Genomic DNA, 144,179 nt, shown 5'->3' on the forward strand with positions numbered 1-144,179 from the left:
GGCCGACAAGAGGTTCGTGAACTTACACCACTTATTGCCCAAACTGCCTGTTTCTGAGCCAAAAATATCATTTTAGAATAGGAAGAGTTGCCCCAAAATATAATACCATACAACATAAACAAATGAAAATAAGCAAAGTAGACTAATTTTCGCATCAAACGATCACTCACTTCTGATATGATTCGAATAGTAAAACTGGCAGCTTTTAAGTCTTTGAACAAGATCCTGAATGTAGGCTTTCCACGACAGTTTACTATCGATCTGAAAAGCTAGAAATTTGAACTGTTCCGCTTCACTAATCATATGCCCACTCTGTGAAATTAAAATGTCAAGTTTTGTTGAACTGTGTGTCAGAAACTGTAAAAACTGAGTCTTACTGTGATTAAGCATTAGTTTATTTTCTACAAGCCATGAACACACGTCATGAACCGGGCCAATGTTGCACACAACATCCTTTACTACCAAGCAAGTGTCGTCAGCAAACAGAAATATTTTGGAGTTACTCGTAATACTAGAGGGCAAGTCATTTATATAAATAAGGAACAGGAGCGGCCCCAACACTGATCCCTGGAGCACCCCCCACTTGACTGCACCCCACTCAGGCCCCACATTACAGCCATTCTCAACATTGTGAATAACAACCTTTTGCTGTCTGTTGCCAAAGTAAGAGGTGAACCAATTGTGAGCTACTCCCCGTATTCCACAATGGGCCAACTTCTGGAGCAATATTTTGGAGGACTTCGAGAATATAGCACTGAGGAGTTTGGCTTTGCAACTAATGTGCTTCTGGAGATATGTAGATGATACCTTTTCGTCTGGCCACATGGATGTGATGCTCTTAATAGATTTTTGGACCACTTCAATTGTCTTCATCCCCGCATTAAATTTACCATGGAGGTTGGAAGTGATGGGTTGCTTCCATTTTTAGATGTTATGGTTCATAAAAACCAGATGGTACTTTCGGCCATAGTGTTCACTGAAAGCTGACGCACACAGATCAGTATCTGCATTCTAAGATTTGTCATCCACCACACCAACGCAGTGGCGTCCTTAGGACTTTGGCATGCAGAGCATATGCCATTGCTGATGCAGACAGCTTAACCCAAGAACTTGCACATTTGATGGCTGTTTTTATGGAAAATGGATACTGTGAGAAGCAGATTCATTGGGCTATGGGGACCATCACTGGAGGTGCATGAAGAGGAACATAGATCAGTGGCCTTTATGCCTTTTGCTGGAGACACATCATTTAAAACAGTAAGAATTTTAATGAATTTTAACATTAAGAGGGTGTTCCATCCACGTTCTAAGGTTAGGGCACTACTCAGCTCTGTGAAAGCTGATTTGGGGCTTAGGAAACCTGAGGTATACAAAATTCCGTGTCAATGTGGAAAGGCTTACATCAGCCCCACCTGCCCAGTCTTGGAGGGCAGCAACTGTGATGGTCGGTGCATGCAACGTGTACGTTACAGTGGCCTATATAGGACGTCGATTTGCAGCCTGGCGTCAGTTCTCAGTGGGACTCTTCAACAGAAGCAGCAGTGTACTGAAGATGGCGACCAGTTAGATCACCAAGATATCGAATCAAGTTGATTTTATGATCTGACAGCAAACTCAAAGAAACTTTCAACATTTCGTCAGCACCATTGAAGAAGTAGTCTGACCACTTTCACAGGATTCAGCTGAAGAAACCAGACTTGAAAGCGGTACTGTTCTAGTGCTTCAGGAAGTCTGCAAGGAAAAGATATATACTCTCTGAGTTCTGATGCATATAGGAAGATTTATTAAGATCCTATCAGCCAGGTAACAATAAGGAATGAAGCCTTACTGAATGCTTCATTGTTGACAAAGGAAGTTATAAGAAGTTTACAAATCACATGTCAGTGGCTGGTGATCTTGTTAATTTCTTCTGAGAGGAAACATTTTATTCACGACACATCGAGTGACATCTGATGTTCGTTTTTAGTGTCACAAGTGCAGGTTCCTACAGAAGGCAAACATATAGTTTCACCTTTACGCATGTGCCTGCATCCCACAGATCAAACAGAATCTTCAGAGGGCATGGATTTCCAGTTTTAATGACAAATCTTTCACGTGCAAACTGTCCAGTATGTCTACAGTGCTCAGGTAGAGTTTCCTAATCTCCATAATGAGGTTTCAAAAGTACTACAATATTTTGATTGACATAATTTTATGAAACTAAATAAGTCATGATTACATGGCAACTTGAGTGTGAATCTCTGTGAAACTGTCTGCAACCGTCCATGTGTCAACAGTCTGTACCAGAAAAAAATTATATTATGTGTTCAGTGCACTAAAAATAAATAAATAATACTGAAAATTTGTTATGTTTGTGATCTATATTGTTGAGAAATGCAAAATATAAAACCACATTGTATGCACTGTTTTCCCCTCTTCCTCGTCCTCATGCTCAGACCGTGTGGCATGGCAGTAGGGGAAACGTGAAGCAAGGCTAAGTGCTTTAGCACTCGGGCCCAGACATGTCCTGTGAGTTGAAATCTCGTCCACCCCTCCTCTATATGATCTTTTCTCAATGTATGTGAAGTTATATGCTACAAGATCAACAGCAGCATCTGCCATTATTAGAAGGATTCTCAAACATTACACACCAACAGTTGGCAGACCTGTCACATTCCTCACAGACAATGCATTGAGTTTTACGAGCAAGAAAAGAATTTACAAAACAATAGTATTAAGCACATTTTGATATCCTGATATCACCCTGAAAGTAACCCTGTAGTAGACACTCAGAGAATTCAACTGATTTATAAGAACTTACATCAGTACGCAACACACACAATGGATAGAATTTATTGAATCATTTGAAAATACTATAAATAATTTATCTATTTACACCACACCACACACACCTTCAGAACTACTGAATGACAATTAAGAAACCAACAAATTGACAAACCTGTTGTCACACCTGCCTACAGGAGATCCTGCACTAGAGGAAAAGGTAAGAAGTATGCTCCTTGCAAACAACGCTCATGCAAAAACAAGAAAGAACACATATGACAAAAGGTTAGGTCATGTGAAAAAATACTTAGTTGGAGAAACAGTACTACTCAAATCTCATTCAAAATCTTCTGCATTACATGAAAGAAATAGTAAATGGAAATTATTACGCTACTGGCCATTAAAATTGCTACACCAAGAAGAAATGCAGATGATAAACAGGTATTCATTGGACATATATATTAAACTAGAACTGACATGTGATTACATTTTCACGCAATTTGGGTGCATAGATCCTGAGAAATCAGTACCCAGAACAACCACCTCTGGCCGTAATAACGGCCTTGATACACCTGGGCATTGAGTCAAACAGAGCTTGGATGGCATGTACAGGCATAGCTGCCCATGCAGCTTCAACATGATACCACAGTTCATCAAGAGTAGTGACTGGCATATTATGACGAGCTAGTTGCTCGGCCACCATTGACCAGACGTTTTCAATTCGTGAGAGATCTGGAGAATGTGCTGGCCAGGGCAGCAGTCGAACATTTTCTGTATCCAGGAAGGCTTGTACAGGACCTGCAACATGCAATCGTGCATTATCCTGCTGAACTGTAGGGTTTCGCAGGGATCGAATGAAGGGTAGTGCCACAGGTCGTACACATCTGAAACATAACGTCCACTGTTTAAAGTGCCATCAATGCGAACAAGAGGTGAGCGAGACGTGTAACCAATGATACCACCACGTCGGATGATAGGCCAGTACGGTGATGATGGGAATACATGCTTCCAATGTGCGTTCACTGCAATGTCACCACACACGGATGCAACCATCATGATGCTGTAAACAGAATCTGGATTCATCTGAAAAAAATTACGTTTTGTCATTCGTGCACCCAGGTTCGTTGTCGAGTACACCATCGCGGGCGCTCCTGTTTGTGATGCAGCGTCAAGGGTAACTGCAGCCATGGTCTCCGAGCTGATAGTCCATGCTGCTGCAAACGTCGTCAAACTGTTCGTGCAGATGGTTGTTGTCTTGCATATAACCCGCAATTGCAATAGGCCTCAAACCGACCTTTATCAGAGTCGGAAACGTGATGGTATGCATTTCTCCTCCTTACACCAGGCAACACCAGTCAACTGCTGTTTGTGTATGAGTAATCGGTTGGAAACTTTCCTCATGCCAGCATGTTGTAGGTGTCACCACCGGCGCCAACCTTGTGTGAATGCTCTGAAAAGCTAATCATTTACATATCACAGCATCTTATTCCTGTCGGTTAAATTTCGCATCTGCAGCACGTCATCTTCATGGTGTAACAATTTTAATGGCCAGTAGTGTATATGCAGAAACTATAAAATAGCCAACACACCACACAGAGGTAGCTATTGCTTAGCCTTTCCTAAATCTGGTAGAATTAAAGGACTTTACTGTCACCAGAATGTGAAAAAATATCTACATGTGTAATAGCATTAAATTTGTTCTCTGAACAGAGAAAGCATTAAAAGTACTAATTTTTTTGCTAGTGATGTGTACAAGAACTGAGTTAAACAGAACAGGAAACCTATGCTTTTATGCAGTACTATGCATTTTACATTAATCACAAATATGTAAGTAAAGTACAGGAAATTTAAGATAATCTTGCAGTAATATTTCCAAATTTTAAGTATACTGATTACTGTCTTTACTGAACAAATTACCATAGGATCAGAGGTTGTGTGGATTATTATATAACACACAACACTGAGGTTACATAAGTCATGGAATACCTCCTCATATCATGTCAGGGCTCCTTTAGCTCATCAAAGCACAGCAACTCGACATAGCATGGACCCCACAAGTCATTGAAAGTACCCTGCAGAAATATTCAGTCATACTGTTTATATAGCCATCCATAATTGCTTAAGTGTTGCCGGTGCAGGATTTTGTGCATGAACTGTTAATTATGTCCCAGAAATGTTTTATGAGATTCATATCATACAATCTGGGTGGCCACAACATTCACTTGAATTGTCCAGAATGGTCTTCAAACCCATCACGAACAATTGTGTGTTGGTGACATGTTGCACTTTCATCCATAAAAATTCCATCTTTTTTGGGAACATTAAGTCTATGAATGGCTGCACATGGTCTCCAAGTAGCTGAACATGATCATTTCCAGTCAACGGTCAGTTCATTTGGACCAGAGGACCCAGTCTATTCCACATAAACACAGCCCACACAGACTCATCTGACGAGGTCACAGCTTTCCAGTCATCTAGGCTCCAACTGATATGATCACAAGCCCAGGAGAGGCACTGTAGGTGATGACGTGCTGTTAGTAAAGGCACTGATGTCAGTCATCTGCTGCCGTAGCCCATGAATGCCAAATTTCACCACACTGTCCTAGTGGATATGTTTGTTGTACATCCCACAATGACTTCTGTGGTTATTTCATGCAGGGTTGCTTGTCCGTTAGCAATGACAACTCTACGCAAACACACTGCTCTCGGTCGTTGAGTGAAGGCCATCAATCACTGCACTGGCCATGCTGAGAGATAATGCCTATGATTTGGTATTCTCGATACACTCTTGACACTGTGAATCCTGGAATGTTGAATTCCCTTACAATTTCAGAAATGGAAAGTCCATGTGTCTAGTTCCAACTACCATTCATGTTCAAAGTCTGTCAACTTCCATCACGCAGACATCATCACTTTGGAAACCTTTCCACATGAATCATCAGAGTACAAAAGACAGCTTCATAAATGCACTGCCCTTTTACACCACGTGTACGTGATACTACCACCATATGTATGTCTGCATATTGCTATCCCATGATTTTTCTCACCTCTGAGTTTAGCTGTAAAGGAAATTACTTTACAATTCACCTTGCTACGGGTAGTGTGTACTGAAAGGTAGCATGATCAGAAATCTAAGATGAGAAGCACTGAAATGTAAAATCAGAAAATGTATTTATGAAGAGACTCTTGTTTTCCTTAGACAACATCTGATACATAATTTTCATTTTCTTAAATGACTATTACCTCATTACTAGTGGACAGTTATTATGAGCATTTGTTTATATTAATCTTTAAGTCCCCCCATGAACCACGGACCTTGCCGTTGGTGGGGAGGCTTGCGTGCCTCAATGATACAGATAGCCATACCGTAGGTGCAACCACAACGGAGAGGTATCTGTTGAGAGGCCAGACAAACGTGTGGTTCCTGAAGAGGGGCAGCAGCCTTTTCAGTAGTTGCAGGGGCAACAGTCTGGATGAATGACTGATCTGGCCCTGTAACACTAACCAAAATGGCCTTGCTGTTGTGGTACTGCGAATGGCTGAAAGCAAGGAGAAACTACAGCCGTAAATTTTTCCCGAGGGCATGCAGCTTTACTGTATGATTAAATGATGATGGCGTCCTTTTAGGTAAAATATTCTGGAGGTAAAATAGTCCCCCATTCGGATCTCCGGGCGGGGACTACTCAAGAGGGTGTCGTTATCAGGAGAAAGAAAACTGGCATTCTATGGGTCGGAGCATGGAATGTCAGATCCCTTAAACGGGCACGTAGGTTAGAAAATTTAAAAAGGGAAATGGATAGGTTAAAGTTAGATATAGTGGGAATTAGTGAAGTTTGGTGGCAGGAGGAACAAGACTTTTGGTCAGGTGACTACAGGGTTATAAATACAAAATCAAATAGGGGTAATGCAGGATTAGGTTTAATAATGAATAAAAAAATAGGAGTGCGGGTAAGCTACTACAAACAGCATAGTGAACGCATTATTGTGGCCAAGATAGACACGAAGCCAGAACCTACTACAGTAGTACAAGTTTATATGCCAACTAGCTCTGCAGATGATGAAGAAATTGATGAAATGTATGATGAGATAAAAGAAATTATTCAGGTAGTGAAGGGAGACAAAAATTTAATAGTCATGGGTGACTGGAATTCGAGAGTAGGAAAATGGAGAGAAGGAAACATAGTAGGTGAATATTGATTGGGACTAAGAAATGAAAGAGGAAGCCGCCTGGTAGAATTTTGCACAGAGAATAACTTAGCCATAGCTAACATTTGGTTCAAGAATCATGAAAGAAGGTTGTATACATGGAAGAACCCGGAGATACTAAAAGGTTTCAGATAGATTATATAATGGTAAGACAGAGTTTTAGGAATCAGATTTTAAATTGTAAGACATTTCCAGGGGCAGATGTGGACTCTGACCACAATCTATTGGTTATGAACTGTAGATTAAAACTGAAGAAACTGCAAAAAGGTGGGAATTTAAGGAGATGGGACCTGGATAAACTGAAAGAAACAGAGGTTGTACAGAGTTTCAGGGAGAGCATAAGGGAACAATTGACAGGAATGGGGGAAAGAAATACAGTAGAAGAAGAATGGGTAGCTTTGAGGAATGAAATAGTGAAGGCAGCAGAGGATCAAGTAGGTAAAAAGACGAGGTCTAGTAGAAATCCTCAGGTAACAGAAGAGATACTGAATTTAACTGATGAAAGGAGAAAATACAAAAATGCAGTAAGTGAAGCAGGCAAAAAGGAATACAAACATCTCAAAAATGAGATCGACAGGAAGTGCAAAATGGCTAAGCAGGGATGGCTAGAGGACAAATGTAAGGATGTAGAGGCTTATCTCACGAGGGGTAAGATAGATACTGCCAACAGGAAAATTAAAGAGACCTTTGGAGAAAAGAGAACCTCTTGCATGAATATCAAGAGCTCAGATGGAAACCCAGTTCTAAGCAAAGAAGGGGAAGCAGAAAGGTGGAAGGAGTATATAGAGGGTCTATACAGGGGTGATGTTCTTGAGGACAATATTATGGAAATGGAAGAGGAGGTAGATGAAGATGAAATGGGAGATATGATACTGCATGAAGAGTTAGACAGAGCACTGAAAGACCTAAGTCGAAACAAGGCCCCGGCAGTAGACAACATTCTATTAGAACTACTGACAGCCCTGGGAGAGCCAGTCCTGACAAAACTCTACCATCTGGTGAGCAAGATGTATGAGACAGGTGAAATACCCTCAGACTTCAAAAAGAATATAATAATTCCAATCCCAAAGAAAGCAGGTGTTGACAGATGTGAAAATTACCGAACTACCAGTTTAATAAGTCACAGCTGCAAAATACTAACGTGAATTCTTTAAAGACGAATGGAAAAACTAGTAGTAGCTGGCCTTGGAGAAGATCAGATTGGGTTCCGTAGAAATGTTGGAACACGTGAGGCAATACTGACCCTACGACTTATCTTAGAAGCTAGATTAAGGAAAGGCAAACCTACGTTTCTAGCACTTGTAGACTTAGAGAAAGCTTTTGACAATGTTGACTGGAATACTCTCTTTCAAATTCTGAAGGTGGCAGGGGTAAAATACAGGGAGCGAAAGGCTATTCACAATTTGTACATAAATCAGATGGCAGTTATAAGAGTTGAGGGACACGAAAGGGAAGCAGTGGTTGGGAAGGGAGTGAGACAGGGTTGTAGCCTCTCCCTGGTGCTATTCAATCTGTATATTGAGCAAGCAGTAAAGGAAACAAAAGAAAAGTCGGAATAGGTATTAAAATCCATGGAGATGAAATAAAAACTTTGAGGTTCGCCGATGACATTGTAATTCTGTCAGAGACAGCAAAGGACTTGGAAGAGCAGTTGGGGAATGGACCGTGTCTTGAAAGGAGGGTATAAGATGAACATCAACAAAATCAAAACGAGGATAATGGAATGTAGTCTAATTAAGTTGGGTGATGCTGGGGGAATTAGATTAGGAAATGAGACACTTAAATTAGTAAAGGAGTGTTGCTATTTGGGGAGCAAAATAACTGATGATGATCGAAGTAGAGAGGATATAAAATATAGACTGGCAATGGCAAGGAAAGCGTTTCTGAAGAAGAGAAAATTGTTAACATCGAATATAGATTTAAGTGTCAGGAAGTCGTTTCTGAAAGTATTTGTATGGAAGTGAAGCATGGACGATAAATAGTTTAGACAAGAAGAGAATAGAAGCTTTCGAAATGTGGTGCTACAGAAGAATGCTGAAGATTAGATGGATAGATCACATAACTAATGATGAGGTATTGAATAGAACTGGGGAGAAGAGGAGTTTGTGGCACAACTTGAGTAGAAGGAGGGATCGGTTGGTAGGACATGTTCTGAGGCACCAAGGGATTACCAATTTAGTACTGGAGGGCAGCATGGAGGGTAGAAATCGTAGAGGGAGACCAAGAGATGAATACACTAAGCAGATTCAGAAGGATGTAGGTTGCAGTAGGTACTGGGAGATGAAGAAGCTTGCACAGGATAGAGTAGCATGGAGAGCTGCATCAAACCAGTCTCAGGACTGAAGACCACAACAACAGCAACAATCTCTAAGTTCTTTTATGCAAAGAAAAGACCAGTTAACCATGGTCCTGAACCGATTAAAATCAAAATGTAGTCTCAAGATGAGTACTGAAAGAAAGATGGAAGTATTTATCTTGGAATTAAAAGTGTAGACTGCTAAGTTTTACTCATTTATGTTCCTGGACATATACCCTAGATCCTGATCTGATTACAGTCAAAATGAGCTCTTAAGAGGAGTGCTGAAAATGAAATGCATATATTTCTGTAGGAATTAATAGCTAAAGTGCAGTTGTGCTAAGTTTTACTAATTTATGTTCATGAGGTGAAATCCTTGAGTGTACATGAGGCACCGATTTGTTAGTTTTAAGTCTATAAGTATTTGTAAATAATAAGTGATGGACAAATATTTCAATGAGAAGTTGTATGTATGTATGTTAAGACACAGTACTCTTTTGTCTGAGCTATTCTTTATTTCCGGTTTGCTTTACTTGTATTTTCACACGTATGCATGTCCTTGCTCTGCTTTCTGCAGATGGTTCTAATTTTGTGACATACGTAATGCCTGTTTCCCAAACTTCAAAAAAAGTAGTGAGCCCACATAGTAGAAAATTTTAAAATAGGTCGAAATTTAAATTGTGATAGCATCAGCATAAGATCGAAAGAAATGCCTCCCACAGATGAAACTATTAAAATCCTAATGGTAAACTGCTGAAGCATTGACAACAAACCATCTGAGTTTGAAGTGCTCATGAAAAGCAATGAAGCTCACATAATACTAGGTAAAGACAGCTGGTTGAAACCTGAAAATGATGATAGCAGTGAAATTTTTGGGCAAAATTTAAGTGCATTCCAAAACGACAGGCAAATGGGAAATGGAAGTGGGTGTATTTGTCACAATAGACAAGAAGAAACTCAAATTCATGAGATGGAAATTGAAGCTGCGTGTGACATTGTTTGGGCAAGGCTAAGAATAAGGGGTGGGCATAATATGTTAACTGCATCCTTCTATCGCCCACCAGATTCGTATTCTGGTGTAACTGAAAACTTTAGAGAGAATCTTAGTTCACTTGTGCATGAGTTCCCCAATCATACTGTAATCATCAGTGGAGAATTTAGTCATCCAACAATTAATTGGGAAAATTACAATTTGTTAGTGGTGGCATGATAAGACATTCCGTGAAAGAGTATGAAATGTCTTCCCTGAAAACTACGTAAAACAGATAGTTAGGAACCCCACTCATGATGGAAATATATTGGATCTAATGGGAACAAATAGACCTGACTTCTTTGAGAATGTCTACACTGAAACTGGTATCAGTGATCAGTACAAAGGACAGCTAAAAAAAGCATAAAAATAAATGTGTTCTGTAAACTAGATAAAAAACCAGTAGTGTCATATCTTAGAAAGTGACCTTAAACTTTCAACACAGAGCAAGAGCATGTGCAGGGACTATGGCTCAAGTTTAGAAGAATAGTTGACCATACACTGGACAGATAGGTACCGAATAGAACAGTTCATAATGGGAGGATCTTTCATGGTATATAGTCAATGTAAATAAACTTCTAAAGAAACAGAGATTACTGCATAATACATGCAAAACAAAGTGTAGGGCTATAATAGAGAGATGCTGAATGAAACACATTTGGCTGTCAAAAGAGTAATGCATGATGCCTTCAATCAATGCAGTAGCAGAATATTGTCAAATGACATTTCACAAAATCAAAAGAAATTCTGGTCTTATGTAAAGGCTGTTAGTGGCACCAAAGTTAGTGTCCAGTCCCTAGCAAATGAGACAGGAACTGAAATTGAGGGTACCAAAGCAAAAGCTGAAATGCTTACCTCAGTTTCCAATTGTTCCTTTACAAAGGAGAACTCAGGGGAATTGCTCCAATTTAATCCTTGTACCACTGGAAAGATGAATGAAATAAGCAATAATCATTAGTGTCAGTGGTGTTGACAAACAGCTGAAATCATTAAAATTGAACAAAACTCCAGAGCCTGATGGAACACTTGTCAGATTGTATACTGATCAGGTCACACCCATCTACAAGATGGGTAGTAGAAGTGATCCACAAAACTACCATCTAATATCTTCGACATCAGTTTGTTGTAGACTCTTAGAACATATTTTGAGCTCAAACATAATGAGGTATCTTGAACAGAATGACCTCCTCAATGCCAAACAGCATGGATTCCAAGAAGCTCCACTTTTCTCACTGACATACTAAAAGCTTTGGATCAAGGTACTCAGGTAGACACAGTATTTCTTGATTTCAGAAAAGCATTTGACTCAGTAACATATCTACACTTACTGTCAAAAGTACAATTGTATGGTGTATTAAGCAAAATTTGTTCCTGGATTAAGGACTTTTTAGGTAGGGAGGACACAGCATTTTATCTTGGATGGAGAGTCATCATCAGATGCAGAACTAACTGCAGGTGTGCCCCAGGCAAGTGTGTTGGGACTCTTGCTGTTCATGTTGTATATTAATGACCTTGCAGACAATGTTAATAGTAACATCAAACTTTTTGCAGATGATGCAGTTATCTATAGTGGTGTACTATCTGGAAGAAGCTGCATAAATATTCAGTCAGATCTCAAAAACATTTCAAAGTGGTGCAAAGACTGGTAACTTGCTTTAAATGTCCCGAAATGTAAAACTGTGCACTTCACAAAACAAAGAAACATAGTGTCCTATGCATATAATATTAATAAGCCACAGTTAGTCTGTAAACTCATACAAACAGTAGAGTGTAGCAATTATTAGGGATATGAAATGCATCCATCACACAGACTCAGTCTTGGGTAAAGGAGGTAGCAGATTTCAGATTCTTGGCAGAGTACTGGGAAATGCAGTCAGTCTACAAAGAAGACTGCTTACATATCACTTGTGTGACCTATTCCAGAATATTGGATAAGCTTGTGGGACCCATACCAAGTAGGACTAGCAGGAGATATTGAACATATACAGAGAAAGGCAGCATGAATGGTCACAGGTCTGTTTGATCTGCGAGGGAGTGTCACTGAGATGAACTGGCAGACTCTTCTCTATTCTGAGAAAGTCTACTGACAAAGTTTCAACAGCCAGATTTAAGTCATGACTCTAGGAAAACACTATAACTGCCTACACATCACTTCCGTTGTGAGGATAATATTACAATAATTACTCCATGCACAGAGTCACTGAAACAATCATTGTTCCTGGACTCCATGTGTGAATGGAACGGACAATGCCCTAATAATTGATACAGTGGGACATACCCTCTGTCATGAACCTCACAGTAATTTGCAGTTTGTAGACGTAGATGTAAATAACAAAGCTTGAATTAAATCTCTTGAATTAAATTACAACGAAGTTTTAGAGTGTTTAAAGAACTGTTAAGTGTAAGTGACTGAGAGGAGAAGCCAACACAAGAAATAACCTATGAGTGAAATCCTGTGTTCCGTGAGCATTACCGTGTGTAACCAGTACATTTCACCAGTGCACGTACTTGAAAGGAAGGTGAACACTGCTTACCTGGATGTGATCCCCTGTGAGAATCTGCCTGGTTGCTGTTTAATGCGTGGAACAGGGATGTCCTTGGTAGGTCCTACAAGGCAGTCCATATGGATGAGATCACGCGAACATGTTATCCAGTTTGCTCCAGCACTGACAGACTGTTTGCTGCACCCACGTGACACGGACATCACAACAATCCCAGTTGTACAATCCACACCTGATTGTTGTGGGCAACTGTTGCATGCATGGGGTCATTACAAAAATTTAAATGCTCTGAACAAAACAAGCACAGAATATAAACTCACTGTAGATATGGACTGCATGTGATGTAAATCTTCATGACCTGTTAAATCATCCAGGCTGTGAGATTATAGGAAACCCACCTTCCAGATTGAAATGAGCAGATCTCTTAGGATCTCTTAGGATTTATTAAAATGTATATAAATATTTGTACATATCTATTCTCAAATTTAACAATGAAATTCGCCTGACAGCTGTGTAATCCAGAAGTTGTTTAATTTTATTTTCGCTACCAGTTTCAGCAATTCATTATTCCATCTACAGGCCCCATATGCACCTCTCAAAAATAATCAATATTAGCAACTGTATGTCGTCATTTGTACCACAAGTGCCTCTTTCAAAGACTTGACTGCAACTGCAGTAAAATATTTAAAGAAAGTACCTGAGGTATGAATTCACTACATCTATTCTCAATTGCACAGTTGTTTGGCGAATTTCACTGTTAACTATTTGACCAGCCATTGTCCCATGACTACAGTGGATCAAGAGAGACTATCTGTTCTCATGCTGTTCTCCCATGATGTTCTAAAATGGAAATTCTGTATCCTTGTATTTCAAAAATTTTACTTCAGCACAACCGTTATGAGTTGTGCAAAGGTTATGCTGATTCTGTTGTATAATTTTTTCATGGTACCAGCCTTTGTGGAAGATTTGACGACTACCTGAATGACATCCTGGTTGAGTTGTGACATCCTCTGTCATTTCCTGTCATCTGACTTCCTTGGGCACATTATTTACCTTTCACAAATTAGTGATAAAACAGACTGTGTCAGTTGTTTTCATGTACTTGAATACTGCCCTGCCAGAAGAAATGGCAAAATGACACTTTACTTAAACCAAAGAAAGAAAACATTTTCTTACATATACCACCATCCTTTATTTTCGCCAGTGAAGTAAGTGTATTCATTAAGTCATGTATATGATCTAATGTGTTATGTATTATGTGGATTCAAATAAATAAGAAGTTAAAAGTGACATTGTGCATTTACAACAAACTGTTAATACAAGGTGCTATCGAAAATTTTCGGGACTGGTGCTGCCATCTGTTGAAAACCTTACCTTTGGACTAATGTCACCATCACCCTCGAAGTAGTTCCCATCCGCACGTACACATCAGTCCCAGCGCTTCTGCCACTAGTCAAATGTTTTCTGGAAGTCCTGTTCTTTGAGGGTGTTTATCACCGCCAGCGATGCTTCTTGAATCCTCTCTAGAGTGACAAACCGACAGCCTTTCCATTTGAGTTTCAGTTTTGGGAATAGCGCGAAGTCGCAAGGTGCCAAATCTGGTGAGTACGGTGGGTGGGGTACAACTGTCATGTTTTTTGCCAAAAAGGTCCTGGTGAGCAAGGACGTGTGACAGGGCGCATTTTCATGATGCAGCAGCCAGTTCCCTTTGCGCCAAAGTTTGGGCCATCGCTGGTGCACATTTTCATGGAGCCATCACAAAACATCACAGTAGTATGTCGAATTCACTGTTTGGTTGGGTGGGACAAATTCTATGTGCACAATTCCCTTGGTATCAAAGAAAACGATGATCATGCTCTTCACTTTGCTCTTCACCTGTCCTGCTTTTTTGTGTCTTGGAGAGCCTGTGCTCTTCCCACTGGGACAATTGTTGCTTTGTCTCTGGGTCATAACCGTAAATCCAGCTCTCAACACTGGTGATAACCCGTGACAAGAAGGTTGGATCAATAGATGCGGTATAACAAAGGTCAGTGTACACTTCAACACGCTGTGCCTTCTGATCGGCAGTCAAGATCCTTGGCACAAATTTTGCGGCAACATGATGCATGCCCAATTCATCAGTCAACATACATTGACATGTCCCATAACCAATACTCACTTCATCTGCAAGGTCTTGAATGGTTTGACGTTGATCCACACAAACCAATTGTTGAAGTTTGGCAACATGTCTGGTGTTGCGCAGCTAATGGGCCTTCCAGTGTGAGCATCGTCTTTGACGTCTGTACGGTTGGCCCTGCAACGAGCATGCCACTCAAACACACGCATACAGCTCATGCTCTGTCCTCCAAACACTTGTTGAATCATTGCAAGGGTCTCAGTAGCACTTTCCTGAGATTTGCACAGAATTTGATACACACATGCTGTTCTGTTCACAGATCCATCATAAAATCATCACACACCAAACACAGAGTATTATGGAAATCACTGTAGACATGCAACACATACTCCAGCCTGAATGTCACTCCACACACTGACTCATCAGATATGCAGCTCTCGTCACCTAGCGGTGCAAGATCTACTATTCCTACTTTCCAGATGGCAGCACCAGTTCCGAAAATTTTGGATTCCACATGTTAAATAGTGACTTATTGAATGGCATTGTGAAGTTAGTGGTGTAAAACTGTGCCAATGCCATTCAAGGTAGGTGCGTAATACAATATTTAACTTTATCCTCACAGCTTCCCATTCTCAAAGATATACTGGATTGCATAGGAATTCATCCTCTGACTGTTTTTCACTCTTGATTTTACTATATATATATATATATATATATATATATATATATATATATATATATATATATATTTTGTGGTTTTTATATATAATTTTGCCCACTTGGAATGTTTCCTTCATATATATATATATATATATATATATATATATATATATATATATATATATAATTGTGTGTCTATCGACCTGCCAGCGCTTTTGTTCGGTAAGTCACCTCATCTTTGTTTTTACATATATATATATATATATATATATATATATAATGGAAGGAAACATTCCACGTGGGCAAAATTATATATAAAAACAAAGATGAGGTGACTTACCGAACAAAAGCGCTGGCAGGTCGATAGATACACAAACAAACACAAACATACACACAAAATTCAAGCTTTCGCAACAAACTGTTGCCTCATCAGGAAAGAGGGAAGGAGAGGGGAAGACGAAAGGAAGTGGGTTTTAAGGGAGAGGGTAAGGAGTCATTCCAATCCCGGGAGCGGAAAGACTTACCTTAGGGGGAAAAAAGGACAGGTATACACTAGCACACACGCACATATCCATCCACACATACAGACACAAGCAGTCTGTGCTGTGTGTGCTAGTGTATACCTGTCCTTTTTTCCCCCTATGGTAAGTCTTTCCGCTCCCGGGATTGGAATGACTCCTTACCCTCTCCCTTAAAACCCACTTCCTTTCGTCTTCCCCTCTCCTTCCCTCTTTCCTGATGAGGCAACAGTTTGTTGCGAAAGCTTGAATTTTGTGTGTATGTTTGTGTTTGTTTGTGTATCTATTGACCTGCCAGCACTTTTGTTCGGTAAGTCACCTCATCTTTGTTTTTTATATATATATATATATATATATATATATATATATATATATATATATATATATATATATATATATATATATATATATATATATATATATTAAAAAAAAAGGACAAATGCTGGTGCCTCACCACCATTTTTTACTCTCTTGCTTCCTAGCCTTCCTCCTGAGCAAATGGGCCAAAAGGTGGTGTTGTGGACTAATGTATTGACTGAGTCAAATTATACAGATGGGTTTCAGAAAATTGACAAGTCAGTATTAATGGAACAAAATGACATACCATTACAATTCTTGCATGGCGGAGAGGTAATATGTTCAAAGTGACCCCCATAGCAGCCAAACAACGTTGTTGCCACTGAACTGTTGACCAAACTACGGCCATCAGTGTTGCCAGTGTAATAGCTGCACCAGACTCCTCAATGGTTTCTCATACCTTGTTCAGTGTGGCTGGCTTCTGTTGATAAACTTGATTTGTCAAGGTCCCCCATAGGTAGAAGTCAGGAAGTGTAAGGTATGGAGACCATGGTGGGTACCCAACAGCTCCTCTTCGACCTATCCATCGTCCAGACAGATTTTCATCCAAATAATGACGCAGAGTGCCATCTTGTTGTAGATAAAATCTTTCATTTACAAACACCTCTCAGTTGGCAGGAAAAATTAATGTCTGCAGCACATGAAGATACACATCACCAGGTATGGTACCTTCAAAGAAGAAAGGGCCAATCAAAGCACATGATAATGACCACACCATACATTAACACCACACATTAACATAGAATGAGATTTTCACTCTGCAGTGGAGTGTGCGTTGATATGAAACTTCCTGGCAGATTAAAACTGTGTGCCGGACCGAGACTCGAACTCGGGACCTTTGCCTTTCGCGGGCAAGTGCTCTACCAACTGAGCTACCCAAGCACGACTCATGCCCCGTCCTCCAGCTTTACTTCTGCCTTGGAAGGTAGGAGACGAGATACTGGCAGAAGTAAAGCTGGAGGACGGGGCGTGAGTCATGCTTGGGTAGCTCAGTTGGTAGAGCACTTGCCCGCGAAGGCAAAGGTCCCGAGTTCGAGTCTCGGTCCGGCCCACAGTTTTAATCTGCCAGGAAGTTTCACACACTAACATGTTTGTCCACATTAATGTGAGGATTTTCTGGAGTCCAGTACATGCAGTTGCCGCAGTTTATAGTATCATTTAGCTTGAATTGTGTCTTGTCTGACCACATAACCATGACTGCAAACCGTTCATCCTCACAAAGCATGCCTTCAAATCACTCTCAGTACTCCATCTTTCGATCTTTGTTCACAATCAGATACAAATGTTGAAATTTTTACAGTACTTTGCTATCATATAGGTGTACAAACTGTGCAAAAATAGTATTTTTATATTCAGTCCCACCTGAGATAACTAACCCTAAACTTTACAAAAAATGAAAATTTTCAAATTTCGAAAATTCATAAAAAATTAAGGAAACATTTGTACGTGTTCTTGCTCTATATAAGGCTAGTATTGTATGATATCTAACTATAGGAAAAAAGTAGACTCTCAGAAAGCACTCCTTGTTTGTTATTTTTGGGCCTAAAAAGTGGATTTTTGAAAATTTGGATACCAAACTCTGGAGGTCATTTTGACTGGTTACTTCTGAATTTAGGGTATTTTGTGTAATAGACAATGTTGTAGAAGACACTTTTCTAAATACAGCCATGTCAATTGCAATTTTGTAACTTAACCCAGTGCAGAGATATTCAAATTTTCGCTAATGTCTCCAGACTGAAAAATCATCATGCGCCTACAAATACCAATGGCCACCATCCAGTAAAGGTGCAGGATAAATTATTTTAAAAAACTCTTTTGAACTTCTCAAATATAGGGAAATCACATATAAAAAATTAAAATATTTAAAAATGGTCGAGCAACCATCCCTGGACCACTTCACAGGGATTGACCCAGCTGTAGGCTCCTCCACATCCTGGATGAGCCTCCCCCCCCCCCCCCCCCCCCCCCCCCCTCCTCCAGACAGACATACAGACTGCATAAACAATGCAAACATGTTATAACATGCCACTCACTCTGCAGTGAGTGAGGCTTCCCCGTGTTGGGTACGCTTTGAAGTTGCCTCGGCCACAGAGCCCGTGGGTGAAACAATCAATACCTGAAGAGCTCTATGCGATGCTCCTCTTTCTCTGCCACTGCCACACCTAGAGGCAGCAGCCTGCAGACAGCCAACCATGGCCAAGTGGTGTGTATTCTGTACGCAGAATGAATGCTCTCTATCGATCATACTTTTAAAATACGAATGAAAACAATGGCTAAAAAAAGAAAAAATGAAACTGAGACATGTGGTCTACCAATAAAAACTAACCCTGATGTCTTTTAGAGAGCACTGTACGCAATACTAATAATCAGTGTCAAAGGATGAAAAGTGTACACTGCTATGAACACTAGCTCATGGCTAAAAAAGAAAAAAAGAAACTGAGACATGTGGTCTACCAAAAAAACTAACTCTAATGTCTAAAAACACAGATGATGTGACTTACCGAACGAAAGTGCTGGCAGGTCGATAGACACACAAACAAACACAAACATACACACGAAATTCAAGCTTTTGCAACAAACTGTTGCCTCATCTGGAAAGAGGGAAGGAGAGGGAAAGACGAAAGGATGTGGGTTTTAAGGGAGAGGGTAAGGAGTCATTCCAATCCCGGGAGCGGAAAGACTTACCTTAGGGGGAAAAAAGGACAGGTATACACTCGCACACACACACACACACACACACACACACACACACACACACACACACACATATCCATCCGCACATACACAGACACAAGCAGACATTTTTGAAAAACCTTTCACCTGACTCCATCAACCTCCTGACCCCACCGACACCCCGCACCCCTACCTTCTACCTTCTTCCTAAAATTCACAAACCCAGTCATCCTGGCCGTCCCATTCTAGCTGGCTACCAAGCCCCCACAGAACGTATCTCTGCCTACATAGATCAACACCTTCAACCCATTACATGCAGTCTCCCATCCTTCATCAAAGACACCAACCACTTTCTCGAACGCCTGGAATCCTTACCCAATGTGTTACCCCCGGAAACCATCCTTGTAACCATTGATGCCACTTCCTTATACACAAATATTCCGCACGTCCAGGGCCTCGCTGCGATGGAGCACTTCCTTTCACGCCGATCACCTGCCACCCTATCAAAAACGTCTTTCCTCATTACCTTAGCCAGCTTCATCCTGACCCACAACTTCTTCACTTTCGAAGGCCAGACATACCAACAATTAAAGGGAACAGCCATGGTCACCAGGATGGCCCCCTCGTACACCAACCTATTCATGGGTCGCTTAGAGGAAGCCTTCTTGGTTACCCAGGCCTGCCAACCCAAAGTTTGGTACAGATTTATTGATGACATCTTCATGATCTGGACTCACAGTGAAGAAGAACTCCAGAATTTCCTCTCCAACCTCAACTCCTTTGGTTCCATCAGATTCACCTGGTCCTACTCCAAATGCCATGCCACTTTCCTTGACGTTGACCTCCACCTGTCCAATGGCCAGCTTCACACGTCCGTCCACATCAAACCCACCAACAAGCAACAGTACCTCCATTATGACAGCTGCCACCCATTCCACATCAAACGGTCCCTTCCCTACAGCCTAGGTCTTCGTGGCAAACGAATCTGCTCCAGTCCGGAATCCCTGAAGCATTACACCAACAACCTGACAACAGCTTTCGCATCCCGCAACTACCCTTCTGACCTGGTACAGAAGCAAATAACCAGAGCCACTTCCTCATCTCCTCAAACCCAGAATCCCCCACAGAAGAACCACAAAAGTGCCCCACTTGTGATAGGGTACCTTCCGGGACTGGACCAGACTCTGAATGTGGCTCTCCAGCAGGGATACGACTTCCTCAAATCCTGCCCTGAAATGAGATCCATCCTTCATGAAATCCTCCCCACTCCACCAAGAATGTCTTTCCGCCGTCCACCTAACCTTCGTAACCTCTTAGTTCATCCTTATGAAATCCCCAAAGCACCTTCCCTACCCTCTAGCTCCTACCCTTGTAACCACCCCCGGTGTAAAACCTGTCCCATGCACCCTCCCACCACCACCTACTCCAGTCCTGTAACTCGGAAGGTGTACACGATCAAAGGCAGAGCCACGTGTGAAAGCACCCACGTGATTTACCAACTGACCTGCCTACACTGTGAAGCTTTCTATGTGGGAATGACCAGCAACAAACTGTCCATTCGCATGAATGGACACAGGCAGACAGTGTTTGTTTGTAATGAGGATCACCCTGTGGCTAAACATGCCTTGGTGCACGGCCAGCACATCTTGGCACAGTGTTACACCGTCCGGGTTATCTGGATGCTTCCCACTAACACCAACCTATCTGAACTCTGTAGATGGGAACTTACCCTTCAATATATCCTCTCTTCTCGTTACCCGCCAGGCCTCAATCTCCACTAATTTCAATTTGCCGCCGCTCATACCTCACCTGTCTTTCAACAACATCTTTGCCTCTGCACTTCTGCCTCGACTGACATCTCTGCTCAAACTCTTTGTCTTTAAATATGTCTGCTTGTGCCTGTATACGAGTGGATGGATGTGTGTGTGTGTGTGTGTGTGTGTGTGTGTGTGTGAGTGTATACCCGTCCTTTTTTCCCCCTAAGGTAAGTCTTTCCTCTCCCGGGATTGGAATGACTCCTTACCCTCTCCCTTAAAACCCACATCCTTTCGTCTTTCCCTCTCCTTCCCTCTTTCCTGATGAGGCAACAGTTTGTTGCAAAAGCTTGAATTTCATGTGTATGTTTGTGTGTCTATCGACCTGCCAGCTCTTTCAATATATATATATATATGGAATGTTTCCCTCTATTATATTGATATCATTAATTTGAACCCAACAATTACGTTTGTTATTGTCACTGTTGCATTTCGAAATCTTTTCTGTCTTCTTATTTTCTCTTTCTGTTTTTGCCAGTAGTTTCACTTTGTATTCACCTTCTCCTTTTTACCGTAATCTGCTGTACAATTTTATCCCGCCTATATATACTCAATAATACGTAACCCACTTCCAAACCATAACCAAAAAAATTTTTTTGCCACTTTCAACACTACCGCCGCTATAAAATCCACCATTTCTAGTTCACAAACAGTTCCTTTCACCTTTTAAACAACCATTTCGGCTGCTTCTAATAACTTTCGCTTTATTTCCATTTCCATTTTTCCCACATCACTGATAATTTTTAGCCGCTTCCCACAGGTTTTAACGTCATTATTTCTTCGTCAGACAATTGTTAGCCTCATTTTCATAATCTGCCACCACAAAACCACTCCTTTTAATATATTACACGCAGTTTTTTCGAAATTTTCCCAAATTTCTCCGTCCTCTAACGTGTTTTGGAGGCAACACAACCACCTAACCTTTGTGCACATCATTGTCTACCAACCCAAGTCCAACATAGCCCAGCTGTAACCAACACCTTTTCGTCTTTTTTCTCACCAGATCTCCAGTTACTTTCCAGTCCACCTTTATCCCTCCCCATATATTTTTATTTTCATTTTCATTTCAGCCTCATGTTACACTTTCCACCTTCTAATACCATGTCACCCTCACAACACCCCCACAACGACCCCATTAAGTTTTATTTACATTCCCTCCACAAACATGCCTTCGCCCTAGCCAGATTACGCTCCCATATTCTATTTTCTCAGGCTTGTCTGACATTTGGCATTACCCCCAAAGGCCTCACACTTAAAGTTCCCATCTCTGGCTGCAACCCTTCTTTCCATCAGTCCCTATACCAGTTCCAAACTGAACAATCCATTGCCCTCACCCACCTAATCCTTCACCTACACATCAACTCAGCCAATGAACACACCCGTCAACTCCTATCCTTAATAAAAGTCCTTAACCTTTCCTCTCCCACATCCACACCGGCTGTTCAGAGCATCCTCCTACAGGCCAACAGTAAATTAGAATAGCATGCCACCCTCCACCTCAAAAAACTATACAATCTCCTGGTTTCCCACCTCCGGAAAGGCAACTCACTCACCCTTCACAACCTTTCCAGCGAACCTCAACCTCCTCTCATTGCACACAAACCCAGTCTCTCCCATCTACTCAATCTCCCACTTCCAGCTCCACTCCCTCCAAAACCTCAAAATTCCAATCAACACAATCTGGAACCACAACACCCTAATTCATTAGTTAACCTTTCCTCCAAACCTCTCTCCCAATCCGAAACCTCTGTCCTATCCAAAGGCCTCACCTTCAGCCCCACTCCCAGATTCAACCAAACAGCCCTCGTCAAAGATTTCCTGTCCTACACTCATACTCTCTGCTGGAAATATCACTTTGCCACGAAGAAAAATGATCCTAATCCTACTCCTAATTATCCAACTCCCCAAGACACCATCCAAATTGAACCCTGCCTGGAACAGTTCCATCCTCTGTCGCAGCGGGACCCACCTCCTCTTCCTCAAAATCACCCTCTCCAAACCTTCCAGGAATTTCTGACTTCCAGCCTTGCATCTCAATCCTTCTTAAAAAACCTTAATCCTACTCCCAACATCACAACTGCTGAAGCCCAGGCAATCCATGATCTGAAGGCTGACCGATCCATCGTCATTCTTCCGGCGGACAAGGGTTCCACGACCGTGGTACTTGATCGTCGGGAGTATGTGGCTGAGGGACTGCGTCAGCTTTCAGACAACACGACATACAAAGTTTGCCAAGGTAACCCCATTCCCGATGTCCAGGCGGAGCTTCAAGGAATCCTCAGAACCTTATGCCCCCTGCAAAACCTTTCACCTGACTCCATCAACCTCCTGACCCCACCGACACCCCGCACCCCTACCTTCTACCTTCTTCCTAAAATCCACAAACCCAATCATCCCGGCCGCCCCATTGTAGCTGGCTACCAAGCCCCCACAGAACGTATCTCTGCCTACGTAGATCAACACCTTCAACCCATTACATACAGTCTCCCATCCTTCATCAAAGACACCAACCACTTTCTCGAACGCCTGGAATCCTTACCCAATGTGTTACCCCCGGAAACCATCCTTGTAACCATTGATGCCACTTCCTTATACACAAATATTCCACACGTCCAGGGCCTCGCTGCGATGGAGCATTTCCTTTCATGCCGATCACCTGCCACCCTACCTAAAACCTCTTTCCTCATCACCTTACCCAGCTTCATCCTGACCCACAACTTCTTCACTTTTGAAGGCCAGACATACCAACAATTAAAAGGAACAGCCATGGGGACCAGGATGGCCCCCTCGTACGCCAACCTATTCATGGGTCGCTTAGAGGAAGCCTTCTTGGTTACCCAGGCCTGCCAACCCAAAGTTTGGTACAGATTTATTGATGACATCTTCATGATCTGGACTCACAGTGAAGAAGAACTCCAGAATTTCCTCTCCAACCTCAACTCCTTTGGTTCCATCAGATTCACCTGGTCCTACTCCAAATGCCATGCCACTTTCCTTGACGTTGACCTCCACCTGTCCAATGGCCAGCTTCACACGTCCGTCCACATCAAACCCACCAACAAGCAACAGTACCTCCATTATGACAGCTGCCACCCATTCCACATCAAACGGTCCCTTCCCTACAGCCTAGGTCTTCGTGGCAAACGAATCTGCTCCAGTCCGGAATCCCTGAAGCATTACACCAACAACCTGACAACAGCTTTCGCATCCCGCAACTACCCTTCTGACCTGGTACAGAAGCAAATAACCAGAGCCACTTCCTCATCTCCTCAAACCCAGAATCCCCCACAGAAGAACCACAAAAGTGCCCCACTTGTGATAGGATACTTTCTGGGACTGGACCAGACTCTGAATGTGGCTCTCCAGCAGGGATACGACTTCCTCAAATCCTGCCCTGAAATGAGATCCATCCTTCATGAAATCCTCCCCACTCCACCAAGAGTGTCTTTCCGCTGTCCACCTAACCTTCGTAACCTGTTAGTTCATCCCTATGAAATCCCCAAACCACCTTCCCTACCCTCTGGCTCCTATCCTTGTAACCGCCCCCGGTGTAAAACCTGTCCCATGCACCCTCCTACCACCACCTACTCCAGTCCTGTAACCCGGAAGGTGTACACGATCAAAGGCAGATCCACATGTGAAAGCCCCCACGTGATTTACCAACTGACCTGCCTACACTGTGATGCATTCTATGTGGGAATGACCAGCAACAAACTGTCCATTCGCATGAATGGACACAGGCAGACAGTGTTTGTTGGTAATGAGGATCACCCTGTGGCACATCTTGGCACAGTGTTACACCGTCCGGGTTATCTGGATACTTCCCACCAACATCAACCTATCCGAACTCCGGAGATGGGAACTTGCTCTTCAATATATCCTCTCTTTCCGTTACCCACCAGGCCTCAATCTCCGCTAATTTCAATTTGCCGCCACTCACACCTCACCTGTCATTCAACATCATCTTTGCCTCTGCACTTCCACCTCGACTGACATCTCTGCCCAAACTCTTTGTCTTTAAATATGTCTGCTTGTGTTTGCACATGTGTGGATGGATATGTGTGTGTGTGCGAGTGTATACCCGTCCTTTTTTCCCCCTAAGGTAAGTCTTTCCGCTCCCGGGATTGGAATGACTCCTTACCCCCTCCCTTAAAACCCACTTCCTTTCGTCTTTCCCTCTCCTTCCCTCTTTCCTGATGAGGCAACAGTTTGTTGCGAAAGCTTGAATTTTGTGTGTATGTATGTGTCTGTGTTTCTATCGACCCTGTCCATCTGCGACTCAACACCTCCACTATATGGTGAATAGCAATCTATCCTTTTCATCATACTACCATGAATCGGATTTTGAGCATTACAAGACTTGAACTGGATATCACAAAACTAACGCAAACAAAACAATGTCAATTGTCACATTAAGTGGCTGTTACAAAACAAACAAAAAAGATTCTTAAAAAGTTCATGTGCATTTATTATGTGTGTTCTGTCAGATTTGAACCAGACATTATAAAATTACATAGTTCAAACAAAACAGCGTCAAATTTCACACTAACTTGAATGATTGTAACAAAACAAAATAAAATGTTCTTTATATGCCTTATGTGTACTACCTGTATTTATTTACCATTGATTAAATTATTAAATTTATTTACTTTCCAGAAAAAAGGAGGTGATCTTTCAATACACTGCCCAAAAACCAATGGTCGAAAAACACTGTTCTACAGAATTCTGATAGAACAAACTGTCTGGAAACCTTATCTGGATCCTAAAATTTGATTTCAGTAACTGACTTTCCAATTTTAGTGAATAGAGACAGTAGGATCCTAACCGATAGGCCTAATGTTTTCTTTGATGTAGCTCAAAACAAGAAAATAACAGTGTATCCAGTGACAAATACTCTCTCTGATCATGATGAACAATTAGTTAGGATAACTAAGATAGTGCATTACGGTATTAATACTCCTCAGTGGAAACAAATGTTTTTAAAAATAGTTTACAAGAAATGACCTGCGATAAAATTTGTAGTGAACCACATGCCGACATAAAATTTAATCTAATCCATGAAAACTTCATTTTATTATTTGAAAATAGCTTTCCACTTAACCTAAACAGAGATGACATTAAACTGTTAAGTAAAAAACCATGTTCATCAGAGAAACTGAAGTATACAGTGGGAGGAAACGGAAAATGTATCTGTTGGCAAGAACAAGTAGAAATCGTGCAGTAGTTGAACATGACAAAAACTACTCAAAATTACAAAAATAAGTTATTACAAACCAAGGAACATGCACATTATGTCAGAAATCAGAAATCCTGTCAACAGGCTATATTGAATGTAGTAAACCAAGGGACAGGACAAGCCACAGACTGGGATAATATCATTGCTGGATTAAATGGAAGGGCTATAAATGATAGGTCACAGGGAACAAATACATTCAATGATCATTTATTAATTATAGAAGAAAATATAGGGAAAAACATTTCAAGAGAAAAATCATTGCAGTTTGCTGATAAGGTAACTCTCATGAAATTCAATCATATTAATGTATCACCAACTTCTCCTTCTGAAATTGAAAAATTACATATTTTCACAAAAGTAAAAGCTCACCTAGATTTGATGGTGTTTCTAAGAGAGGTCTAATGATTTGTTCCCACACAATAAGCCCTGTCTTGCCTGTGTGATAAGTAACCAGTAGGACAGTTTATTATGGGAGAGATTCTTCATACAATATAATCACTGTAAACAAATGCCTAAAGAAATAGAGACTACTGCAAAACAGGAAAAAAAGATAGAGAGACGCTGAACAAAATGTGTTTGGCAGTCAAGAGAGCAATGCTTGAAGCCTTCAATGACTACGGTAGCAGAATATTATTCAATGATCTTACACAAAACCCACAGAAATTTTGGTCATATGTAAGGGCTGTAAGTGGTGATAAAGTTTGAGTCCAGTCACTCATGGATGAGACTGGAACTGTAGTTGAGAATAGCAAAGCAAAAGAAAGAAATGCTTGACTCCGTTTTCTAATGTTCTTTTACAAAGGAAAATTCAGGAGTAAACTGTTCCCAGCGGTTGGAAGAAACCACAGGTCACACATGTCTACAAGAAGGATAGCAGAATTTATCCACAAAACCACAGTCTAATATCCTTGATATCCATTTGTCGTAGAATGTTAGAACATATTCTGACCTCAAACACAATGAGGTATCTTGAACCGAACAGCCTTCTCCAAGCCAACTAGCATGGATTTCAAAAACATAGATCATATGAAAACAAACTTGCACTTTTCTCACATAACGCACTGAAAGCCGTGGATCAAGGCAGTCAGATAGATGCAACATTTCTCAGTTTCTGAAAAGCATTTGGCTCAGTGCCACACCTACTCTTATTATCAAAATAACTATTATATGGGGTATCAGAAGTAATACATGAATGGACTGAGGATTTTTTGATATGGAGGACACAACATATTTATTATCTTGGACAGGAAGTCATCAATGGATGTAGAAGTAACTCCTGGCATACTCAGGGAAGCATGTTGGGTCCCTTTCTGTTCTTGATGTATATTAATGATTTTGTGGACAATATTAAGAGTAACCTCAGGTTTTTTGCAGATGATGCAGTTATTTACAGTTGAATATACTCTGAGCAAAGCTGTACAAATATTCGGTCAGACACTAACAAGATTTCAGTGTGCAATGACAGGCAGCTTGCTTTGAATGTTCAAGAATGTAAAATTGTGCACTTCACAAAACAAAAAGCCACAGTATCCTATGCATATAATATTAAAGAGTTTGTAAACTCAAGCAAATACCTGGGTGTGACACTTATTATGGATTTGAAATGGAATGATCACAAAGGCTCAGCCGTCGATAAAGCAGGTAGCAGACTTCAGTTTATTGGAAGAATACTGCAAAATGAAATCAGTCTGCAACCTTGTACAACCCATCCTAGAATATTGTACATGTGTGTGGTATCCATACCAAATAGAACTGGCAGGGGATATCAAATGTTTGCAGAGAAATAAGTATTGTAGTAGTTCTGTTATCTGTTTATTACCTTCTAATTAAAAATGCATTTTTTACAAGGTGTACAACTTTGCTTCTGCAATTTTTTTCCCCCAAAATTTGAGGCTTTAGTGAAACAAATTGGTTACCCATGTATCATTCAAAGTATTTTCCATCGCTGGCCACTACTTTCTCCCATCTTACAGACAGTGTACAAATCCCGTGTCAAAAAAATTGTTCATCTTTTGAAGCAATCCACGAATCGATCCAATTTGTGACTTCTTCATGAGATCGGAAGTGTTGGTCAGCCAGGCCATGCGCCACTGATCTAAACAGGTGATAGTCAGAGGGAGCCATGTCTGGAGAATACGGCAGTTGGGGTAGGACTTCCCATTTTAACATTTCCAAGTACGTTTTAACCTCTTTTGCAACGTGAGGTCGAGCGTTGTCGTGCTGCAAAATCATTTTATTGTGCCTCTGGCTTTATTGTGGCCATTTCTCATTTAATGCTCTGCTCAAATGCATTAATTCCATTCGATAACGAGCACCTCTGATTGTTTCACTTGGTTTTAACACCTCACAGTTCACAACACCTAGCTGGTCCCACCAAATGCAGAGCATGATCTTGGAGCAGTGAATATTTGGTTTGGCTGTCAATGTGGAAGCATGGCTGGGATATCCCCATGATTTTTTTGCGTTTAGGGTTATCGTAATGAACCCATTTTTCATCCCCGGTCACAATGCGATGCCGAAATCCCTTCTGTTTTTGCCTCTGAAGCAACTGTTCACAAACCCACAAACACCATGCAACATCTCTTGGTTTCAGCTCACACGGGCCTTCTTTCTGAATCATGCCCAAAGCCTTGAGGCATTTTGAAATGGCTTGCTGTGTCACTCCCACTAATCGTTCCAATTCTTCTTGAGTTTGATGTGAGTCTTCACTCAGCAATGTCTCCAATTCTGCATCTTCGAAAACATTCTCTCTTCCATCACTAGACCTGTCTACAACGTTAAAATCACCGTTCTTGAAGTGCTGAAACCACTCACGACACATTCTTTCACTAATACCTTCCTTACCATACATACTTGAGAGCATTCTATGAGACTCAGCCGCTGTTTTCTTCATATTGAAACAAAAAAAAAAAAAAGTAACACCTCCCGCAAATGACAATAATTAGGCTCGTAAGCTGACATTTTCAGTCAAGAACAACTTTATGATGCAGACATAAATCGACTAATGTTTGATTGAGGTAATGTTGTCTGAGGTCCAAGCTAACTGCCTGACGTCTGCAATGTGTTTCTTTTGACCGCTACTTGCCATTGTGTCCACCTATTGGGAAACGGCGGAAGCAAAGTACACTTTGTAAATTTTAAATTCAGTGCATTAATGTGACCTTAATAAATGAAAGAAAGAAAGAAAGAAAGAAAGATCATCCCACTTGGGACCTGTGGAAGGTAAATTAGCTTATTTGTTTTAGTTGTAAATATTTATCATGTATTATCGTTTTTCTGACATTCTACATCCTGGAGGACCTCCTCACTACAGGTCAATTGGAATGAAAGTAAATCTAATCTAATCTAATGGTTACAGGTTTGTTTGATTTGTGGGGGAGAGTCACTGCAATACTGAAAGAAATGAAATGGCAGACTCTTGAGGATAAACACAAACTATTCCGAGAAAGTCTACTGACAGAGTATCAATAACCAGTTTTAAATTATGACTCTAGGAATACACTACAACTGCCCACTCCCATAGGGATCATGAGGATAGGATTAGATTAATTACGGCAAGCACAGAGGCATTTAAGCAATAATTTTTCCCAAGATCCATACAAGACAGGAATGGGAAAAAGCCCTAATAACTAGTACAATGGGACATACCCTCTGCCATGCACTTCACATTGGTTCAGAGTATCAATACAGACATAGAAATATGTAATGTGTCACTAACTCAAGGCATTCTTCCAGAGAGACTGGAACGTGCTGCTGTTAAATCCTTCTATAAGAAAGGCTATAGGACAGATGTCACTAGCTCTCAACATGTTTTACTACTGAGATCATTCCCTGTAGTCTAGAATAGTATCTCACTTGAATACAATAATATCCTCTTTCTATAAGAATGGCTATAGGGCAGATGTCACTAGCTCTCAACATGTTTTACTACTAACATCATTCCCTGTAGTCTAGAATAGCATCCCACTTGAATACAATAATATCCTCACTAAATCACAGATTGGATTTCACAAGACTTTCTATAGCATGCCATTTACACATTCACTCACCACATTTTATAAGCATTAAATAACAAAACCACTGTGGGTGGTATTTTCTGTGACCTACCGAATGCATTTGACTGTGTGAATCACAATATTTTCCTAGATAAACTGAGGTTTTATGAGACTGGTGGTATTGCCAACAATGTATAATGTCATATCTAATCAAAAGAACGTAGACAGTTCTACTTAGTAATTCAACCAATGTACTCAGGGGACATTCTTCTGGAGAGAAATCACACATGGATTTCTCCAGGACTCAAACTTAGGTCCACTATTGTTACTCATACATACTGTAACTGATCTTCCATTTTAAAATACAAGCAGAATTACTTCTTTTTGGGATGAGACTACTACTGTAATAAATCCCAGAACATGTACAGCAACAGAAGGAATGGTAGACAATGTTCTTAAAAGTATCATTGACTGGTTTTCTGTGAATGCCCTCACCTTCAATTTTAAAAGGCAACAACCCATTCAGTTCTGCACATCTAGAAGTGCTATTGTATTTTTTTTTTTAATATTGTATTGTTTTTACTGAGTTGTATTACACCGATGATAAGTGTAACACATGGTAAGGAATCAATAAATAGGATGGAAACTTTAAAATTCTTAGTCATCCATATTGCCAAGAATCGGAAAAGCACATTCTGAAGGTCCTAGTTCAGTTCAGAGGCATTTGCACTTAGAATCATTGCAAATCTTGAGGAGAGACAAATCCGTAAGTTGACATATTTTGCATACTTTAATTGAATAATGTCATATGTCATATTGTTCTGGGGTAACTTATCTTTAAGAAGGAAATCTTCCTTGCTCAAAAACTTGCTGTAAGAATAATATGTGGTGTTGCCCATGGTCATCTTTTACACATCTGTTTATGGAGTTAGGCATTTTTACTACTGCTTCACAGTAAATTTATTCTCCATAAAGTTTGTTGTAAACAATCCATTGCAGTTCAAAAGGAACAATTATGTACATAATTAGAACACCAGAAGGAAAAACGACATCCATTATTCCATATTAAGGTTGTATTTTTCACATAAAGGGATGCACAATGCTCCAACCAAAATTTTTGACTCATTAACCAGTGATACAAATTTCTGACAAAGAGTAAAGTAACATTTGAAAACAACCTGGATAAATTTCTACTTAACAACTCCTTCTATTCCACAGACTTTACAAAAAAAAGTGAATATAACAAGAATCATTCCACTTCACTATGATTTATCATGCAAACGAACCATGGGACATGAAACTACCTAACTAGTAATATGGACACAGCTAACCATCTCCATCTGAAAGACTAAGAAGTTCTCTGCAGTTGGTTGATATATGAGCCTGCCAGAGCTGCCCACCTGACCTCGACTGCAGTCGAGCAGTTCTCACTCGATCAGAGCTGAGGCAGTATTTGTAAGTGGCCTGTTGACTTTTGGATAGTCATCATAACACACATCCCCAGACATTGTTTCGATGTTAAAATGCAGCCTGTTGGTTGTACAGCATCTATACAGTCCTGCTAAAGGTCTACTTTGATGGATTACTTTCAGTCACTGTATGATCTATCATATATATCCAGCTGGGAAAGGGTAACTGGAGTGCATATCATTGACCATTTCCCATTAAGTAGTGTCACTGTGGGTAGGAGGCTGACTCCATGGCAATGATGAAGTGTGTACTCAGAAGGTATAATGCTACTGTGTACATGAGGTTCTCAGGAGTTTGACACTGAGTGGTGGTACTAATCACACATTTTTACTTGTCCCCCTGAGTGGAGGATGCTGGAAGGGGAAGCTTGTGATCGGCTCATAGCACATTGGCAGCTGAGACAAACCCTGTCTCTTTTTGCCAGAGCAGCTGGCTTACAGTAATAAAAGAAGTGGATGTGTAATAGGTTACTGCATCATGAAAGTCACTACAATGACCAGGTACAGCCCCTTCCCTCTCTTTTGTGAATGATATTAACAATCACCGTGAAGAACACAGCACATTAACTAAATCTTCATTAATGGACAAGTATACAATGTATAGTGCTATTTTTCTTTCATTTAATCTAAAATATGGCCTTATTTTCTAGAGGTTGATGCCACTGACCATTTCCCAATTATAGCATTCCAACCCACTAGCATACAGCTCCCTTTGAGCCTGAGACATTTTTATGGGGTTTGTACCAAACTCACAAACTAAGGTAGTGAAATCAAAACTCCTTTTCCGAAGCAAACAACATGTCACTATTATGCCCAAGGGTGGTAACTGAAAAGAATCAGAGTGCACAGTAACAGAATTGTGTGTGGTTACTAGTAGTTCCGTATCACCAAGCCAAATTGAAAAAAGACAAAATGGTAAGGATTTTAAAAATCTCAATAGCTATTGGAGGCAAAAGAACGAGAGAGCATAGATAACTGTTGGCTGAGAGACTTCAAGGAGTTGTGAAGCTGTGTGATAGTAAAGGGTTCTTCCCCACAAAATGGCACCATTGCACATGGTGTATGAGAGTCGTGTCTTAAGTGTAGACCTATCTGCTCAGTCTATGAGTATAAGTGACTCTCTCTCTCTCTCTCTCTCTCTCTCTCTCTCTCTCTGTGTGTGTGTGTGGGGGGGGGGGGGGGGGGGGGAGGGGGGCGCTCATCTGTGGTGTCATATTTGTGTTGTATGATGAAAGGAAGGGAGATGGTGAACCTCTGTGAGAGGAAATTGACAAATGAGTGAGTATTTTAGAGAAAAAGTGTTTTTATCAGTTTATATATATCTGTTATACTCAAAATCTCTTCTACATGCTATTCCCTGAGAGAAAAAATTACATTCTGTTGTCACTCACAAGCAACGTTGCAAGTACTACGAAGAGCAAATGTAAAAATTTCAAAAGAAATAGAATCATGGAAAGCATTACGGGGTTCAGCGATTATAAAACAGAAGCGTTGTAAAAACTGCTGATCTCAGAGCAACTACTCAGTGTTATTTGTGAGAAGGTGTCACAACTGAATGACACCATTATAATAAAAACTGATCTCACATAATGATGAACACTTGCAACAAGTTCAAGTCTTGAGCCATAACGGATCCCTTCCTCTGATAGGTACTGCAGTACCCGCTTTGCCACCAAAGCGGGCCTACTGAACAGGTTTATAAAGCTTCAACTGATCCGGGCCCTGCAATTGTGCTCAACACAGTGAAGCTGCTGGCAAAGCATCATCACATGTGTCTCATATTGATGTTGTTAAATTGCTGTTATGACAGAACAGTTATTTAATTCGCCTATTACGCAAAGCATAACTGGTAACACAGTAAGCTGCAGCGTAGTCCAAAGACTAGGTTAAGTCGAAGGTGATATTATTTGTTGTGGAAGAAACTATTACTGGTAAGGTAAACAAGGCTAAAATAATATTTTATTTTTTTTCTCGAGGTCGACATGGAATCATCTCACTGTTGTACCATTGTGTACGGAAAAACTCTCCTTGGAAAGAACAGCCGATACTCCGCCATCTTATATCCTAACATTTCAATGTTTCCTACATTCGTGGCGTTTCAATGGAAGATAGTTCAATCTAGGACTAGTTCGTGAGCATTTAATGCTACAACGGTAGCGTCGTGTATTCTTGGTTGGTTTTCCATAACTAACTATGCCACATCCAGGAAATTAAGGCTACTAAATAAAATAACAACGATAGAGTATCTGGTTAAATTCCGCACTCACCTAAAAACGGTCGCAAGCATGCGCGGGATGACTCCAGAAACTATTATCTTTCCTCTCCCAAGAAGAAGATTGTATTTCGCGCTCGTCAAGGTTTTATACAACAATGCATCATTTACAAACTCTGGTTGCGATGCGTTGTCGGAGGGACACACTTTCCATTACTCACAAACTAATTAATACTGCTCCAAGAATTAAAAGAGCTATAATAATCTGCATTATTAACTTGCACAGGTAATGAAATAATACGACAGATTGAATAAGTTTTAAAAAAGAAATTGTAATTTCCTGATAGAGTTAGTAATACAACAAGACTTTTTTTTTTTTTTTTTTTTTTTTTTTTTTTTTGGGTAGGGTTTAAGGGCGCTCAACTGCTGAGGTCATTAGCACCCAGTCACTGGTGTTAGAGCACATGGAATCTGCTAAAACTCAAGGGGATGGGGGGACACCAGAAGGACCTGACAGAGATGCAGATAAAATAAGTAAAAAGGTTAAATGTCTTTGGACAAGCCAGTTAAAGTTATAAAACGAAGAATACGAGCAGCTGCTCGAGCGTCATCAGCTAAAACATCCGGTAAAGTAGATGGCAGGGACAGGACAACACGAAATTGACTAAAACGGGGACACGACAATAAAACATGGCGCACTGTTAATGCCTGACCACAAGGGCACTGCGGGGCTGGGTCACCAGAGAGCAGGTAGCGGTGGCTAAACCGGCAATGCCCAATCCGCACCCTGGTCAGAAGGACCTCCTCGCGCCGAGATGGTCGGGAGGATGTTGTCCAAGCAGTTGGGAGCGGTTTTACTGCCCGGAGCTTGTTTCCTTGGAGGGATGACCAAGCATCCCACCACAACGACACAAGCCTTTTACATACATCCCCACGAACGTCAGATGACGGGACACAGTGGGAGGCTGGCCGAGGCAGGAGGACTGCAGCCTTGGCTGCAGCATCCGCAGCCTCATTCCCAGGCACTCCTACATGTCCGGGAACCCACAGAAAGCTGACAGAACCACCATGATCAGCGAAAGAATAGAGGGACTGCTGTATCCGTTGAATCAAGGGATGGACCGGATAGGGAGCTCCAAGGCCCTGAAGAGCACTGAGTGAGTCAGAGCAGAGTACGTACGATGAATGGCGGTGGCGGCAGGCATACTGAACGGCCTGATGGAGAGCAAAAAGCTCGGCCGTAAAGCTCGAACATTGGTCGAGGAGCCGGTATTTAAAGGTGGCGGCCCCGACGACAAAGGCACAGCCGACACCATCGTCAGTTTTGGAGCCATCGGTGTAAATAAAGGTGTGACCAGCAAGGCGAGCACGAAGTTCGACAAACCGTGAGCAATACACTGCAGCCGGAGTACCCTCCTTCGGGAGTGAGCTGAGGTCGAGAGAAACATGAACCGGAGCCTCGAGCCAAGGCGGTGTCGGGTTCTCACCCTCTCTGAACGTGGTAGGGAGGGCAAAATCCAATTGTCGAAGCAGGCGACGGAAGCGGACTCCGGGGGGGCAACAGGGCAGACACATACAACCCGTACTGACGGTCGAGAGAATCGGCGAAGAAGGACTTGTAAGAGGGGTGGTCGGGCATAGACAACAGCCGGCAGGCATACCGACACAGCAGTACATCGCGCCGGTAGGTCAATGGTAATTCGGCAGCTTCAGCATAAAGACTCTCGACAGGACTAGTGTAGAAGGCTCCGGTCGCAAGACGTATCCCCCGATGGTGGATGGAGTTGAGCCGGCGTAAGAGGGATGGCCGAGCGGACGAATAGACGAAGCTCCCATAATCCAGCTTCGACCGGACTATGGACCGATACAAGCGAAGCAGGACAGTGCGATCCGCTCCCCAAGATGAACCGCTAAGAACTCTTAGGACATTAAGGAAACGTGTACAACGGGCCGCCAAATAAGAGACATGTGGAGACCAACACAGTTTCCTGTCCAACATGAGCCCTAGAAACTTAATTGTGTCCACGAATGGGAGAACAACGGGACCGAGATGTAAGGATGGTGGAAGGAACGCTTTATATCGCCAAAAGTTGATACAAACTGTCTTCTCTTCAGAGAACCGGAAGCCATTTGCCACGCTCCATGAGTATAGGCTGTCTAGACAACGCTGAAGGCAGCGCTCCAGGAGGCATGTTCTCTGGGCACTGCAGTAGATCGCGAAGTCATCGACAAAGAGAGAGCCTGAGACATTAGGTGGAATGCAATCCATAATTGGATTGATCGCGATGGCAAAAAGGGCTACGCTCAAGACGGAGCCCTGAGGCACTCCGTTCTCCTGGAGGAAGACGTCGGACAATACGGAACCCACACGTACCCTAAACTTCCGATCCGTTAAAAAGGAATCAATAAAAAGGGGCAGGCGACCGCGTAGGCCCCACCTGTGCATAGTGCGGAGGATACCTCCTCTCCAACAGGTATCATAAGCCTTCTCCAAGTCGAAGAACACGGCTACCGTTTGGCGCCTTCGCAAAAAGTTGTTCATGATGAATGTCGACAAGGTCACAAGGTGGTCAACAGCGGAGCGGCGGCGACGAAAGCCGCATTGGACATTAGTAAGTAGTCGTCGAGATTCCAGAATCCAAACTAACCGAGCATTAACCGTGCGCTCCATCACCTTACAGACACAGCTGGTAAGAGAAATGGGGCAGTAACTAGAAGGAAGGTGTCTATCCTTCCCGGGTTTGGGTATAGGAACAACAACGGCGTCACGCCAACGCCTGGGGACTTGACCTTCGGTCCAGATGCGATTGTAGGTACGAAGAAGGAAGCTTTTGCCCGCCGGAGAAAGGTGTGCCAGCATCTGAACGTGAATGGCATCTGGCCCCGGAGCAGAGGATCGGGACAGTGCAAGCGCACGTTCGAGTTCCCGCATAGTAAAGGGGGCATTATAAGTTTCCAGATTCGGCGAGTGGAAGTAAGGTCGCCGAGCCTCTTCTGCCTCTTTCCTGGGAAGGAAGGCAGGGTGGTAATGGGCGGAGCTTGAAACCTCCGCGAAAAAGCGGCCAAAGGCGTTGGAGACAGCCACAGGATCAACAAGGACCTCATTACCTGAGGTCAGGCCAGGTACCGAGGAGTGGGCCTTAATGCCCGACAGCCGGCGCAGGCGACCCCAAACGACGGAAGAGGGAGTAAAACTGTTAAAGGAGCCGGTGAAAGAGGCCCAACAAGCTTTTTTGCTGTCTTTGATGATTCTACGGCATTGCGCTCGGAGTCGTTTGTATTCAATACAATTCGCCAACGTAGGATGGCGGCGAAAGGTGCGTAAAGCACGTCGTCGAGCACGGATAGCGTCCCTACATGCCTCGTTCCACCAGGGGACAGAAACGCGACGTGAAGAAGAAGTAGTACGAGGAATGGAACGTTCGGCAGCATTGATAATAACAGCCGTGAGGTATTCGACCTGACTGTCACAACTGGGAAAATCGTGGTCCGGAAAGGTCGCCAGGGAGGAGTAAAGTCCCCAGTCAGCTTTCAGTAAGTTCCAGCTTGAAGGACGTGGGGATGGGGTGTGGTGCAGGAGACGAACGACACAGGGGAAGTGGTCGCTCGAATAGGTGTCAGAAAGGACATACCACTCGAATCGACGGGCAAGAGTGGTAGAACAGATCGAGAGGTCCAAGTGGGAGTAGGTATGAGTAGAGTCCGAGAGGAAAGTCGGGGCGCCGGTATTGAGGCAGACAAGATTGAGACGGTTGAAGACATCCGCCAAGAGTGAGCCTCTTTGACAGGATGCAGGAGACCCCCAAAGGGGATGATGGGCATTGAAGTCGCCGAACAATAAGAACGGCGGGGGAAGCTGAACGATCAGGTGCATCATGTCAGCCCGACTAACGGCAGATGACGGTGGAGTGTAGATGGTACAAACTGAAAAGGCAAAAGCAGAAAGAGTAATGTGGACAGCTATTGCTTGGAGTGGGGTGGTCAATGGGATGGGATGGTAATAGACATCGTCCCGAACGAGCAACATGACCCCACCATGAGCTGGGATACCGTCCGCAGGGGTGAGGTCATACCGCTCCGAGGTATAGTGGGTAAAGGCAATACGGTCAGTCAGGCGCAACTTGGTTTCCTGGTGACCAAGGACGAGCGGACAGTGCAGGCGGAGGAGCAGTTGTAATTCCTCCCGATTAGATCGAACACATCTTATGTTCCAATGAAACAACGCAATCGCTAGTCAAAAGGTTGGGGGAACGAGACGGGGGAAGAGCTGGTCACCTCGACGGCCGCGGAGGGCCAGGTTGCGAGGGAACAACGCTACAACCGACGGAAGGCGGATCCGGTTCCATCGACTCGTCGCCAGCTGCGGCCGCTGTCCCTGATTGTGTAGGAGGGGCCGCATCATTTGCCGATGTAAGGCCGGCGGAGCGCCTGGCAGCAGAGCGTCCCGGCGAAACTGAGGACGGCCGGGAGGAGCGACTCACGGATGAAGCGTCAGATGAAACGCGCCGGGGTGGAGAGGGGGATAGATACTTCTTCTTGGAGGCCTTCTTGGAAGGCCAAGGAGGCACAGGGATGGTGGGCTGGACCCGAAGAAGGTCCTCACGTGCGGGCTCCGTTTTGGAACGCCGGACCTCGGAAGCTGGGGTCCGGAACGTTTCCCCAAGGGACGCCTGAGAAGAGGATCGCTTCTCAGGTGGCGAGGGGGGAGGAGGAGGAGGTAGGGTGGCCCCTGGGGCAGAGGGGGTGGGGGCCACGGGGGAGGAGGATTTGGAAGGGAGGGATTTGGGAGGCGTAGGCAGAGCCCCCTGATGGGCGGAGGAGGCGGAGGGGGGACAGGATAGGGGTGAGGATACCGCAGAAGGAGTGGACACAACTGAGGCAAACGAGGTGGTCAATGGCACGGGATGAAGGCGGTCATATTTCTTCCTGGCCTCAGAGTAAGAGAGCCGATCCAAAGTTTTGATTTCTTGTATCTTCTTCTCCTTCTGATAGGCGGGGCATTCTGAGGATCTAGGTGAGTGGACGCCAGGACAATTAATGCACCGAGGTGGTGGGGTGCATGTATGTTCCTCACGAAGAGGACGTCCACAATCGCCACAAAGGGGCTCAGCCTCACACCGTGACGACATGTGCCCAAAGCGCAGACACCTAAAACAGCACATAGGAGGCGGGACGTAAGGTCGCACGTCGCACCGGTAGCACATCACATTTACCTTCTCCGGGAGAACGTCCGCCTCGAAGGCGAGGATAAAGGCCCCGGTGTCAATGCGACGGTCTTTGGGGCCGCGCTGGACTCGCCGGACGAAATGCACGCCGCGGCGCTCCAGGTTGGCCCTGAGCTCCTCATCAGATTGTAGCAGGAGGTCACAATGAAAAATAACCCCCTGCGTCCTATTTAGTGCCAGATGTGGGACAATGGATACTGGGATGTCCCCTAGGCGGTCGCACACCTGGAGCGCCGCCGACTGTGTGGCGGAGGTGGTCTTGATAAGAACGGACCCGGATCGCATCTTGCTGAGAGCCTCGATTTCCCCGAAGACGTCCTCAATGTGCTGAACAAAGAACATGGGCTTGGAGGTTGCGAACGTCCCCCCATCGGTTCGAGAACAGACCAAATAGCGGGGGAAGTACTTCGCCCCAAGCCGGCGGGCCTGTCCCTCCTCCCATGGAGTGGCCAAGGGGGAAAGGGCAGGAGAACCAGAACTAGAAACGGTACCTTTTCTTTTGAAAGACTCGGCCGCAGAGCGACCTGATACGTGTTGACGTTTCATCTGCGAAACGTCCGCCCCGATACCACCCACTCCGACCAGGGGCTCTCCCCACGGGCGCCACCCAGCCGCAGCAAGGGCCACCTGGCAGGATGACCATTGCCGGGAGTCCTGATGCCCCAAGGAGACGGGCATCTACTCCTTGGCCAACGTGGGGAGGGTGCAGCTCAGGTATCGGCAGTACGATCCCTGTGTTGTCAGGGGGCTACAACCTAGAGGGTACATGACGACCCCACCACAACGGGCTGGCTACCGTGCTGGATTTCTGGTGCCATGGAAAGTCCATCATGATCGCTGGTGCAGATGGAGATGCACTATGGGCGTAACTTGAACAACCCATCAGGCGTTTAGGCCCAATTTGAGGAATAGTGGGTATGGTTACAACGCCGGTGCAATGCTGAGTGCCAAGGTCTTAGTGCACTTAGGACCAGTGGTACACCATGTAAGGTGTCCTTCCCCAAAAGGCTCGTACTTCTGTAGAATTTTGAAAAATGGAGGTCAAACCCCAAGGGGGACCATCACATAGAAGGCCGAAACGGTTGAAACTCCTTTTAGTCGCCTCTTACGACAGGCAGGAATACCTCGGGCCTATTCTTACCCCGGACCCGCAGGGGGATACAACAAGACAGAACCTGACATATTATATAATATCTCTGATTGTGTTTACAACAGGCGTCTAAAGCTAGCGAAATGAGGGATGCTCAACTACCAGACCTACCGATAGATGGCTCTAGCACGTGCCGGCAAGACGTTATATAATTGAGTGTCCAGCTGGCGGCTGAATTTGGCAAAAAAAACGAAGTGTCAAAACACGGATGAAAATGTTTTTCGTTCTGCGCCCTCATAAGTATTTTATATTGGATGTTCTAGATATCTACACATCAACATAATGAAGTGTTTCTAATCTAGCGAGAAAAATCAGTGACAGTTCTGCTATGAAATTCCTAAATTCGAGTGTGTTTTGAAAGTTTGACGAGCTGACCTATAAATTGTTTACTATTTTATGAGTGCTTTACTTATTTGCCCATTTTAAAACACTATTTAAGATTCAATGGAGGTCAACAAATTACCTTACTTGCCGAAACTTTTAACTACTGGTATAATTCGGAAAATCAAGTGTGGACAACAGTGAAGACGTCTCTTGAAAAAAAGTTGACATCGTTTGCTGAGGGGTATCTTTACTGACAACAGAAATTACAACTGAACTATTAAAGTATTACTTACATATAAACAGAAAAAATCGTTATTTTTTCTTTACCTGAAGTGATGCATAGCCGATCTGCATATATGCTGACACTGTAATTGCAACATGCACTTACGAATTTGGCTCTCCCTTTGATCAGTAATTTAAATGCCATGATTTTATTAACGCCTTTACATGACACGGTGTATTTAAACTGAGTGATATGGTAGAAGCACCAGTTTTTAACAGTGCTTCAGTCTTTGATACGAGACAAGAAATACATTTAAATGAGATAAACACAAAGGAACTTGTTGAAAATAACCTCGATCACAGCTGTTAATTTTAAGGTTGGCGTGTCTTAAAACTGTAATTTTCCAGTCTGACACCCAAACAATTTTAAAATTGAATTCAAAATATGTCAGTGAGCAAAATTAATTACACTTTGACTTAAAACGATAGAATTCTATTTTTGTGAATCTTGGTTCCAGTCTTTGACATGTTGTCAATCACTGGAATGAGTGGTTGTCAGTATACGGCCCAAGCAAAAAACAAACCTGAAAGTGAAAGCTGCAGAAGCTGGCCAGACAGGCACCCCAATGGCTGCTACAATCTGTGTGAGACAAGGGTGACATTATATTGCAAATTTATTGTAAAAAGTTCCATATTGTCTGAATTTGTCCTATACTGACAGGACAATCTAGTCCAGTCGACTTTCTTATCTGCAAAAGTACATTAGCCAATACCAGTGGCACAAAGGTAGTGCCACATTACAAACTATCTGGTAACAACAGAAGTATTGGTGGACAATGTACAGTAAATAATATGTAATAATCTGAGAAATTCAAAATTGGTTTGAAGAAATAGGACAGTATTTGGAAAGAGAGTAACATTTTGAAAATAACAAATGACGCAAGTAGAGTTCTCAGTTATGAAAGCTCGCTTAAATTTTTTCCCCCCTCTCTCTTTTCGATTATCAAGGAAAAATGTGATAACATAAAAGTGCAAGAAAGTTGTGTAGAATGTTGGAAATGATGAAAAAGAAAATCTCACTATGCTTCCTCCTCCATGTGAAGAGTATTCCTGTAATAATAGCTAATAGCATACCAAGAACATGAGGGTGTCGCAGTGGAGATTTGTTTTCTGGTACAGACACCTGATACAACTACTCCACAACAAAACGTACTTTCAGTAGGTGTGGTACCAGTGCACTCCCATAGGATAACAGAATATTATGTCCTCCAGGAATCACATTGGGTACACCAAATACAGCATAAACTGTACAGCAACTACAATGCTTTGTGAGCAAGTAATAACAGTCAGTATCTTTAATTTTAACATAACTCTTGACTCCCATAATTATCTGCTTATACGTGTGCTTGTACTACAGGTTATTGGTAAAGCAAATACTAATTGAACACGTCTTCGCACTTTTAATACTTAGCAGAAATTCTGAAAAAAGTAAATTGTTTTATTACTGTATCACCTCTATGGTGAATTAAGAGGTACTGACTGGTTTCTTTGAACATGTAATAGAAGCCTTCTTTTTTACCTGCTATTGATAAAGAGCCATTCCAAGTTCTGTACAGAACAATCTCTCGCATTTTTCATGAGGTTTGTTATTCTGTACACTAATATTTCTTCTTCTAAATGGTAAATAATGCATTCAGACAGTGCTGGTATTAAAGGTAATTCATGAAACAAATTATATTTAAGCCAGAAAATTAAAGGTTCCACATGGCACATGAAAAGTACCTTGCTACACACATGTATGTACAGATTCCAAAATGTCTGTGAATTTGAGTTACAAACTTTTTTAAATAGAAATATGAAGATCACAATACTTTGGGTCTGCAATAACTCAAACGTAAAATACTTTAGTTCCCTATGGGAAACTTTGTTCTTTACGTGACTCGTGCAACTGCTTTCACTCTTAATGGAAAACTAAATGGTTTATGTTAAAGTTAACTAGCAAAAAGTGTAACCATTGTTACATAATTTCTGTGAAGTAAGATTCCTTAATGTTATTTCCTTCCTTTGTCATCATAACTCGATAATTTCAGTTCCGTATGGGACATAAGAACTAACAAAATGAAATGCTTTTATTACTATGACCAAACAAAATCTTTTTAACATGTAGTACACAGTTCAAATCAGCAAAAAGTGTAACCGTATAATTAAGGTAAATGTTGATGAAAATTAGGCATGTAACATGAATACTGAAATTTCCTAGATTTCCACGTGTACCTGTAATCACTGTATTCTGTACTTTGTAGTGCTAGAAAGATAATTCTATATGATTATTTGCATTCTCTTCCCCCCCCCCCCCCTTACACAGGAAAATATAATAGAAAGACATCCTAACAAAATAAGGACAAAATTCAGAAAATTAGGTTTTGCCTGACTCAGGTCCCCTTATTCTAGAATGGTTATAAAGTAATAAGAATGCTTATGATCAACTGGAACATTGTGTTCATTATAGGAAGTATTAAAACAAGAATTAACAGAGTAACAATTTTATTGCTCTTATGTTGCAGAGTATCCACAAACATTACTGTTTGAAACATAGGGCCGCTGCAGACTTCATTAGATCACACCCATCCTGTGATTAAACTGTTTTCTTAAAGTGAAAAATTCAAGTTAACATAGTTATTGAGGGACAAATTTTCTCACACTGAAAGCCATCTGTCAAATAAGTCTCAGCACATTTTTTTTCATTAATTTCACAAAAATCACCCGTTTTTAATGCAAGTTCATATTTTGTAACACCAAACATCTTAAAATAAGCTTGTATAATAAACAATTATAATTTTGTTACAATATCTACACAGGATGTAAAGACTTAATTTTACTTCAATGTGATTCATCTTTTGAAGTTCATCATTACACAACAACAAATCTATGGACAAAATAGTTTTAAAAAATCTGTCAAAATGTCACACCCATCTGCATGGAATGACCCATTACATAATTTTTCCAATTTGAGCACTATACATGACTAAACAATAAGAGTTTATTTAACTTCTGCCTTATACTTGATTTGTTGTTTAAAATTTTCTCAGCAGGCTTTTTTTCCACTTGTTTTTAAGCGTATGCAGGAATATAGGGATGCAATCTTACAAACAAGTTGAGTCTGATGTAAGCCCTCAATCCTAATTTCATAACGGTAATCATGACCAAGAGCAGGAAATGGGTAATCTACAAATTTATTTTTAACACAATGCAAAATCTTGGCCTGTATATGTTTCTGTCACATATCCCCTGCAGTCACAAACATCTGAAACAGTTTCTGAGTATTCTACAACAGAGTACACGCAGTCACTTGTTTTAACCAGTTTTCCCCGTTTAACAAAATTTACAAATGCATTTTTATTGGCCATATTGGGAAAAGCATAGAGAGAATCACATTCTAATGCAGATTTAACTAGTGGTGGCTTCTGTATGTGAAGACAGTCTTTGCATGTGATCTGCCTTGAAAGGCGCAATGACACATACCCTGCAATATAATAGAGTATGTTTTACTTGTGAAATGAGAACTTAATTATCATCAAGAAGTGCACACCACTCCTCTACTTCATTTTCTGCAGCACTTTCATCACTTTCTACTACATGCTTTCTTGCATGAAAATCATAAACAGGTGGCAAACAACACACATTAAAATTTGAGCAATTCCCATTTATTGCAGTGACACTGTTACCCAAGAGCAACTTTCTCATGGCACATTTGAGCTGGTATGCATTTGGATTGTTGTTCCAACCACATCTGGACCGAATGCAGGGGAAAAAAAGCTCTATGTGGTCTTGTGACAGTTTATATGTTAGCAAATACTTCAAAGGAGATTCAACACGAAGCATACTTGTCAGAGCTATGTGCCTTACTGATTGCACATTGAAAATTATCCCAAAAGCAAAAATATTTCTTGCATGGAGCAGCAATGGAACACCAATGATTTTTAAGCTTTTGTTATAATTTTCAGTGCATCTGAAAATACCAACGTGTTGACTGGGTGTTGTGTGATGTCCTTACGTTGGTTAAGTTTAAGTAGTTCTAAGTTCTAGGGGACTGATGACCATAGATGTTAAGTTCCATAGTGCTCAGAGCCATTTGAACCTTTTTTTTAAATACCAAGCCAATAAGATTTGTTGTCAAGTCTCAGGGGGCTCTTATACCCTTTACCTAATGGATTTCTGGAGTTCAGAATATCAAAAATCACAGGCTGATCGGGCTGCCAAGGAGGCCTGCAGAGAGCAGGATGTGGTCCAGTGTCCTATCCCCTTGCAGTCAGTCATCGCTGCACTCCACAGGAAGTGCATGGAGTTGTGGGAGGACGAATGGCTGGCGGTGACGGCCAATAAACTGCGGTCGGTAAAGTCCACCACTCGGCCGTGGCGTTCCTCCTGCCGGTTGCTCAGGCGGGAAGAGGTGGTCCTCACGCGTCTGCGGATCGGGCACTGTCCTCTGGCGCATAGCTATTTATTACGGCGGGAGGATCCTCCGTTTTGTGACGCTTGTGGTGTGCACATCTCTGTCCGGCACATTTTAACGGACTGCATTTTGTACCGTGATGCACGGGCAGAAGCACAAATTGATGGGGATCTACCTTGTGTTTTAGCTAACGATGAGGCGTGTGTGTCTAGGGTTTTTAAGTTTTGTGATGTGTCTGGACTCTGGCCTAAACTTTTAGGCTGGAGGTTTTAGTGTGTTGCAGAGTGGCTGACTCCTCCCTTTTTTCCTTGTGGTCAGCCAGCCACTTCCATCTGCTCCATTGTTTTAGCTCCCTCTACCATTTTCTTCCTGTGTCGTCCATGTTTTCCTGCTGACGCCCTGCTTCATCCCACGTTTCAGTGTGGGTGAGCACATTTTTTCAATGATTGTTCCCCGTGTTCTATGTTCCATTTTATGTCAATGTTCTGAGGTTTTCTTTTTTCTTGACACCCGTCTCACTATGATGCTGCACGGGCGCTGAAGACCTTGCTGTCGTGCGCCCCCAAACACCTCTACTACTACTAATATAAAAAATCCTATCAATATTATACAAAAATTCTACTGTTGCCTAACTTCCTTTAATATTTGGATCACCAACCCCCCTCAAACACTCTATACTATCTGCCACACTAGAACTCAGTCTGTGGAGCTAATGAAACATTCATTTTTCTATTTACATAACTTATATGTTGTCCTGATAGTTTGTTGGCAAATGTCATACCTTCTTCTTGTTGTACCTTGTTCAATTGCTCAACGAAATGCCATCTAATAATGCCAGTTGGAGATGTTGTACCTTGTTCAATTGCTCAACGAAATGCCATCTAATAATGCCAGTTGGAGACTCAATAGCAGATACTTCTGCTAGAGCATTCTGGCAAACTTAATCATATGACATGACCAAGATACAATAAACATTGTAGCTCTTAAAATCACCCTTGGAAAAATTTAAAGTACAGCCAAGTGTACGTAAAGTGCTTATATTTACCTTCCAGCCATCACATGTAACACACCAAACCCTAATGCCAGAACTATGCAGCCTCTCTAAAGCGGATTTTATCAGTGTGGCCTGATTATTTGCCTGTACATCGTTGATAAAGAAATATGCAATCGGGCATATAAATTTGCCTTTAATAGCGACAAGCATGAAAACCAGAGCCTCAGGTGCCTCTATTACTTCTTTTGACTGAGGCACTTCTCCACCAAACTCTAAAAAACCTGTGTATTGCTTAGTTCCGTGGTCCCAAACTACTTGCTTCCTAAGTACCACACTGTCTACAATTAGACATGAATCGCTGAACTCGTCCCTTACAATTGGGTTCGAATCAACATACTTAAAAACATCTTTTAAGAAGCCAGTTTCACAGTCGACACTTGCCCCCCTTTTGGAAATCAATGATTTATGGGACAGAGGCATTAATTTTTGCAGGTATTCATATGCTGCTGGTGAATAAAAGTACACAGTCATCGCAAACATTTTCACATTTGTTGTGTATCTATTACCCTTTGACGAGAGAGAGTTGCCCACTAAATTGCACACTAATTCCACTTGTGTCCCTTTCTGATGATTGAGGAAGCTATGTAACTATTCAGGAAGATGCCCCTTCTCCTTCAATGAACTTATGATGTCATGCATGGAAAACACTTTCTTCTCTCTTCTTCGAAGTTTTTCACGGACACACTTCAGTTTACGTTTTAATTCGTGCACAATGTCTGAGAAAAAATTGCAAGTTTCGGTCGCTTGTCTTCCATTTCTACTTTCGGCTGTATACCACAATCAATTACTTGAGAACCAACCTCTGAAATAAAGAAATAATTTCGTTATAGGTATATGATTGAAATAACTCAAGGCTTGATGAAAAAATATTATAAGAAAACTTTGGGGGTGTGAAAACATCCTTATACTAACGATTTCGACACAATTCGTAGCTTCTGCATTGGATAAATGGGACATGCTTTCCACGGAAGAATTCTCATTGACAACATTCTCCACGCAATCAGTAGCTTCTGCAGAGGGCAAATCAAGCACGGATTCCAGGGCAGAACGCTAAAAACAAAAATATGGAACTGTATTACAACATTGCTTAGCCCTATGTAGCCCATTTGTGTCCGTACGAAATAAATTCACAAAAGTCAAAACCACACACATAGCAATGAAATTAATTAGCTACCTCAAATGGAGAAGCATCGTTCTCACTCAAAATCCTAACATGTCGTCGTGGCTGCTTATTTGGTGGCATCAAATGTGTCGGAAAGTCAAAAATTGATGGCACTGCTTCGGATCTGAGACGTTTCTTCCACGTTCCAGGGCTCACTACGTAATCATCTTGTGGGAAAAGGTTTCCGCAAAGAAAACTGCAAGACGTAGGTTTAAAATCTTTCCGCTTCACGGAAGTAATCCACTTCTTTAGCAGCTCTGGGTGCTTTAGAGGAAACCTGTTCAAAAACATCGAATTAGCAAACGCACTAAGTCTGTATTGTTGTCGTATTGTATCGGCAGTCTTATCACCTGTGAAATGGTAAGTCACTTTCCTTACTCCATCGCTTCGTACAATTGAAAGCGGAACAAGAAATCACCATTTCGATAATCCTTCATTCCTTATACACCGTTCAGACCGAGAGAAACTTCTTGGCAAATTCAAATATGGCGGGCAATACAGACGATAGTAATCAGCTGGTAGAGCCATCTATCGGTAGGTCCGGTAGTTGAGCAGCCCTCATTTCGCTAGCTTTAGACGCCTGTGTGTTTACACTGTTTACAGCACAGTCTAATATGTTTACATGAGTCTAATGTGTTTTTCAGTAAGAAGAAACAAGAATGGAAATGTTGAAGACAGCAGTTGTGTTTTTCACGTGTATGCATGTTTTTACCGCTGAATCGCACGCTGTAAGTAATGAAAAGTATGACCTGGGGCCTGTAGTTTGAGATTGGCAAGCAAAATCGAAGAACCTTAATAAAAGTCTTCCGGTTGTTATTATGTGGTATCACATTCCCGTAGAAACTCTTGAAAACTCATGACTGATAGACATAGATTATCCGTTTTCTAGAGAATATGACTGAAAACTCGACTTGTCTGAGTTTATGAAATGCTTTTTCACCCTCTTTAGGCTAAAAAATTAACACACACACAATCACAGGTGCTGTACTGAGTCAAATGCTTTTCTGAAATCAAGAAATACTGCATCTACCACGTTGTCTTGACCCTAAGCTTTCACTATGTCGTGAGAAAAGTGCAAGTTGGTTTTCATGTGATTGATGTTTTCGAAATCCACGTTGGGTGACATTGAGTAGGTCACTCTGTTCAAGATACATCATTATGTGTGAGCTCAGAATATGTTCTAAGAGTCTACAACAAATTGATGTCAATGATATTGGATGGTAGTCTTGTGTATCACTTCTACTACCCTTCTTTTAGAAGGGTGTGACGTGTTTTCTCCAAGAAGTGTGCACATTTATTTATTTTCTTCAAAGGATCTATGATATAGTTATAAGTGGGGCTCAATCAGCCACAAATTCAATATAGAATCTGACAGGGTTTCCATCAGGGCTTGGAGCTTTGTTCAGTTTTAATGATTTCAAATGTGGATCATTCCACGCAGTAAGGTAACATTTTCAGCCTAACCATCTTAGATTTCTTTCAAATTTGGTGCATTCAATGATCCAGATAAGAGATGGAAAAATACCAATTTGCAGGTTTATGTTACAACTGAGAAGAAAGTTATAAGTCTGTAAAGTTTCAAATTAGTGCTAAAATTACATGCATCCATCATAACATAAATGACTGTAATTCTGGTTCTAGTTCACTTACAGCAATGAAAATGATACCATTGGAAAACTAACGAAAAGACCTTTACATTGATATGATACATGGCAATTTTCTGAAATTTTCATACTAAAGGTCATTGACCTTGAATATCTCAAAACACCCCATCTTCAATTTTTTCGAAAAAAATATATTTAAATGCTCCAGTATATTTCTGTAAATATGGTAAATATCAAGATGGCACACTGAAGGCATCAAGCACAAAAAAAAACAGTACACTACCAAAATGAGGAAGGTAACACACATATATGAAACACAAATTATGATAAAGTACAATCCACAAGTAGTATTCTACAAAAATATGGTTTACATTGTTATAGTGGTATTATGAATTGTTTACATTATTTACATGACAGTTGTAATGAAAACGCAAAGAAACGTTATTAGATCTCTCCCCACAATTCATCATCATCATCTTGGACAGTTTCCAGCCACTGGCTGGGTCTGTCGGGAACACAAGCCTCTCCATCGTGTTCTGTCTTTCCACCATTCCCCCTCTTCCACCTTCGTCCAGTTCTCTCCTCTTCTCGTCACACATTCCTTCACTCCCTTCACCCATCTATCTCTTGGTCTTCCTCTGGGCCTCTTCCCCTCCAGTTGCAGATCAAACATCCTCTTTGGAATTCTTCCCTCATCCATTCTCTTCATGTGTCCATACCACTGCAGTCTTGATTTTTCTATCCTGTCCTGTACTGGTTCCTCCTTTAGTCTTTCCCTCACATACACATTTTGCAATCTGTCTCGTCTTGTTACACTCAACCTGCTCCTCTGGAACTTCATTTCACTAGCCTGTATTCTACTTTTGTCGCTTTTGTGCATTACCCATGTCTCACTTCCGTATGCCAATATGGGGACAAAGTAGGTTCGGTATATAATTCCCTTGGATTTCTGTGGCACCTCCTTGCTCCAAATAAGCCCCCTAATGCATTTGTAGAACTGCCCTGCTTTTCTGCACCTTTCATTTATTTCCATTGCGTTTCCCCCCTTACTGTCAATCATGCTTCCCAGGTACTTGAAGTTCTCTACCACTTGTAGTTTTTCCCCTCCACAAGTTATATCCACATTTGGCCTATTCTTCTTCCTTGTTGTGACAATTATTTCACTTTTCTTTGCAGAGAAATGCATTCCATATTGTGCTGCCGTTGCCTCCCATGCATCTAACTGCTCTTGCACCTCCTTCTCGCAATTTCCCCATAACATCAGGTCATCGGCAAAAAGCACTGCTTTCATTTTATGATCTCCAATTGCATCTGATACTTGCTGTAGGATTTCATCCATAACAATAATAAACAATAAAGGCGAAAGTGCACTTCCCTGTCGCAGCCCATTTTCCAGCTTGAACCATGCAGTACGTTCCCTCCCCACTTTCACACAACTCTCACTTCCCTCATACATTTTTCTGACTTTTCGTGTTATCTCTTCATCTATCCCTTTTGCGTTCAGCACATCCCTGAGCTTGTCCTTACAGATACTGTCATATGCCTTCTCAATATCTAAAAAGCCCATGATTAAGTCCTTCCCGTACTCATAGTGCCTTTCCTGCAGTTGCCTTACCGCAAATATGAGGTCCGGTGTTGATCTTCCCGGTCTGAAACCTCTTGCAGTCTACTTTCAATACTGCTTCTTATTCTCTTCTCCAGGATCTTTTCATAGATTTTTCCACAGTGACATAGCAGGGTGATTCCTCTGTAGTTCTCACATCTCCTTTTATCCCCTTTCTTGAAGATCGGGACTATAATTCCTTTCTTCCAATCCTCAGGAATTCTGTTCTCCTTCCACACCACCCTCAGCACTCTGTATAGCCACTGGGTTCCTACTTCTCCTGCTGCTCGTATCATATCCACTGTTACTTTGTCCCAACCTGGTGCCTTGCCCCCTTTCATCCTCTTTATGGCTTCTTCCACTTCATTCCAAGTTAGATCATCAATTTCCCCGCTATTGTAATCATCTGCTGCCTTAGGCTCTCCAACGCTGTTAGTTACCCGCTTGGCGGCATTCAACAGATCTTCAAAGTACTCCTTCCAAATCTTTTTGAGCTCATGCATTTCCTCCACAACTCTTCCATTATTATCCATGATCCTCAGGCACTCGCTTCTGTCGTTCCTCTTATTTCTTACCATGGTGTAAAGTACTTTTTTGTTCCCTTCACTGTCCTCTTCTAACATTCTTGTCCATTTTTCCATCCACTTCTTCTTCTCCGCCCTTACTATGGTCTGTGCCGCTTTCTTGCTTTCCTTATATTTTACCCTAGCTTCTTCCTCTGTTCGGGTCTGGAACCATTCTCTGAAGGCTTTGTTCTTTCGAAGTACTGCCTCTTTACATATGTTGTTCCACCATGGGGTTTCCTTACTTCTCCTCTTTGTGCTAGTTCTTCCGCACACAGTCTCAGTTGCCTCAACTAGAGCCCTCTTAAAATCTCCCCATTCTTCTTCCACTGTTCTCTGATCTTCCTTTGGCAGCTTCTTCCTGATCAGTGTCTGGTACTGGGTCCTCCGTTCATCCTCTTTCAGCATCCATGTCTTCAACCTTTTCTCCTGTATATCTGTTGCCCTCCCATCTTTTTTCTCTCTCAGGGTGGCTACCAACAGCCGATGGTCACTGTCTAAGGCCTCAGATGGAATGACCTTAACATCTGTGAGGCTGCTCATCATCTGCCTGTCCACTAGTACATAGTCTACTACTGAAGTTTGGGACCAGTCTCCACTGTACCAAGTTATTTTGTGGCTACTTCTCTTCTTGTACCAGGAATTTGTGATCGCCAGCCCATTCCTCTTGCAGAATTCCAGCAACAATTTTCCTTCTCTATTTCGGTTCCCCCAGCCCTCTGGTCCCATTATCTCCTCGAATCCTTTCCTGTCTGTGCCAACATGTGCATTGAGGTCCTCTATTATAATCTGATTACCTCCATTTAGCTGCTTTTGCAAGTCATCTTCAAATTCCTCCTTCTCCTTTTTTTGTACACCCCACCTGTGGGGCATATGCTTGGATGATTCCAATGCATTTTTCTTTCACTCGTACTCTGGCTTTTATCATTCGATCATTGATACCTTCCACCTCCTCCTGCAGACCCTCTCTGACCACTATTTCCACTCCATTTCTTCCCCTCTCACTCCCTATCCAGTACAGTTTACATCCTTTACTTAGTGGTTTTTCACCAACTCCTCTTCACCTAGTCTCAGCAAGTCCCAAGATGTCCAATTTCCTCCTTTCCATCATTTCTACAATTTCTTCTAACTTCCCAGTTAGAGTCCTTACGTTTAAGGTGCCCAGTCGTAAACCATCTCGTAATCCTTTTCCATTGCTTGGTCGGTTTCCTTTAAATCCGTTCCGTGATCCGAGGCATGTTCCCTTTTTAAAAGCAGTTGATTTATCCACTACTGGCCTGCTAGGCCTATCGCAGCTTCACCAGAGCCCCGTTAGCCGTCACGTTTCAGGGTTTTCTCCAACTAAATTGTTAATGTTCACCAGATCTGATGCAGGAGATTGTATGCCCTTCCAGTTTGTGTCACAGGATCCTCTCTTGTGATGATGTCACATTTTCTGATGACACAATGTCTGGTTTGGCAGGAAATACAAATGACGGAGATGGTCCATGTGGATGCAAGAAGTTGACCTTTACTTCATCTGTTTCTTCACATGTTTGTAAGACATATGTAACCCATCAATGACTGTCATACATACAGGCAAAAAATCCATGTATATTTGTTAACAGCATTTCATTGACCATAGCAGTCACTGACTCTTCTCTACTCACTGAAGAAGCAGAATATGTGTGTCTCTTTACTAAACCTTTGTTAACAGGTATTACACAATGAAGCTTATGGATACCTGGAATTGTCCTTGTATAAAGTTCTTTCTGTTTTTGTATTGGGTAGCCAATGCAAACACTCCAATGAAATCACCTGTTGACTTTGTCATAGCCTCTAGAACTACCCTGGTTGTAGTTAACCAACACTTATATGCAATTTTGACAATGCAGTTCTTACCAAGCAGACAATACAGATAATTGGATTGGATTGGATTGTTTGGGGGAAGAGACCAAACAGCGAGGTCATCAGTCTCATCAGATTAGGGAAGGATGGGGAAGGAAGTCAGCCATCCCCTTGCCAAGGAACTATCCCAGCATTTGTCTGGAGTGATTTAAGGAAATCATGGAAAACCTAAATTTGGATGGCCAGACGTGGAATTGAATTGTCGTCCTCCCGAATTCGAGCCCAGTGTGCTAACCACTGTGCTACCTCGCTTGGTGACCATACAGATAATCAGTTAGTCTTGTCACGCCTGGACAATAGGGACTTGAATCTAAGAAACATGCTGGTAGTGCAGGATTACATGTAACAAATGCCACACAGTGCTTCTATGATGGTAATGTGTATTCTTCACTCTTTGTTAGTGATTTAAGTTTACAGCCTTCAATCATTAACTTGAAATTCTGGTGCAAGACACACACACAAACAGCATGAGTTCCACTGGCATTGGCAGAAACACAGTACTTTCGCCGCAACTCACAAAATTTGGAGAATCCAATCCACACTGAACAGTTTTCTCACATAATGTCTTACCTAGCTCGGGATTTGGTGTCACTAATATACCATGTTCTGCTACTAACTGTTTTGCTCTCCATACCATGTAAGAAGAAGGTTGTATACATGGAAGAACCCTGGAGATACTAAAAGGTATCAGATAGATTATATAATGGTAAGACAGAGATTTAGGAACCAGGTTTTAAATTGTAAGACATTTCCAGGGGCAGATGTGGACTCTGACCACAATCTATTGGTTATGACCTGTAGATTAAAACTGAAGAAACTGCAAAATGGTGGGAATTTAAGGAGATGGGACCTGGATAAACTGAAAGAACCAGAGGTTGTACAGAGTTTCAGGGAGAGTATAAGGGAACAATTGACAGGAATGGGGGAAAGAAATACAGTAGAAGAAGAATGGGTGGCTTTGAGGGATGAAGTAGCGAAGGCAGCAGAGGATCAAGTAGGTAAAAAGACGAGGGCTAGGAGAAATCCTTGGGTAACAGAAGAAATATTGAATTTAATTGATGAAAGGAGAAAATATAAAAATGCAGTAAATGAAGCAGGCAAAAAGGAATACAAACGCCTCAAAAATGAGATCGACAGGAAGTGCAAAATGGCTAAGCAGGGATGGCTAGAGGACAAATGTAAGAATGTAGAGGCCTATCTCACTAGGGGTAAGATAGATACTGCCTACAGGAAAATTAAAGACACCTTTGGAGATAAGAGAACGACTTGTATGAATATCAAGAGCTCAGATGGAAACCCAGTTCTAAGCAAAGAAGGGAAAGCAGAAGGGTGGAAGGAGTATATAGAGGGTCTATACAAGGGCGATGTACTTGAGGACAATATTATGGAAATGGAAGAGGATGTAGATGAAGATGAAATGGGAGATATGATACTGCGTGAAGAGTTTGACAGAGCACTGAAAGACCTGAGTCGAAACCAGGCCCCCGGAGTTCCATTGGAACTACTGACGGCCTTGGGAGAGCCAGTCCTGACAAAACTCTACCATCTGGTGAGCAAGATGTATGAAACAGGCGAAATACCCTCAGACTTCAAGAAGAATATAATAATTCCAATCCCAAAGAAAGCAGGTGTTGACAGATGTGAAAATTACCGAACTATCAGTTTAATAAGTCACAGCTGCAAATTACTAACACTAATTCTTTACAAACGAATGGAAAAACTAGTAGAAGCCAACCTTAGGGAAGATCAGTTTGGGTTTCGTAGAAACACTGGAACACGTGAGGCAATACTGACCTTACGACTTATCTTAGAAGAAAGATTAAGGAAAGGCAAACCTACGTTTCTAGCATTTGTAGACTTAGAGAAAGCTTTTGACAATGTTGACTGGAATACTCTCTTTCAAATTCTAAAGGTGGCAGGGGTAAAATACAGGGAGCGAACCCCCCTGCGGGTTCGGGGGTTAGAATAGGCTCGCGGTATTCCTGCCTGTCGACTAAAAGGAGTCTCCAACGTTTCGGCCTTATGTGATGGTCCCCTCTCGGGTTTGACCTCCATCTTTCTAAATTTATCCAAAGAGCGAGCCAATTGGGGAAGGGCGCCTTACATGGTGCACTGTTTCCGTCGTGCAATTAGACCTTTAGCCGGATTTCTCGTCGTTGCAATGGTGTCCCACTCGTTTTCGATCTCTTGGGTGAGGATACGTCCCTGTGTGCGATTACCACGCTGCACTCTGCAGTGTTTCTTTTAACTGCGACGACGACCTTGGACATTTTTGCACCTAAGATCCAGCACGGTAGCCAGTCCGTTGTGGTGGGGCCTCCATGTACCCTCTTGGTTGTAGCCCCCTGACAACACAGGGATCGCTCTACTGATGCCTGCGCCGTTAACTCCCCACGTATGCCAAGGAGTAGATGCCCATCTCCCTGGGGCATCGGGACACCCGGCAACGGCCATCCTGCCAGGTGGCCTTTGCTGTGGCTGAGTGGCGCCCGTGGGGAGGGCCCTTGGTCGGAGTAGGTGGCATCAGGGCGGATGACCTGCAATGAAGCGTGGTACATCATCTCTCGCTGGCGGCCAGCCGCCAGCAGTCTCTAAGCGTTCTCAGGCTCAATTTAATGCTCAGAAGTACGATCCGAAAACGTTCCCCTCCCTGGCCACGCCGTGGGAAGAGCGTAAGTCTCAGGATGGAGGTAACAGTTATTCGCCCCGATCCTTAGTTTGCACGAGAGCTGATGGGGAGTCTTTTCTCTCCACAAAGCCTCAGTTCTTCGTCGAGCATTTAGAGGACAAGTTTGGGGAGGTGGAGGGCTTGTCTAAAATGCGCTCTGGGTCAGTACTGATACAAACGGCATCCTCCGCCCAGTCCCGCAGGTTACTTGCTTGTGACAAGTTGGGGGATGTTAACGTTACTATTACACCACATAAGAGTTTAAATATGGTCCAGGGTGTTATTTTCCATAGGGATCTCCTTTTGCAGTCTGATGACGAGCTGCGCGCCAACTTAGAACGTAGAGGTGTTCATTTCGTCCGGCGCGTTCATCGGGGTCCGAGGGACAATCAGGTTGCTACCGGTGCCTTCATCTTGGCCTTCGAGGGTGATACGTTACCGGAAAAGGTCAAGGTGATGGTCTACCGATGTGACGTCAAGCCCTATATCCCTCCCCCGATGCGGTGCTTCAAGTGCTGGAAGTTCGGCCATATGTCTTCCCACTGCACTTCCAGCCTCACATGTCGAGATTGCGGACGCCCATCTCATCCCAATACTCCATGTGCCCCGCCTCCCATCTGCGTCAACTGCGGGGAGCACCATTCACCTTGCTCGCCTGACTGCAAAGTCTTTCAGAAAGAGCGCAAAATCATGGAATATAAGACCCTGGACCGGCTGACCTATACTGAGGCCAAACGGAAATATGACAGACTCCATCCTGTGAGAATGACATTTTCTTATGCAGCTGCTACAACAACTGTGCTAGCTCCATCAGTTTCGAGACTTCCAGCCAGCTCGATAAGCAGTAAGACTCCTCCTGCCCCCTTGCCCGTGGGGGGCTCTACCCAACCGGTTGCTCCTGCACCACCTACCTCAGGAGCAACCTCCTCCCACCCGTCGGGGACGTCCGTCCCCGCTTCTCAGCCGGAGAAGCGTCTAACTTCTTCGGCTACTCTTGCCCATAAGAGTTCCCTTGGGACCCTCCCTTCCCAGGGTTCCACCAGCGGGAAGGATGACGGCCGCCAGTGGCATAAGTCCTCACCAGCGACCGGGCGTAGGGCTTCACGATCCTCCTCTGTCCCGGAGACTGAATCGGTGAAGCCTTCCCAGCCGGTGAAACCCAAGGTTCAGCGAGAGAAGTCCAAGAGAAAGACCTCTAAGGCCAAAGAACTTGCGGTGGCACCAACCCCACCGCACCTTTTGCGCTCTGCGTCTGAGGATGAAGTCGAGATTCTAGCGTCCGCTGAGGACCTTGATCTCGCTGGTCCCTCAGACGCCATGGATGCCTCTCGTACGGGTACTGAATCGGTGGCAGTGAGTGAACAAGCGGCGTAAATTGCCTTCCCAGTCCTTTCACGCCTTTCTCAGCCGTGGACAATATCATCCTCCAGTTCAACTGCGGCGGTTTTTTCCACCATCTAGCTGAGCTCCAACAACTTATCAGCCTTCACCCTTTCTTCTGCATTGCTCTGCAGGAAACTTGGTTTCCAGCAATGCGAACCCCCGCCCTCCGTGGCTATCGGGGCTATTATAAGAACCGGGCAGCATATGAAAGGGTGTCGGGTGGCGTCCGCCTCTATGTCCTTCACACTCTGCACAGCGAGTCTGTCCCTCTCCAAACACCTCTAGAGGCTGTCGCTGTTCGGGTGTGGACGCCACAGGCTGTTACCGTCTGCAGTCTGCAGTCTTTACCTTCCTCGCAGCATGTCCTGGCTGCGCTGATAGCCCAATTGCCGCCACCTTTCTTGCTATTGGGCGACTTCAACGCCCATAACCCTCTGTGGGGTGGGTCAGTGGCAACAGGTCGAGGCGCCATCGTTGAGCATTTATTGTCGCAGCTCGATCTCTCGATTTTAAATGATGGTGCCTTCACACACTTCAGTGTGGCGCATGGCACATGCTCCGCCATTGACCTTTCAATCTGTAGCCCTAGCCTCTTACCATCTGTCCAATGGAGTGTGCATGACGACCTGTGTGGTAGTGACCACTTTCCGATCTTTCTGTCACTACCACAGCGTCACTCTTCTGGGCGCCCTAGCAGATGGGCTATGAATAAGGCTGACTGGGACTTGTTCTCCTCCACTGCCGCTCTTCAGCCTCTCTCTAATGACGACATTGATGCGGTGGTTCAATCGGTCACCACCGGCATTGTTACTGCCGCCGAATCTGCCATTTCCCGCTCCTCTCGATCCCCTCGGCGGCGGACTGTGCCTTGGTGGTCGCCTGAGATCGCTGCAGCGATTACAGATCACCGGCGGGCGCTACAGCGTCACAATCGACATCCCTGCATTGAACACCTGATCACCTTCAAACGGCTGCGTGCGCGGGCCCGCCGCCTTATCCGCCAAAGCAAGCAGGAGTGCTGGGAGCGGTACGTGTCCACCATTGGCCTCCATGTCACTCCATCGCAGGTCTGGGCCAAGATTCGACGCGTCTACGGCTATCGGCCACCTGTCAGCGTCCCTGCGCTCTCACTGAATGGAGCAGTTTGTACTGACTCCGACGTCATTGCAAACCACTTAGCAGAGCATTTTGCTATGATTTCCGCTTCTGCGAATTACCCTAAGGCCTTCCGCTCCATTAAAGAGCGGATGGAACATCGGAGCCTTTCGTTTCGCACCCACCATCCAGAATCGTACAATGTTCCATTCAGTGAGTGGGAATTCCGCAGTGCCCTTGCCGCTTGTCCTGATACCGCTCCTGGACCAAATAGCATCCACTGCCAGATGCTGAAACACCTCTCAGTGGACTGCCAGCGACGGCTCCTCGACCTTTACAATCGTATTTGGGTCGAGGGTGAGTTTCCGTCGCAGTGGCGGGCAAGTATCGTTATCCCCATTCTGAAACCAGGCAAGAACCTTTTGGCGGTGGACAGCTACCGCCCCATTAGCCTCACCAAGGTTCTTTGCAAGCTTCTCGAACGGATGGTGAGCCGGCGCTTGTCTTGGGTACTGGAGTCTCGGGGCCTTCTGGCTCCATCTCAGGGTGGGTTCCGTAAAGGCCGCTCCGCCACCAACAATCTGGTGAGCCTGGAGTCGGCCATCCGTACTGCCTTTGCCCGCCGTCAGCACCTGGTCGCTGTCTTTTTCGACATGCAGAAGGCGTACGATACGACATGGCGTGATCACATCCTTTCTACGCTTCATGGATGGGGTCTTCGGGGCCCTCTGCTGATCTTTATCAGAAATTTTCTGTCGTATCGTACCTTCCACGTGCAAGTCGCAGCCTCATATAGTTCCACCCACGTCCAGGAGAACGGTGTGCCACAGGGTTCTGTTTTAAGTGTCTGCCTGTTTTTAATAGCCATTAACGGGCTCACTGCGGCCGTGGGAAATTCTGTCTCTGCTTCCCTGTATGCTGACGACTTCTGCCTTTATTACAGCTCTACTGGCATTGCAGCTGTTGAACGTCAGCTACAGGGTGCTATCCGCAAGGCGCAGTCTTGGGCTGTAGCTCATGGGTTCCAGTTTTCGGCAGCCAAGACCTGCGTAATGCATTTCTGCCGGCGACGCACTGTCCACCCGGAGCCGCGGCTTTATGTTGCCGGCGAACTTCTTTCAGTGGTGGAATCACACAGGTTTTTGGGGGTGGTTTTCGATGCCCGGTTGACTTGGCTGCCTCATATCCGGCAGCTTAAACAGGCGTGTTGGCGGCATCTAAACGCTCTGAGATGCTTGAGCCACACCCGCTGGGGCGCCGACCGATTTACCCTGTTGCGGCTCTACCAGGCATTAATCCAATCCCGTCTGGATTATGGGAGCCTGGCTTATGGCTCAGCATCCCCCTCTGCGTTGCGGGTGCTGGACCCAATACTACACAGCGGGATCCGACTTGCCACTGGTGCCTTCCGCACCAGCCCTGTGGACAGCGTCCTTGTTGAGGCAGGTGTCCCTCCACTGCGGGTGCGACGCCAACAATTGCTGGCTGCTTATGCTGCCCATGTTTTTAGCTTGCCCGGGCATCCAAATTACCGTGTCCTGTTCCCGCAGTCTGTCGTCCATCTGCCGGACCGTCGGCCGCGGTCGGGTTGTCCTATCGCCGTACGCGTCAAGGAGCTTCTCTGTGGGCTTGGGTTTTTGCCTGTTCCACCCCCTTTCCAGGCGCCTCAGCGTCCACCCCCATGGCGTGTTCCTCGCCCTTGCCTTCGGCTCGACTTGGCACAGGGCTCGAAGGACTCGGTCCCTCCAGAGGCCTTCCGCCGCCGCTTTTATTCCATCCTGGCAAAGTATCAGGGCTCTGGAATTGTTTACACCGACGGTTTGATGGTTGCTGGTCGTGTCGGGTATGCGCTAACTCTAGGGGACCATTCCGAACAACGGTCCTTGGCGGCTGGCTGCAGCGTTTACACTGCTGAGCTAGTCGCCATCTTTCGAGCCCTAGAGTATATCCGCTCCTGCTCAGGTGAGTCCTTCGTGATCTGTAGCGATTCCCTGAGCGGTTTACGAGCTCTCGACCAGTGTTTTCCTCGTTCTCGTCTGGTGATGGCTATCCATGAGTCCCTGCATACTCTTACGCGTTGCGGCCGCTCTGGGGTCTTTGTGTGGACCCCCGGTCGTGTCGGTATCCCGGGCAATGAACATGTTGACCGCCTGGCGAAAGATGCCACGTGTAAACCATCTCTAGATGTTGGCCTCCCAGAGACTGATTTGCGGGCAGTCCTCCGCCGAAAAGTTTTTGCGCTTTGGGACGCTGAATGGCGCGATCGGATCACACCCAATAAACTCCGTGCCATTAAGGAGACGACAACTGTGTGGCGGTCATCCATGCGAGCCAACCGCAGGGACTCAGTCGTCCTTTGTCGGCTCCGCATTGGCCACTCCCGGCTGACACACAGTTATTTACTGCGCCGGGAGGACCCTCCTCTTTGTCGATGTGGGGCGGCTTTGACGGTGGCCCACATTTTGATGGCCTGCCCCCTTTTAGCTGTGGTCAGGCAGACATTTGCGCTGCCTGATACGCTCCCTGCCCTTTTAACAGACGACTCCACTATGGCTGACTTAGTTTTACGTTTTATTCGGGCAGGGGGATTTTATCATTTAATCTGAGTGTTTCTGTTTTATTTTATTGTTTTGTGTTGATTCTGGCCTTTGGCCTATGATTTTAAACTGATTTTTTTAAATGTGTTTCTAAGTGGTTGGCTTTTCCTTTTTTATTTCTATGGTCGGCCAACCACCGTCACACTCTGTGTGGTTTTAGTCCGTTTTGTCTTGTCTTTGTCTCAGTTTCTCTTGTTCTGTATCGTCTGTGATCTCTTCTGTTCCTCGTTTTTATTCTCTGTGGGTGTTCTTTGTATTTGGAAAAAGGGACCAATGACCGTAGCAGTCTGGTCCCTTTAATCCCCAAAACCAACCAACCAACAGGGAGCGAAAGGCTATTTACAATTTGTACAGAAACCAGATGGCAGTTATAAGAGTCGAGGGACATGAAAGGGAAGCAGTGGTTGGGAAGGGAGTAAGACAGGGTTGTAGCCTCTCCCCGATGTTGTTCAATCTGTATATTGAGCAAGCAGTAAAGGAAACAAAAGAAAAATTCGGAGTAGGTATTAAAATTCATGGAGAAGAAATAAAAACTTTGAGGTTCGCCGATGACATTGTAATTCTGTCAGAGATAGCAAAGGACTTGGAAGAGCAGTTGAATGGAATGGACAGTGTCTTGAAAGGAGGATATAAGATGAACATCAACAAAAGCAAAACAAGGATAATGGAATGTAGTCGAATTAAGTCGGGTGATGCTGAGGGAATTAGATTAGGAAATGAGACACTTAAAGTAGTAAAGGAGTTTTGCTATTTGGGGAGCAAAATAACTGATGATGGTCGAAGTAAAGAGGATATAAAATGTAGACTGGCAACGGCAAGGAAAGCGTTTCTGAAGAAGAGAAATTTGTTAACATCGAGTATAGATTTAAGTGTCAGGAAGTCATTTCTGAAAGTATTTGTATGGAGTGTAGCCATGTATGGAAGTGAAACATGGACGATAAATAGTTTGGACAAGAAGAGAATAGAAGCTTTCGAAATGTGGTGCTACAGAAGAATGCTGAAGATTAGATGGGTAGATCACATAACTAATGAGGAGGTATTGAATAGGATTGGGGAGAAGAGAAGTTTGTGGCACAACTTGACCAGAAGAAGGGATCGGTTGGTAGGACATGTTCTGAGGCATCAAGGGATCACCAATTTAGTATTGGAGGGCAGCGTGGTGGGTAAAAATCGTAGAGGGAGACTAAGAGATGAATACACTAAGCAGATTCAGAAGGATGTAGGTTGCAGTAGGTACTGGGAGATGAAGCAGCATGCACAGGATAGAGTAGCATGGAGAGCTGCATCAAACCAGTCTCAGGACTGAAGACCACAGCAACAACAACCATGTAATCTGAAGCAGAAAATTCTTTCGTAGTTTTTCTTACACTCCAACTCTTTGGAAGTACAGTTAGAATTTGTGTTTTGTTGCACGTACAATCTGAATTGTGAAACTTGTCTTTCAGCTGGGTGATTATTTCACTTTCTCCATTTTCACTCTTCTTTTTACAGTTGTGCCACATAAGTATGCTCTAACATAGAGGCTATTTTTTCATTTTTTCTTTGGGTACTTTTTCTCACTCTGAAGCCTCTTTTTTCTTCACAGGAGATTCACCTAAATACGGAAGGCTACTATTTAAAGCATCGAGTGCCAGATCTGATGCTACTTTATCTTCACTTAAGTCTTCTCTGGAAGTACCTGGCACAACTGAGGCAACATCTGCAGTGATTTTTGGGTGTTGCAATTTTTTTTCTACATTTACTGAAAATTTTTCCACCTAACAATACATCAGGATATTTGTTTGTCGTCCACTCCTTAACATTTCTTAAATTCTTCTGCACTCATGCAAGACCTTCTTCCCTAAATGGATTGCAACAAGACAATTTTGACTTGAAATCCAGTTTTTATGAAATATTACTTTATGACACATTTATACTGCACTTTGTTAAACAAGCAACAGCCATAAATCATATGAAACAAAATTTGCATAATATATAGAGATCAGTGGACTAATTGTGACTACTTGAAATAAGAGTCTCTCTGATTGGCTGTTCACTAAAACAGGCTAATGTTGATTGGTTGAAATAAAAGTGTCTCTCATTGGCTGTTCACAGCTCGAAATATTAACAAACTGCTCGGAATAAAAGTAACTGCTATTGGCTGGTGTTATAGAAAAAACTGGATACATAGCTGCTTACTGCATGTTGGTGTTGTACGTAAGTTGACAAAATAATTTTTTGTGCATGATGACTTTGGTGTGCCATCTTGATATTCACCATATTTATAGTAAAATACTGAAGCAATCAAATATATTTTTAAAAAAAAATGAAGGTGGGGTGTTTGAGATATTCAAGGTCAAAGGTCGAGGTCAATAACCTTTAGTATGAAAATACTGGGAAACCTGCCATGTGGCATATCAATGTAAAGGTCTATTCGTTATCTTTCCAATGGTACCATTTTCATCGCTGTAACTGAATTAGAACTAGAATTAAGCTAAGTCATTTATGTTGAGGCATACACATGTAAATTTAGCACACATTCCAAACTTTCCAGACCTGTAACTTTCTTCACAGTTGTAATAAACATCTGCAAATTGGTATTTTCCATCTCTTATCCAGATCACTGAATGCACCAAATTTGAAAGAAATCTGAGAGGGTCAGGTTGAGAGGTACATTGGATTGACATGGAATGATTCATGTTTCTCAACACCACTCACGCTAATACTTACTTCATTCATCTTTTCAGTGGAGGATTATATTGAGGCAGTTGTCCTGCATTTTCCTGTGTAAAGGAACATTTGAAAATGGAGTTAAGCATTTCAGCATGTGTTCAGCTACACTCAGTTTCAGTTCCAGTCTCATTCTCATTTGCTAGGCACGGAACACTAGCTTTGGTACCAGTAACAGCTTTTACATACGACCAAAATTTCTTTGGGTTATGTGAAAGATTGATTGACAATATTCTGCTACAGTAGTCATTGAAGGCATCACGCATTGCTCTCTTGACAAACACATTTAATTCAGCTTCTCTCTATCCATAGCCCTATGCTTTGTTTTCCTGCAATTATGCAGTAATCTCTGTTTCTTTAGAAGTTTCTTTACAGTGACTTTACTATAGAGGTTCCCTTCTATTATGAACTGTTCAACTGGGCACATAGCTATCCAGTGCATGGTCAACTATTCTTTTTAACTTGAGCCACAGTTCCTCTACATGCTTCTGCCCTGTGCTGAAAGTTTCAAGTTCCTCATTGAGATGTGACACTATTGATTTTTTATCCAGTTTACTGAACATATATATTTTTCTTCTTGTTTTAGTTGTTTTTTGTACTTTGGTTATCATTGTTGCCACAACCACATCATGGTCTCTGACCACTTTCAGAGAGGACATCCTCAAAGAGGTCAGGTCTATTTTTTGCCATTAGATCCAATATATTTCCATCATGAGTGGGGTTTCTACCTACCTGTTCTATGTAGTTTTCAGAGAAGGCATTTAGTAATGTTTCATGGAATATCTCACCACACCCACTACTAACAAAACTGTAATTTTCCCGGTTAACTGTTGGATGATTAAAGTCTCTAGTGATGATTACAGTTTAATTGGGGAACTTATGTACAAGTGAACTGATGTTTTCTCTAAAGTTTTCGATTATCTCAGGAGAAAAGTTTAGTAGGCGATGTAAAACTGTAGAAGTTTCAAGGCTTTGCATTACTCATTTGGTCTTATTTTTTGAATTAGCATAAACATCTGCAGGATTGATGTGCCCATTTTGTTGCTCCTGTAACTGAAGCTACTGGACTTATTTTCTAGTTTTAAAGTAGTTCTGTTAGAAGCTCATTCATTAGAAATAGGTGATAGTTGGTTGGATTAGTATTAACAATTAATTAAGAAACAAATTTGTATATTAATGTAGATTCTCTTCTTAAACTCCATACTTTATTATATCCACAACAAAAATAGGTATTTTGCATGAATTGTTTTATAAATGACTCGAAATAAAAGCTTTCAGTGTACTGTCAATTTGTTCATTTCGAGAATCCTTACAGGAGATAATTGGTCCTTGCCTTTTTTTTTAGTTCACATTGTGTGTTATCGCTACATGTCATAATAAGTTGTAGATCATTCATTTTTTGTGGTTACCAGTATCTGAATAAATTTGCCCGTAGGTCCAGTAATTTGAATTTACATTGGTGATGCAATGCCCCAGTAACATGGTTTAGCAAAGTGTGTGACCTGACAAGCCATTGCTAGCATGAAAGCTGTGCGGTCACAGTGTTAAATAACAAGCCTTATTGGAACATCTCAAAGTATAATTTCATATATGTAAACTCCTTTCAGACAGCAGGTAGTAATGTTTGAAGAATATCAAAGTCAGTTTGTCCATGGGTATTTCCACTTACAAACAACCTGTTATTTATAGAAACTCAGAATTGACAGGAGACATTAACTTGGTCAGGAATGATTATAAAATGACAAGTCATAGTATGTCAATCCAAACTATCTAGCTAAGAAGTTGGTGAACTAGTGTTTGTTGGTAAATAAAGGTCGTAACCACTGGGAATGTTGAGGTTGCTAGTATAGTCCATTTCAAGTAACTAATTGTTAACACAATGTACATATAGTTGACAAGTAAGTTGTTAATGAAGATTGTTTTATTTGCCAGTGAGTCTTCCGACTGACAGTAGACATTGGATTGAATTCTGCAGTAAGATGTAATTCTTATATTCCCAGACTACACTTGTCACTCTCTGTCACTTTACAACTCAGAATGTTTGGGCTGATGTTAAGCAATCAACCAAAAAGTGAGACATTTGTAACTATGAAGGTGGTTCCTATGCACCTTGAGGGTGCATTGCATTAATAACGTGACATCATAAGGCCTGAAACTATTGGGCAGTGTAACGTGGTGGATAGGGACACCGTTTTCCCTTGTGTCACAATTCGCGATACATTTGATTATCAGTTGGCCACAGATTCAATTCGCAAAATATTTGATTATTGGTTGGCCACAGATTCAAAAGCAGTGAGCTGCTGTTGTGCCACAGGAGGCATCACCAGGAAACATTAAGGGTTGTCTATCTCAGTCATCTGTCAACAGCCACACCTTTCAGGGCAGAAGATAAACAGCCTACACTGCCACAGGCTAGCACTTCAGATTGCCTCGCAGATTCTGCACAACTATGCTTGATGGCTAATTATTGATGATATTTTGGCTTCTCTCTGGAATTCTGACAAAGTGGATACTTCATTGTGGATTTTGGTAATGGAAATTGTCTGTCAACTGGATGTGAATAAGTGACTAGTTTTCCAAGTCCAATCAGTATTTATTAAGTGCCTATTAGAGACTGGATTGCATATGTATGAATTTTTCCAATTAAGTTGTAACAGGGACTGGCATGGATATAAAGGGAGACAATTCTTTGGAGAGGGAAAGGGCACAGTCAACTGATGAGAAAATACTGTGTATGAGGGCTCGTAAACCTATACAAAGGCAAGTATATTTGCTCTGATGTAATGTATAATTTTTATTACATTCTTTGCTCTGTTAAATATTTCATCCATACAATGAGTGACTGTATTTGCTCTGCACTCCTGTTGTATTAATCTTATCACAACTTGGTTTATCCAGGCACAAGTATCAGATATTTCTAAATGTAGAGGAATTTGAAGGAGTGTATTTCGTGAAACATAAAAATGCAATCTTCTCAGACTACTTCATTATTGAGGCACATTATAAAATTACAGTGTCTCTGACAAATAATATGTGGCATCATTTTGGAGATGTACAAAACAAAACTTAATGCAAATGGGTTATTCACGTGTCTCACTTCATTTCATATGTAAGGTATCCTCCCTCCCTCCCTCCCTCCCTACGTGCGCGCGCGCGTGCGCGCGCGCACACACACACACACACACACACACACACACACACACACACACACACACACTCTCTCTCTAATTGAAGCAGGAAATGATCCATTAATATACAAATACTTGTAGGAGATGATGATTTTTAATCAAATTAGTACATCATTCGTGTTCACTGCAGATCTTCTGGGGTGACTTTTGGAATTATTCCACATTTGTATGTGATCTTAGGAATTTTACTTTACAGATAATCTTCTGACACCCAAATTTCATAACAGGTTTCATTTATTTATAAATAATTGCTTTGCAACTCATCATAACACTTACTCTCCATTTCAACAACCCTCAACTACATCCACTTTTTCCTCTAACAAACTGCAAACAACCACTTTGGTCTAACACCAGTTCTTACTTGCAGACATGGCACTTAGACTGGTGTTATAATTAATGTTTCATGTAATGTACAATTGATAAAAACTTGTACAAAATTAATTATATGTGCCAACATAGTCAGCAGAAAATTAAATGTATTTCAAGTAAAATCACTAAAAACGCATTGGTATTCTAATTCCATACAATAATGGTACAGTAACTCTAAAGCTACAGCTCAGTAATATCATTCAAAAGACAGTTATTTAAATTGTACTGAATATTAATAATGTAAAAACTCTTTATATGTTGATTACATAGTTCTGTCACCTTAGAGTGTCTTTTAAAACTTATTTTGTAGATTGTTTCTGATGTTGTTATACATTTATTATAAAGAGTTACTACTTTAACATAAATATGTGTTTATGGAACACAATTATAGTGTATCATTATGTTTATTAAAGGGATGTATCATATTTTACTCTTATGTTAATCTCAGTCTGTTGCATTACAGTTATTTATATGAGTACAGGTATTTTTGAATGTATAATATTTCTAATGATTCCCTTAACCAAAGTTATATAAATGACTCGCTCTTTCCTCTGATGTTTTAAAAGAGAGATTTCTCTGAGTATATTTTGTTTTCTTGTAGTGTTATGGTACTTACAAAGTTATATCAGATTAACTTATAGTAAATGTTTTTCATTTTCCATAGAATTTTGCGAGCTCTGGCCACACGAATAATTGGGCCGTGTTGGTTGATACTTCAAGATTCTGGTTCAATTACAGACATGTTGCCAATGTTCTTTCTATTTATCGTAGTGTGAAGAGACTTGGAATTCCTGATAGGTACGTTTCTTAAAAAACAAAATTCTGTTTTAAAATAACAGTAAATGGGCAGCTGTGTTTAGCGTGTGGATTAAAAATTATAGAAGTGTGTAGTTATGTGCTATGTAGTCTTTGCACTGCTGCTGTTGCCACATTTTATAGACTATCTGTTACAAAGAAGGACTAAAGGTTCATTTCTATTCATCCTGACCAAGCTGTTAAATTCACATTTTTTTTATACTTTTCATCTAACCAGGTGTGGTACTTTCCATTTTTTAACAAGTAAATAAAAACTAATACAATTAGAGTTGTTTTTAACATCATAGTTCTTTACTAGGTGTAGTCATATTGGAGGTGATATGTTACTACCTTCTGCCAGTTTTTGTATTTGCTTGCCAGCTGATATAGATGGACATACAGCTAGACTCCAAACCATGGTGCAACTTGTCATTTTTCGCATACTAAAATAAATAGTAGAGATCAGACGCGGCTCGTAATTAAAAGCTCTGAGGCGGAGCCGCCCCAAAATATATGTTAAAGTAAATTTCGCAAAAACGTATTACATAATTTAAATTTCGCATATTTCCCATTCCGATTAAAATAACGATGGTCAACGTTTTTGGAACTGTTTGTATCGATAGATGTTTTCTGAACGGTTAGTAGTGTTTAGGCTGCGCCTTGGAACGTCTGTAAGCTGCATGTAGTAGCGGTTTGGGGTTGTGGCTTCTACGTAGTACTGCCCTTTATGGGCGACCCGAAGGCTCAGAGCTTGCAGCCTAAGGGTGTCACACCAAGCACCACACGTTTTTCATGTTACACTAACTATGTAATAAAGGAATGTAGAGTGGCCGAAACTTCGCTATCCAATCTCTGTCTCTGCACATCTCTACTACGCTTTGATGTATCATTAATCGATGTTTAGTATTATTGTTTTGATAATGTTTTACATAGTTGTTTTGTTTCTGCCATTGGCTATTTTATCCACATTTAGAGTAAGTTTGCAAATATCCCGCCAGAGTGCACTACACTACAGTAACATAACAGTACTGCCATCTAGCGAGAGTTTCATAAGTGATTAGAGGACAAAGCACGCGAAATTTGTCCCATTACTTTACTTTCCTTGCTTGCTGATGCTGACTGCTTTTGTTGATATCGTGTGATATTAGCAAGTTTCTTTTTCGGAGTGTATTTTGCAAGATTTTAGTGAGTTTTACTTGCACAAGACCTGTGATGTCACCAAAACATCACAGTATCGACCTGCAAACTCGTAAACTTCGAGCTTTGGAGGTAAACCGCAATAAACGCCTTACGTTTAGAACTGAAAACACCGAAAATATTAAGCAGCCGCAAAGTTAACATTTGTCGCATTAAAGATCTCTCCTAAACGCGTCTTTCCGTATGATTTGCTGCAAAGTGTCAGAAAATGTAATGACGACGTATAAAAACACTAACCAAAGATTTTAACTAGAAGTTAGCTTCTAAACGTATTTAATACCTGATTGTAGAAGATACAGTACGTAAAATTATGGGTAGAGAGTGATAAGCCCACCCCCCCTCCCCCTGAAGCCTTAGTTGTTTATGTCAGACCAATCTGTAGCGTAACCCGAGGTCTGTGTTGGCTCCGATTGATAAATACCGCAGCCTTCCCCAGTATAGAAACCACGAGCCGCGCCTGGTAGAGATGAAAAACATGATAAGGGTTGAATCCTTAATTTCTAGGTTTGTAATCTGACACTGTCCTATTCAACCACTGACCTAAGTGCATGATTAGAGAGAGAATTTTAATTTGGTGGTCTTTTTGGAGTCTATCCTGTCTGCAGAACAGTGGTGGTTATATGTTTTGTCACATGTCAGTTCTCTGTAGAAAGCTGAAACTTTTTTGTTTTAGAAGCATAGAAAATGGCATGGTCCTATGCTGCATCTCAGAAAAGTAACAAGCAAGCCACTTAACTATCATTATTTTCAAAAAGCAATGTTTTGTCACACTCCTGTCATCCAGCTTATCTTCTTGTCCAACTTTTTGTAAGTACTTGGGAATAGTGAAATTATGAACAGTCCATCATTGATAATGGCTGTCATTATGCTTGTCTATATGATCTACTTCACTACAATTGCAAGGTTTATCCATTTGCTCCATCATAATAAAATCTCAGTGGTTGTTCTTCTCTGCTTCTGTTGTGCTATCTTCAGGTTCCAACTTGTACAAGATAAAGTGATAATATTTTATGTTAATGGTTTTTCCCACACATCCACAGCTAATTCCACAAAGAGATCATATTAATTACCATTAGAGTACCAGCTTAGTCCTGAGGCAGTATTTTGCGGAGCTTCACATCCATCACTTTCTGCAGAGGGCTTTGCCTACATCTCAGAGTGGTGTTGTCAATGTAATACATCTACAGTAGAAATCCTACATTTGCGTAGAACTGAGTACCTGCTTATAGCCATGAATTGTTGTGGATGACCTGATACAGTGGTTTAATGTCGGAGTCGGTGAAGATATCCAATTGATTGTCATTTAAGATTTTATACCCAGTGACATAATACTTGGCCTACAAGGCTATTGTTACTGTGATAGGCTGAACAGTTGCAGGATACACAATGCACATGTTCCACAGCAAACATTGCTCTCCCAGTGGCTCTGTTAATTGTCACCTTAACTTAAGGAAGGTTTTTCACTTGTGTTGCTGTTATTTATAGTACAGTATTCTGGATCTTGTTTACTTAAAATGTTGATTAACTCCTAGCACTGTATTTACTATTAAGTGCCTGCTCTTCATAAAGTAAATTTACTAATTTTCTTCATGTTTCTTCCAGTCAAGTAACTGCATTTAAAACAAGCAGGAACCTGTCAGCATACTAAGTAACAGAACCACTCATCTTATGGCATTTCGTTGTACAAATTGCCAAACAATATGTGTTATACTGGTACACTTGCTTTAATCCCTTACATATTTGCAACATCAGCTAATTTATTTAATGAACAGGAAGTTCACCATTGATTTCAAATTGTGTCAGTACATATATGGAAAAGAGATATATAGTAAATTTATTACTTCAAGTGACTCTTCAGGCTTCCTAGCAGATATGTTCACTATATGACTCAGAGCTCTGTTGCCAGATGACATTATATGTATCCCACAAAATATTTTGAGGCAACTGCTTGACACCTTCAGATGGTGGTCATTTGCTGCTGCTGGCTATGAACAGTTGCTACTTGCCAGCAGCAACAACAAGCCACCATCTGATGATGTTGAGAAGCTGCCTCGAAGAAATGTTGTGGGATGCACAAAGTATGACCTGGCGGCAGATCTGGGAACCATACATTGAATACTGTGCAGTGCAAATTAAATGAAACACTTTTTTCCTTGTTTTATAAAACAAGGCTAAAAAAGATTTTCATTTAGTTTATACAGTGCTTCACTAAGAACTCACGGCTGAAACAATTAAGATGATATATTGAATATATTACTTGCTTTAAGCACTTTTTAATAGTTCCTTCATCATTATGTAACACAGATAGTATGAAAACAACTATTGAATGTTAGAACCATCCAGAAACAACCATCGAAGGTTGTTGTTGATTAATGTTTCGATCATGCATGATATGAAACTGGACCTTGTACATAGTTACCTTCTTGTTTTGTGGTACTGACACAATTGTTTTTTTTTTTTTTTTTTTTTTTTTTTTTGAAAATCAGTAATTCTGAATAGCCAGTGAAGTACATTTTTAAGTTTGAAATTTAATTGTAATATAATTTTGACTTTTTTAGTTACTTTAAAATGAAACAAATAAACATTTCTTATGAGTGTGTTTTTTTTTTCTTTTTCCAGTCAAATCATTTTGATGGTAGCTGATGACATGGCCTGCAACCCGAGAAACCCTAGGCCTGCCACAGTTTTTAACAATATAAATCAGAATATAAATGTGTATGGTGATGATGTAGAAGTTGACTATAGAGGATATGAGGTAATTTTAATAACAGAGAAATTATATTCTCTTTACTTAATAAGCTTAGCCAAATGAACCAACTCCTTTCACATACGTTGTCTTGCTCCGCATCATTCTTTCCACCCTCAGCACTTGAATATTATGGGAACTAACCATAACAATCGTACAGTGGGGGGTGGGGTTCGCTGCCGTGTAATTCACCAGTCACTTGCAGAGTATAGATGAAGATATAATACAAGGTGTGACTTTCTTCTCTCCACATCATTTTATACAGCCTTTCTTTTCTAAAAGTTAGTGATTGTTACTGATAGTTTCAAGATAGCTGCTAATCGACTGAGACTGTTCTCTGATCCGCAAAACCAAAATATATTAAAGCTTCTGGAAATTTAAGTATGTATGGGGTGCTGCGTAGGAAACTTGAGGCCCAGTGTGATATTGCACGGTAAACTGTTTCCAAAATTCAGATGCTTAACTTGGGGTTGCAGTTTGTGGCAATGAAGTTTGTTCTATAGCTCCTAACATGTTTTAAACTGCCAGAAATGACTTGAAGGTTTTTGAGGAAGTTGTTTGAGAAGAAACATGGATGTATGCTGGAGACACCAAAACAGAGACCTAGTTCTTTGAGTGGGTAATGCTTCATTCCCCAAAGTCAAAGAAAGCACTGAAAAATCACAGAAATACAAAAGTCATTGTTGATTATGTACATTGAACATTATAGTGTTATTTACCACAAATATTCTCCACTGGATGACACTGTGAAAAGGTACAGTTATTTACAGGTTTGACATTGAATTATGCATGCAATAAAGAGAAAATACCCTCATCTGTGATTAAACAGGCAAGCTGTTCACTAGCTTATAATCTGTAACTTGTGTGAAGTTTCTACCAAACCACAATCTAGCAAAGAGTAGCTCCCACTTCATAGTCATAACCTTGCTTCAAGAAATTTGTGGCTGTTGACAAATTAAAGAAAATGCTCATAGGGAAGTAACATCATATTGTCATAACTCACTGTGGAAAAGTGATTTTCACTAGTTGTTCCAGTCATTGAATGAGGCGATACTTTACTAGTACTTCACACAGTTGGGTCCAGAGAAACATGCACAGATATGAGGTGAGGTGGTTCTTCCACTGAGTTTGGTTTTGTGCCTTTTGTTGGCAGTGAGCCTCTATGCCAAACTACAGCAAGTCCTATGGATTCCATCTCTCCATCATTTCTGTGGTCTTCCTAGTGGGCTTTTTCCACAGGGAATAAAATCCACAGGTTTCAAAGGCCATCAGTGTTTATCCGCCCAAGCGACGTGTCCTGCCTATGTAAGCTGCTTGCTTCCCCTCATGTTTGGTCTGTTGTAGGTTTCATCCAGCTCACAATTATGCCGGATCCTCTATTCTGTAATGGTCTCATCTTGTACTGAGCTGTAGATCTTTCTTAAGACTTTCACTCGAAAAGGAGAAGATAATTTGTCGTTTTTATGTTCACTCCCAAGTTTTGAAACCACACAGCACTACATGCTGGATCAGTGCTGGAGTTCGAAATTCTTTGAGAGGCTGTGCAATTTAAAAAGCTGGCTCTGACTGAAGTATGATTGGTTTATGGCTTGGATACTCGCTTTGATTTCTGCCTCATACAGTACATCCTCTGTAAAGATTTCCCCCAGATATTTAGAATTATGATCCCTTTTGTATTACCAGGTTGTGACTACTGAATGTTGGACTGGGTGTCTTGAATTGGCATGAGTCAGTGTTTATGACCATTTTTTCGGTCTTTGATTCATTCACAAGGAGACCAATTCTGTTTGCTGCCACCAAATGTGATGTATGTGATTTTCTCTGTTTCTGCCTTGATCCCCTTGATATTATTATAGAAAGCTTCCCTCATTATCTTTCTGAGTGCTAGTTGAACAATATCGATGACACACAATCTCCTTGTCTCAACCCTGTGTTTATGTAAAAGCTTTCTGGGACTTGCTTCCTGACTTCTCTTCACTTTTTTGCATCGGTGAGCCAAACATGAACTGAGCTACCAGTTCAAGGTGAGCAGTTCACCTGTCTCACCTATAATGACCCTTTCATGTCATGTTTTCAAATTTTTGTTCACATTTTCAAACTTTTTTGGCTCTTTTAGAAAGAAAATAAGATATATACTTTTGTTTTTAAGCTTATGCATTCATATTCATTCATTTAACTTTTTGAAATGTCCTGATGGTGAAAAAAATCCAACATGGGGAGTCTGAAATTTGAGATAGATTGTTCCTTTCTGATTTTTTTGTGTTATACCTAGTACGGCATTACGGGTCTCCCGCATCGTCCCCTATGCTCCATGGAGTATGGGACCTCATCATCACATATATATACAGCTGCGTGCTGCAGAAGAATGCTAGATTGGTACATCACATAACTAATGAGGTGGTACTGAATAGAATTGGGAAGAAGAGGAATTTGTGGCACAACTTGACTAGAAGAAGGGATCGATTGGTAGGACATGTTCTGAGGCATCAAGGGATTACCAATTTAGTATTGGAGCGCAGTGTGGAGGGTAGAAATTGTAGAGGGAGACCAAGGCATGAATACACTAAACAGATTCCGAAGGATGTAGGTTGCAGTAGTTACTCAGAGGTGAAGAAGCTTGCACTGGATAGAGTAGCATGGAGAGCTGCATCAATTTCAGTCACTGGACTGAAGACAACAACAACATAAACGCATGTACATGTAAGAAAATAAGATACTTACTAACCATGTTTCCAGGAATATACGTTAGAAACAGCAGGTTCATCATATTGCATGTTGAGTTTTGATGAAACTTCAATTTTAAAGGAAAAAAACTGCAAATAACTGTTTTATTTTGGTCAGAGAGGAAGTGTTGCATAGAAAAGCATCACCTAAGAAATTTCTTTATTATCAAAGCAGAAGGTGAAATGTTACATCAGAAATTATGTGACACAGTGTCCTGTCTCTAAATAAATGCCTTATGCGGGGTTTCAGATGGACCTACATCAATTAAAAAAAAAAGAAAGTACTTAGGCTTTTAGACGGTGATGTCCAGCAGACAAGAGGCAGACAACTCATAACATTGGAACTTGCAACATTCATACAATGCCTAATCCATATTTAAAGGCCTTGGAGCGTTTAGGTGAATAAGCAGCTGAATTTCTGGCCAGTATTTACCATTATGTTGACATTTCACCTGTTCACTGGGAAGAATTCAAAGGAATTCAGTCAGAGTGTAACATTCCATATCACAAGTTTTTGAGGCTTACAACACTTTCTTAAGCATACACCTCTAAAACCGAATTCTGCTACTGTTCAGTCCAAGACCTACAGTGCTATTATGAATGCTTTTTAAAAGCAGAATTTCATTTTGTAATTTCACCTACAGAACTATTCAGTAATCCACACAAAATTTTCAAAGCCACACACATTTGATTCATAAGTTGCATACAGAAATAGAAAACAAACTTCAAATATTTTTGGCTCATGTTTTGAAGGGTTCTGCTTTGAGAGAAATTGAGATCATTTCTGAAGTTCTTCATAATGATTCTATCTTCACCTTGACTTTCACGGTGTCATCTTTGTCTAGTGTTCTGAACAGAATCTTACTGACCTCACCCATAAAGTTTGATTCCTCATTTCTGGGTATGGGATTCATGCAGTGGCAATTGCCCAGTCAGGCCCAGTACCTTTTCTGTTTCTCTTACGTTAAAGAGGGACGTGTGTTCTTCACTGCATTCTGATGCACTTGTACTACATGGCTCCAACTAGAAAATCTCCTTCAGCCAGATGGCATAAATTGTGAGATATTTATTTCTTTTCTTACATTCCACCATGTACGAGTCACCATTGTGTATGTAGCTTATGTGATCTGCCACACATATGCTCTCATCAAACAACAGAATCTTATTCCCACAATGAAATTCCTGTGGATTTTGAGTCCTATTATAATATTCCTTTTGTTCAACATTGCACATTCTGTGTACTTGCAAACTGGTGCACTTCTTGCAAGCACTCCTTTAGCTGTGCCACATAATCATCAAAATCATACTTCACATCTGCCAGTTCTTTCTGTAGTATCCCTGGACCTTTCATGTTCTTCCAAAGAACAATTCATGGGGCATGGAACTTGTGGCACTATACGGTGTTGTGTTATAAACAAAAACCTTGAATGGAACCTATTGTCTGTGCTCTATTTACATAGTGTCGCAACTTCTCTTTTAATGTTTGATGTGATCTCTCTATCACTTGGTTTGTTTGAGTGTGGTAACTTCTTGTTTGTATCTTCTTGGTGCGTGGTAGTTACATACTCTTTTCATAGTCTCACGAAATTACTTCCCATGTCACTTAACAATACTGACTGTATTCCATATCTCAGTATAAAGTTCTCAACTAACTCCCTCGCTACTGTGTCAGCATCTTGCCTTCCAATGGATCCATCTACCATCAACTTCACCACTGCATCCTGAAATGTAAAGGTACACTTGTTCCCTCTGTCCATCTGGTTTAATAGACCTACTATGCCAATATCATACACTTCGAAAACATGATTAGATGTCTTCATAATCTCTAGAGGCATCTTTATGTGTGTCCTTGTAAGCTTATTCTCTTGACAACTTTCGCGTTTCCAGATGTATTCATCTATATCTTTGTTCAACCAATCCGTACTCAGTACTTCTTCATTCATTCATAGGTTTCTCCTATGTTGTCCTGGTGTTCTCCAGTGGAGAGTCATGAAACTCTTTTAATATTGCAGCTTTTTCAGTTGTACTTATTTCTTCTGTCTTTCCTGTCTCAGCTGTCTCTTGTTACTGGATATACTTTTCTATTTCTTTGATGCCATTTTTGCACTCCTGAATAATGTCTTTTACTGTTTTCAGATCAGCAGTTTTTTGTCCTGTGACCTTGTCACCCGCGCCTGCTGCCTGCTCACTTGCACCAACAGCCCTGCTGTCATTGTCTGCTTTTTGGTCACTGTCTTCCACTATGGCTTCTGTTTCTGCCGTATCTTGACCTAGGCTACTGTCACCTTATGGTCACGTATGAGCTGCCCTGACCTCTCTCACTAGCAAGAGTGCATTGGTGATTTGATTTCATTTGCCACACTTGTACAGGATCTGATAGCCATATTCCTCCAGCTTTAACCGGAATATCATCAATTTGGATGATGGATCTGATATACAGCCTACACATGTTAGGGGTTCAATACATATCAGGAATTGTCTTCTAAATACGTACAGTCTCAAATATTTCACTGCCCAACAAATGGCCAACATCTCCCTCTCAGTTGTACTGTGCCCTCTTTCTGCCTTGTTCAACATTCTCAAAGTGTACACGACTTAAAATCGTTCCAGCACTTGAGATGCTAGGATCCATCGTAATTATGAAGTCCTTTACAAAGTCTGGGTACTTTACTGTAGGTGGACTGATCAGCTTCTCTTTCAAATGCTGAAAAGCATTTTCTTGCGCAACACCTCATGTGTAAGGCACTTCTGTTTTTATAAGTCATGTAGCGGCTTAGTGATTTTCTAAAGTTGCCTATAAAATGCCGGTAGTATCCCACAAGGACTAAATACACTTTCAATTGTGTGATTGTTTTGGGTTGTGGGTAATCCTTGATCACCGTGACCTTCTGTTGATCTGACCCCAAGCCCTGGGCCAATAAAATACGACCCAGATAGCACACTTCCTTTTGCGAAAACTCACACTTGTCCACTTCTCGTTTTTAATTGTGGAGTCTAAGCCTTTCGAATACCTTCGTCAGTTGCTATGTCATCAAAATAGGTGAACAATTTGTCATCTTGTGGCCATGTCAAGACACAGTTCAGTAATTTCTGAAATGTACTAGGAGCTGTTTTAAGACCCATGGGCATTTGTTTGTACACAAAATGCCCATACGGCCTACTGAAAGCTGTCTTTTCTCGATCCTGTTTGTCTAATAAGACTTGATAATATCCTTTCTCAGTAAGTCACCTATTGTCTATGACTATTCGGCACTTGGGCTTTCCACTGGCATCCGTCTTTTTTGGAATTAAAATCAAGTGAGAATTCCAATTATTTTTTACTTGGTACTATAATGTAATCCTCTAACATCTTCTCAATTTCCTTCTGGAGCATCCCCTTTTGTGCTTGTGGTATTCTGCAGGATCGTGAACATATCACCCTACCTTCTGCTTCCGATAGCAGTTTAATTTCATGCCTGATACTATCCATGTAGGATAATATGTCTCCAGGCAAATGGAAAATGTTGCTGTATGTGGTGCATAATTCTATGATTGTTGTCTTCTCTTTCTCATTCAAATGTCTCATGTGAATGTTCTCCTTTAGTACACTTATTCTGGATTTCAACTGCAACCTAGTTTCATTGACACAGTTCACACTGAACGACTGCTGCAACAATGTCCACTCCGGAACTGCTTCTGCCATCACCCATGGGCAGTATACTGACACACTTTCAACTGTAGTAGTGAGCACACTTGTTAGGCATTCTGCTGATTCTGCTTTTACTAATGTCTCAGGTAAATACAAGCCTGTGGTGATTTCCTGTTTCTGAATGATAGCCACTCTCATTCCATTTGCTGAATGATAGCCACTCTCATTCCATTTGCCTTTATTTGTATTCAACGAATCCATTGCTCCTGGGGTCCTCATCTTAATACTTAAACAATTTGTTTGTGCTCTTTTCACTTCTCTCTAGCTTTACCTGTTGCCTGCTTCTTTTGCGTTCCGACAGTACATGAGTTTCTGTCACTATTCGCACTCACCTTTCCACATGTTTCTTGCTTTGCACTTAAGAGTCTCTCACAAGAGCCCACTATTTTCTTCGAACGTACTACGCAGAGCTCGTCCTGTGACTCCATCTTCCTTTTCTTATGAGCCTTTCATTCAGTGTCTGAGGTTTCCCTGAAAGAGCCTTCTCTTTCTTGTACTTGCACAACTGTATTAGCAAGTTTCCAACTTCTAATACCAGTCTGCACTGGGAAAAGCTTACACTCTTGCTCGACTTCATTCTGATCCATTCCCTGTGGATCCACAGGCTTCTGGTGGCATAGTTAATTATGACTGCCTTTTTTTTTTTTTATGGTTTGGTCCACCAGTCCGTCAAATGGAAGATTCACACTTTCCCCAATTGCTTGGAAATGATCCCTCACTTGCATTCCGTTTCTCGTTCTTAATTCGAGAGTCACAGTTCCCTCAGCCCTTGGAACCATATTAGCAATTCTGCAAATCCTAATACAATTGGCTGGATTATAATCTCTGCCATTTCTCAAGCTACTACTCCGAACTAGACTTAACTGTGCACCACTATCTATGAGAAATCTCACGTGATTTGTAATGCCACCCAGAAACTCCAATTATATAAACTCATTTTTACTTTCACAGTCAACTGTTAATTTCTTTCCAGGTAAGGTGTAAGGTGACTGCTTTCCTATGTCCTTACTTAGTTTCCTGGCTTTAACTTCTCGTGTGTGCATTATGTGCACGGCAAACGCTTTCTGGGCAGTCTCTCGCATAATGACCATTTGGTTTGCATTTAAAACACGTTACACACTTCAAATGCATGTATGGGCCTCTATGACTTAGCAAATTACCTTGCGAGCGAGCACCTCACTAATCATGACAGGTCTGTTTCCCTACCTTTTCTTGATACATCCAGCTCCACCTTTCTTATTCTTTTATCTCCATGACACACTCATGCCTTATGGCCTGGCTTCCCACATGTGAAACATTTGGTGGCTTTCTTCTCGGCCTGCGGCACCATACCACTACCTCGGGCAATCATCTTTTCTCAGATCAAGACTATTATGATATTCTGTTTAAGAGCTATCCGTATAGCCTCTGCTAACTTTAACTGCTCACGTCATGCAGCACTATTGTATTTATCCAGTTATCTACATCCATGTGATTACTCTGCTACTCACAATAAAGTGCCTGGCAGAGGGTCGAATGAATGTACATCTCTCTACCATTCCACTCTCGAACGGCGCACGGGAGAAACGAGCACTTAAATTTTTCTGTGTGAGCCCTTATTTCACTTGTTTTATCATGATGATCATTTCTTCCTATGTAGGTGGGTGCCAACAGAAGGTTTTCGCAATTGGAGGAGAAAACTGGTGATTGAAATTTCATGAGAAGATCCCGTTGCAATGAAAAACACTTTTGTTTAATGATTGCCACTCCAATTCACATGACATGTCTGTGATACTATCTCCCCTACTACGCTATAATACAAAACGAGCTGCCCTTCTTTGTACTTTTTCAATGTCATCCGCCAGTCCCATCTGATGCGGATCCCACACCACACAGCAATACTCCAAATAGGGCAGACAAGCATGGTGTAAGCAGTCTCTTTAGTAGACCTTTTGCACCTTCTGAGTGTTCTGCTAATGAATTGCAGTCTTTGGCTTGCTCTACCCACAACATTATTTATGTGATCAGTCCAATTTAGGGTATTTGTAATTGTAATCCCTAAGTATTTGTGTGACTTATCGCATAATCGAAATTTAGCACCTTTCTTTATTCAGGGTCAATTGCCACTTTTCGCACCATACAAATATCTTACCTAAATCATTTTGCAATTCATTTTGGTCATCTGATGACTTTACAAGACTGTAAATGACAGCATCGTCTGCAAACAATCTAAGACGGGTACTGACATTTTCTCCTATGTCGTTAATACAGATCAGGAACAATAGAGGGCCTATAACACTTCCTTGGGGAACGCCGGATATTATTTATTTTTTACTCGATGACTTTCCATCTATTACTACAAACTGTAACCTTTCTAACAGGAAATCACAAATCCAGTCACTCAACTGAGGCGATATTCCATAGGCACACAGTTTGGTTAGAAGACACTAGTGAGGAACGGTGTCGAAAGCCTTCTGGAAATCTAAAAATATGGAATAAATTTGACATCCCCTGTTGATTGCACTCACTACTTCATGAGTATAAAGAGCTAGTTGTGTTTCACAAGAACGATATTTTCTGAATCTGTGCTGACTACGTGTCAATAAATCATTATGTTCGAGGTACTTCATAATGTTCTAATACAGTACATGTTCCAAAACCCTACTGCAAATTGACATTAGTGATATATGCCTGTAATTCAATGGATTACTCGTACTTCCTTTTTTGGGCATTGGTGTGACTTGAGCAATGTTCCAGTCTTTAGGTACGGTGCTTTCTGTGAACGAGCGGTTGTATATAATTGCCAAATATGGAGCTATTTTATCAGCATACTCTGGGAGGAACCTGACTGGTATACAATCTGGACCGGAAGCCTTGCTTTTATTAAGTGATTTAAGCTGCTTTGCAACACCGAGGATATCTATTTCTATATTTCTCGTCTTGGCAGTTGTTCTTGATTGGAATTCATGAATATTTACTTCATCGTTTTTGGTGAAGGAGTTCCGGAAAATCGTGTTTAATAACTCATCATAAATCCCTTGGATAAACGCTGCTCAGCCTTATCTCCAAATGAGAGCAATGCTGCCTTGTAGCTCCAATTCTCACATGGTACCTCTGATTGCTTCCATGACATGATGCTGCATGGTATCCAGCCTCGAGGCCCACTGAGCTACACTTTCCCCACATTCTTGCCGACTTGGAAACATCTGATGTGCATAGAAATGAAGTATTCTTTTAGTAGCATAATGTCCTCGTAATATGGCATTCCCAACCTGCTAAGCAGCACTTAGGTCTGTGACTAATAACTTGCTACATGCTGATCCAGTGTTTTAGATTTTAACAAATATCAAAAGGGAATCATGCTGCTCTGTATCTGTAAGTTCAAACACTTGGTCACACTTGTCAAGGAACTCATTTATAGTGGTCGTAGTGCCATCAAATGATTGTGGTATTTATTTTATCACATCTGACAAACTAACAAATTACCTACTTTGTGACTCGAACGCATCAGAACCTGTGCCCAAAACACTATCTCCATCTCATGATATGCCTGCTAGTCTTGCAAATCACTATTGGAATTAACACTGCTGCTGTTGATGTTGTGCGCCGTCTGCTGCCTCTGCTGATGTCTGTCTTCTGCTGTCTTACACCTCCATCCGGAACCTCGAGTGTCCATCTGCGCTGCGGCCGGTGCTGGCTGCCCTCACACCGACTGTTACCTGTGCCACTGTCTGTCACCACAGGTGCTGCTGTAGTACTACCTGTGCATCATCTGGAACCCCATGCTGCCCAGTGCAGCTGCCATTGCTGTTGGCTACCTCTCACACCATCGTCTGTGACCTCGCGCTGCTGTCCGCAACTGCCGGTGCCGATGCACCATCTCTGCGTGCCATCTGCAACCCCATGCTACCCTCTGTGACTGCTGGCTGCCCTTACGCCATTGTCCATATCCTTGCAGTGCTCCTGGCCACTTTTGGGGGTGTTCTCATCGATCCCAGATACCATCCATCCGCTCCTATTGAGGCTGCACTGCCCCCAGCCATTTCCCGGGATGACCACTCCATCCCCAGGTGCCGTCTGCTGTTTTGGTACTGGCCTCTTCTTATGTCTTTTCCAGGCGCAGTCCTTTCCTTGGTGCTGGATAGAGACCGTCTTCTTCTTCTTCTTCTTCTTCTTCTTCATCTTCTTCTCAGGAACTCTTCTGCCTCCTGGCTCTGCCACTGGTCTGTGTATGTGTTATTCAAGTAGTGCAAAAAGGAGTTCTCAAAGCCATTCCATCATTTTGCTTGACGTTGAACTGAGCAGGTTCAGTATTCCAAAGAGAGGTGACCTGTTCCTATTACTCATGGTGTGACAGCTGCACCCTAATCCACAACCAACCACCCCACACACCTGGCACCAGAAAATAAGGTCCCTGAGTTGCATCCAGTGAACTGTCTAGACACTCAATGACAATGGAGAGTGGAGAAGGTCCATCCAGTCACCTAATGTGGAGATGGCTAACAGGAAGTTTGAAGGAGTTATGGAACTCAGTCAGGAAGTAATTGAACAATGGTGAGATTTGAATAACTACAATATTTAATTGCTTGTCTGAGCAAGAATTCAACAATAGCTTGAATGAAAGTACACTACTACTGATCGGAAAATCCCATGGAGGGAGGTACACCTCTAAGCATGAGAGTGAGCAGAGCTAAATCAAATACTACAAGCCTACGCCCCAGGTCTGACCTACACAAGTGACCCTCTGGGATTAGTATCTGTACTGAACTCCCTCTCGTGGGCTACAGCACCTCCATCTTTATACTATGTGGCAGGCCACACCGCCCCTTCCAAGTTGGCACTTCCGGACAGCGTCCTGCGGGGTGTTGGGTATGACCATATATGGTCACTGCCAGTGCACTGCTGCCCTCGTGGCTCAACACATGAGCTCATGTGATACATCGTGAGTCTACATAACAATTCCGGCCAATGCCCAAGGTAACGCCCTTCCTGAGCATCTCCTTTGTACTCCAAGTACCTTCTAGAAAACTTATTCATTTTGGCTGCTGTTCTGTTGCCTTTCAGGCATATCATATTTTTAAATATGCGACAGAGGATCATTATAGAGAAATTTATTATGGTCTGAATTGGTGTTTTTGGTTGAGGGCTATCAAAAATGAAAACAGTTCATTTTTGCCATATCTGTTTATTGAAACAATTTGTCACCTTTTAATCACTTTTTTCGAATATTTTGTCACCTTTCTCATTCTTTCAAGCGCCACCATGGTGTCTCACTCTGTGTGTTTCTTGCATATTCCTAACTCGGTTATGCAGTTCATCAGGCTCTCCCTGTGGATGTGGTCATATGCCTTCTTAAAACCTACGAGGAGCACATACAGGTCTTTGTCATGTCCCGCATATTCTCAGTAAGCTGTTGCATCATAACTGGGTGTTGTCAACTGCCAAACGGTCTTTCCCAAAATCTCTCCGATATTCACTAATCATGTCTTCTGCATATGGCTGGATTCTGTCCGTTATTCATTTGGAGAAGATCTTACAGTAGGCATTCAGGAGAGTGATTTCTCTGTAATTGGTGCAATTCATTTTGTCACCTTCCTTGTAATTAGGTCAGATGACCTCTGTCTTCCAGTCTTCTGGGAACTCCTCCAAAGTCCAGATCCTTTTGATTAGTTGGTGAATTTTCAGTGGAGTCCCTCCCCTACAGTTTGAATGGCTTCTGCATGGGTTCCATCTTCTCCTGGACTTGTGTCTTCTTCAGTTTCATTGTCTGATTCTTTATTTGCTCCACTATATTTGGTGGATAATCTGAATCTGTGGATAATCGAAAATTACAGTGTCAGGGGGTTAAAATTCGAACAGATCTGTAGTTTCATCATAGTTGAGGAGCTCACTGAAGTATTGTTTCCATCTTTCAGCCGTGTTGAACATATTGGTAAGTATGATCCCATTATTGCCCTTGACAAATATTTGGCAGCAAAGGCTAGTTTCCTGTTTTTCTTTTTCTTTTACACACAATAGACAACAGTAGTACACTGTGTCCCCGCAAGTTAACTTTACAATACATCATCTGCACCTCTTTTCCACAGAAACCATGTTGAGCTACCTCTGTCACTCTTTTGGCATACATACATGTACGTACATATATACACTCCACTCAAGGTTGAGCAGACAGTTCTGCATACCTCCTTGAACTTTGCTTTACCTTGCGCAAAATCTGCACCTCGAAGCCAGCTCTCCTCAGCTTCTCGTCTCTCGGCTAATGCCTTAATGCATTCGTCCCCATACCAAATCATATCGCCCCTGTTTTGCTTCTTTATGACTGCATATACCACCTCATTTACTGGATCCTTAACTTTTTTCCACACTTATTCTGAGTTCATCTGTGGATCCTCTTCTTGCAGAATTTGGAAGTGGTTGCTAAGCTGGAGCTGCAATTCATCTTTCTTTGTCATAAATTTGTCACTAGTACCCATCACAAATCCTATGCTGATCAGATGGAGCATGATGTTATTATTCATCTGCCTCTGGATAGGAAAGTGTATGAGAAAGCACTTCAGTGTGAGAATCCGACACTTAAGGATGTGCTCAGTGTAGGACTGTCCTTTGAAGTGTCCCAGGCCACAGGCAATCACATTGCTGCATGGCATGAGGTATCAGAAGTTCCTCAGTCAACCCCTGTTAGGCATACTTTCAGTTTATCTATTTCTAATGAGGTAAATTTAATGTCAGATTAAGTTCTGTATCAGCAACTGGAGTCCCTCTCCTCCTACTTTTCTTCACTGTTTTTCCCTGGGCCCAGTTGTGCTACCGGATTTCAGGCCCACATTGCCGTGAAAGAGTCTACCCACCCTTAGTTTTTTCAGGCACAATAAGTGCCATGTACATTGTGTGACTCTGTCAAGGGCGAATTAGAGCATTTGACGTCACTCGATGTCATTGAGCCTCTTTCTCCCAGCGAATGAGCCATGCCACATGTCTTCATTAAGAAGCTGATGGGCAAGCTTCACCTCTGCAGTGACTTCACTGTCATGATTAATGCACAGTCCATGAAAGATACATACCCTTTGCTCCACCATGACAAGTTGTTTGCAAAATTATCAGGTGGCCAATGCTTTTCCGAGATCGATTTATCGGAAGCGTATCTCAAATCCTCTTGGATGAGGCCACTAGGTGCCTTCTTGTTGTCAGTACATCTTTTGACCTATACCAAAATCAACGCTTGCCTTTTGGAATCACTACTGCTCCCACAATCTTTCAGCATTTATTCGAACAGCTGACAGCCTCTGTGCCCGGCTGCATCAATTACCTTGACAGTATCATTGTTTCAGGTTCTTTCAACCACCGCATTAATGCAATTGCGGCTTTTCTGCGGCCAATCTCCATTAAGGAACTGCAGGCCTTTCTAGGTAAAGTTGTGTACTGCCCAAGTTTATATTGTACACATCCTCTGTTGCTCAGCCCCTGTGCATGCTTTTGCATAAAAATGTGCCTTTTTATCTGGGCCCAAGCTTCTGACAGAGTGTTCGCTTTGCTTAAATCTAAGCTACAATCATGTCTGGCCACTTTTCAGTCACTGTATTGGCATGGTGTTCATGCACATATATGTGGATGTGTTTGAATGACCCATTGCTTATGCTTCTAAGACTTTGAACTCCTGCTCAGCAGTGGTATTCTCAGTTTGAAAAGGGGGCTTAAGTGATTGTGTTTGCCCTCAAGAAATTTTGCATCTTCTTGTATGGTTCTAATTTCCATTTGTCATGGATCACAAGCCCGTTGATTGCACTTTTTAAGCTTTTGGCTTTCATACTGGACAAGGCAGTACATAATTTGCAGTGGTGGGCTCTCTCCCTCTCCTGTTATCATTGTCAGATCCTTTACCGGCTGACGGCGCAACATGCTAATGTCTTATCTCACCTTCTGATGAGGCTGGACCCAGCATTTGATCAGCACAAGTTGCTTTGTTTCTATTTAGATACCAAGAACCAGAACGATAGCATTGGCCATTGCTTTGCATCCTGTACTTAGTCAGGTCCTCTCATTTTGGTAGCACTGGCCCATCTTTCTGTGTTTGACAGGATTCTTTTGTTAGCTATGGAGGACGCTGCTCCCTGGGTACACCGAAGCTTTGGCCCACCAGCATCTGTATTGGCCAGGCATGGATGGAGACTTTACACAGCTTATTGCTACTTACATTCAGTGGGCTCAGCAACAGGCAGCACTGCAGGCCTCTTTTTCCCCCTGGCCCACGCTGCAGCACCCGCGGGAGTGTCCTACATAACAATTTTGCTGGATGCTTCCTAAATAAGTATTGGCTCATTGTATTGAACACCTGTTCCAAGTTTCCCTACGAGACACGCCATCTGTCCATGTCCATGTGGCCACTATTTTGTCCCTGTCTAAGATTTTTGCGATTGAGGGACTTCCATATACCATGGTTACCTATAATGTCCCCCTCCCCCTTTTGTTTCTCAAGAATTTTCATTATTTTCTCAGGCTAGTGGTAGTCACCACCTCACAGCTCCCCCGTTTCATCGTCAGTCTAATGGCGAGGCCGAACAAATGGTTTGGATGTTTAAAATTCTGATGTGGAAGTATGTATCCGACAGGTCCACTAAGCTGCTTTAGACCGTTTTTTGAATTCATAGTATTTCACTCCACTGGGGGACAAGAGCATGGCAGAGCTGCTACATGATAGTAACAATAGACCATCCTTCACCTGCTACATCCAACACCATCTACTGGCATCACTGCTTCCACAACAGTTCCGACCGGGTGCACCTGTCTGGGCTCATGATTTCGGTTGCAGGCCAAACTGTGTGCGTCACCAGGGCCTGCACCTGTGCATCGTCTGCACTCCTGATGGGCGGCTGTCCCCTCATTTTGACAAGCTGTGGCATTCATGACGGGGTCTCTTCCAGAGAGCCCACTGACTCCCCCCCCCACCCCACCCCACCCACCCCACCCCACCCCACCCCACCCCACCCCACCCCACCCCACCCCACCCCACCCCCCACCTGCCAGTGCCTATTCCTGTGTCAGAGATGGTCCAGATCATGCCACAGTGGGGGACACTGCCTGGTGGATCGCTATCTGGGGTCCCTACCTCTGCTCCAACTCCTAGACTGCCATTGCCGTTGCAGCCCCTGCTGCACATGAGATGCTGCAGCCGTTGCTGCCTCTGTTGCTGGGTCCTGTATGGCCCTCATCTCCGATGCCCCTCCTGATGCCTCTAGCACTAGCCACTGACCTTTACAAGGATGTCATTGGGACGCTGTCCCCAGTCCTGCTCTATGACCTCTCACGAGAGGAAAGACAGCACACCAAACAGCCTCCTCATCACTTCCGTCCCTACTCGCTGGTGCCTGCCCTCTGCATGCTGCAGCAGCCACCATCGTCAAGTGATGAAAAGGATATCAGGGTCATCATTGATGTTTTCCGTGACTAGTAATCTCAGTGAATTGTGTGACCAGTGCTTGTTTGGTATCAGTGCTCTTTTTTGGTATCAATACTCTTTTTCAGTACCAGGGCTTTTTTTTCCTGTGCCTGGTGTATGTTTGTATGTATGTGGTTTTCCCACCCTTTAGAAGGAAAATGGGATGTACCTTCACTCAGGACACATGTAATTTTATAGATCTCATGTCCACACAGTTCAGAGGCGAGCTTATAGAGGCCAGCTGGGTCAGCCTCCTTTTGTGCTCTGGTGAGCTGCCAAAGAAACAGTATTATTTAAACAATCATAAACAATGCTCGACCTATTCTTTATGCTGTATTATTGTTGTTCTGTCAATGTGTTCAGTGCTACGCATAACTTGCATTTCACTTGCTGCTCTCTCTATCTCTGTCTTTTCCATAAATCGTATTTGTTTGTGTTAAAACAGTAACATTATGAAAAGGATAGATTGCTACTCACCATATACACGTTTAGTAGTTTTTTCATTGTGCCTGTCTGCAACTCAACGTCTCAGCTATTTGGTGAGTATCAATATATCCTTTCCATAATATTGTCATTATTCCATCTGAGACTTTTCATTGTTTGTTTCTACTAAGTGGTAAGCATCCTTTGTTTACATTCAGTAACTGCACAAAAGTATTGTGGATGTATACGTAAATCAGCAGTGGTAAACAACTGAACATATTATATTATTGCACAAAGGCTTCCAGAATTGAAGTTTTATTGCCCAGATCACAGTTGATGTGTGTCCTGATTACTATTTCAGCAAAGTTATATTGCCATCTTCAGATAATTGGTTACATGAATTATAAAGCCCCTTTGTGTAGCACATTGCCATCTGACTACTGAAAACGTGGATGTAAACTCATAGAAAAGATACTCCCATTCAACACTAACTACTCCAAAATAGCAGCCATAATTGTAACAGCAAGACATAGAAGTGTCAAATACATCAGATTGAACACATACACTGCTGTCAAATGTGTGTGTGTGTTGATAACTGGTTCCAGTTGGGTACGGAGCCAGTTATCAATGTACACACATCTGACGGCAGGGGATGTGCTCTATCTGAAGCCTTTGATATCTGTATGGAATTCTGATACCATTAGGGCTGTTATTATAGAGTATTCAGTGTTGCATGGGAGTGTCTTTTCTGTGAGTTTACCTCCATGTTTTCGGTAGCCAGATGGCAATGGACTACGAGTAAGGTCTTCATAATTCACATACCCAATGATATGAAGATAGCTGTGCTGTAACTAGTAATCAGGATTTGTATCAACTATGATCTGGGCTATAAAACTGTTTTTCCAAAATTGAAATTCTATTGGCTTCTTATATGGACATGAAAATCGCTCACCTTCTGACAATGTCGAGTAATTATAATTTATTATGTTTGGAAACTTGTGGCCGCATAACATCAGAGCATGTGATCTAGGTCCCAAGTATGCATGTGTTATTGCGATGGCATTTATTTGCCTGAATTCCTACTGTCTGAATTTTTCCATCTCCAACTAAGCCTACTTTCCTTTATTTATTTATTTATTTTTATTTTTTTTCCCCAAAGAAATATGTTGGCAATTTTGGAAGATCTTCTCTAAAAGTGATACTGCAGAAGATGACCAAAAATCTATGCTACGTGAAACTGCTGACCAGAAGTACTGATCGCTATTGACAGTGATTTATTTCGTAGCACAATGTGTGTGAAAATGAAAGGAAAAGTCACAAAGTTTCATATGCAAGGAATTGCATCAACCCTGGGTGTTAGTGTGTAGAATCTTTCATATTTATTCCTTAAAAGTGAGCTTTGATTTGTTAAAAATGAATGTTGTCTTGAAATTTTCATTGGAACTGACAGATTTAATTAATAACAGAAGTTTCTTGAAGTGGGTTGCTAAATATAGGGATTTACTGTCACATCAAGTGCCAAAAAGACAAGGAAGAGCTAGCTCTCCACATGGCAAAGGAAAGGAAAAGGTTGGATAAAATGCAACAAAATTAGAATTAACAAGGATGCTGTGTTGAAAGAAACCCAGCAGAATAGAATGAGATAAGGATCAATAATGAAACCCTAGCAGTATACTAGAATTGCAAACACAAGAAATTAAAAATGGCAGGTAATATAGTTGTTAGGCCAAATTTAAGATATCATGACCATAGAAATGTACATATGCAACAAAAATCATTAGCAAAAGAGAAAACTGAGATAGTGGATGTAGTATTTGTAAACCTTTCAGGAAATTACTGTAGTGTTCCTACATGTACTGCTGGATTTAGTTGCTTATCTTTTATTTCTAGTTTTATTTTAGAGCAGTATTGACATTTTTAAATATGTGAGCTGTGTGAATTTAAAATATGTTAACTGTGTCTGATTCCCATTCTTCAATTATGTTGTGTAACAACTGGTGTTCTAATGCAATAGAGTAGTCCTGGCAGTCTTGCATTATCTCACCTCCTTTGACGATGGTTTTATTTTTCTTTAATTTTTTTTATTTTGTTTCAGTGTTTGTGTACATGTGACATGTGCCATTTCTCAGTGTGCTCGTATCACTGCTCTATTTGTAATGCTATTTAGCTATTTTATCAATGAAAATAATCCATTTTTAAAAATATAATACAATTAGATAGATGAAAAACTTGTTCACCTAGCAGCAACAGAAGAAAACACACATGAAAGTTATGGAAAAGTGCAAGTTTTTGGAGCCAGTGGCTGCTTCTGGCAGAAGGGTCGAAGGCAAAGGAAGAGGGATGAAGGAAAAGGAGTGGTGAGGCTTATGGGGAGAGTTACTGAAAAGCCATCCAGAACCCTGGATCCGGGGAGACTTAACCAGGCAGGAGGAGAAGGAAAGGAGGCTGGCTATTGGGGACTTCACCAGATGAGATTTGAAAACCTGGGAGCTTAACAGTGGAAGATGGATAATAAGCAAGACAGAGTACTTACAAAACATCGTTCAAGAGATAATAAGAACAGAAAACTAAGTGTATTATATGTGGTAAACAGGTGAAATGACGGATGGGGAAAAAATAGACAGGTCCAAAAATAAAAGATACAGAAAACTAAAAGTGAATGACAAACAGGAATAATTACCGAAAAGAAATACTGAGACTGAAGAAGTTAACAAAATTTAGAGCAGGTTGATTACGATACTCAAGGTCAAATGGTAACGCCAGTTCCCACCTGCGAACTTTTGAGGAACTGGTGCCATCCAAATTCCCCCTCACTCATGCCTAACTTCTCTGCCCCCGACCCTCTCCCCCCTTTCCACTGACACCAATTTCTCAGAAACCTGCAGATGGGAACTGGCGTTACATCATATCCTGGGTTGTCACCACCCTCCTGTTCTAAATGTATGTTAATTTATTCAGTTTCAGCATTTCTTTTCTGTAACTATTCTTTTTCTTTGCTTGCTTTTAGTTTTCTATATCATTATTTTCTGACCTGTCTATTTCCCCCCCCCCCCCCCCCCCCCCCCCCCCCCCATCTCACCGATCTACCAAGTATAATGCACTTATCTTCCTGCTTTTATTACCACTTTCACGATGTTTTGTTAGTAATCTCTGTTTTGTGTGTTATCCTATCTTCCATCTTGTAAGCTCTCAGGTTTTCAAATCTCATCTGGTGCAGTTACCAACAATTAGTCTTTCCTTCTCATCCCATACGGTAAATCTCCCCGATTGAAAATTGTTTCACTATTTTGGTTGCTGCTTCTTCAGCTGTGATACATTCACCAACTAATATTATTTTCATAAGAGTACCATCTGAAACATTATTGTTTCTTAAATCAAAAGTAAAATTCATGTGAGAAAACTATAAAATTACAGGGAGACAGAATGACTGGCCACTGCTTACCTCCAGAAGACAAAATTCCGGTACTGTCAATAGACCCATTTAAAAATGACAAAGGAAGGTTAGAAAGTTTGAGGAAAGGTGGAAAGGAGGGGCAGGTCACTTTGAACCCTACATGAGAGGGAACCAGCAGTTGTGAGGACTGTTTCGTGGCAGTACTGCAATTTTGCCTCCTAAAGGTAAGTATTGGCTGCCCAATTTTGTCTCTTTGTACTTTGTTTTTAACGTTTTATTGAAGCTTTCTTTCTATTAACCCCTCCTAAGCTTTAGTCTTCTTTGGATTTTGTTGGTTTATTTTGTTAAAGTTAAATGAACGTATTTTCTTCTTCCTTACTTTGCATCTGTGAGTGTGTGATGCTCTTTGTTATTAACAGTAGTATTAAATTTTCCCATTTTTTCATTTTTTTTCACTTGTTTTATTGGTAAGTGGCTCTGCTTTCTGTCTTAGGAATGCCTGTCCCTCTTTTCTCCTCTGGATTTTGGTGAGTTGTAAATTGGGAATAGAACTAAGCAGCATTACCCTTTTCTGGTCTCTAATGGAATTATAGAGTATATAACACTAAGTGAAGCTGCATGTATTGCATATGTGAGACTGCAGGAGCTTAGAATCTGTTTATAGGCTGACGGTTGTCATCAGATCATATACTTTGTTGTTTTCTCACCATTATTTTCTATTCATTATAATGAAACAATATTTGCAAAACCAGCATTTTTTCTTGTTGTTAATCAAGTTAGTTCATTCATTGATTAACGAACTGGACTCATATTCAGTGTGAATGGAATTGTGATTTACATCTAGCCATACTGGTTAACACTTTGCATGCTTTCTCCAAACCAGTTCAGGCTTTTTTGAATAACTCCACAGTCCTGTCTTGTTCTCTCCAACTGTGCTAATTGTTGATGTTGATAACACTGAGATGTTAAATTGTAATGTTTCTTCTATTTGTGATTGTCCTGGTACAGACACATGTGGCGGCAAGTAATTTGAGGAAACTGATAAATGCTAAAGGATGATGATGTAGAATCAAACATTTATTTTGTCATATTTGCAACAGACAGTGAGTTGGAGTCCAGGCAACAGATATAAGGCCATTGCCGGGAGCCTCTGGAGGAGATAATTAGCTGAGATGTCAAATCTTTGTGCTCAAACTTGCGCCATAGGGTGGTGGGGTTTCGGGTTCCGCTGGATAGGTCAGGAGTCCACTACACGCAACATGCGGCTACACGGGTAGCAGGGGTTGTGTGGCGTGGGCTGGGCGGTTTTTTAGGTTAGATGGCCTTGGGCAAGTACAGAAAGGGCAACGGCCTCAACGGGTGCGGGGCAAAGTCAGGACATGCGGGGACCAAGCAGCAATCGGTATTGTAATTGTCAACTGTCGAAGCTGCGTTGGTAAAGTACCGGAACTTCAAGCGCTGATAGAAAGCACCAAAGCTGAAATCGTTATAGGTACAGAAAGCTGGCTTAAGCCAGAGATAAATTCTGCCGAAATTTTTACAAAGGTACAGACGGTGTTTAGAAAGGATAGATTGCATGCAACCGGTGGTGGAGTGTTCGTCGCTGTTAGTAGTAGTTTATCCTGTAGTGAAGTAGAAGTGGATAGTTCCTGTGAATTATTATGGGTGGAGGTTACACTAAACAACCGAACTAGGTTAATAATTGGCTCCTTTTACCGACCTCCCGACTCAGCAGCATTAGTGGCAGAACAACTGAGTGAAAATTTGGAATACATTTCGCATAAATTTTCTCAGCATGTTATAGTCTTAGGTGGAGATTTCAATTTACCAGATATAGACTGGGACACTCAGTTGTTTAGGACGGGTGGTAGGGACAGAGCATCGAGTGACATTATACTGAGTGCACTATCCGAAAATTACCTCGAGCAACTAAACAGAGAACCGACTCATGGAGATAACATCTTGGACCTACTGATAACAAACAGACCCGAACTTTTCGAATCTGTATGTACAGAACAGGGAATCAGTGATCATAAGGCCGTTGCAGCATCCCTGAATATGGAAGTTAATAGGAATACAAAAAAAGGGAGGAAGGTTTATCTGTTTAGCAAGAGTAATAGAAGGCAGATTTCAGACTACCTAACAGATCAAAATGAAAATTTCTGTTCCGACACTGACAAAGTTGAGTGTTTATGGAAAAAGTTCAAGGCAATCGTAAAATGTGTTTTAGACAGGTACGTGCCGAGTAAAACTGTGAGGGACGGGAAAAACCCACCGTGGTACAACAACAAAGTTAGGAAACTACTGCGAAAGCAAAGAGAGCTTCACTCCAAGTCTAAACGCAGCCAAAACCTCTCAGACAAACAGAAGCTAAACGATGTCAAAGTTAGCGTAAGGAGGGCTATGCGTGAAGCGTTCAGTGAATTCGGAAGTAAAATTCTATGTACCGATTTGGCAGAAAATCCTAGGAAGTTCTGGTCTTACGTTAAATCAGTAAGTGGCTCGAAACAGCATATCCAGACACTACGGGATGATGATGGCATTGAAACAGAGGATGACACGCGTAAAGCTGAAATACTAAACACCTTTTTCCAAAGCTGTTTCACAGAGGAAGACCGCACTGCAGTTCCTTCTCTAAATCCTCGCACAAACGAAAAAATGGCTGACATCGAAATAAGTGTCCAGGGAATAGAAAAGCAACTGGAATCACTCAATAGAGGAAAGTCCACTGGACCTGACGGGATACCAATTCGATTCTACACAGAGTACGCGAAAGAACTTGCCCCCCTTCTAACAGCCGTGTACCGCAAGTCTCTAGAGGAACGGAGGGTTCCAAATGATTGGAAAAGAGCACAGATAGTCCCAGTCTTCAAGAAGGGCCGTCGAGCAGATGCGCAAAACTATAGACCTATATCTCTTACGTCGATCTCTTGTAGAATTTTAGAACATGTTTTTTGCTCGCATATCATGTCATTTCTGGAAACCCAGAATCTACTATGTAGGAATCAACATGGATTCCGGAAACAGCGATCGTGTGAGACCCTACTCGCCTTATTTGTTCATGAGACCCAGAAAATATTAGATACAGGCTCCCAGGTAGTTGCTATTTTTCTTGACTTCCGGAAGGCGTTCGATACAGTTCCGCACTGTCGCCTGATAAACAAAGTAAGAGCCTACGGAATATCAGACCAGCTGTGTGGCTGGATTGAAGAGTTTTTAGCAAACAGAACACAGCATGTTGTTATCAATGGAGAGACGTCTACAGACGTTAAAGTAACATCTGGCGTGCCACAGGGGAGTGTTATGGGACCATTGCTTTTCACAATATATATAAATGACCTAGTAGATAGTGTCGGAAGTTCCATGCGGCTTTTCGCGGATGATGCTGTAGTATACAGAGAAGTTGCAGCATTAGAAAATTGTAGCGAAATGCAGGAAGATCTGCAGCGGATAGGCACTTGGTGCAGGGAGTGGCAACTGACCCTTAACATAGACAAATGTAATGTATTGCGAATACATAGAAAGAAGGATCCTTTATTGTATGATTATATGATAGCGGAACAAACACTGGTAGCAGTTACTTCTGTAAAATATCTGGGAGTATGATTGCGGAACGATTTGAAGTGGAATGATCATATAAAATTAATTGTTGGTAAGGCGGGTACCAGGTTGAGATTCATTGGGAGAGTGCTTAGAAAATGTAGTCCATCAACAAAGGAGGTGGCTTACAAAACACTCGTTCGACCTATACTTGAGTATTGCTCATCAGTGTGGGATCCGTACCAGATCGGTCTGACGGAGGAGATAGAGAAGTTCCAAAGAAGAGCGGCGCGTTTCGTCACAGGGTTATTTGGTAACCGTGATAGCGTTACGGAGATGTTTAATAAACTCAAGTGGCACGTAAAGTGCCCTCCGCCACACACCGTTGGGTGGCTTGCGGAGTATCAATGTAGATGTAGATGTAGATGTAGAGTCATCATCTTGGGTAGAAAATCAAGAGCATACCAGCACTATATTTTTTTATTTAATTTTAGATCAAGTCTTAGTTGTCTTCATTACAATAAACTAACAGATTGCTTGCACTGAGAGATTGACTTTTGTAGTATTTGTTTGCAAAGTACTGTCTTTATTTTGGGACAGATTAACTGTTTAAAAAGAAAGGATGTTTTAACATATATTTTACTTAAGTTTTGCAAGTTATCATGTTAAAAACAAGTTATTTCATTGTTGTTCTTTTTTAAAATCCCAGGTGACAGTTGAAAATTTCATAAGGCTTCTGACAGGGCGCCTGCCCCCTGGTACTCCACGATCAAAGCAACTTCTGACAGACGAAGGCAGCAATATACTTGTTTATCTCACTGGGCATGGAGGTGATGGCTTTCTCAAATTCCAGGATTCTGAAGAGGTTACAAGTCAGGAACTTGCAGATGCATTGGAACAGATGTGGCAGAAACGAAGGTAAATAATGGTTATTTGTAATCAGTTTACTTAATCACTTACAGAAATAAATAGTATGTATTTTTTAAAAATATAATCTGCATATGTAATAAAAGAGGATGGGCTTTGATCTGAAACTGTTTTGCTTACATGACAGTCCTATGTTCTTTGCCCTAAATACCCTCCAGTAGTTGCTTGTGCGTAGCACATTTATCACATTTGTTTGTGGTTTTCATGGAAAAATTAGTTTTCACACAGTGGTTATGTAGATTTTCAGATAGCCCATTTAAAATTGGACTGTGGAAGGTTAAAAATGAAGTGCAGATCACTCAGACCCCAAGATGAGAGGGACACACCTGTAGTGAGGATAGAGGAGATGAAGTTCATCTTATTCCGTAATATAGTGTGTCATACAGTTTATCAGGATATTGGCTTTATAAGCTAAAGAGATCTGATAAATTTGCATAAAACTGTACTAGATCAGTTGAAAGTTTAATATTAGTCAGAAAAAATTAACAGTAAAAGGCTGCTTATCTAATATGTTACTCTACAACATTACATGACTTCTTACAGCAAGACACAGCTACACATTTCATCCAGAAAAGTCATTACTGGTAAAAGATACACCAGCTGCCAAACACTGGTCTCTTCTTGGTGATAAGGATGTATCACAAGTTTACTGTGTGTGTGTGTGTGTGTGTGTGTGTGTGTGTATCAAAATCCAGTGTGGGCTCCTTGATTCAGTTTCCCAGAAAGTGGCTTTTTGATTTTTTTGGGTGTATTTGAAGTGGATTGGCCTGCCCATTCCCGTCACTTAGCCCATGACAAGAAGTATTAGAGTTTGAAGTCTATGAATTGGAGTAGGAGTGCAGAGAAAGCTGGCAGTAACAGTTAAGGCATCATTTTGCAATGCATTTACAAGTTGAACATTCAAGGGAAACAGTCATAATAGATGACCATATTTTTACTGTCTCAACATAGTCAGAATCTTGGATATTCCTATGAATTGAATGTTTTTGTCAAGAATCATCCACACAAATTGATTGCATTGCATTTAATTGTTCTGAAGGAGTTACATTTTTACAAGTCAAGGCTTTTATACTGCACAAAATTTTAAGGAGGTGTTAATGAATTACACAGAGTTGCAATGGTTCTGCACTTTATGTGAAAATGGATCTGTTAGAGTGGCTTTTTAATGCTCTACATGAAAATGTAATCTGTTTGCTTCTAACATTCACAATTTTTATGTAATCTCGAAAGTTTCCTATCTCTAAATTTCCCACATAATATACTGTAACAGTTCTGACGCTAAATGTAACACTTCTGCTACTAAATTAACTGGTTTTTCTCTTTTGATGCTAGGCATTTGTCAGGGTGAGCATTACTGCAAAGGGCATTTGATTCTAAAGCAGTATGTCAAGGTGAAAATACTAAATAAATTAATTTTTCTCTCTTAACAACATGTGTGCAGGGTGGGTTCTTCCTTGGCTTGGGTATGAGGTAGAATGAAACAGCATTTTTACATAAGATAATTTTTATTGAAAGTTTTGTACAACTGTTTCTTACTGGATGTTCTGGCTCGGAGAGCGGCAGCTGTGTCGTTTGCGAAGCCTTCTGCTGCGGCAGCTGCGGCATCTGATTACGCGTGACGGTGTGTATCTCATGTCGCCGTCTCGCCCAGTTGACTGGAGACACGCCTCGTGCGGTGGCCCGTTTAATTATTGAGAACGAAGTCGTGCATCGGATGGTGATACCTTGGATTTCGCATCCCAGTGTTTCTCTTCTCTAAGCGGCCGCTTGTGTTGTGCGTCGACCAGCAGAGCAGCGCAGCGGGGGGAAGGCCAGTGTCCCGGACTCGAACAACGAACTCCCGCTTGCCAGTCTTCAGCTGTCAGATCTTCATCCCAGCTCACAGGTGACTGCTGATGTGAGGCCGTGTCCTTCCCGTCCTCACGAGTCACCCGGGTACGTAAAAATCAGTCTTCAAATACCTTCTAACTTCTGTCTTCTGGCGGCGAGGCTGCTGCTTGCTAATCCATTACCGCAGCGGACTTCGTGCTTCTGTGCACGATGTAGTCTCTTCCTGCATGACGGTCTTCAGCACCGAAACTGACTGAAAACTACTGCTACTCTCTCTCTTCTTCCTTGTAGGGCCCACTGCATCTCGCGTATTTATTCACTTCAGTTCACTGGAGGTGAACGACTTGACAGTCATTGCCTCTTCTGTCACGTTGAAAAGCTTCTCGAAGAATCTTCTTAACGTCAGTCATTGGCTCTTGGAATGTAGGCAAGGGCCTTTGATCACATGTGACAACTGAGAAACACGTGAGCCAGTCATTGCCTTTTCTGTCACGTTGAAAAGCTTCTGGAAGAATCTTCTTAACGGCGGTCATTGGCTCTTGGAATGTAGGCGAGGGCCTTTGCTCACATGTGACGACTGAGAAACACGTGAGCTGGACGGCCGATGCCCTGACAGCTGAATCGACAGCGTCCACTTATGTGGGGAGGGCGATGTCTTCTCCTGAACTTGCTGACTTCACGGTCATTGTCTCTTCTGCTCTGCCCACTGTTTGCCAGTATGTAACTCTCTAAACTAAACCAAGTTTTTCATTTATTTTCTAATTTCTACTTCACTTTGATTTCACTAATTTATTTACTTATCTTAAGTACCACTCAACAATACACTGCAGGAAACTGTAAAGAGATTCAGCATGGTCGACTGTGAAAAGAATGATACTTCCTGAGTTGTTTAGAAGTATACAAACACATCACCATCATTGAGTATAAATTTGAAGTGAAATTTGTGTTTATCAATGTTATCAGGTTATTTCAGATCAATCTAATAATGCTGACTTCATCAAGAAGTTCTCCTGTGAATGACCCTGATGTGTTTTGTTGCATATGCAGCTTTCTGTCTCCCAAAAGCAGCGCAGAGAAAGTAACCTCATTTATCATAAAAGCATACCTATCTTATTTCGGTATAAAGTTAGGAGACCAGGACAAAACTTTTGTAGCACATACTGTTTGTCAAAAATGTATTGCAGGTTTCAGGAAATGGACACAAGGCAAGCAGATGTCTTTACCATTCAGGGTTTCAGAGGTATGGAGAGAACAAAAAAAAAAACCTTGTAGATGACTGGTATTTTTGTATGGTGAAAGTTGCCAGGCGTAACATGAACAGTATGAAAGGAATTATTTATCCAAATCTAAAATCAACCATAAGATACATACTACATGGTCCTAACGTGCCTGCACCTGAACCACCCACTACTTTAGAATCTTTATCATCACCACCATCACCATCATCATCAAGTAAAACTTCAGACCCCGACCATGACTTCACACCCACAAAAGAACAACCGGAGCAGTTTACACAAGAAGAGCCAAATGACTTGGTAAGAGGTTTGGGTCTCTCTAAAGAAGCAGTACATGTTTTGGGTTCTCTATTAAAGGATGAATATTTGCTTACCCCAGGCACAACTTTCTACTGGTTTTGGTCAAGAGAATCGGAATTTCTCATGTTTATTGTAAGAACATTGAAGGTGTGTTATCAAGATACGGTGTTACACACAACATCAACAAATTGAGGTTATTTCTACATTCTAACAAAAGGAGCCTCAAGACCATACTTTTACACATTGGAAACAAGTATGGCTCCATGTCAGTAGCATGTTCTGTGTACTTACAAGAAACCTATGAAAATGTGGAAATGCTGCAGAAGACTGTTTGAAACACCAGTGAGTTGTATGTGGACACCCAAAAGTGATAGAAATGCTGCTGGTAAAACAGTCAAGCTTTTCAAAGTTCCACTGTCTCCTGTACCTCTTAGATAGTCATTCCCATGAATCACATTGCAGTAGAATAGCCCGCATCTCGTGGTCGTGCGGTAGCGTTCTCGCTTCCCACGCCCGGGTTCCCGGGTTCGATTCCCGGCGGGGTCAGGGATTTTCTCTGCCTCGTGATGGCTGGGTGTTGTGTGATGTCCTTAGGTTAGTTAGGTTTAAGTAGTTCTAAGTTCTAGGGGACTGATGACCATAGATGTTAAGTCCCATAGTGCTCAGAGCCATTTGAACGAACGAAAAAATGCAGTAGAATAGAATGGCCTACCAGAACAACACTGTATCCTGGGGAGAAAATGTGATAAGAGAACCTCTGGTGAAATGCCAGAAAATTATCCTACCACTTCTTCATTTTAAACTGGGCATGATGAAACAGTTCATCAAAGCATTTCCTAAGTTCCAAATTTTCTTTTTTGTCTGAGGCTAAACTTCAAGAAGGAATTTTTGTGGGACCGAACATTAGAAGTTTGGTGAAAGATGAAATATTTGGAAATGTACTAATACAAGAACAACAACTGGCTTGGATAGGATTTAAGAATGTGGTTGACAGTTTCTTAGGTAATAGGAAGCTACCAGATTTCAAAGCCATGGTGGAAAAAATGTCGATAGCTCTGAAAAATTTAGGATGCAATATGAGCCTTAAAATTCATTTTCTTTGTAGCCATTTTGACTTCTTCCATGAGACTCTAGGAGACGTTAACAAAGAACATGGACAAAGGGCTCATCAAGACATGAAAGGAATACAATCACCATATCAAGGCAGGTGGGATGAAGGTATGATGACTGAGACAATGCTACAGCATTGAAGAAAAGACAATTGTGATTAGGTCTTTAAACGAATGAGTGCTGTTTGATTTTGTGTACTGCATATATTTGAAAATATAGTTTACAGGTTACTACTAGTGTAGCTGTAAGTGTCTTCATTAGTATATTAAAATGTCTTAATGTTACATGAATACGACAATTCTTTATAACATTATTACAGTTCTCTCATACATGATAGTGAAGATCTAACTCCACATTCTTCAACAGAAGCCAGCAATTAATAAAAATTGCTCTTCAGGATTAAACACCTTGAACAAAAATTTAATTTTGCAGACCTGACAGAATTACAATGTCATCGGCGAACCTCAAAGTTTTTATTTCTTCTCCATGGATTTTAATACCTACTCCGAATTTTTCGTGTGTTTCCTTTACTGCTAGCTCAATATACAGATTGAACAACATCGGGGAGAGGCTACAACCCTGTCTCACTCCCTTCCCAACCACTGCTTCCCTTTCGTGTCCCTCGACTCTTATAACTGCCATCTGGTTTCTGTACCAATTGTAAATAGCCTTTCGCTCCCTGTATTTTACCCCTGCCACCTTCAGAATTTGAAAGAGAGTATTCCAGCCAACATTGTCAAAAGCTTTCTCTAAGTCTACAAATGCTAGAAATGTAGGTTTGCCTTTCCTTAATCTAGCTTCTAAGATAAGTCGTAGGGTCAGTATTGCCTCATGTGTTCCAATATTGGTACGGAATCCAAACTGCTCTTCCCCGAGGTCAGCTTCTTCCAGTTTTTCCATTCGTCTGTAGAGAATACGCGTTAGTATTTTGCATCCGTGACTTATTAAACTGATTGTTCGGTAATTTTCACATCTGTCAACACCTGCTTTCTTTGGGATCGGAATTATTATATTCTTCTTGAAGTCTGAAGGTATTTTGCCTGTCTCATACATCTTGCTCACCAGATGGTAGAGTTTTGTCAGGACTGGCTCTCCCAAGGCCGTCACTAGTTCTAATGGAATGTTGTCTACTCCCGGGGCCTTGATTCAACTCAGGTCTTTCAGTGCTCTGTCAAACTCTTCACGCAGTATCGTATCTCCCATTTCATCTTCATCTACATCCTCTTCCATTTCCATAATATTGTCCTCAAGTATATTGCCCTTGTATAGGCCCTCTATATACTACCTCCACCTTTCTGCTTTCCCTTCTTTGCTTAGAACTGGGTTTCCATCTGAGCTCTTGATATTCATACAAGTCGTTCTCCTTTCTCCAAAGGTCTCTTTAATTTTCCTGTAGGCAGTATCTATCTTACCCCTAGTGAGATAACCCTCTACATCCTTACATTTGTCCTCTAGCCATCCCTGCTTAGCCATTTTGCACTTCCTGTCGATCTCGTTTTTGAGACGTTTGTATTCCTTTTTGCCTGCTTCATTTACTGCATTTTTGTATTTTCTCCTTTCATCATTTAAATTCAGTATTTCTTCTGTTACCCAAGGATTTCTACTAGCCCCCATCTTTTTACCTACTAGGTCCTCTGCTGCCTTCACTACTTCATCTCTCAAAGCTACCCATTCTTCTTCTACTGTATTTCTTTCCCCCATTCCTATCAATTGTTCCCTTATGCTCTCCCTGAAACTCTGTACAACCTCTGGTTCTTTCAGTTTATCCAGGTCCCTTCTCTTTAAATTCCCACCTTTTTGCAGTTTCTTCAGTTTTAAACTACAGTTCATAACCAATAGATTGTGATCAGGGTCCACATCTGCCCTTGGAAATGTCTTACAGTTTAAAACCTGGTTCCTAAATCTCTGTCTTACCATTATGTAATCTATCTGAAACCTGTCAGTATCTCCAGGCTTCTTCCATGTATACAACCTTCTTTTATGATTCTTGAACCAAGTGTTAGCTATGATTAAGTTGTGCTCTGTGCAAAATTCTATCAGGCGGCTTCCTCTTTCATTTCTTACCCCCAATCCATATTCACCTACTATGTTTCCTTCTCTCCCTTTTCCTACTGCCGTATTCCAGTCACCCATGGCTATTAAATTTTCGTCTCCCTTCACTATCTGAATAATTTCTTTTATTTCATCATACATTTCATCAATTTCTTCGTCATCTGCAGAGCTAGTTGGCATATAAACTTGTACCGCTGTAGTAGGCGTGGGCTTCGTGTCTATCTTGGCCACAATAATGCGTTCGCTATGCTGTTTGTAGTAGCTTACCCGCACTCCTATTTTTTTATTCATTATTAAACCGACTCCTGCATTACCCCTATTTGATTTTGTATTTATAACCCTGTATTCAGCTGACCAAAAGTCTTGTTCCTCCTGCCACCGAACTTCATTAATTCCCACTATATCTAACTTTAACCTATCCATTTCCCTTTTAAATTTTCTAGCCTACTTGCCCGATTAAGGGATCTGACATTCCACACTCTGATCCGTAGAATGCCAGTTTTCTTTCTCCTGATAACGACAATATAGTCTGCATAATTCAAAAGGTACAAAGTCCTAATCAAAAAGGCTAGAAGTTGTCATTATTAAATAACCCAAGAGTCTTTAAAACTAAGAAACATTATTACTTTGCTCCAAAGTTTATATCGTAATACCATGATCGCTTCTATTTGGGTCTGTTTCCAAATTAATCTGATTGTAAGTTTATGATGATAGGTTCAAGTCTAATATCAATCATCACTTTCCTGTCAAACTATACTTTCTTAAGCTTTTCAGCGTACTGCACAGACTGTGCCCACACTACAGGTGGGATATTGTCCATTGCCTCACGCACAAGCAATTCATCTACATCTATGTGATTACTCTGCTATTCACAATAAAGTGCCTGGCAGAGGGTTCAATAAACCACTTTCAAGCTCTCTCTCTCTACCATTCCACTTCTGAACAGAGTGCGGGAAAAACGAGCACTTGAATTTTTCTGTGCGAGCCCTGATTCCGCTAATTTTAACGTGATGATGATTGCTCCCTATGTAGGTGGACGCCAACAGAATGTTTCCACAATCAGAGGAGAAAATTGGTTATTGAAATTTCTTGAAGATCTTGTTGCAATGAAAAATATCTTTGTTTTAATCTCCCTTACTTCGCGATAATACAAAATGAGCTGCCCTTCTTTGTACTTTTTTGATGTCATCCATCAGTCATCAGTCATCCATCAGTCCCATCTGAAGCGGATTCCACGCTGCACAGCAGTACTCCAGAATAGGGCAGACAAGTGTGGTGTAAGCAGTCTCTTTAGTAGACCCGTTGCTCCTTCTAAGTGTTCTGCCAACGAATCGCAGTCTTTGGTTTGCTCTTCCCACAACATTATTTACATGATCGTTCCAATTTAGGGTGTTTGTAATTGTAATCCCTAAGTATTTAGTTGAATTTACAGCCTTCAGATTTGTGTGACTTACCATATAATCGAAATTTAGTGGATTTCTTTTAGTACTCATGCGAATAACTTCACACATTTCTTTATTCAGGGTCATTTGCCACTTTTCGCACCATACAAATATCTTATCTAAATCATTTCGCAATTCGTTCTGGTCATCTGATGGCATTACAAGACGGTAAATGACAGCATCATCTGCAAACAATCTAAGACGGGTGCTGACATTTTCTCCTATGTCGTTAATACAGAACAGGAACAATATAGGGCCTATAACACTTCCTTGGGAAATTCCGAATATTACTTCTGTTTTACTCGATGACTTTCCATCTATTTCTATGAACTGTGACCTTTCTGATCGGAAATCACGCACCAGTCGCACAACTGATGCGATATTCCATAGGCATGCAGTTTGGTTAGAAGACACATGTGAGGAATGGTGTCGAAAGTCTTCTGGAAATCTAAAAATATGGAATCAATTTGACATCCCCTGTCGAAAGCACTCATTACTTCATGAGTATAAAGAGCTAGTTGTGTTTCGCAAGAACGATATTTTCTGAATTCCTGATGACTACGTGTCAATAAATCGTTTTCTTCGAGGTACTTCATAATGTTCAAATACAGTATATGTTCCAAAAGCCTACTTCAAGTCGACGTTAATGATATGGGCCTGTAATTTGACAGATTACTCCTACTTCCCTTTTTGGGTATTGATGTGACTTGAAGAATTTTCCAGTCTTTAGGTAGGGATCTGTCTGTGAGCAGGTGGTTGTGTATAATTACTAAATAAGGAGCTATTGTATGAGCATACTCTGAGAGGAACCTGACTGGTATACAATCTGGATTGGAATCCTTGCCTTTATCAAGTGATTTAAGTTGCTTTGCAACACCGAGGGTATCTGTTTCTATGTTTCTCATCTTGGCAGTCGTTCTTGATTGGAATTCAGGGAATATTTACTTTGTCGTCTATGGTGAAGGAGTTTCGGAAAACCATGTTTAATAACTCTGCTGTAGTGGCACTGTCATCAGCGACTTCACCATAGTTATCGCGCAGTGGAGGTATTGATTGCGTCTTGCCACTGGTGTGCTTCATGTATGACCAGAATCTCTTTGGGTTTTCTGCCAGATTTTGAGACAGAGTTTCGTTGTGGAAATTATTGAAAGCATCTCACATTGAAGTATGCGCCATATTTCGAACTTCTGCAGAACTTTGCCAGTCTTGGGGATTTTGAGTTCTTTTAAATTTGGCAGTGATCTGTCCCTTTTTGTGTACTATGGGAGATCAGTACCATCACTTATTAATTTATGTGTTATATACCTCTCAATTACTGTCAATACTATGTCTTTGAAATCATTCCACAACTTTTCTACTCTTACATGATCAAGTTGGAAGGAGTGCAGACTGTCTGTTAGAACTGTGTTAAGAGCATTTTTATCAGCTTTTTTAAAATAGATATACTTTGTGTTTCTGTTTGGTAGCTGTAGGTGTTATGGTATTCAGCCTAGCAGCTACTGCCTTGTGGTTGCTAATCCATGTATTTGTCATGATACTCACTATTTGTCCAGGATTATTTGTTGCTAAGAGGTCAAGTATGCTTTTGCAACCATTTACGCTTCAAGTGGGCTCATGAACTAATTGTTAAAGATAATTTTCTGAGAAAGCATTCAGTACAATTTCAGATGACGTTTTCTGCCTGCCACCAGCTTTAAAAGTATAATTTTTCCAGCATATCGAGGGTAGATTAAAGTCACCACCAACTATGATTGTGTATGTTATCATGAATGTTTTGCTTTTTTCTCCCACATAGCCTAAACCCTTTGCCCAAATTAATTCCATGAGGCTACACTGACAGTGACACGTAGCTAAACACAAAACTGTGTGACTCTATTCATGTGGAAGGAAGTCAAGTTTGTACATTCTGTCACGTGACTTGTACAAATTGACGAGCTTAGGAGATTGGCACTAGTCTAGTTTATGCTGTGCTTAATATTTTTATTTCTAAGTCATGGAAAAATATGCACGTTTCTAGTGTTAACAGAATCTTCCGGCGGTTCTTGGTAGAACAACATCATAATAAATGGAAAGCACCAGTTTGCTTTTGTTCTACAATATTACTTTTATTGTAAACTGGTTACAAGGCCATCTTCGAACATTTACATTTCGAACATTATTATCACCCCCCGCCCCTTCCCTCTTCATGCAAAAGCTGTCTGCATCTAATGTGCACAATAAGTTGCACAGGTGTAAACACAACTTCAGGTTATTAAACTGCTTGCAAAAGTTAGAGACTTGTTTTGAATCTAGTTGTAATACCCAGTCTTAATCTCTAAGCATAGAAATGTCTCCAGGTGAAAATCATAGTAAATTACATTTCAAAATGTAAGTAATTAACTGAGAATACTTTGTGTGCTTATTTCCAGATATAATGAAATCTTCTTCATGATTGACACCTGTCAGGCAGCCTCCATGTATGAAAAATTTTATTCACCAAACATTCTCGCTGTAGCCAGCAGCTTAGTCGGAGAAGATTCACTCTCGGTAGGTATAATACCTAGGTTATATTATACACATCAGAAATTTAGTTTGGTTTTCCCAACACAGCTAAGTGCATATTGCTATCATCAATATTGAAGTTGGAAAATTGTTATATTTTTGTTAAGACATTGAAGTTGTGAAGGGTCACAATCAAATGGCCAGATGCAGAAAACTGCAGTGGTTTCAGTCTTTGGTTTTGAAGAAATTTAAAAGGCACACAACTTGTGAAAGAAGTTCACTATGGCAGAAATGTATTAGATAATATAACATTAGAGAAGGACTATTTTTCTGTGTATATTTGATCATAGTTTCATTTAGGCATGCTTGTAAATTTTCTGGGTGCTTTTATATTCCAGCATCATGCAGACCCTGCTATAGGAGTGTACATTATTGATCGGTATACCTACTATGCTCTAGAATTCTTGGAGAAGATGGAACCGGGCAGTTCAAAAACCATGGCACAGTTTGTAAGTATAATTTCTTATCCTGTTAATTGAACATGTTCAAAAGTGGACACGACTTCTCTGAGAATATATTTCATTTCTCTTTTATATACATTGTACAAGTGATACCAAAGCAGTAAAAGTCTGTAAAAAGGTGCCAAAGTGCTGAAACAACAGTAAATACAGGAAATAAATTCACTGAATCAGGAGTGAAGCTTTGTGTTGGTTATTTCTGCAGTTTGGCTGTTAGAGAACTCAACCAAAGCTTGTATAAATGGAAGTGTCTTTTAAGAAGTCTGTATGGTATGTAGATTATACTTACAGCTTGTGAGAAAGTGGAGCAAATTACTTATTTCTGAAAATTATACTTCCTGATCATTTCACGTAGTTTGCTCTACACCTCAGGTACCGATGCATCATCTTATACTGTGGTGCCTTCAGTAAGCAGTTTACCTTCTTGGTAAAGGCCTGCTGGACTTGTTTTTTCTCAGAATCAGTTGCTGTTCATTGGATCCCTTCCTCAGTTTTCTAGGCATAAAGCTTGTGACTTTTTCCTTTAGGAACACTTCAGAAATAATGTTTTTTGTGATATCATAACAATAATATTTGTCTGACCTTTGATAACAACGCAGAAGGAGCTCCAAACTATATGGTTGTTAATAGGGCACACAACATGTGTGATCCATTTTGAGTGCTGAACATTTTTGTAAGTTAAAAAGTAGACTTATTCAATATCTATAAACTTCAAAGTATAATTTCATGGGGAAAATAATTTCCCAATCTTAAAAGGTGATATCTGTCTATCTTTTCTCCATTATAAAGACATTGTGAACTTTGATAACTATACTATGTGCTTTTACAAAGACAGAGTTTTAAATCAAATCCTTTCTCATAAGATTCTTAATTGTACTATTGTTGCACAATATATTCATGAGTAGTATCTTAATTTAGATCAGATTCTGTTGTCATTAGTACCAACAGCTCATTATATAAGAATACCCTCCAGTATTTAATGTGACGATATATTTTTCTGTAAATAAATAATCTCACAAGAAAATAGTACAACTCTGAAAATATTCTATGAATATTTATAAGAATGTTTGTTGTTATAAACTTAATGCAAAAGTATACAAGACCCTAGCAGATATGATAACAGTATAGTGTGACATACCTGAAGTAGCTTAATTTTGTTTAATTTGTGGGGGAGGGCTGTGGTTAACTCATTCCCCTCTCCCTCCTTATTCTAAGTTTGTTTTGCAAACCTATACAGGGAACTTATCCACACGAAGGAGCAACATGAGTTGTAGTTACAGGAGCAGTTCACAATAATTGTTTCTCTGTACCAATGAATTCCTTGATTCAATCCACACCTCTAAATGTTATCCTATATTCCCTATTCTAAAGATTTAGTGTGTGAATCAATTAATTGTCTAAATATAATAGGAACATTCTGTTATAATGTAAATAACTTCAGACTAAAAGAGTGACTTACCAAATAGCAAAGGCATTGAGTTGTTGACAGGTGCACACAAAAATGGCAAAAAACGTGCTAGCTTTAGGAATAAATCCTTTCTTGCATTAGAGTACAAATACGTGTGCGCACCGAGCGAGGTGGCGCAGTGGTTAGACACTGGACTCGCATTCGGGAGGACGACTGTTCAATCCCGCGTCCGGCCATCCTGATTTAGGTTTTCCGTGATTTCCCTAAATCACTCCAGGCAAATGCCGGGATGGTTCCTTTCAAAGGGCACGGCCGATTTCCTTCCCCGTCCTTCCCTAACCCGATGAGACCGATGACCTCGCTGTCTGGTCTCCTTCCTCAAAACCAACCAACGTGTGCGCATGCACACGCATGCACGTGCCGCCCCCCGCCCCCCCCCCCCCCCAACTCACACACACCTGCATGTCTACGTGTGTGTGTGTGTGTGTGTGTGTGTGTGTGTGTGTGTGTGTGCGCGCGCACTAGCTCAAGAAACTATTGAGTCCAAAAGTTAGTCAGTTTTCTGTCTCTTTTGTGTGCCTTTCGATGACGCAATACTCTGCTATTCAGTGAGTGATCTCCTTTACTCCTAAATTACTTACAGTTGAATGTGTCTGAGATAATAAAGGAATTACAGTGATCCACTCACTGGCTTGCAGTCAAGTTTTGTTATGTTCCCTTTAAAAACTTCAGAATGAGTTAATACATTCCTATAATTAGCTAATGAACATACCAGGAATAGTACAAGCATATAGCAGCAAGTCCACAGCTTTAGCAATGAATGATCAAATTCAGATTATGGAGCTAGGTCCATCTTATTCCAATGTTGTGCTCACAGTAAGTATTACCATTTGAATGCCATGCTATTGGGATCCCATCAGTTGAGAAAGCATAACCAAAATACCGTTGTAGCATAACTGTCATTTCCAGTCATCTCCACTTGACATACTTGGTGCTTGGATATCTTAATTATCTGATTCTTAAGGATAGTTTAATTATTGAATATAATTTGTAATGTGTTGTGATTCCAGCTCGTTGTATGTCCAAAATCGAAATGCATCTCAACAGTTGGCATTCGTAAGGACTTATACAAAAGGGACACCAATGAAGTGCCAATAACAGATTTCTTTGGTTCTGTAAGACCAGTTGAACTCACCTACTCGAAACTGAATATTTCATTTGTTCCAGCAAAAAATGAGACCCAAAGGTACACAAATTTTAAACCCTTGATTTCTTGAGTCACGAATTTCTTGAATGTATTGATATTTAAAAGTTTACAACTAGTTTTTGTTTATGTAAAATTGTGAACCAATGTTAATGTTTGTTTACTTTTCTTGCTTTTACAGGATAGAAAAAATGCCAAAGAAGAAGTTCTATTATGCAGAACAGTTTCCAACCCATATATTTGATTCTTTGGAAAGTGTGTACTGATGTCTCTCTTTTTTTTAATTTCCAATTTGTAACAATTGAAGTATTTATTGTTATTGCCAGTTAAAGCTTACAAAGAAATCTAGTCCTTGCAAATAAATTTGTTTTTGGTTATAAGTTAATTTGTTAATGAAAGAAAGCAGTGTGTAGAAATGAACTTTGTCAGTATGCAGGTACATTTTCTGTTGTTGCCTGTGGGAGGACTAACAGTGAGTTTACTGCTTTTACATGGTTTAGTGTAAAGGAAATTTGAAATTGCAGTCCAGTGACTCAAAAGAATACTGTCTGTTTTTGTTCTATTTAAAAGCTATTTCTTAAAGCTGGTGATATTCTTATTTCTTGTAAACAAAACAGTAAAAAGGTGTCAGATCTTCATTACGTGTGGACGTACAAAGTGTACAGAAACTGATATGATAGTAAGTTCATTCTGTGTTGTGAAATGTGGAAAATATGAAAGCTGCATTTCAGATTGAGAGATTCTACATTTAGAATAGGATAGAAGTTTATTGTCTCATAACAAAAAATTTCAAGTCATTGACTTAATATACAGGAGACTCATCAAATCAAAAAACAAAATTTGTTTGTAGTTTTTCTTAAAATATCATTAATACAATATACTGCACTGTATACATAATTGACGCAAATAGATGATTTTTTTTTTTTTTTTTTTTTTTTTTTTTTTTCAAACAAATAAAAAACTTTAACATCCAAAGCACGCATTCCCTCCCGCTCAGATTTTCAGATCGTCATTCACGTACTCTTCAGCTGAATAGTAATATTTCTGCACCAGTGTTTGTCTGTAAATTAATATTGAGTAATTCTGTTCCTTTTACTTTGTTTGCAGTTTCCATACCCGTATACTTCAGAGTTAATGCATACAGTTTTAAACAGTTTGTGGGCAGCAAAAAATTATTTTGATTCCTTGTGTTATAATCATGTTGAAATTGATTCGCAACAAATAAATCAGGGTTATTATGTACAGAGACAATCGTTTCATAGATGAACAGTGAGGGAACAATATACTTAGATTTTTCTACACTCTACATTGTGCATATTTCTGTTGATGGTTTTTTGACATTTCAGTATTGGAGATTTATCATTAGAGTTCAACCAAAATGTAATTCCATACCTTATTGTTGGTTCAAAGTAGCCATGATATACTACTATCCTTACGCTCATGGTGTTAGCATTGTATAATTTCATCATTGCAAATGATAGTGTATTTAATTTATATGCAGTGTATTGTATATGTGAGCCCCACAATGAATTTTTATCTAATTGCATTCATAGGAATTTCACACAGCTAGCTTCTCACAAATCCTGATTTTCTATGATGGATTTCAACATCATTTAACTTTGCTTGTTTTGTTTTAAACTGCATTAACTGAGTTTTTTCCATGTTTAATTATAGCCCATTTAAATTAAACCAGATGGTATAACCTTGTATGTAATACTTGGATATACGCTGCTGCACCAAGCCACTAATGTACTAATTATGGACATGGCGCGCCATCTGTTGTGCCATCTACTTATACGAGAGCCCTTCTCTTTATAAGTGGTGTGTAGCAGTCACTTGCTCTCATATTTTCTTTCTTATTGTCAGCATCTACTTGTATCAGTATGTGGATTGTTTCTATGTTTGTGTCTATGTTCTCACCTGATTTTCGCTTGCATCTGGAAGAAGAATAAACTTTGAGTCATTGTGTCAGTACAGTGTTTGTGTCTTACATTGAGACACCAGTTACCTATTTTTTTTTTTTCTAATGTATTTATGACAGTGAGGAATTTGGTCAGTATTTCAATGATTACAAATGTGTCCTCTGCAAATAAAACAAAGTGACACTCAAAAATTAAGCGGTAGATCATTTATGTAAAACAGATTGGGACCTAAGACTAAAGTTGGGGTACTCCTTGTCAAATTGTCTTCCATTGTCAAGCATAATTCCCTCTTTCTGATGATATAACCAGTCTTTGTCTTTGGTTGGTTAGTGCTCATAATTCCATATTTTTCCAGTTTAGAAAGTAGCTATCAATGGTTCACTGTCAGAGGCCTTTGCTAGGTGACAAAAAATTCCTGTGTCACAGCAGGGATTTGTCCAGATACTAGCTAATTTTGTCTATAAACTGGTTGATCTACATTTATATTCCGCAAGCCACCCAACGGTGTGTGGCGGAGGGCACTTTACGTGCCACTGTCATTACCTCCCTTTTCTGTTCCAGTCGCGTGTGGTTCACGGGAAGAACGACTGTCTGAAAGCCTCCGGGCGCACTCGAATCTCTCTAATTTTACATTTGTGATCTCCTCGGGAGGTATAAGTAGGGGGAAGCAATATATTTGATACCTCATCCAGAAACGCACCCTCTCGAAACCTGGCGAGCAAGCTACACCGCGATGCAGAGCGCCTCTCTTGCAGAGTCTACCACTTGAGTTTGCTAAACATCTCCGTACCGCTATCACGGTTACCAAATAACCCTGTGACGAAACGCGGCGCTCTTCTTTGGATCTTCTCTATCTCCTCCGTCAACCCGATCTGGTACGGATCCCACACTGATGAGCAATACTCAAGTATAGGTCGAACGAGTGTTTTGTAAGCCACCTCCTTTGTTGATGGACTACATTTTCTAAGCACTCTCCCAATGAATCTCAACCTGGTACCCGCCTTACCAACAATTTATTTTATATGATCATTCCACTTCAAATCGTACCGCAAGCATACTCCCAGATATTGTACGGAAGTAACTGCTACCAGTGTTTGTTCCGCTATCATATAATCATACAATAAAGGATCCTTCTTTCTACGTATTCGCAATACATTACATTTGTCTATGTTAAGGGTCAGTTGCCACTCCCTGCACCAAGTGCCTATCTGCTGCAGATCTTCCTGCATTTCGCTACAATTTTCTAATGCTTCAACTTCTCTGTATACTACAGCATCATCCACAAAAAGCCGCATGGAACTTCCGACACTATCTACTAGGTCATTTATATATATTGTGAAGAGCAATGGTCCCATAACACTCCCCTGTGGCACGTCAGAGGTTACTTTAACGCCTGTAGACGTCTCTCCATTGATAACAACATGCTGTGTTCTGTTTGCTAAAAACTCTTCAATCCAGCCACACAGCTGGTCTGATATTCCGTAGGCTCTTACTTTGTTTATCAGGCGACAGTGCGGAACTGTATTGAACGCCTTCCGGAAGTCAAGGAAAATAGCATCTACCTGGGAGCCTGTATCTAATATTTTCTGGGTCTCATGAACAAATAAAGCGAGTTGGGTCTCACACGATCACTGTTTCCAGAATCCATGTTGATTCCTACAGAGTAGATTCTGGGTTTCCAAAAACGACATGATACTCGAGCAAAAAACATGTTCTAAAATTCTACAACAGATTGACGTCAGAGATATAGGTCTATAGTTTTGCGCATCTGCTCGACGGCCCTTCTTGAAGACTGGGACTACCTGTGCTCTTTTCCAATCATTTGGAACCTTCCGTTCCTCTAGAGGCTTGCGGTACACGGCTGTCAGAAGGGGGGCAAGTTCTTTCGCGTACTCTGTGTAGAAACGAATTGGTATCCCGTCAGGTCCAGTGGACTTTCCTCTGTTGAGTGATTCCAGTTGCTTTTCTATTCCTTGGACACTTACTTTGATGTCAGCCATTTTTTTGTTTGTGCAAGGATTTAGAGAAGGAACTGCAGTACGGTCTTCCTCTGTGAAACAGCTTTGGGAAAAGGTGTTTAGTATTTCAGCTTTACGCGTGTCATCCTCTGTTTCAATGCCATCATCATCCCGGAGTGTCTGGATATGCTGTTTTGAGCCACTTACTCATTTAATGTAAGACTAGAATTTCCTAGGATTTTCTGTTAAGTCGGTACATAGAATTTTACTTTCGAATTCACTGAAGGCTTCACGCATAGCCCTCCTTACGCTAACTTTGACATCGTTTAGGTTCTGTTTGTCTGAGAGGTTTTGGCTGCGTTTAAACTTGCAGTGAAGCTCTCTTTGCTTTCGCAGTAGCTTCCTAACTTTGTTGTTGAACCACGGTGGGTTTCTCCTGTCCCTCACAGTTTTACTCGGCACGTACCTGTCTAAAACGCATTTTACGATTGCCTTGAACTTTTTCCATAAACACTCAACATTGTCAGTGTCTGAACAGAAATTTTTGTTTTGATCTGTTAGGTAGTCTGAAATCTGCCTTCTATTACTCTTGTTTAACAGATAAACCTTCCTCCCTTTTTTTATATTCCTATTAACTTCCATATTCAGGGATGCTGCAACGGCCTTATGATCACTGATTCCCTGTTCTGTACATACAGAGTCGAAAATTTCAGGTCTGTTTGTTATCAGTAGGTCCAAGATGTTATCTCCATGAGTCGGTTCTCTGTTTAATTGCTCGAGGTAATTTTCGGATAGTGCACTCAGTATAATGTCACTTGATGCTCTGTCCCTACCACCCGTCCTAAACATCTGAGTGTCCCAGTCTATATCTGGTAAATTGAAATCTCCACCTAAGACTATAATATGCTGAGAAAATTTATGTGCAATGTATTCCAAATTTTCACTCAGTTGTTCTGCAACTAATGCTGCTGAGTCGGGAGGTCGGTAAAAGGAGCCAATTATTAACCTAGTTCGGTTGTTTAGTGTAACCTCCACCCATAATATTTCACAGGAACTATCCGCTTCTACTACACTACAGGATAAACTACTACTAACTGCGACAAACACGCCACCACCGGTTGCATGCAATCTATCCTTTCTAAACACCGTCTGTGCCTTTGTAAAAATTTCGGCTGAATTTATCTCTGGCTTCAGCCAGCTTTCTGTACCTATAATGATTTCAGCTTCGGTGCTTTCTATCAGCGCTTGAAGTTCCGGTACTTTACCAATGCAGCTTCGACAGTTTACAATTACAATACCGATTGCTGCTTGGTCCCCGCATGTCCTGACTTTGCCCCACACCCTTTGAGGCTGTTGCCCTTTCTGTACTTGCCCGAGGCCATCTAACCTAAAAAACCGCCCAGTCCACGCCACACAACCCCTGCTACCCGTGTAGCCGCTTGCTGCGTGTAGTGGACTCCTGACCTATCCAGCGGAACCTGAAACCCGACCACCCTATGGCACAAGTCGAGGAATCTGCAGCCCACACGGTCGCAGAACCGTCTCAGCCTCTGATTCAGACCCTCCACTCGGCTCTGTACCAAAGGTCCGCAGTCAGTCCTGTCGACGATGCTGCAGATGGTGAGCTCTGCTTTCATCCCGCTAGCGAGACTGGTAGTCTTCACCAAATCAAATAGCCGCCGGAAGCCAGAGAGGATTTCCTCCGATCCATAGCGACACACATCATTGGTGCCGACATGAGCGACCACCTGCAGATGGGTGCACCCTGTACCCTTCATGGCATCCGGGAGGACCCTTTCCACATCTGGAATGACTCCCCCGGTATGCACACGGAGTGCACATTGGTTTTCTTCCCCTCTCTTGCTGCCATATCCCTAAGGGGCCCCATTACGCGCCTGACGTTGGAGCTCCCAACTACCAGTAAGCCCACCCTCTGCGACTGCCCGGATCTTGCAGACTGAGGGGCAACCTCTGGAACAGGACAAGCAGCTATCTCCAGCTCAACATCAGTATCAACTGGAGACAGAGCCTGAAACCGGTTTGTCAGACAAACTGGAGAGGCCTTCTGTTCAGCCCTCCGGAATGTCTTTCGCCCCCTGCCACACCTCGAGACGACCTCCCACTTTACCACAGGTGAGGGATCAGTCTCAATGTGGGCAGTATCCCGGGCAGCCACAGTCGTAGTCCGATCGGGGAATGCGTGGGACGAGCTGGCCGTCCCCGACAAACCCCCATCCGGACCCCCACAGTGATGCCCATTGGCAACAGCCTCAAGCTGTGTGACCGAAGCCAACACTGCCTGAAGCTGGGAGTGAAGGGATGCCAACTCAGCCTGCATCTGAACACAGCAGTTGCAGCATTTGATAGCAGATAATGTGCTTTTGCCTTACTGAAACCCACACTGATTTTTTGCGGTTATGTTAAACTTTTGTATGAAATTTTGAGTTTGTGTTGTGACAACCTTTTCAAATATTTTTGATAGTGATGGAAGAAGAGAGATAGGTGATACTTTCCTAAGTGTTCTGTTCTGTCCTTTATGAATGATGGTTTAACTATTAAATGTTTCAGAGTACTGGGAAAACTGCTTTGCCAAATGACGTATTAACTCTTGTAGATAGTGGCTGCACAGTTATTTTAGAGACTGCCTTTAACACCTTTTGTTGGTAGTCCATCCCATCCTGCTGATGTTTTATTTTTTAGTGTTATTATGGAATTTTCTATCCATTTCACAGTAGTTTTGCTTAATATATTGGAAGTTTCACCCTCGAATTCCTCAGTTGCAAAGAAATTCATGTAATCTACGTTATTTTCTACTTTAATGTAAGACATGTTCACATTTATAAAAAATAATCATTACATGGTTATGAAATTAAGGAAGGATTTACAATGCTTTTGTCCTCTTTCTTGATTTTGGAAATATGTCCTCTGGTTGCAATGCCTGTTTCAGCTTTGATCACTGACCATTTGCCTTTAATTTGCTTTCACTATCCAAAATAAATGTATTATTTGCCACTTCTTTTGTTGCCTTTACAACTTTCTTAAGAACATATTTTTAGTCTTTTACATAGGTAACAAAATCAGGACTTATGTTGTGTTTTAGTTCCTGGTGTAGCTGTGTCTCCTTTTTCACTAAATATTTTTATTCCTTCAGTGATCCACTTTACTCTTTTCCCTACTTTTTTATGGTATGCTTAAGAGCAAAATTTTCATTAAAAATGTACAAGAAGTTGCCAGGAATTTAGAAAAGAATTCAGACCTTTATATACTATTTTCTATTGTCCACTCCACCTTATTTCGTCTGTGGTGGAATAATTTCATATTTTCTGTGTTGAATTGTTGTTTGGTGTAGTATTTTTTTCCCCCTTCAGGGTTCTGTTGTTTTTGGTAACTCCATAAACAGGGCACAATGATCAGGAAGTCTTGAATCTAAGCAAAACTAAAACTTATTTGTCTCTCATTATAGCTATAATTCACAGTAATCTAGTCATTGTAGATCTTCAATGCATTATACCTAAGTCATGGTGACTTACTGTAAATGTAGTAGCACATGGTACCACTTGATATTATATATAACAAACATCAATTAAACGGCTGTTGTGGATCTCATTAATACAGTCATGGAATACAGTGTACGTGATGGAAACAAACCTGAAGATGACTGTAACTGGTTTTAATGTTACCTATACATGTTGCTGACCATTTGTTTACATGAAAATCAGTAAAATTAGCTTTGAAACCTGATTTTTGGATCATGTAAATGAATTTTGTCGAGCTGTTGGATTCAGTAGCTAAGTCTATTTTGAAATCAGCAGCTGTTAGGAACATTTCCTTGATTTTTTAAGTTTCTGCGATAGGCACTGGAATTTTGATGAACACAGTTTCGTTATTTCTGCACCTGAAAATCTGTGCACAAATAAAATTAGAATATTGTGACGTATCTCTACACAGCACCTTTCAAATTCACGTTCTTCATTAACCCTCAAGCGGTGTACCACCCCAGTAGAAATATTATAAAAACTTTAAAGTGGTATTTGAAAAAAACATTTAATATTGGATTATTCGTGAACATTAACCATTCAGGCGATATGTAATTTTCTCTCATGTGTATTATTATTATTATTATTATTATTATTATATAAAATTGTGTGCGTCATTTTTAGTGCAAAGTGTAAAAAAGATGCACCCTGACAATAATAGACCAAGTAGATGGAAAAGGAGCCCTCTTTTGTCATCTTTTATCCGTTATCAGTCTCCCTCGTCTTCACGTGTGCGCTTCCTTTGAATATCAGTAATTCAAGTTATTTTCAGCTTAACAATTGCAGCCGCCATTGCAGCCACAGCCGCCATTATGTGGCAGTTTTAATTTATGAAACTAGCAGAAGCGAATTATTCACCCGCTTCAGTTATAATACACATTTTTTCCACAGCCGCCAGCCGCTGCAATGGAAGGCATAGATTTTTATTTTCAGTTTAACAGCAGAGATCCAGAGCAATGACTCAGACTACAATGCATTACGAAAGAAAATGGTAAGAAATTGTTCTCTCATGCATGTTTGGGCAACTGCAAATAATAATCAGAGATCTCATGTTTGAGCAGCAACGTTTAGCCAGGGCAAGAACCTAAAAAAGTTTATTTTCTTTTTCAGCTTATATGTAATGTGTTACAAGATCAGTGTGTCTTACAATTATTCATGTGATTAATGATTTTGCTAAGGATTAACTTTCATTGAACAAATCACCTTACAAAAAGAGATTTAATTCAAATCAAAGAAAAAATCAGAATTAAACTAATAACCAAATTAGCAATTAATTTTGAGAAAAGGCCACCATGTAATAAAAAGAAAGAGAAAAATACTTTATATTATCATAAACCACGCGAGAGCGGACATGCCATTTTTCATAACACAAACAGGAGTACTTAGTACACTGGCTGTCTTTATGTTAGTAAGGTAAATATATATGGGCTAAATCATAGTTTAATATTAGTTTACTTAAACGGTAATTAAATAATCTTTTACAGGTGTTACCCCACAGTAATGACCCACTCAAAGCATTCAACAGCGCAGTTGCATCAGATCCTAACCAACTGCTTATTGAATTACTAATCATCTCATAGACAAATGCTTCATTGTGGGATTCTGCTGCTAGCTGGTAATCTGGACCATTTTCTTGCATGGATTGTAAATCTTTTTCTCACCTAGCTTGCTGTTAATTTTATATTATTACTGTTCACTTTGACTTATGACAACACAGATTATAACTGTGTTCGCTGAAACAGTAATGAAGGAATAGGTATGGGCTCACAGTTGTGAAACAACAATGGAATGGTGCAAAACAGTTTTATTTGTGGTTGGTGCACTTTATACACAGGCATGCCCACTTGAGAGTTAAGAGAATTGAAATCATATCTTGCTTCATATTCCATTCAACTTTCCATAAATATGCGGGATTCTCCTGATGCTACAGTACTCCTGCACAAGCTATTAGCAACATGTAAATTTCCAAGGGTATATAAGATTTAGATATTGGCATTTGTAAGCCAATGTTCATTCAAGCAAACAACTTTGATATTTGCTCTTTCTGGCAGAATTACATGCAGTTCATAAAGTATTTTCCCTCTGTCATTTGGATAGTTTGAACTTATTTGTGTTCAAGTGCATTACGAATGTATTTTTACTTTTTTGAATATCCTTAAGGATGTCTACTGTGAAAGGGTGTTGATGTATTTTCATTTCAACTCTCTTATTAATTGTTAGTAGGCTAGTTTTCCTTATTAAGTACAATCTTAAAAATATCACTGTACAGACTGCTGAATTTAGCCGAGTCTAACCTCTGTTGATGTATCCCACCTTGTTGTAAACATTACTAATGAGCTCATTGAAGTCCACAAAAATTTCACCATGTCTGTTGCACTGCACTCTGGTGTAGTTGTTTTTCTGTCTCTGTATTTATCACATATTGATCTTCTGTGCAGGATAGCACTTAAAGTTAACATTGATGTTGGGTACTCATTTTTTGCTGCCCGGATCACATTTTGTGTTTCATTTACACATGTACCCAGAGTTGCACTTCATACACAGGATGCCTTTAATCACAAATGTTTTGCTTTTTAGCTGAGATTGAAGTGTCACTGCAGTGCTTTACCAGCACCGTCTTACTCTGTTTATTTATCTTCGGATATGTAATCTATTCAGTCAGTTCACACATATACAGTCATAAAGACATGTTGTGAAACTGGAACATACTTAGCAGACAGTTGATAATTCAGAAATATAGCACTAAAAACTATTTTAAAGATATAAATGACTCCTCAATTCACACACATGTCATTGTCTTAAAAATTCACTTACAAATCTGTGTACAGCAATGACTAGTTGCGAACAAAGTATAGACGCTTGAGGGAAGTGCATAAGTAAATTTTGCAACTTCAACTTGTATGTCCGTAGTGTTCTGGTGATGCCAAGGAAAAAGTGATGAAAATCTATCATACCAATGTTGCATCCAGGGTTAGGGCTCCAACCAAGGCAGTAAAGGTACTGGCAGGAATTCCGATGGTTAAACTGTAGCTGTGCAATTGTTATTATTTGGCTACAGTTTGGCATTGTCTTTAATATGGAATGACTGTTTCAACAGGTGTTTCCACTTTGCCTTAGAATGTTTTTAATGGTGCAAAGGACATCGTCATACTCAGACTCGTTGATCAGGACAGCATCTTTAGATAGGGCATGTACCTTTTCAATGCCAATGATTCTACAGTGATCTTTAATCCATATCGTGCTTAGATTTTGTTTTTATTTGTAAGCTGATGTGTTTCTTCCAGTATCCTATAACAAAGATAATTGTTAGTTTTACTATTGGAAAAGAACATGATTGTGGGAGGATCAATATCCTTCAACACATTTTTCATATACATTTCCTGACAAAAAAAGTGAAGCACCCAGAAGACACGGTTCAATGTCAATGTAACTTTGTACACTTACACACCATCAGCAAGTACATAAATGATTAGAATTGCAGTTCATTGTGACAAGTAGAACAGCCGTCTGAATGCATTAGTGCTTATCAAATTTAGTGTTGTTATCAGGCCTGGTAGGGTATAAAAACATGAACAATCTCAGATATTGAGTGATTATTGCAAAAAACGCAGAGAAGCCATGCACTTGTATGAGAAAGTGTTATTGGAACCTGGAAGAGTTTGAAAGGGCCCCCCACTGTGGGTCTCCACTTGCTCGGCTGATTGAATCATGTAATGTCCAGATTTGTGGGGCATTCGGATTTGACAGTGGTCCAATGTTGGACTGCATTGAAATGTGAGGGCAGGCATCAAACTTCCTATCGACCATGTCAGAGCACCACAAAGGAGGATTTCTGTATAGTACACCATGCACATTGTAACCGCTTGACATGTGCACCTTCCATCCAAAACAAATAATGACTCCCAGCAACACTGTGTCATCTTGTATCATTGGTTGGAGACTAGCAGCAGCCAAATTAGAGAATTACCGTCCCATGTGTAGACTGCTGTTAACACAACAGCATGAGCAGCTGCATTAGGAGTGGTGCTGGACTGGGAAGTACAGACTAAACGGCATCACTTTGTGTCAGCGGTGAATTGCAGTTCAGCGCTACCCCACAGGTGACTGTCTGTAACCTGCCTGGTTTACCTGTAAAGATGTCCACGGTAGCCAGCACCTCCGTCGAAAAAGGGCTGAAATTTTGGTGGTGAAAGTAGGCTGTTGTCAATAATATAACCCACACCAAAACATGAAATTTCAAACACTTTAATACCACTTCAATGTTGCCTGATCTGCTGTTTGTGACCTGGTCTCATAAATTCAATTTGCTACAGATAAAAAGTTAGCTGCGTATTACATGTGGCAATTGTTCTATAGTTGCAGTCCGAGTGCAGTAACCTAAAACTGATTTAATCATTCACAAACGTCTTCATGTAGCAAATTAGCAGTCAACACAGTTACTTAATAGAGCACTCAGTATATTGTCCCTCTGAGCAAATGAACATATTAAAACGAACACAATGTGCACAGTAAGCATCAGTTTTCATAGGCAATATTGTCATTATAGATCACTGTTAAAGTCTGGCTCAGTTATAAATGCCACTCATAAATTTCACTACAGAAGCTAATTGTCAGTTTCAGTCATTACATAGTTATGGAATGAAATACCAGATGCGAATTCAAACTGAATATGGTATGTATTTTGGCACATGATCAGTACTAGACCAATTGCGGTACATTTTCCATATAGCTGCACATAGGTGTTACTCCATTACAATCTCACCACAGACTGACTCTCTCATGGTAGGGGTGCCCTTCAACACCAACAACAGATGAAAACACAAAAAAAATAGGTAAACTTTTATTTTGAAAACTAAGTAATGCATTAAAATTTGGCAAGGTTGGAATTTACTTTTTTTTGATGGAACTACCAGAACCAATAAAATTTTGGATTACAGAAAATGTTGCTGATTAAAAATTTAGAAAAATTCAGGAACACCATTTTTCTTCTACACTGTGAATCTCCACATTTACATGTAAATGTGTGATGCTGCAAGATGTAGTAAACCTCATGATATTGATAATTAATTAATTATTACTGTATGAAAAATTATTAAGAACATGTCAGGCAAAGAAAGTATGTATTCAAAGTCCAGAACCTCACATTAATTGTGAGAGAATTTGCAATGAAAAGTGGCAGCCTGTCTGAACTTCAAATCCAGTTAACACAGTTGTTGTTGTTGTTATGGTCTTCAGTCCTGAGACTGGTTTGATGCAGCTCTTCATACTACTCTATCCTGCACAAGCTTCTTCATCTCCCAGTACCTACTGCAACCTACATCCCTCTGAATCTGCTTAGTGAATTCATCTCTTGGTCTCCCTCTACGATTTTTACCCTCCACGCTGCCCTCCAATACTAAATTGGTGATCCCTTGATGCCTCAGAACGTGTCCTACCAACCGATCCCTTCTTCTAGTCAAGTTGTGCCACAAACTCCTCCTCTCCCCAATCCTATTCATTACCTCCTCATTAATTGTATGATCTACCCACCTAATCTTCAGCATTCTTCTGTAGCACCACATTTCGAAAGCTTCTATTCTCTTCTTGTCCAAACTAGTTATCATCCATGTTTCACTTCCATACGTGGCTACACTCCATACAAATACTTTCAGAAATGACTTCCTGATACTTGAATCTATACTCGATGTTAACAAATTTCTCTTCTTCAGAAACGCTTTCCTTGCCATTGCCAGTCTACATTTTATATCTTCTCTACTTCGACCATCATCAGTTATTTTGCTCCCCAAATAGCAAAACTCCTTTACTACTTTAAGTGTCACATTTCCTAATCTAACTCCCTCAGCATCACCTGACTTAATTCGACTACATTCCATTATCCTCGTTTTGCTTTTGTTGATGTTCATCTTATATCCTCCTTTCAAGACACTGTCCATTCCGTTCAACTCCTCTGATAGAATTACAATGTCATCGGCGAACCTCAAAGTTTTTATTTCTGCTCCATGGATTTTAATACCTACTCCGAATTTTTCGTTTGTTTCCTTTACTGCTAGCTTAATATACAGATTGAACAACATCGGGGAGAGGCTACAGCCCAGTCTCACTCCCTTCCCAACCACTGCTTCCCTTTCGTGTCCCTCGACTCTTATAACTGCCATCTGGTTTCTGTACAAATTGTAAATAGCCTTTCGCTCCCTGTATTTTACCCCTGCCACCTTCAGAATTTGAAAGAGAGTATTCCAGTCAACACTGTCAAAAGCTTTCTCTAAGTCTACAAATGCTAGAAACGTAGGTTTGCCTTTTCTTAATCTAGCTTCTAAAATAAGTCGTAGGGTCAGTATTGCCTCACGTGTTCCCATATTTCTATGAATTCCAAACTGCTCTTCCCCGAGGTCAGCTTCTTCCAGTTTTTCCATTCGTCTGTAGAGAATACGCATTAGTATTTTGCATCCGTGACTTATTAAACTGATTGTTCGGTAATTTTCACATCTTTCAACGCCTGCTTCCTTTGGGATTGGAATTATTATATTCTTCTTGAAGTCTGAGGGTATTTCGCCAGTCTCATACATTTTGCTCACCAGATGGTAGAGTTTTGTCAGGACTGGCTCTCCTGAGGCTATCAGTAGTTCTGATGGAATGTTGTTTACTCCCGGGGCCTTGTTTTGACTTAGGTCTTTCAGTGCTCTATCAAACTCTTCACGCAGTTTCATATCTCCCATTTCACCCTCATCTACCTCCTCTTCCATTTCTATGACATTGCCCTTAAGTACAAGGGCTATCCACAAAGTACATTACATTTTGGAATTAAAAATAAATAAAGTATTGTAAATGTTTTTTTATTATATACAGATGAAAGCCACACTTAAATACTACTTTTCTACATAGTTGCCATTTAAATTAAGGCACTTATCGTAGCGATGGACGAGCTTGGAAATTCCTTCGCCGTAAAATTCAGCCGCCTGCGCCTTCAACCACGTGGCGACTGTCTTTTGGGACAGAAAAGGTGTGATTTTTGTGGATTTCCTGGAAAGAGGCACTACAATAAACTCTCAAAGGTATTGCCAAACTCTGCACAACCTCAGAAGAGCAATACAAAACAAGCGCAGGGGAAAGTTGGGCTCAAAGATCTTGCTGATTCACGACAACGCCCGGGCCCGCATGGCAAATGCCACTCGTGAAGTTCTCTGATCTTTTAAGTGGGAGTTGTTTCCTCATCCGCCGTACAGTCCCGACCTGGCAGCGAGCGACTTCCACTTATTCCCAGCAATGAAGAAGTGGTTGGCTATGCAGCGTTTTGATGACGACGCACAGCTTCAAGAAGAGGTAACCACCTGGTTGAAGGCGCAGGCAGCCGAATTTTACGACGAAGGAATTTCCAAGCTCGTTGTTCGCTATGATAAGTGCGTTAATTTAAATGGCAACTATGTAGAAAAGTAGTATTTAAGTGTGGCTTTCATCTGTATATAATAAAAAAAATTTCCAATACTTTATTTATTTTTAATTCCAAAACGTAATGTACTTTGTGGATAGCCCTCATTCATCCCCCTTGTATAGACCCTCTATATACTCCTTCCACCTTTCTGCTTTCCCTTCTTCGCTTAGAACTGGGTTCTCATCTGAGCTCTTGATATTCATACAAGTTGTTCTCTTTTCTCCAAAGGTCTCTTTAATTTTCCTGTAGGCAGCATCTATCTTACCCCTAGTGAGATAACCCTCTACATCCTTACATTTGTCCTCTAGCCATGCCTGCTTAGCCATTTTGCACTTCCTGTCGAACTCATTTTTGAGACGTTTGTATTAATTTTTGCCTGCTTCATTTACTGCATTTTTATATTTTCTCCTTTCATCAATTAAATTCAATATTTCTTCTGTCACCCAAGGATTTCTACTAGCCCTCGTCTTTTTACCTACTTGATCCTCTTCTGCCTTCACTGCTTCATCCCTCAGAGCTACCCATTCTTCTTCTACTGTATTTCTTTCCCCCATTCTTGTCAATTGTTCCCTTATGCCCTCCCTGAAACTCAGTAAAATCTCTGGTTTAGTCTGTTTATCCAGATCCCATCTCCTTAAATTCCCACCTTTTTGCAGTTTCTTCAGTTTTAATCTACAGTTCATAACCAATAGATTGTGCTCAGAGTCCACATCTGCTCCTGGAAATGTCTTACAATTTAAAACCTGGTTCCTAAATCTCTGTCTTACCATTATACAATCTATCTGAAACCTGTCAGTATCTCCAGGCTTCTTCCATGTATACAACCTTCTTTTATGATTCTTGAACCAAGTGTTAGCTATGATTAAGTTGTGCTCTGTGCAAAATTCCACCAGGCGGCTTCCTCTTTCTTTTCTTACCCCCAATCCATATTCACCTACTACGTTTCCTTTTCTCCCTTTTCCTACTACCGAATTCCAGTCACCCATGACTACTAAATTTTCGTCTCCCTTCACTATCTGAATAATTTCTTTTATTTCATCATACATTTCTTCAATTTCTTTGTCATCTGCAGAGCTAGTTGGCATATAGACTTGTACTGTCGTCGTAGGTGTGGGCTTCGTGTCTACCTTGGCCACAACAATGCGTTCACTGTGCTGTTTGTAGTAGCTTACTCGCATTCCTATTTTTTTTATTCATTATTAAACCTACTCCTGTATTACCCCTATATGATTTTGTATTTATAACCCTGTATTCAGCTGACCAAAAGTCTTGTTCCTCCTGCCACCGAACTTCACTAATTCCCACTATATCTAACTTTAACCTATCCATTTCCCTTTTTAAATTTTCTAACCCACCTGCCCGATTAAGGGATCTGACATTCCACGCTCCGATCCGTAGAATGCCAGTTTTCTTTCTCCTGATAACGACGTCCTCCAGAGTAATCCCCAGCCGGAGATCCGAATGGGGGACTATTTTACCTCCGGAATATTTTACCCAAGAGGACGCCATCATCATTAATCCATACAGTAAAGCTGCATGCCCTCGGGGAAAAAATATGGCCGTAGTTTCCCCTTGCTTTCAGCGGTTCACAGTACTAGCACAGCAAGGCCGTTTTGGTTAGTGTTACAAGGCCAGATCAGTCAATCATCCAGACTGTTGCCCCTGCAACTACTGAAAAGGCTGCTGCCCCTCTTCAGGAACCATACATTTGTCTGGCCTCTCAACAGATACCCCTCCGTTGTGGTTGCACCTACGGTATGGCTATCAGTATCATTGAGGCACGCAAGCCTCCCCACCAACAGCAAGGTCTATGGTTCATGGGGGGAGGAATTAACACAGAAGATAACTGATTTCAGGAAAAATAAAATGTGTTACTGTAAAGTTGGAGCATTGCACTGTTGAATAGTACAGGTGCTTATACTGAAATATACACTCCTGGAAATTGAAATAAGAACACCGTGAATTCATTGTCCCAGGAAGGGGAAACTTTATTGACACATTCCTGGGGTCAGATACATCACATGATCACACTGACAGAACCACAGGCACATAGACACAGGCAACAGAGCATGCACAATGTCGGCACTAGTACAGTGTATATCCACCTTTCGCAGCAATGCAGGCTGCTATTCTCCCATGGAGACGATCGTAGAGATGCTGGATGTAGTCCTGTGGAACGGCTTGCCATGCCATTTCCACCTGGCGCCTCAGTTGGACCAGCGTTCGTGCTGGACGTGCAGACCGCGTGAGACGACGCTTCATCCAGTCCCAAACCTGCTCAATGGGGGACAGATCCGGAGATCTTGCTGGCCAGGGTAGTTGACTTACACCTTCTAGAGCACGTTGGGTGGCACGGGATACATGCGGACGTGCATTGTCCTGTTGGAACAGCAAGTTCCCTTGCCGGTCTAGGAATGGTAGAACGATGGGTTCGATGACGGTTTGGATGTACCGTGCACTATTCAGTGTCCCCTCGACGATCACCAGTGGTGTACGGCCAGTGTAGGAGATCGCTCCCCACACCATGATGCCGGGTGTTGGCCTTGTGTGCCTCGGTCATATGCAGTCCTGATTGTGGCGCTCACCTGCACGGCGCCAAACACGCATACGACCATCATTGGCACCAAGGCAGGAGCGACTCTCATCGCTGAAGACGACACGTCTCCATTCGTCCCTCCATTCACGCCTGTCGCGACACCACTGGAGGCGGGCTGCACGATGTTGGGGCGTGAGCGGAAGACGGCCTAACGGTGTGCGGGACCGTAGCCCAGCTTCATGGAGACGGTTGCGAATGGTCCTCGCCGATACCCCAGGAGCAACAGTGTCCCTAATTTGCTGGGAAGTGGCGGTGTGGTCCCCTACGGCACTGCGTAGGATCCTACGGTCTTGGCGTGCATCCGTGCGTCGCTGCGGTCCGGTCCCAGGTCGACGGGCACGTGCACCTTCCGCCGACCACTGGCGACAACATCGATGTACTGTGGAGACCTCACGCCCCACGTGTTGAGCAATTCGGCGGTACGTCCACCCGGCCTCCCGCATGCCCACTATACGCCCTCGCTCAAAGTCCGTCAACTGCACATACGGTTCACGTCCACGCTGTCGCGGCATGCTACCAGTGTTAAAGACTGCGATGGAGCTCCGTATGCCACGGCAAACTGGCTGACACTGACGGCGGCGGTGCACAAATGCTGCGCAGCTAGCGCCATTCGACGGCCAACACCGCGGTTCCTGGTGTGTCCGCTGTGCCGTGCGTGTGATCATTGCTTGTACAGCCCTCTCGCAGTGTCCGGAGCAAGTATGGTGGGTCTGACACACCGGTGTCAATGTGTTCCTTTTTCCATTTCCAGGAGTGTATGTCCTAACTCCCCCCCACCAAATCTTCTCTCGTGCTGCTTGAAGGTCTTCAGTCTATGATATTTTCTAATTGACATGTTCTCTAGCCAAACTAATTAATCAGATTAAATTCAGTAATAAAGTTACACTGACGTAGACCTGACCATAAAGTTGAAGTTATCATGTATGTACTGTATATTATGTAAATATCTATTTCGGAAATTAATGAATTTGGATAAAATTATTTGGGGAGAGAAACATATCAGATCAGGGGTACCCAACTTGTTGCATCTCACATTCTCAGTTAGTGTAGCGCTAGCCTGGGTAGAGGCCCCATTCTTCCAGTTTTTTGGAGAAACATCAGTGTTACTCCTGGCTTCATGGTGTAGGGTGCAATCAAATATGACTTCGGGCCGTGGCTGGTAGTAATTGAAAGAACTTTGATGGCCCAGTGGTACATCACATGCATCTACAATTACATCTACATCTACATTTATACTCCGCAAGCCACCCAACGGTGTGTGGCGGAGGGCACTTTACGTGCCACTGTCATTAGCTCCCTTTCCTGTTCCAGTCGCATATGGTTCGTGGGAAGAACGACTGCCAGAAAGCCTCCTAATTTTACATTCGTGATCTCCTCGGGAGGTATAAGTAGGGGGAAGCAATATATTTGATACCTCATCCAGAAAAGCACCCTCTCGAAACCTGGACAGCAAGCTACACCACAATACAGAGCGCCTCTCTTGCAGAGTCTACCACTTGAGTTTGCTAAACATCTCCGTAATGCTATCACACTTACCAAATTACCCTGTGACGAAACGCGCCACTCTTCTTTGGATCTTCTCTATCCCCTCTGTCAACCCGACCTGGTACGGATCCCACACTGATGAGCAATACTCAAGTATAGGTCGAACGAGTGTTTTGTAAGCCACCTCCTTTGTTGATGGACTACATTTTCTAAGGACTCTCCCAATGGATCTCAACCTGGCACCCGCTTTACCAACAATTAATTTTATATGATCATTCCACTTCAAATCGTTCCGCACGCATACCCCCAGATATTGTACGGAAGTAACTGCTACCAGTGTTTGTTCCGCTATCATATAATCATACAATAAAGGATCCTTCTTTCTATGTATTCGCAATACATTATATTTGTCTATGTTAAGGGTCAGTTGCTACTCCCTGCACCAAGTGCCTATCCGCTGCAGATCTTCCTGCATTTCGCTGCAATTTTCTAATGCTGCAACTTCTCTGTATACTACAGCATCTGTTACCTATCATGTGACAGTACCCTGTTGCCATTTTCCAACAGGAAAATCCTCATCCACGTGTGTGTGTGTGTGTGTGGGATGTGGGATACTCAGGTGGCCAGTAAGATCCGCAGATCTGTCTCTCATAGAACATCTGTGGGACTGTGCCGGGTGTCAACTCTGACCCAGTGCCAATATCCAGGACATCAAGGACCAGTTAGAACAGTTGTGGGCTGTCGTGCCTAAGGAGAGTACACGAGTACACAATGACCTTATGACACCCTTCCCAATCAAATCAGTGCATGCATCCAGGACATGGGGACATACTGTCATACTGATAAGTGAGCTCCCATTGCAAAGTTCTTTGTAAATTTGAGCCAGTTTTGTAACTAATGAAATAATAACACATGCCATCTCAACCCTTGAATTTTCATTTCGTTTCCTTCTACACTTCTGAGTGCTTCACTTTTTTTTGTCAGTCTTTAAGATAGCAGTGAGCTGAGCTGTCGTTATCAGTGCCTTGACGGAGCTTAATTTGTCTACACATTTGAATTGTTTCATCAAAGAATGTCGATAGAGTGGCTTCAGCAGATTGTGAGCAATCTGCATAAATATTACTAGAATTCATTGAACCATTCAGGTGTGCCGGCACACAATAGTTTTCCATTCATCATCTGCCACCCAAACCAATCTGTTACTAATAGAAGTGTACGGCAAAATGTTTGAGTGGTTCAGGTGTTTCCAAGATGGCCAAGAAGTCCCTGAAGATGACTCGTACCTGCAGTGCCCTTCAACACCAAAAACAGACGAAAATATCAAAAAAGTAGGTAATGCGATTTGTACTGACAGTCAGTTGAGTACATTCTGACAGTCAGTTGAGTATTCAATCAGTTGCGGAAACTTTAGGAATTGACAAAGAATGCATAAGGCAAATTTTACATAACCAATTTAACACGAGAAAAATGTGTGCAAAACTAGTGCCAAAAATTCTCATAATTGAAGTGAAAGGAGTGCATAAAAATGTTTGTACTGACAGTTTGAATACCATTGAAAATGATCCTGATTTCTTGGAATGTTAAAAGGTTTCTAGCAATGTTAGACCACCCACCTTATCCACCTGACCTAACACGATGTGACTTTTTCTATTCGCCAAGGTCAAATCTGCATTAAAAGAACAAAAGTTCAATCCACTGAGGCAATGAAAGAAAAAGCAGCACACATCATCAAGGAGGTAACAGAGGAAGACTTGCAACACTGTTTCCATCGGTGAAAAATTCACAGGGAGCATTGTAGGGAGAGTGGTAGGGAATATGTATGTTTTTGAAATAAAATGTTTTACAGCAATAGTCCCATTGTTTTATTGCCATGCCTCATATGTGTAGCAATTTCGGGAACAAGAATCACGCGTCAGTAGTAGTGATTTCTGGTACTTGCTCAGACATTTATTTGCATTGCATGTATCCCTCATATCATAACTGTCATCTGTTTTTAGGCCACCTTGTAACAGCGCCTCAAGATCATCATCATCATCCATATCCCTCATGTCATTATCATTATTGAGTACACCTAGAAACAAAACAAAAATCACGTCCTAAGCATTGCTTGTAGGTGTGCAGAGTTACTGCAGAAATGGATGAAGCATTACTTATGTATCTGCCCATCTGGATGGGGTGGATCCATCCCTCTGATCTCATGGAAAAAAATGGGGTAATGGGCAGAGACAGATCATCCTGCCTGATGGCTGCTGCTGTGCCCTCAGCCCATCTCTCCAGCACTACATCATAACTAATAGCATCTAGAAAAAAAGAGTAACATCCCATAAGCAATTTGTGTAACTAAAAATGTGAGTTATTATTATCATAGAATAAGACCGACTTACTACTAGGTACAAATATTTTCATTAATTTGTGCACCCATCCCTGCAAGGCAATGGACAGAAAAGATATCATGACTTGGGCTGGCTCATTTTGAGTATCAATAGCATGTACAAGGAAGGAGAACAAGCAATGCATGTAAAAGTAATATTAGTAATAATTGTAAGAGAAAATATGTATTGCTACATACATATGTGCTCATTGATATTCTTGAGTCCAGCCCTGGGAACCCAAAACTGTGAATGGGGCTATAACCTTCACAAGGTATTTCTATATAAGAAAACTGATGGCATTGTATAATTATCATACATACATAGAAGAAGAAAGATCACATTAGAGGCAGCCGCCGAGCCAAGAGGACATGCATCAGCAGCTGCAGTAGTGGTCTGATAAAAAGTAAATTAATTTAGTCTTTGTTTTTTTTTCACATGTTCTGCAAAGAAGTGAACTATTCCTGTGTATTTTACTAGACTAGTGGTTAGAAAATTAATCATAGTTTTTGTTTTTACATAAATTTTGTGAATATCCTTGAGTAGGACGGCTTTCTAGTGTAAATTTTTCCATTGCCTGAAACTCTGCCACGCCACAAATTTTTAATTTTGTGCTAGTAGACAGCATACAGTTTAGATCAGTGCATTCTAGTTTGAATATTTATCTTGTGCAGTAACTTTTTGGTAAACAGGATTTCTAATGACAGGTAGATAATGAACTTCAGTAGAGAAATTTATTTCTGTTTAATAGCTTTCTGTCTCAGAGTACAGTGAGAAATCTGCACAGTAACTTTTAGCGTTACTTTATTCTCCTTTGGTATATTTTGTATACATTTCAACCTCAGTAGTGCCGTTTGAGCCCTTATATCTATTTTATACACAGTACGATATGGCTAGGGACTGTGCTTGTTGTGAGTGGTTACAAGGAGAGTTGCCTGCTGTCCATAAACAGCTGGAAGCTGTGTTGGCTACTGTCAACAAGCTTCTAGCTAATGTTCAAAGTTGCGGTGATGTCGGGGCACCAGTGACGAGACCTGCAACACCTTTGGTGTCACTGGAATCCCCTGATGACCCGGACGTTGCTGTAGCTTCTGATACGCAACATCTGACCGGTCTGTCCTCACTCCAGACTGGGTGGCAGACAGTGGTGGGTTCGCATGTCACTGGGTGGAGGGCCGTGTGGCTGGCTCCCTACATCTTAGCAACAGGTACAAGGTGCTACCCAGTGTTGTTGATAACTCTGAGGTAGCGCAGGATGCCTCTCCTGTTGGACCAGCAGTCAATTTTCCTATCCAGTCCGGACAAATGCAGAGGGTGATGGAGCCCCTCAGGGAGATAGCAGGCGAGGTGGGAGGTCTCATCTGTGATGTGGAGGAGGCCCTACCGGCAGCTATTGAGCTCACTGGGTGCAACCAGCTGCATGTAGTGGCACATGTCGGCACGAATGAGCCTACAGCTTGGGTTCTGAGGCCATCCTCAGCTTCTTTCGGCTGCTGGCTGATTTGATGATGGTAACTAGCAATGTACAAGGGGTGCAGGCAAAGCTGTCTGTTTGTAGAATTGTACCCAGGGTTGATTGCCATCCTCTGGTTTGGAGCAGAGTGGAAGATCTGAACCAGAGACTCAGGTGGCTGCAACAGTATTGGATGTGAATTTCTCAACCTCTGCTATCGGGTGCAGAATTGTAGCCCTCCCCTTAATAGGTCAGGCATGTACTACAGGAAAGAAGTGGCTACTAGGGTAGCACAGAATGTGTGACATGCACATCGGGCTTTTTTGGGTTAGAGAACCCCTCCCTTGGGATCAAAGATGATCTGCCTGTTAAATCAGCTGCAGTGAATTCAGAGAATCTTGGTCCTTGCAGATCAGAAATAGACAAGATTAATATGATTTTAGTAAACTGCAGGAGCATCCAAGGAAGGGTCCTAGAATTAGTATCGCTTACTGAAGGTTGTAAAACAGATAGTATATGGGAACAGTTCAGATTGTAATGTTTATCGTAAGGATAGGTTAGCCACCAATAGTGGCGGAGTGTTTATTGAAGTAAAAAATTCGATAAAATCTAGCGAGGTTATCGTGGATTCCAAATGTAAATTAATATGGGTGCAACTGAGTATCAAAGAACAGTCAAAAATGGTGAGAGGGTGCTTTTATAGGCCACCTTGCTCAGGATCTGTAGTTGTAGAGTGCTTCAGACAGAACTTGCATAATATCATTAGTAATTTTCCTGATCATGCTGTTATAATAGGGGGTGACTTCAACTTACCAGTTCTAGATTTCGAGTGTTATGCCATCAAAACTGGTGCCAGAGACAGGGATTCGTGTGGCATTGTTCTGGATATCTTGTCCGAAAATTACCTTGAGCAGATAATTAGAGAACCAACTCATGAGGGTAACGTCTTAGACCTCCTGGCAATAAACAGACCTGAACTTACTGAATCAGTTAATGTAGAGGAAGGTATCAGTGATCATAAGGCTGTGACAGCATCTGTGATGACGGGTCCTTCAAGGAATGTTAAGAAAGATAGGACAATATATTTGCTCAGCAAGGGTGACAGAACACAAATTTTGGAATATCTAAGCAGTCAGCATCAAATATTCGGTGATCAGGGCAAAGATGTGGAGAACAAATGGAAAAATTCAATGGCATTGTTCAGTGTGCCCTAGACAAGTATGTTCCAAGTAAGGTTTTAAGGGATGGGAAAGATCCATCATGGTTTAATAGCTGTATTAGAAAAGTGCTGCGTAAACAAGAACACTTTATCTCAGGTTCAAGAGAAGTAAAAACCTAGCTAACAAACAAAAGCTGAATGAAGCAAAAATGAGCATAATGAGAGCAATGCGAGAAGCGTTCAATAATTTTGAAAGTAAGATGTTGTCAACCGCCCTTAGTAAAAACCCTAAGAGATTCTGCTCATATGTAAAATCAGTAAGTGGGTCAAAATCACCTATTCATCCTCTCAGCGACGACACCGGCACCGAAGGGGAAGATAACAAAGAGAAAGCCAATACTGAATTTGGTCTTCCGAAGTTGTTTCACTGCAGAACATCATAACACTGTCCCTCCTTTCAATTGTCGTACAAACATTGAAATGGCAGATATTGAGATAGCCAATAGCAGAATAGAGAAACAACTACAGTCACTTAGAGTGGAAAGGCACTAGGACCAGATGAGATACCCGTAATATTCTACAAAGCTTATGGGAAAGAATTTGCTCCCGTTCTAGCAGTAATTTATCATAGATCGCTAGAGCAACAAAAGGTACTTAATGACTGGAAAAAAGCACAGGTCATTCCTGTTTTTAAGAAAGGCAGTAAGACAGATCCACACAATTATAGATCTACATTGTTGACATCAATCTGTTGTAGAATTATGGAACATGTTTTATTCTCAAGAATTATGATGTTTTGGAAAATGAACATCTCTATAAAAATCAACATGGATTCTGCAAACAGAAACCCTGTGAAACTCAGCTCGCACTGTTCTTCCTTGAGGTCCACAGTGCCATGTTCCTTGATTTCAGTAAGGCATTTGACACCATCCCACATTGCCATTTAATGAAAAAAATATGAGCTTACAGAGTATCGGAGCTGATTTATGATTGGATTCAAGTCTTTCTTGGAGATAGAACTCGACACATCGCTCATAACGGAACAAAATCGAGGGATGTTAAGGTAATATCCGGAGTGCCACAGGAAAGTGTGATAGGACGGTTGATTATAATTATACTTAAACTTTCAAACCACTGTAGAAATAACACCACTTGTCAGAATGATGTCAAATTGCAACAGAATATTGTCAGAGAAGGGGGAAAACGTATGGCAGAAGAAAAATAAATAGTTACAAAATGTAGCAATAGATGGGGCTGTAAGTATAATAATTTAATAGTGGTTGACTCCAAATGACAAATGAATCATATAACAATGCCTAAGCATATGTTCGACATTAAACAAACTGTACTACTCAGTGTGCATGGGTGTGCAGGTGTGATACTGGTAGTTACGTAAACTCGTCGACCACGGCAAGGTCACATCACATCAGATGGGAAAAATCAGTTTGTAATTGTCCTGAGTCCAAACCCACATAAAGGGCATCAATCAAAATCAGATTGGATTATTAATTTCCATGTAACTGGCACAATACATGTTCAGTATGCTGTCCACCATTTTCTGCAACAAGTTGAAATCGAGAAACAGCACATCCCACAACTGATCAAAGTGTTTCCGGAGTCACGTTCAGAATGTGTTGCACAATGCATGCCTTCAATGCAGCTATGTTTGCAATCAGAACACTGAACACAACATCTTCCAGATAGCCCCACAGCCAGATGTCATAAGGATTAAGATCAGATGTTCAGGATGGCCAGGCCGTAGGGAAATGGCAGCTGATAATTCTAGCATTTCCGAAATGGTGCCTCAACAGCTGCTTAACTGGAATTGCAATGTGTGGAGGTGCGCCATCTTGCATAAAAATGATCCCGTCCACACTGTTGGAGAGCTGGAATGACATGGTTCCACAAAAGACACTCATAGCGCTTACCAGTGACAGTACAGGTAACAGGACCGGAAGCACCTGTCTCTTAGAAAAAAATATGGCCCTATGACAAATGATGTCATAAATCTGTACCACACAGTGACCTTTTCAGAATGAAGTGGTACTGATTGATTTGCTTGTGGATTTTCCGTTGCCTATATTCAACAGTTCTCAGTATTGACATATCCTGTCGGATGGAAGTGGGCTTTGCCTCTCTACAAAATCTTCCATGGCCAATCATTGTCCATTTCCATCCAAGCAAGAAATTCTAAAGCAAATTTCTCTCTTGGTGGCAGTTCAACAGTAATCAACTCGTGCACATGGGTAATATTGAATGGATAGCAAAGAAGGATGTTTCGTGGGATTTTACGTGCCATGCTCACAGGTGTGTCCAATGTTCGGGCAATTCTTCCTGCACTACACATTTTGCACATCACCATTGGTCTCCTCCTGCATTGCTATGGCCACTGCTTCCATTGATGGTGAATCAATTTGTTTCCTCCCTCTACCAGGTTGCACGCCAAAATAACCTGTCTTTTCGAATTTCCGAATCATTTTGTCCAGACCCACAGCAATCATCAGACCAACATCCTTTTTCAAACCCTGCAGTGTCCGGAACTTCTGCAGTGACGTGTTCAGTCATCATTCTCGTAGTACAGCTTTAAAAGCAGAGCACGTTCCTGCATTGAGACAGTCATGGCGAATGCTGCAGATGTGAAAGCAGGAAAAGCTGTGTACCCGGCGTATTTATACCAACTTCAATGGGTCATGTGCATGACAGGTGTTTTCATTTACGTATTCTGACACGTAGAGCACCATCTATTGATCAATTTTCACACTATTTTTTTTTCTTCTGCCATACATTTTCCCTCTTCTCCAATAATATTCCGTTGCAATCTGACATCATTCTGACCAGTGGTGTTATTCCTACAGTGTTTTGAAAGTTTAATTATAATCACCCTGTATATAAATGATCTAATAGAAATCATTGGATGCTCTTTAAGGAAATGTAACATATCATGCATACGTAGGAAAAGAAATCTGCTGCTGTATCGCTACTCTGTTGATGACAAACAGCTGGAGACAGTATCTGCCATGAAATATGTAGGCATAACTATCCAGAGCGACATTAAATGGAATGACCACATAAAACAGATAGTGAGAAAAGCAGACACCAGAGATATTCGTCTGAAGAATCTTAAGGAAATGTAATTCATCCACGAAAGAAGTTGCTATTAAGGTGCTTGTTTGCCCAATTATCGAGTATTGTTCATGTATCTGGGATCCCTGTCAGGTAGGACTGATAGAGGAGATAGAGAGGATCCAGCGAAGCATGGCATGTTTCATCATGGGATCGTTTAGATGGCAAGAGAACCTAATGGAGATGCTAAACAAGCTCCACTGGCAGGCGTTACAAGAGAGGCATTGTGCATCATGGAGAGATTGACTATTGAAATTTCATTATAGCACTTTTCAGGAGGAGACGAACAACATATTACTTGCCCCGACATACATCTCGCGTATTGACCACGAGGAGAAAATTCGAGAAATTAGAGACAATGCAGAGGCCTACCAACAAACATTCTTCCTAAGCACTATTCACGTGTGGAACAGGGTTGGAGAGATCAGATAGTGGTACTGAAAGTACCCTCCACCACACATCGTTAGATGGCTTGCGGAGTATGATGTAGATGTAGATTAGCATATGTGAAGCCAGGGGGCTGCCTACACCCCAGGTGTCAGCTTGTGCGACATTCGTGCCCAGGATGTGCACAACTGGAGGAGGGCTGGGTTCAGCCTGGTTCATATCCACCCCACACTGAAAAAAAAATGTACAAAGAAAAAGAAACACGTCAGATAATTGTAGTATTGTTTACACACACACACACACACACAGATGTATGTAAGGATGTGCACTTATCATCACAAAAATCTCCCATTAGCTGTTTTGAAGCTGCAGGTCCAAACCATCTCGCACCCCCTCCTCCTCCCTCCCACCCTTCCCTTCCCTTCAGAGAATCAGAGAACAGGAGGCAGCTGGCTGAATAGGACTGAAGTGCAGTCCCACAATGTGGCGTATTAATAATTCTGTGGTAGGGGCAGCTAGTGTCTGTGGTGGGATCAAATGTGACCAATAGGGCTCCAACACCACCATATTTTCAACCAATCAGAGCAGAAGATGCTATATTTCTTCACCAATCAGAGTACAGGATGCTGACATATTTTTCCAACCATCCAGAGCAGGGGATGACAAAACTGCTGCAAACTGAAACAGGGATTTTTGCTTCACAGAGATGGTACCGTACCGTGGTGATGTAATGCAAATCATAAGCCACCTGCGCACATGGAGCTGATTTACGGGTTGGGTTCTGCGTTATATTATAAATTTCTATTCCAGACAGATACTGCCTGTGGGAGCAGATGCATATGACTCTGACGCAGCGAGTATTATATGTGGTATATAATAAATTTTATAGCAGACAACATGCATCAGAATAGATGCTGCACCACAGGAAAGTCCTGTGTGCTATATAATAAAATTTTGGTACTAGACAAATACTGTCTGTGAGAGCAGACGCAGCTGGAACTTGTATGCACACAGTAGAGTACTGTACACTATGTGATAAACATTCATGTCACACAATGTCTGCAGACACTGCTCCACAGTACTGACACTGATACAGTAACAGCAGAGTCCTATGCTGTATATACAATACATTTTGTGACAGACAACATCCTCCATAATAACTGATACAGGTGGAGAAAACTCCTGTGTCCTATATAATAAATTTGGTACCAGAAACACATGAACACCATCCACCAGAGCATGGTGCTGCTTAGAGCACACTGCCTGGACCTCTTATATTTATACAAGTGCACATCTTGGCACTGTGGAATGCAGTAAGTTCTTAATGCAGATGCTTCCTTATCGCTTCACTGTGCAGGTGATCTTAACAAATGCACTAGTTATACGAGGGTTATTCCAAAAGTAAGGTCCGATTCGCCGTAACTATTGAAATTTGGCGCCAATGACAAAACACGCATGCGCGCCGACTCCCGGCAAGCCTTGCGCGTCAAACGCCGCCATTCGCTTTGTTACTGTTGCTGAGTGTAGTTCACAGTGTCACTTTACAATGTTTAAGACAATTGATCAGCCCGCCAGTTGTGAAGTAAGGGCAGTGATACGGTTTTTGTCTGCAAGAAACAATTCAGCGGCGGAAATCCATCGGCAGATTACTGAAGTGTACGGTCCTAACATAATGAGCGACAGTAAAGTGCGCAAGTGGGTGCGAGCTTTTAATGAAGGACGGGATAATGTGCACGATGAACCACGGTGTGGCCGACCATCAGTGATTTCAGACGATTTGGTCAATGCGGTTGACAAAAAAATTCGTGAAGATCGCCGATTCACTATTACAGACGTAGACATGCATTTTCCGAATGTGAGTAGAACAACTTTGTACAGAATTGTGTCTGAACATTTGAAGTTTCACAAATTGTGTGCCCGTTGGGTTCCCAGGCTGCTTACTGAGCCCCAACGAATGAAAAGAATGGCTTTTGCTCTTGATTTTTTGGAGCGATATCATAAGGAAGGTGACAGTCTTTTAGACAATGTTGTCACAGGGGATGAGACATGGGTTTCTCACATCACTCCAGAGTCTAAACGTCAGTCAATGCAATGGCGTCACACGTCATCGCCAGTCAAGGTCAAGGCAAAGCAGACAATCTCAACACGTAAGGTTATGGCGACTGTGTTCTGGGATAGACGTGAAGTATTGTTAGTCGACTTTATGGAGAGAGGAACAACGATTAATAAAGCCGCCTACTGCGCTACCCTGACTAAACTTCGACGTGCAATCCAGAATAAGCGATGTGGTCTTTTGTCGTCTGGAATCTTGTTGTTGCATGACAATGCCAGACCCCACACTGCAAATGAAACGCAAGCTCTGATCAAGAAATTTGGATGGGAACAGATGGACCATCCTCCTTACAGTCCGGACCTGGCGCCAAGTGATTTCCACCTGTTCCGTTACTTAAAGGAGTTTCTCGGGGGCAAGCGCTTCGACACAGATGATGAAGTGAAAGAAGCAGTTAAGGACTAGTTATCGTCACAGGCGGCCGATTTCTATAACATGGGCATTCAAAAGCTTGTTGAACGATGTGACAAATGTTTAAATAAGTATGGAAGTTATGTAGAAAAATAGATAAAGATGTAAGGAATGTAAATAAAACAATTGTTTTGAAAAAACATTTTAGTTTTGATTTTTTTTTTATAACCAGACCTTACTTTTGGAATAACCCTCGTATTTACCCTTGGCTCTGCCAGAGTTTAAATTCACTTATATGCAGTGCGCATGCTGCTGTTATTCAGTGTGTCTCACAATGATCGCATGAGCAGGACATCTTTCTCCTCAATGAAAGTCAGATGTTGTTGAACTTGGATGCCTGGCAGTGTACCGAGTGCAGCAGTCAGTGTGCCTCAAACTCCTTACATCACTCCAGCAGAGCAGCCCGTGTGCATATCAGCCTGATAAAAAGTACGGCATAAGCTCACCAGTCCCAAAACACGTGGGCACTGAGTGTGGCCCACCCCGAATGAAAATAGAGGGGTTGTGAGCCAGATAGCCATGTGACCATGTGCACCAAAATGGATGCGGAGAAGCTACAAGTTCGATTTGTGTACAAATATAATACAGTTCACTGGCTGATTGCTTGGCCATACGGTTTCTCGGCAGCTTGTGACAGAATGTTGGGGATACATGCACTTGGCTGACACCACTTTGTTAAATGTATTTGAGAACTGTCTGAAATTCTACCACCAAGCCACAAGGAGCATATACGATTGAAGCTACACACACATTATTGAAATAAATTTTTGTATGATGGGCAAGAGAATAAATCAAATGCAAAATTTTGTTTAAAAAAGAATCATTTATTGATCACCTAACTTAAAAGTAATTTCATGTTATTTGAAGCAGAAATAAAAGCATTGGTTTGTCCTCCTCCTCCTGCTTCTCCTTCTTCTCCTTCTCCTTCTCCATACATCTTGAGCTGGCAGATTCCTAGGCACCCACATGATACCAGATCATGGACTGTAGCACTCTTGACTCTTTCTCTCATCCAACATGCCTTCTCACTGCCTTGGACATACACGGCACTACTGATGTGATCAAAATTCCAAAACATCATCAGCACATAATTGAGATACAAGCCAGGTTCATCCCAGTTACTTGAATGCTAATTTTGTGTCAGCCATAATATAGTCCTCTGAGTTTTAACACATTTAATGGTTTTGAATGGTTTAGGAGCCTCGACACTTACGGAGAATGTTGCTACTATACATCTAGCATTTGTAAAAGTGATCAAAGCGGCATCCTTGAACGCAAACTGCTCAAATTCATCTTGAAAGCCCTGAGTATCAGCAATAAAGCTCAAGCTCTGATGTCCCACCATGCAATGCATCGATGTGTTGGACTGCTCATTAATTTGTACTACTTGCACTATTCCACTCAGTGGACAATAATTTAACATCTGACCATACAATAACAAAGCATACACAGCAGTTTCTTTAGGGAAATTATCTGATGACTCAAAGTCTATACTAAGATCAATTGGTCTGTCCACCCTTGATCCATTCACTCTGGTTTGAGCAGTCTGAAACAATGAGAGGTGATAATTCTTTAAATTTCTGAAGGTTCAGTATGCGTCAAAAGCCATCGTATTCCTGATAGTAGGAGTAACGAAACTTCGATTACATCTTGTATAACAGGCTGTACACTGCAATACTCCAGTTCATCTGTAATTTATGAATTATCAAGTACTCTTGAATCTTTCTTCAAGTTTCCTTTTCTCTTGGTCTGAAGTGCCAATATAGTGAACTCTGTTGTTTCTACTTGAACAGCTATTTTTATGAACCAACTCTGTCTCAATGTAGTCAGAAGAGCTGGATATTCACAAAGTTCTCATTAACAGAAAGGTAATAGCAGCAGAGCATAGGAATTCAGTACCTTCAGGAATCACAGGTGCTCTTCATCTGATACTGAAATGTGCTGCATCTTCCAGATGATCTTCTAGAGCACTATCATATTCTCTTCAGGATTAGGTTCTCCCTTTAACATACGAGTTATTATCCATCACACTTCTGACTAAAATCATTTTTGAGAGTTGATGTGATTCTCACATTGTGGGCGTGGTCAATTTTGAAACCATTTAGTTAATATCTTATTTCTTGAAACAGAAAGCTGAATGTGTTTCATGTGAGTCATGAAGGTGATGTAGGATCTCCATCCTCCTTTAAAAACTGCTCTTCTAGTCAAAGAAATCTGTTTCTTGGAACTGTCGACATATCATGATGTATTTCATATTATTTTCAAACATCACCAAAGCAAAAGGTTTGTGAGAAATATATTCCTGATGACTGACACACTCGTCACATTGAACTAGAGCTGTTACAAGGAGTGATGTCGTTGCATGGTTTCAAGCCTATTTCTCTGAGAAACTTGTAATTCTCCAATGTTATCACACTGTGCTTTGGTTGTGAAGTGATGTACTGATGACAGTGTGAATCAGCTTTATACTTCTTCCATATATTGCTTCATGTGGAGATGTATAACTGTCTCCTCACCACAAAAATCAATTAAATTTCCGTCCTGATGTAGAATATTAATATCGATATGATATAATATCTGGACAGTCACTGGAAGATAAGCGAAAGTGACAGTCAAAGTTTTGACACTACTGCATGGTGTTACAGCAAACAAGTTGATAGAATAGTGGCTAACAGCACAGGAACAAATTTTGGCACTCTTGTGATCAGATACAATCTTCTGATGTTTTCCTATTGTCAAGGAAGTATGTGAGATCAGTGACATCAACATTTTTGTGACATCGATAAATACAATGTAATTATTTACAAAAAAATAAGCATTTCAAATATATTTAAAACTATATTTTATCATCACAAATCTGATATAATCTAATGTAACTAACAATAGTTGAAAATAAAAAACCATATAAATTCTAGTGCATCAATTTTTACTTTGATTTTTACTTTTATACTGCAAGAGAATCCATGTATTCTCCAGGCTGATATCTATCATAAAAATGTTCAAAGCATAAGAAATTGGAGCACCACCAGCAATGTGCGAAGACATATTTAGGACAGTCGCATTCGTTAATGTGATTATCATTAGGAAAAGTAACTTCATTAACATTCCAAATACCTCGAGATCTGGCAACAATTTAGCAGTAAACCAAGCATATCAAAGCATTTCCTCGAAAGCTGGAGCTTAAAGTTGACCACGGATGTATACTATGTGATCAAAAGTATCCGGACACCTGGATGAAAATGACTTAAAAGTTCGTGGCGCCCTCCATCGGTAATGATGGAATTCAATACAGTGTTGGCCCACCCTTAGCCTTGTTGACAGCTTCCACTCTCACAGGCATACGTTCAATCAGGTGCTTGAAGGTTTCTTGGGGAATGCCAGCCCCTTCTTGACAGAGTGCTGCACCGAGGAGAGGTATTGATGTCAGTCGCTGAGGCCTGGCACAATGTTGGCTTTCCAAAACATCCCAAAAGTGTTCTATAGGATTCAGGTCAGGACTCTGTACAGGCCAGTCCATTACAGGGATGTTATTATCGTGCAACCACTCCGCCAACAGGCCATGCAGTATGAACAGGTGCTCGATCATGTTGAAAGATGCAATCACCATCCGTGAATTGCTCTTCAACAGTGAGAAGCAAGAAGGTGCTTAAAACATCAATGTAGGCCTGTGATGTGGTAGTGCCATGCAAAACAAGAAGGGGAGCAAGCCTCCTCCATGAAAAACATGACCACACCATTACCTCAGAATTTTACTGTTGGCACTACACACGCTGGTAGGTGACGTTCACCGGGAATTCACCGTACCCACACCCTGCCATTGGATCACCACATTGTGTACCACGATTCGTCACTCCGCACCAAGTTTTTCCACTTCAGTCATCCAATGGTCATGCTCCTTACACCAAGCAAGGCATCATTTGGCATTCACCCGTGCGATGTGTGGCTTATGAGCAATCGCTCGAGCATGAAATCCAAGTTTTCTCACCTCCCACCAAACTGTCATAGTACTTGCAGTAGATCCTGATGCAGTTTGGAATTCCTGTGTGATGGTCTGCATAGATGTTTGCCTATTATACATTACGGCCCCCTTCAACTGTCAGTGATCTCTGTCAGTCAACTGTCAGGTCAATCTTTACACTTTTGCGCTGTGTGTGTTGATTCATGTTTCCACTTCACTGTCACATCAGAAACAGTGGACCTAGGGATGTTTAGGAGCATGGAAATCTCACGTATAGACATATGACATAAGTGACACCCAATCACCCGACCAAATTCGAAGTCCATGAGTTCCACGGAGTGCCCAATTCTGCTCTCTCGTGATGTCTAATGACTACTGAGATTGCTGCTTTGCCGTACCCGGCAGTAGGTGGCAGGACAATGCACCTAATATGAAAAATGTGTGTTTTTGGTGGTGTCCAGATACTTTTGATCACATAGTGTATAATAATAATAATAATAATAATAATAATAATAGCAATAGTAATAGTAATAAACAATTATTAAAGGAAAGAATAAAAGAAATTGATTGGTAATTGTCTTATGGGCTTTGTAAAAATATCCTTATATCTAAATTGTTTACTCGAAGTGTAGCCCATTTCTTCATTTGGTACCTGTTACTCTCAACATAATTCTCTTCTTCTGCACCATGGTGATGTACTGGTCACTGAATAAAAAACTTAAAAAGTACCTTAAAACTAATTGCATTACATAGCTT

General features: G+C 41.4%; 1 protein-coding gene across 1 annotated transcript; it reads left to right on the forward strand.

Annotated features, from left to right (window-relative positions):
* The first annotated feature begins 47,992 nt into the window (after nucleotides 1-47,992).
* Nucleotides 47,993-110,453, forward strand: LOC124612427 (putative GPI-anchor transamidase). The gene is made up of 8 exons (XM_047140633.1): nucleotides 47,993-48,164; nucleotides 67,767-67,900; nucleotides 71,714-71,849; nucleotides 95,730-95,938; nucleotides 106,325-106,442; nucleotides 106,796-106,906; nucleotides 109,394-109,569; nucleotides 109,709-110,453. The coding sequence occupies exons 1-8, from the start codon at nucleotides 48,096-48,098 to the stop codon at nucleotides 109,791-109,793; spliced, it is 1,038 nt and encodes a 345-aa protein (XP_046996589.1). The 5' UTR covers nucleotides 47,993-48,095; the 3' UTR covers nucleotides 109,794-110,453.
* The last annotated feature ends 33,726 nt before the right edge of the window (nucleotides 110,454-144,179 follow it).

The sequence above is a fragment of the Schistocerca americana genome, chromosome 4, assembly GCF_021461395.2.
Source record: "Schistocerca americana isolate TAMUIC-IGC-003095 chromosome 4, iqSchAmer2.1, whole genome shotgun sequence".
Lineage (NCBI taxonomy): Eukaryota > Metazoa > Arthropoda > Insecta > Orthoptera > Acrididae > Schistocerca > Schistocerca americana.

What these genes read in the sequence shown, in the direction of transcription:
- LOC124612427 (XM_047140633.1), top strand. Translation starts at nt 48,096, where the DNA reads ATGGAAATGTTGAAGACAGCAGTTGTGTTTTTCACGTGTATGCATGTT. An exon ending in TTGACTATAGAGGATATGAG is followed by an intron (nt 71,850 to 95,729) that starts GTAATTTTAATA and finishes TTAAAATCCCAG; the next exon opens with GTGACAGTTGAAAATTTCAT. An exon ending in CAGATGTGGCAGAAACGAAG is followed by an intron (nt 95,939 to 106,324) that starts GTAAATAATGGT and finishes GCTTATTTCCAG; the next exon opens with ATATAATGAAATCTTCTTCA.